General features: G+C 39.3%; 2 protein-coding genes across 12 annotated transcripts; both read left to right on the top strand.

Moving 5' to 3' along the window:
• The first annotated feature begins 61,633 nt into the window (after positions 1-61,633).
• LOC148022438 (uncharacterized) lies at positions 61,634-122,884 on the top strand. 11 transcript variants are annotated; one of them, XM_087698040.1, is made up of 3 exons: positions 61,634-61,831; positions 62,010-62,159; positions 62,295-67,098. In XM_087698040.1, exon 3 carries the CDS (start codon positions 63,829-63,831, stop codon positions 64,276-64,278), a length of 450 nt encoding a protein of 149 aa, XP_087554166.1. In that variant the 5' UTR covers positions 61,634-61,831; positions 62,010-62,159; positions 62,295-63,828; the 3' UTR covers positions 64,279-67,098. The 11 variants fall into 10 exon arrangements, with proteins under 11 accessions (XP_087554166.1, XP_087554169.1, XP_087554168.1 ...); XM_087698042.1 differs by having other exon boundaries at positions 61,634-61,906; XM_087698041.1 differs by having other exon boundaries at positions 61,634-61,918.
• Positions 114,114-118,433, top strand: LOC148022439 (uncharacterized). Its single transcript, XM_087698051.1, has 2 exons — positions 114,114-115,819; positions 117,962-118,433. The coding sequence occupies exons 1-2, from the start codon at positions 115,718-115,720 to the stop codon at positions 118,175-118,177; spliced, it is 318 nt and encodes a 105-aa protein (XP_087554177.1). The 5' UTR covers positions 114,114-115,717; the 3' UTR covers positions 118,178-118,433.
• Positions 122,885-144,179: the final 21,295 nt, after the last annotated feature.

Here is a 144,179-nt window from a genome sequence, read left to right as displayed (position 1 = left end):
TTTCCCTCCCTCTTTAGCTCTTTTAAAAATATCCCTCCTTTGCCCACGATAGCTCACATGACATTATTTTTGGTTCAAATTCAAATTATATGTTCCAGAGCTTGCAGAAGTTTTAGCTTATACAAAAGCTCTTGACTACACTACATATCTCCAACAATTGTAGTTTGAAAATCACCTATTCTTCACATTCAAGGATCAGCGTTAAACCACAACTCATCAGTTCATCACCTTCAATGGTCCGCAACTCATCTGTTCTTCAAATTCAATGATGAGCCTTGGCTTCTTTCTTCTCCTCCGAGGCGTGTGTAGTCACATGTGCATGCACCTGTGTGTGCCCATGGATGCCGCAAACCCAGGATCCTACAGTCAATGGCTCCCCTCTGCTGAGTCTACGAGCAATAGTGCTGATGGATTTTGGCAAGCAATAGTTCCAAACCTTTTTGCAACAACATGTATCAACATAGGCTAAAAGCATCTCATCATGTTCACCACTTTGCCTCTAACTCCTCCTCACTATACTCATGCGCAGAAAATAAATGTAAACACAACAACTAAGTATATACAAAGTATCAAATCACACACACAATTTTTGGGTGGTTTTCACACCTCGAATGCGCAGCAATACGACATCCACCCCCTCTAATCCTTCACATCCTCCGGATGGGCCAACTACCCATGATCGTTATCATCAAGATCCACAAACAGATCAATCTCTTCATTATGCATTTCCGGTAGTTCAACAAGATTATCTGTCATATCATCTGTCTCTTCCATTGGAGTTTCTTGTCGTTGCTCTTCTCTTGAAAATTTTTCCAATGCATAATCCTCATCATCTCTTTTCTTGAAAATCTTGATTCTTTTTCCAGCAATAGGCACTCTAAGCACTGTCCCATCCAATTCAGTCAGCTCATATGTTGCATTATCAAAGACATGTCTGACTATATACGGCCCAAACCATCTTTTCACCATCTTCCGAAGTGCAGTATGCTGATTTTCAAGGCTGCTATCAAAGACCAATACCCAATCTCCCTCTTCTATTGCTCTAGGCCGCAAGCGATGCCTGCTATTAAACTTGTCCTTATTCCTTAGTCTAGCAACCTTCAACCTGTCAATAGCTAGCTGAATATCCTCAGGTCTCCTCTCCAGCTGTCGAATCCGAAGAGCTAAGAGCTCCTCTCTCGTCAAATCCTCCTGCCAAGGTAAAACTGACCAAGTCAAAGCACAAGTCTCAATCGGCATAACATGTTTCTGACCATACATCAACTCTGCAGGCATATATCCTGTGGTAACACTATGAGTCGTATGATCAGCCCATAAAGCAAATGGTAGAAGTCTTGGCCATTCTCCAATCCGTCCTCTGCATGCTTTGGCTAATGCTTTCACTATCGGCGGATGCCCTCTTTCACTCTTTCCATTTCCCTCTGGATTGTATGCTGTGGTTAGAGCCAATTTGATTCCTAGCTGAGAGAAAAACTCCCTAGCTTCATCTGCATCCAATTCACCATGATCCGCAATGATCTTACCCACACAACCATACCTGCAGAAAATTTCCTCCAATAAGAACGTACACACTGCACTAGTGGTCTTCGTTCTCAAAGATCTGCCCTCAACATGATTAGTAAGATCCTCTCTAGCCAAAACAATGTATCTCATCTGCCATAGACCCATAGGCATGATAACCAAATCAACTACCCACTTATAATGAATGCATAGTGGATAGGTCGGATGAAGCTCATCTCGATGACGCACTACTGAATACATCTGGCAGTCTCTGCAAGTCTCAACAAAGTGAGAAACATCTCTATACATGCCTTTCCACCAATATTTCTCCTTGATTTTCTCATAAGTAGCCCATACTCCTCTATGACCAGCCCAAGGACTCTCATGAAACTCCCTCATCACCTATAACTGTGTTTCTCTATCGCAGACAACCCGCAAAGGTAATCCGCCTCTTTTCTTCGGATGCTTCCAAAGAAATCCGTCCTTGAGAAAATAACCATAGGCTTTCCTTCTAATCTTCTTGAACTCTTCATCTGTCCATTCATCTCTTTTGCTTAGTGTACTAAGGTACCTGCCAATCTGCAACCAATCTCCAACATAGAGCTCTTCTGTGAAAGCCACAATATCATAGACATGACAAACATGATCAACCATAGTAGCTGAAATTTCTGCATCATCCTCTTCTACAAGTAGAGTCTCCTCATCATCATATCTGGCTCTAGACAACATATCTGCCACTGGATTATCCTTCCCTGCTATGTGTTTAAATTCCGGATTTAATGACTTGATGTATGCAATCCATCTCAACATGGCTATATCCGGAGTAGAGCAACTCGTGATCATACCAATCAATGGCAAGCAATCTGTCTCTACCACAATTGAAGCTCCAATAAAGTACTCCTTGTCACATTTGAGAGCCATGACAATCCCCAATAACTCCCTCTTGATTTGCGGATATCTCCTCTGTCTCTCGTTTAGGACTTTCGCCCCAAACCGAATAGCATACCTATTTCCATCTGCATCATCTTGACCCACAGCCCAACCTATGCCAATTGGACTAGTGTCAACTGTCAACACAATAGGCCTATCACAATTATAATCCGCTTTCCTAAGAGTAGGAGCATTCTGCAATAACTTCTTCAATTTCCGCATGGCTTTAGTGTGGCTCTCATCCCAATAAAATTTCTGCCCCTTTCGAAGCAGCTGATACAAACAATCTGCAATGTGTGCAAAATGAGGTATCCAAATCATATAAAACACACAAGCACCAATGAATCTCCGTACCTCTGAAGTAGTAGAACAATACTCAGCAATCTTGCCTATAGCATTCACCTTATCAGGTGAAGGTTTACTGCCATAATATCCACACATATGCCCAACAATGACAACCTCATTCACTCCAAAAACAGATTTTTGCCCTGAAAGTGTCAAGTTCACTTCTTCTAACCTGGCCAAAATCTTCTCACATGCTGAAATATGATCAGCCACAAAGTATCTGCATCCCTGCTCATTTAGGCTCTCATTCTTCTCTTCTTCTGCACACCCCTTAATGGGCACATCATCCAAGAAAGGCATAGTAAGCTGAGGTATGTAATCACGAAGGACCTTATGCATGGCATTCATCATATGCGCAACAGAATTAGTGGCACCTTGAGGCAAGGTACACATCCTAACAAGCCCAATAGGAGTTCTCATGGTGGTTATATCCCTGCTTTCCAAAGCCAGCTGAAACTGATCATATCCTGAATACAAATCACCCAAAGAATAGATGGCACGTCCAGCAAATGCCTCTGCAAACTCATCCGCAACTGGACCTATACCAACATTCCTGATAGTAACTCTGTTCACCGGCTGCATGTCCTGAATAAATCGGAGAGTACCATTTTTCTTTGGAACTGTAAACCACCTGTTTGAGTATGGTGCAGATGAAGGCTCAAGGATTCCCATCCTGATTTTCTCATTCAATAAATCAATCAGCTTTGGCAAGTGTGCTTTAGGCACTGGAATAGGTCGGAGATTCCATGGGATATGAGGAATAGTAAAAATGACCATAGGAGCAACAATATCAGGATTCACACATCCAATCTCATGTGGCAAAAAAGCAAATCCCCGTCCATGACGCTCAAGCATCTCCTGAAAGCATTGCTTCTCCATGGGTAACAAGAAATCACCATTTCCAATTTTCAATTCAGCAAGTGTCTCTGCTGAAAATTTATGACCAATATGCTCTGGATTCCTCAAAATTTGCTGTTTAGCAGCCCTCTCTATTTGTTGATCACTGTCAGGTGGAAGCAGTACAGCAACCGGCTTCACCTTCTTATCCACAGTTTTGTATTTCATGTCAACCCTGGCTTCATTATGCTCTTCTGCATTACATAAACCTTGCTGTAAATCAGCAATTCTGCACTCCAATGGCTGAATATTCTCAGCCCTCTGCTCTATGGACTGCATAGAAACAGCCCCAAACTCTGAATGCTGAAATATTTCAGCAGTAAACTCTGTTGGCTGAAAATTTTCAGCCCTCTGTCTCTTTGAAAGCTGATCATAACCAGCTGGAAACTCTGTTTGCTGAATTTCTTCAGCACTCAACACTCTTTGCTGAGTTTCCTCAGCCTCTGACTCAATTTGTGACATAAAATCTGCAATTTCATGAAACATGTCCAGGGATTGCACTAATACATTACCATGACAATTCAGCATATCAGTTTTCAGCATATCTTCCATCTCTGTCATCGTATCTGCACAAATCACACTGTCATACATACCATCTAAGTGCTCATCATCCTCCAAAATTCCTGCATTTTTCAAATTTTTCTCCTTCCTGCATATATACTGCCTGGCAGCTCTAGGCAACCTAGAAGTCTTCTGATAACTCATCGAACTGTTTGCTGAAATCCCAACATAACCGGAGGAGAAAACACTGCTGCCAGGAGACGAGAACTCCAATCTCCTCTCCTCTGTACCACCGTCGTCTCACGAAACGGCGGTACCTAATGAAAACCCGAATCCCTCACAGTGGGTAAGGGTGCATCTCTGAGAGTATCCCTGTTTCTAACATGGTTCACACATACAGTCATAAACTGAACTGCTCTCATACCATCTTTACTGCGAATCCGTGCATAAGCAGATCCATCATCCATGACCTTTGTTTCCATGCGCATCTCTGTAATGAATGGCTGTCCAAGAATTATAGGATAAGAGCATGAATCCTGCACAAAGAAATGAAAATCCTCCTCTACATCACCAATAGAAACCCTGACACTAGGGCAAGCAGCATATAAATCACCTGCAGTATTATTGGCGGCTCTCATACGCCACCCATGCTCTACATCCATAGGCCATCTGTTACTCTCATAAACTCCACGAACTATGAGATTAATCTCTGAACCATGATCAACCAATGCAACATAAGGCACCTGTTTCTCTCCAATCTTTACCATCGTCTCTGTAGTTGCCCTAGCCCAATGGCTCCGTGAAAAGTGACTATGCGGTATCAAAACAGGCTCATCAATTTCAGCATAATGCATAGGCTGAACCCTCTTCTCTACCTGCGGCAAAACAGAAGCATTATCAACCATAACCTCATCATCATCCTCATCCAACTCCCCAATCAAAACTCCCTGTGTATCAGTGGTAGCCAATGCATGTCTTTTCCTCTTCAGGACCTCCTGAAACTGATCCTGAAACTCTCTTTTTGGGATGCCCAAAATCTCAGAAATAGTGAAAGTCACCTCACTACCAAGTATCTTATCATTAAAGATTTTCTTCATGTCTGTAGATGTCTCAATGTCGGACATCAATTTGAATCCTGGCTGCTTTCTCTCTCTATGCTCTTGCCTCTTTTCTCTCTTTTGAGCATCCTCCATCTGTCGATCTGGCCCTGGTCTTGAAGACGGTCCTGCATTAGGTGGAGAAACAAACTCACCCCCTCTAGTCTTCTTAGCTGCACTTGGATTTTCTTCATCCCTCTTACGCTTCTCCTCAACAAATACATCTGCACCATGAGATTTAGCCAAATAAGCATAAATAGAGTACCTGTCAACAGGCGAGTCCCAACCTGTCTCTGATCTGATGCTAGAGCCTGCACTAGTCAAAACAGTTTGCTGAATTTTCCCCTTGTTTGCAGTCTCCATAGCATAAGTCCATAGTGCGGACTGAGTCTCTGATCCCTTCTCAATCTGTACTCCATATGCAGAAGCATCACCTCTAGCTGTCACATAAGAAGTACGCGCAGCCATGTCCTCCACTAACTTCTTCATTCCACCTTTACCAAAGTTGGTAGCAAGTGGAGCTCCTATCTCAGTCAACCAAATCTTACCATCTTGCCCCCAATATACCAAATTCTACCTCCTTGCATCCTGGAAAGAATCACAATCCCTGCAATGCTGATGCTCCGTACTATCACACCAAATACATCTCCGATCTCTCCTAGGTGCACTAGGAGCACTCCTAGGTGCAGTAGGAGCACTAGAAGAAGTAGTAGGCACAGTCGAAGCAAACTGCTCCTTCAACTTACCCACCAAATCCGCTTTGACTGACTCCAGTGTCAAATCTGTGATGCCTTTGATTATATCATCAAGAGAAGTAGGCACCGATGGAGCGGATGGTTTTGGAGCAGAAGGTGTAGGCATCGGTCGTGGAACAGGAGGAATAGGTGGAGTGGAAATAGTAGGCACTGGCATAGGCCAAGAAACTGGCTGAGGAGGAGAAGAAATAACAGGGATAGAAGTAGGCATAGGAGCTGATGATGGTGTAGGTGTCATGGAACCATTCTGTAGGCGAGTCTTCCATATCCTCCTCTTGGTCAAAGTCGAGACTGCATCCTGAGCATCCTGCCAATCAGTTTTAAGACCCATAGGCTTCGTACGATCTTCAAGAAGCTCACCCAATTCTTCTTGAAGAGCAGGATCTGCAGCTTGCAAGAAAAGCTCAACTTTTTCAACATCCAATGCTCTTTGTTCAATGGCATCAAGCTGACTATAGCTCTCTTCGAATTCTCGAATCAACTCCGAAGCAGCAAGACCCTTGTTTGGCATGTAGACCCACTCTCGGAATGACCGCCGAGTAGCCATACCAAAGCCCTCAAGGAAGTATTCTTCTTTTAGAGCCTTCTTAAAATCTTGCCAATGTGTATTTTGAATAAAAAGATCAGTCACTTTTGTCCTCAAAGCAGGTGTGACAAGACGAAGGAAGTACTTACTCATAAGTCCAACAGGAACTCCAAAAAACCCCATCTTGATCTCATATGTCTTCAAATATGCCGAAACATTATGCCCGTCAAATAGCTTCTTCTCACTCTCAACTGCTTCAATAGCCTTAGTCGCGCTGTTTGCATTCTCCTGCTCCGAATAGAGTTGCCTTTGCTGAGACAACTGCTGTTGATGCAATTGTTGTTGCTGCTGCATATACATTTGGGTTTGCTGATTTTGGAGCTGCATATACATGGACATATTCTGCAAAATCTGTTTTAGATCCTCCGTTGAAGTACTTGACGCAGCAGTCATAGATGGAGCTGAAGTAGAGGAAGCTGGAATTGTAGAAGAAGCTGAAATAGAGGCTGAAGTATCTCCCATCCTGAAATTTCTGCGACGCTTTCACGTCGGGTTCACCAAAGATGTCGAAGAGTTTGGAAAGCAATGTTGCAACTTCAGAAGTCCTTGATAATTTCAGGCTAGAAGATCCAGCAAGAAAAATGAAGTAAAATCTGTTATAATTTCAGGACACCCTGCATTCTTTTGAACATTTAAAAGGGATTCCACCCTCTTGTTCAGCTCCATAGTTGCTTCAATAAAGTCTATAAGAACAAAAGGAGAGTTGCTTTTTCCACAAGTTTTAATTACAGTGGTTCGATGGATCAATCTCTGAATTGTCAATGATCTCTTATGAATTCAATCCTTCGTGTTTATCACAAACATCCTCATAAGGTCACAAATCTGTTTCCTCAATCATAGATTGTTTTACTGTCTTCATTATCATAGATACAAAGCTTTGCATGAATAGCACTAAGAGCTGATGGACCTTGTTTAAGCTGTGCCTTCTACATTCAACCTACAGTATCCACAAGGTAAATAGTTCTGTTGTTGTAACAGAATTTCACACGAACAGCATCTTGAATTAGACCTGGTTCTGGCCCAGTTGGCACATGCTCTTGTCGAAGTAGGAAATTCAATATTGTTGATTTGCCAACATTAGGATGGCCAATTAATGCTAGCTACATTGCCAAAGGACCTTCAGATTCATCCTCAGAATTCAGTTCTTAGGCAGCAGCGAGGCGCAATTGTATCTCAGCTCAGCCGAGCAGGAAGCTCTCCATCTTGCCGTATCTAGTGCGCCAGTAGTTCACGGTGGTCATGGCGACAGCCAAGTCAGTGAAGGACGTGTCGTCTCATGAGTTCGTCCACGTTTACGCTGCACATCTCAAGTGCCCTTTACCCGGCTGATAGTTGCGCCTCCTTCCATGCAGTTATTATATGAGGATCACCAGCAGCCTTTGAGGGAATGCCCGAGTCAGATGTCAATGAGGGTTCTTTGTGCAAGGGGTGTAAAGACTGCCAACAAGATGCTAGCTTTTTCGGAAGCACATCTCGGACACTCCGTGCAACAAGGTGCCCATCTGGCCCGTGCCCATCAAATACTCCACAGAAGACTGTATCTGCTTGAGCAGTAAAATTCTCCAACACAATCATGGCATCTTGATTTACTCCTTTTAGCCCTCTTTTTGTAAACAAAGAAGCTGCATCACTTCCACCATTTGCAGAAAATCTGAGAGGCACCCTGTGCAGAGATGCATTCACAACAAACTTCTTTGATTCTTTTCTCCTCAATTTGATGGACCTTCGCCCACTACCACCTGTGAGAAGATCCTTCCTGCCCTCTTCGTTGCTCCCCCTTCTTCCCCAGATTGCCGAGCACTCCCCTTCCTCTCTCTCTCGCAAGACTTCCGCACTCCCTCTGCCTTCCTTCTGATGATCAGCGAGCCAGTTCATTTTCCCAATTTCCTCCCTGATTTCCCATTTCTAGCGCAATACTCCCCTTCAGCTTATGGTAATGATGGACTGTTGGGTTGACTTCTTCTCGAGATGATGAAGATGACGATGCAGGACCGTCTCTGTCCTGCTGTTGATCCTTCTACAGCCACTTCTTCTTGTTCTTACGAAGTTGATGATGCAAGAGTCTGTTCTTACGGAGATGAAGATGCATGATCGATTTTGTCGTAGACCTGCCCTCCCATATCCTCTCTGTTTTCCAATCAGCCGCAGAGTACCGTTTTCTTCCACTCTTCAGAATGCCCGTTTCTCCCTCCAAAAACTGCTTTTCCTCCAATCCTCTTTCTCCCCTTTTCGTAGCTCCCTCCTCTTTTTCTGTCCCATACGCCTCTTTTTTCTCTCCCTCTTTAGCTCTTTTAAAAATATCCCTCCTTTGCCCACGATAGCTCACATGACATTATTTTTGGTTCAAATTCAAATTATATGTTCCAGAGCTTGCAGAAGTTTTAGCTTATACAAAAGCTCTTGACTACACTACATATCTCCAACAATTGTAGTTTGAAAATCACCTATTCTTCACATTCAAGGATCAGCGTTAAACCACAACTCATCAGTTCATCACCTTCAATGGTCCGCAACTCATCTGTTCTTCAAATTCAATGATGAGCCTTGGCTTCTTTCTTCTCCTCCGAGGCGTGTGTAGTCACATGTGCATGCACCTGTGTGTGCCCATGGATGCCGCAAACCCAGGATCCTACAGTCAATGGCTCCCCTCTGCTGAGTCTACGAGCAATAGTGCTGATGGATTTTGGCAAGCAATAGTTCCAGACCTTTTTGCAGCAACATGTATCAACATAGGCTGAAAGCATCTCATCATGTTCACCACTTTGCCTCTAACTCCTCCTCACTATACTCATGCGCAGAAAATAAATGTAAACACAACAACTAAGTATATACAAAGTATCAAATCACACACACAATTTTTGGGTGGTTTTCACAACTCGAATGCGCAGCAATACGACAGCGGAGCCTCCTATTAGTGTCAAATTCTCTTGCTATCACAATAACCTTGTGTACATGTGCAACAAGCATGTAGGAATCCTCCATGAATTCAATCAAGAAATCTTCACAGATCTATTGGAGAGAAAGGAGGGTAAAGGTGGTCCACTGCATCCCTATTATTCTATGATGCTCGCAAATCTATTTGACAACCCTCTGGAAAGGGAGCCTTGGGATTGCAGGCTGCATGTGGCGTGAAATGCTCCTAAGCTCGTCAAGAACTCCCTTGTGTGCATTGTATCTTCGTCTCATGCACTGAACCTGTAACATAGCATCACCTTGGTTTGACACGAGGCTTTGTTGCGGTTGGCCTTTTCGTCGTGGCATCTGCAAGCATATGACAATAAGTCCTTGGGCCTTGCATTAAACCAAGAAGGCCATCGAGACTTGCATTAAACTGTGATGGCACAGGAAGGGGGGGTCATCATGGGGTGAGGGGGATGCGAACAATGGATTGAGGGGCCTCTCTCACACCATAATTGTTGAATCCTGAAATGACTAGATTTTTTGGTTGATTTTTTTTGTTTTTGAGGCCTGAATGGTTGGCTTTTGATGGATTTTGAGTGATGATTGGGTTTTGGAATTGTTTGAAAGTGTTTTGGATGATATTGATTATGTTTTGGAAGCTCACAATGATTCTCAGTAGAAATATGAGGCTCTGTGATGTTCTGATATGTTCTATTGAGATTCTGATTGGTTCTGATCCCTTTGTTTAGCTTCTGTTTTGTTCTGATTTTCTTCTGTATGAAGCATGGATTGATGATTGATGAAGGTTGAGGTCTCTTAAAAGCTTATTGAATAGTTTTTTATAGTTTGGGATGGTTTTAGTATGAGTTATGAGGTTTTGATATTCTTTGATGACCTTCTGTTAACCCTCTATAGACCTTCTGTAGAGCCTCTGTTCCTCCTCTGTTCTGTTCTGTTCTATTATATGTAGATCTCCTATAAGCCTTATGTGGAATGTATATGTGACTTTGGTAAAGTTTTCTAACTTTTGGAAAGGATGAATCTAAGTTCAAAAGAGCTAAAACAAATGGAAAAAGTAATTGTTGAAGACTAAAAAGAGGACTAAAGTGAAGTGACAGTAGTGAGCTATGAAGAGACACTGTAGTGGCTATGGTGCCCTTTCATACCTCTTCCCATACCTCTTGGAGGTGCATCCATGACCTAAGAAGGATTATTGAGAGTGATTATTGAGTATTGTAGTGAGGATATGATGTATTATTGATTGATTGATTGAGAGAGAGAGAGAGAGAGAGAGAGATAGCCAATTCTATCAAAACAATGTATCTATCTATGCGAGAATGAGAGAGAGAACTATGAAGACAATGAAGATGAATACTATGTGATTATTTCCATTCAAAAGTGGTGTTGAAGATGTTGAAGATTATGATTGATTCTATCAAATCCATGGGAGATATCTACTATGATGTTGCGTGAAGATTTGTTATTTTCTTTGTTGTGGTTCTCTAAAGAATGAAATAAAAGCTTGTTGATATTACATTTCTTGCAGTAGAAACCCATTTTCCTTGGGGCTCCATTTTTTTGGTGTGCAGCCGGGGAAACTTGCCATCAACAACATCAGAAGAGGTTGAAAATGAAGGAAATGGCATTGAGAAGAAGATAAGAATTCAATTGATGTTTGCAAAGTTCCTTCTTTCAGTTGAAGAGTTGGAGATTCTTATTGCCAAAGCCACTTTCCACAAGAAGTTCATCTCACAATGGTGGAAACATATTACCATCATGATGCAGGCTCTATGTGGTGGACTATTTCCTCTTTTAGTTGAAGCAACAGAGACATGCATCTTGGTGGCATTATTTGGGAACAAACTGAAGTGCAGAAATAGAGAGAATGATCATCTATGGAAGATTTGGCATTCATTGAGAAGTTTCCAGGCATCATCAAGTGGGAGATCGTGAAGAAGATCCAGGAGTTGTGGTCAGTGGAGATTCACGAAAACAAGAAATAAAAGAGTTGTAATTTGTTCATTGATGCTCAACAGCAGCAAGATACGTGGGATGCTTGGTGCACTGGCAACCTCCTGTTTGTTCAATTAGCAACCCACTAGAATTCGGTAGACAAAGTGCTTTTCACAACATACATTGTTGAAACCCTCAGAAGCTAGCATTATTATGATGATGTCACAACAACAATCCTAAGAAGAATGAGTTTTGATACTTTCAAAATGGAATATCTCCCCCTTTGTAGTGGTTTGAAAGCTGAATTCAGAGATGTTGAAAAGAAGGAAGTAGAAGAAATGTTAGCCAGAGAGTCCTCTAGAGACTGAAACCCCTCTGATTCTATTATGTTGAGTACAGACCAACTGGTTAGAGCCAACCCCCTGATGAATGATGCAATCAAGAGGCAAGTGCTCAAACGAGTCTAGAGGTACATGAGAAGAGAGAAGGCAAGAATCAAAGCTAAGAACGAGCTTACAGCAGAAGCCTCCTTTGATACCTTAAAAGCACTCTTTACAGAAGTCCCCATGGCGACTCAAGGTTCCCTTCCTAGTCAAATTTGTCCAGGAAATATTGATGACAGGTCAGCAAATGTAGTCCCATTGCCAATTTTTAAGGGAGAGTACAATGAAGACCCCGATCTCCATGTAGTAGAGTTTATGGTAGCATGTGTGGCTAACAAAGCCAAAACCCCTGAGCATTGGCTAGCAATCTTCCCCACCACTTTCAAGAGCATGGCATTTCAATGGCATGAGAGACAAGCATCAGGAACTTTTGACACATGGGACGACCTAAAGTTGGCCTTCCTCACAAAATTCAGACATGAAGGTTTTGAAGAGCGGATGCGAGAGGAGTTTCGGTGAAGGCATCCCACGTATCTTGCTACTGTCTCATGAATGGAATCCATCCTGAAGAGATGGACTAACCATCATTTGGATTAAGGCATCCAGAAAGGAGTGTTCCTCTGAGGCCTACAACCAGAAGTTTGCAAGTTCGTGGAATTGAGAAGACCAGTCAATCTGCAAGCTGCAGTGGAAGGTGCAAGACTGTATGACAAAGTTGAAGCAAGATTGTCAATGACCTCAGGAAGAGGAGTCTTACCTCCTCCCATGCCATGAATGGTATACCCACCAAAAGCAATTCTAGGTACAGTTTCCTACCCCTATCCCCAGATGCAAAGCAGTGCCGCCGTACAATGCATCTAATCCACAGTGGCCGCAAATGACAATGCCTCAAATAGTTCCTCCAATGGCGACTCAACAATAGTGGAATCCTACCCACTAGAATCAACAACCCCAAGTCTCAACAGGAGCTTTGAATCAGAACCAGAATAGAGGGCCGCCTGGATCAACCCAAGCAGTGTATGTAGTAATTACAGAAGCTTCCCAAAACCCTACTACAAGTACTCCAAGAGGTGAAAATCTGAAGGACTACTTATCCAATTCAGTGGCAAGTATCAAGAAAGAGATTATGGATGTGATTATAGAGTAGCTACAGATGCTGAAGGTGAATACCACTAATATATCCACTCCTGCGGGAGGTAGGAGAGATGTGATGTGTTCTAATACATGGTGTGGAAAGTGCCATCGAGCGGGACATTTAGCCACTAAATGTACCCAAAAACCAACCATTCCTAGAGCCTTCTATTCATATTGTTTGAGGAAGAACCATACATAGGATATCTACTCTCTGAAAGAGATGCAGGAATGCAGACAGAAAGATGAAAATGCAAGATTTAACTTGCTAGAATCCAAAATGACAACGCATGACATTGGAACAAAGCCTAGGGAGTTTGGTCCTAATTTTAGTCCAAGGAGGTTTCCCTCTTAAAGTTACAGAGGATGATAGTCTGCTGGTGGTCATCAGAGATCAAAGGTGGAATGTTACAAATGTAGAGAAAAGGATCATATCTCATCGAATTATCCAAACCCTAGAAGATATGTGGATTACAAGCCCTTATGTAACCAATGCAAAGGAGAAGGCCATACTGCAAAAGATTATCCAAGTCCAGTCCCTGTGAAATCTACTTCTGATACCCAATAGAAGACCCAAGAACCTGCTTCCAATTTGGTGGAATTGGAAGTGGCCGCAATAATGCAAGCAAAGAAAGGAGAATCCATAGTTCCAAAAGAGAACGTTCCTTCTGCCAAGACTGTGAAGTTCAACCTCCCTTGGGAAAAACAGAACAATGCAATCCATAATAAGGAAGTATATAACACTATCGAGCCACAGAGAGCTACATAGACAGAAGCAATGACAAGATTAGAGGTCCAGGAAATAGAGGATGCGGAATTCCCTCCTCATGAAGAAGAAGCATAGATGTTACCACTCCTAGAAGAAAAAGGGAAGATAAAAGTGGATGTGGCTCCATTTTCCAGTCGATTGGAAAAGCGTGTGGATCCTATCAAAGAGCATGATTTGGTCAAAGATCTAGACACCTTTAAACCAAACCTAACATTCCGACAGTTACTGATGATATCTCCTAGTTGTTGAAAGAGATTTAAAAGAAACTTGACAAGAAGATGCAGCCTAAGGATTGCTCCCACAACAACAACAAAGTCCAACAAAGCCTCAGACCTTGTGAAAGAAGTGGATGTGACTAACGCCCTCCTAGATCCTGGAACCCCAGAGATTAGTGTATGGATAGAATGATGCTTTATTTTAGATGCATTGATTGATGGAGGCTCATTAGTAAACATAATGACAGATGTGATAATGAAGTATCTATGTTTGCAAGGGATTCAGCCTAGGCAATGGCTTATCAGATTGGCAGACCAAAGCAAAATCAAACCGTTGGGCATCCTCCCATACGTAAAAACAACCCTTGCAAGAAGAGACTATTGGCTGACATATTTGGTGGTCAAACCAATTCTTACGAGATCTCATATCCTCTACTGTTGGGGGGAAGACGTTGGCTTTTTTAAGTAAGAGCAAGGACGGACTGGTTCAAAGGAACCCTAACCCTAGGCAGAGGAACAATAAAGTGGTGTTGAAATTGTATGGATCACAAAAAGGCAATGGATCTACGTCCATCAAAGTCATAACAAACTCTTCCAATGAATTAATAGATGGTACATCAGGAGACAAAGAGACTGTCAAACAGACCTTTACCAAGAAAATAGAGGCACAGTCCCTAACAGTGGGCACCGTAAGCCAACTACCGAGAGAAGCAAAGTCTTTGTCCATGGGAGAATACTTCCTGCCTCAACTTGAATTGACTTCTGAAATCACCTCTGACAGCGAAATAGAAGTATGGATGTACCGCTCTCCCTGTTACATGATAGTCATAGAGACAGAAGCAGAGACAGAACTAGAGATAGAGACAGAAGCAAACACAGAGATAGAGGACTTGTTCTTCTCCTACAAAGCCTCTTTAGAAGCAAAGACAGAGCCTCCAGATGAAGAGGATAAAAATGATGAGGAAGAAAAAGAAGCAAGTTATGAAAGTGCAGTTGAAGAAGATCCTCTGATAGCAGATAATCTTGTTGATGTCCCTACAGAGACCTTAGAGGTCGAGGATCTTGGGGTGTTGGATGGAATGACCGTGGTTCCATTTGGGTTGACCAATGGAACACAAAGTATGCAAAATCTGCATAAGAAATGGATCATTGGTATAAAAATTAAGTTCACAGGTGGCTCCTGTTGCCTTGACCATTAATTTTGGAGAAAAAATGATGATGATGCCCCTTGTCAATAGAAGCCAGAGCCATCAGAGCCACAGCTTATAGAAGGTCCATGCTATGTGACATTCATGGACGCATCCTCTGAAAGAAGATGAATCCCTAAGTCCAGAAGAAATCATCACTCACACAAAAGACCTTTCAGTAGTCTCAACAGATAAATGAGTCATCTCTTCAGAAAGACATTGGTTCTAGTGGAACATCAGACGATGACACTACTCCCTTGAAGGAGTTAGACCTCTATCCAAAAGCAATCCATGGGACATTTATCCATGAAGTGGAAGGTGAAATGCAATTGACATTCCTGGATGCTGATGGTACTGAACGTCACTTGAAAGTGGGTCTAAATCTTCTAGAAGAAGAACTAGTGGTCTTGCGAGGCCTACTAAAGGAGAACTTAGATGTTTTTGCTTGGTCGTACAAAGACCTGAAGGGGATTGACCCTACAGTCTGTCAACATTACATTGACCTTAAACCAGATGCCAAACTTGTGAGGCAAAGATAGAGGAGCATGAATCCCAATTATTTTGCTCTGGAGAAGGCTGATTATTGAAGCTCCTTGAAGCTGAGTTCATTTATCCAGTTGCAAACAGTGAATGGGTATCACCTATTGTGATCGTGCCCAAGAAGAATGGGAAGCTTCACATCTATGTGGACTTTCGAAAGCTGAACTCCAAGACAAAGAATGATCATTTCCCTATCCCTTTCACAGAACAACTGTTGGACACATTGGGCAGGTGTTAACCCCAACATAAAGGAAGCAAAAGAAAATAAAAAAGATGTAGGGCAAAGGTGGAAAAAAGGTAGCTCAACTAAAGAAAAAAGATGAGAAAAGGCCAAAAGTGCGAGGGCAACCTTAAAAGTCCAAGGCAGTTGTCTGCAAAAAGGAGAAAGGTGCATTTTCAAATACAAAGGTGCACCTTGAAATCTTGTAAAAAAGTTCCAGGCGGTGGAAAATTCGGAAAGCTAAAACTGAAGACAAAGACGATAGCCAAGGTAAAGAGAAACGGAAGACAAAGGCACACAAGGAAAAGCGCAAGTCAAAAACCCTTGTAAAAGAGCACAAGCGCATCATGGTTTAATTCAAGGAGCGCTGGGCTCTCACCCGTGCAATTTGTAAATGTAGACGGGCAGGGGAAAGGAAGCTAGGAAGATAGAAGGACAATGAGAAAAAGGGCCTAGGCTACGGCCGGCCATGTAAAAAAAGGGGAAAAGGGGAGAACCGCCCAAAAAGGGATTTAGGGTTTTGTATATAAAGTTGAAAAGTGAATGAGAAGGTCATTCTTGTGTGTGGCAAAAAGTGGCTCTCTTCTTCTTCTTCTTCTTCTTCTTCTTCTTCTTCTTCTTGCTTGCTTGAGCTTGTGCTTGAGAAAGGGAGTGTAAGAGTGTGAGGGAGTGAGTGTGTGAGGGTGAGGGACCGTGGGATGGAGAAGCTCTCCATCTTCTCCTCTCTTCTTCTCTTCTCTTCTCTTGCTCGCGGTGATGGAGCTTGGAGTGTGGAGCTTGAGGATGGAGCTTGCTTGAAGCTTACACTTGGATCGTGGAGCTATCGGAGTGTGCGGGAGAGGAGGTAACTCGAACGGCATGGAGGTAAGCTCACTACACCCGTAGATATGGATGGCGCGTCGACTATGTGAGAGGTAGCCATTAGTGCTCGGCTTGGAACGCTTGAAACAATAAGCGGTCCGTGGGTCTTGGCAGTTGAGTGAAGACTCCCACATTTTGAGGACAACAGATTCAAGCCTTGAGCGCTTGCGCGCTTCGAATCGAGCATCAAAGTAAGGGTTTTCCCCCGAACCGGTGCTTGAGATAGGTAGGAAGTGAGGGGGTTGAAGATGGTATTCGATCTCCTTGGGAAGCATGCTTTTTGCTTTTTGAGAGTTATGTTGTGAGATGGAGTAGTGTAGGTATTTACTTTGTGATTTGGATGCATTAGAGTAGGAGAAAACAAAGAAAAACAAAGAAAATAAGCATTAGGGTTACTATTGCAAAACAGGGCAAAAACAGGGCAAGAATCGTGCAAAGTGGTAAAAAACTCGCTTGTGATGCCTAAAGTTGATAAGTGAGTTATTGGGGATGCCAATACCATACCCGAAAAAGGGTATAAGGGCCAAAAGTGGCAAGAAATGCCACATTATGCATTGCAAGGTTTCAGGAGAGCAGGAGAGAAGAGGAAACGTTGGTGAGGGAATCCGCTTCAATCTTGGCATCACAGAGATCTTCGGCTAGCCCAAGTAATTCTACACCTTCCCCTACAGTAGTAGGACCAATCTGGAGCTGCTCGACAAGGGAGAAGGCCTCAAGCACCCTGCATGACGAATTTCATGAGAGTCGGTGAAAACACACGCGACGCTTGGCGCATCTGAGTAACGACAACTCTGGTCCGAGGCCCAAACTCGGCCCTCGGACCGCTCGACTAGACCCACTCGACCACTACCACTCGGACGCCCGTGCTCGAGTCGTCCGAATCGAGCACTCGGACTGGCCACTTGGCCACCTAACTCAGGCTCGGCCCATTCGGCCCACTCGGCCCTTGGACACCCAAGGTGGACCGGCCGAATTTTTCATTCGGACAGTCACACACGACCCTTACCACTCGGCCCTCGAATGTGCCGAATCGGGTACTCGGACCTTGCAACTTGGAGCAGTTGGGCCGAGTATGTAGTTTGACCAAATTTTCAAAAAACTTTACCTAACCCAGCCAACACTCAGCAGCGCGAACTGTCAGAAGCCCTTAGGACACTCAGGACTCGATTCTGGCACACGGAATAGGCAAAATCGTAGGGCGCAGCCACTTAGTAGCTAGAGGTAGACAGTAGCGAGACCAGGGACTTAAACACAACCCGCCAAGTGGAAAAGCCTGATTAGACCCAAAAATGAACGAGGCAACAAATTAGAAAAAGAGCTCTGAACCCCGAAATTGACCCCACAGGCTACATAGAGCGAAAGGTGCATCGCAGATCCACCACTGGGCCGAAATCTCGAGCAAGTGGTTCAAGATTTGATGGAACAATCCTCCAAGCTATGCATGGTGCTTACCATAATGATGTCAAGATTGTGGGAGAGAAGGAAGGAGTCTCGCTTGAAGCTTTCTTGCTTGCACAATGGGGGAAGACACACAAGGGTGGAGGCTGAAAACAGTTTTCCTCTTCTTAGTTGTGTAAGCCAAAAGAACTCAAGTACAAAGAAATAGAAGAACCCTATATATGGGTCTCAAACCAAACTCAACTAACTAAGGTGGCATACTAACTGAGCCACGAACTAGAGTAGATAAGGATAGCTATCATGTAGCTATTATTCATGGGCGGTGTACCAACCGCGTCTGCAACTGACAAGTCGGTGACATAAATATACAACGGTCACCCTGGCGTATCACGAGTGGAGCTCGATATCTCAACACTCCCCCTCGAGCTCAATCCCAATTCCTGCACACCAAGCAGGTCTCTGAACTTGCGCAGCTTCTCTGCGCCCAATGCCTTCGTGAATATGTCAGCTACCTGATCCTCTGTGCTGACATAAACTAGATCAATAAGACCTAGTAAAACCCTCTCTCGCACATAGTGATAATGCACCTCAATGTGCTTTGTTCTAGCATGATAGACTGGGTTATTTGCCAAGTGTATACTACTCATGTTGTCACAATAAATGACAACTGGCCCATCTGTAGACTGATGCATATCATAAAGTAGCTTATGCAACCAAGCTACCTCACATGCAGCCATTGCTGCACCCCTGTACTCAGCCTCTGTGCTCGACAAGGCAACTGTAGGCTGTTTCTTGCTGCTCCAAGTGACTGCAGCACTCCCAAAAGAGAACACATATCCACTGGTAGATCGTCTATCAGAAATACTACCAGCCCAATCAGCATCAGTGTATCCATGCAACTGTATCTGAACCCCAGTCTCATAAAATAGTCCATACTGCAATGTGGACTTCACATACCTGAGTATGCGTCTAGCCGCATCCAAATGTGGTTTCCTTGGAGCCTGCATAAACTGACTTACCAATCCAACAGCATAGCTCAAATCTGGCCTGGTAATAGTCATATAAATCAAGCTTCCTACTATGCGTCTGTACATAGTAGGGTCTTCCAGAAGCTCACCTGCATCTGTGCTCAGCTTCACATTCTGCTCCAAAGGAACTGAAATAGGCTTACAGCCTGTCATCCCATATTTGGACAGCATGTCCAATCCATACTGCCTCTGCAAGAGCTGTATCCCACTTGGTGATCTAATCACCTCAATGCCCAAGAAATAACGCAGCTCTCCCAAATCCTTCATCTCAAACTTCTGCTTCAATAGCATTTTCACATGAAGGATATCTTCATCACTGTCACCTGTCATAATCAAATCATCAACATAAATGACAAGTAGCATAATACCTTTCTCTGTTTTTCTCACATAAAGTGAGAAATCTGCCTTGGAAATCTGAAAGCCAATAGTGACAAGATACTGTCCTATCTTGTCAGACCATGCTCTAGGTGCCTGCTTCAAGCCATACAAGGCTTTCTTCAACCTGCAAACAAACTCAGGATGAACAGCATGCACATAACCTGGTGGCTGCTCCATATAGACCTCTTCTTGCAAATCACCATGCAAGAAGGCATTCTTTACATCCATCTGATGTAAAGACCATCCCTTTGATGCAGCCATAGCAATGACTGCTCTTACGGTTGCCATCCTTGCAACCGGACTAAATGTTTCTTCATAGTCAATGCCATATGTTTGTGCATACCCCTTGACTACTAATCTTGCCTTGTATCTGTTCACAGAACCATCAGCATTGTGCTTCACCTTATAAACCCACTTACAGCCAATTGCATTCTTACCTTTAGGCAAAGGTACTAACTCCCATGTAGCATTTGCTTCCAAGGCATCCATTTCTTCATCCATGGCTTTCTCCCATTTTTCTTTTCCCATGGCTTGCTCAAAAGATGTGGGTTCTGGTTCCTGTATCACTTTGACCATATATGCATAGTGAATGGCTGTAAATCCATCATATTTCAGCCTATCCACAGGATACCTAGCTCTTGTAGACCTGCGCAAAGTAGGTTCACTCCCAGGTGCTCTCAAAACATCCCTGGTCTTCCTTACTCCAGGTGTAACAATAGAAGGAATACCCAACTCATCATCAATGCTCTGTTCTGAGCCACTGGATTCACCATCCACATAAGAGTGACCTGCATTCACATCAAACATGGGCTGATCAACCTTCTCTTTTCCTTTTCGTGATACCTGCATACCACTATCTGCATTGCTTTGAGAAGATTCTCCTGATCTCAATCTGCCTGTCCATGGCGAAGAATGTGAACCACTGCTAGAGGACGCTCCAGGTCCACTAATATTTTGTGACTGCTGCTGTGAATTCTGTGTAGCATTACCATTTTGTGCATCTTCATCATCAATCACATTTACTGGTTTATACCAGCTACTCATCTCATCAAAAACAACATCTCTGCTCACTGTAAACTTACGAGTAGAAGGGTTATAGCATCTATACCCTTTTTGCTGCAGAGAGTAACCAATAAAGATGCACTTCTCAGCTTTTGGATCCAACTTGGATCTCAGCTCATCTGGCACATGTACATAGGCAATGCAACCAAAAATTTTCAAATGAGAAATATCTGGTTTCCTACCAGTATACCTCTCCTCTGGAGTCATTCCATGTATTGCTGCAGTGGGAGTCCTGTTCATTATGTAGACTGCTGTAGCAACTGCTTCAGCCCAATAAAAATCTGGCAAGTCTTTTTCATTGAGCATGGCACGAGATACCTCTCCAATATGCCTATTTTTCCTTTCTGCAATTCCATTTTGTTGTGGGGTATAACTGCATGAATATTGCTGCTTTATGCCATGCTCCTGCAAGAACTTTGCAAACTCATTTGAGAGGTACTCTCCCCCTCCATCTGACCTTAGGCATTTTATCTGCAAGCCTGTTTCTTTTTCAACCATAGCTTTAAGAGTTTTGAAATGCCCAAAAACTTCACTTTTCTTTTTCATAAAATACACCCAAACTTTTCTGCTATAGTCATCAATAAAACTGACAAAATAATGACAGCCTCCAAGAGATGCAGCTTTAGTTGTCCACACATCAGAGTGAATTAATTCCAATGGCTTCTCACTCTCTTGAACATGTCTAGGAAATGGTTTCCTTGCCTGTTTTCCAAACTGACAGGCTTCACATACCTTATGCATTTCTGCAACCTTGAATTTGGGCAATCCTGCAACAATATTTTGGGCCTGCATTGATTTAAGTCGCTGTACATTAACATGACCAATGCGTTTATGCCAGATATCAATATCTGCAACTACACCGGTCCCATGTGCAAACATTGCTGCACTCAATTCAGACATGTCTGCATCCAACGTAAACATTCTGCCCTTCTTCTTTCCTTTTGCTATCAAGCGACCTTTATTTTTCATATCCTCAACAAAGCATCCATGAGGATTAAATCTGACCTGCAAGCCCTGTTCAACCATTTGACCAACTGAAACCAGATTCTTGGTGATATTCGGGACATGAAACACATCGGACAGGTATTTCTTTTTCCCATCTTGCATAGACAAAGGAATTTTTCCAATCTGCACAATAGGATGTGCAGTATCATCACCAGTCTCCACAAATCCTGGTTTTTCCATTTTCCTTGCATCCTCCATCCATTCTGCATGACCTGTCATGTGGTTTGATGCACCTGAGTCAACATACCATACATCATTGCTTTCTTCTGCACTTGTCACAGAATTGTTCATGTGCTGCACCATGAACAAATGCTCATTTCTGTCATCACCCTGTCTGTTAGAAGATGCATAATTCCCTTGTTGCAGTTTTCCATTCATGATGTCATTCTGCTTTTTATAGCAGTCTTTAGCCATATGACCCATTTTACCACAATAGTAGCATTCAACATTACTGTTTGCATTTTGACCTCTTTGCCATCCACCACGACCTCTTTGGCTCCCCCTGCCTCTAGAGTTACCACGTCCTCCTCCATAGGACTGGTTTTCTTGAGTTTGCTGCATATTCTGATTTCTGCCACGGCCTCCAAATCGGCCTCCTCTACCTCTGCCTCTACCTCTTCCAGCATTTGAGTAGAAGACAGCTTCTTTTGAAGTTCCTCCTGAAGAAGATGCACCACCATTTCTCTGTTCCTCAGAAATTAGAAGAGCAATCAACTCCTCAAAATCAGGAAATCTTTCACGAACTGAAATGGATGTCCGAAACTGTGCATAATCCTTTCCTAGACCATTCAAGGTCACGGAAACTAAATCATCATCTTCCACTGGCGACCCAATGGAAGCAAGTGCATCTGCAATCTTCTTCACCTTCATGTGGTAGTCGTTGATGCTCATACTTTCTCTTTGCACATTATGCAACTCTTGCTTGAGCTGCATTTTCCTGGCTTGCGTATTTGTGCTATACATTTTTGACAAAGTATCCCATGCCTCCTTTGGCGTACTTGCATCCTGAATATGCACAATCATAGAGTCTGAAATACTGATAGACAGCCAATACATAACTTTCCTGGCTCTCTCATGCCATGTTTTAAATGCCTGCATTTGTTGTTGATTGGGAACATCAGGAAGAACTGGTTCTTCTTCATTTCCTGCAACAAATTCCCAATATCCTTTTCCCATAAGGAAATTCGTCATTCTAAACTTCCATGCCTGGAAGTTGTTCTTGTCAAGCTTTTCAGTGACAATCTGTGAAAGAGAATCAGACGCCATTACAGAATACTGCAAGAAATTCTGTCACTGCAAAAAACACAGCTTCACCCTCACAAGGGCAAATCTGCAAAACTGGCGAAAGTGGTATTTGACCACACAGTCACTTCCTAGTGACGATTTTGCATAAACAGGAACCAAGGATGATTCTGAAACTCCCAATGTCTCTGCGCACAAGCATACGATGCAATTTCTACAGTAACTTTTCACCGACCTGTAGAACAGTGGTCGCACAGCATAAAACTGAGCCTTTTCTTGAGTGCGTGCAGAAAACTTCCGTTTGCAAAACAGGCCCCGAAATGGCCTCAAATCAGAAAAACAAGGTCGCCAATGGGCTAAAGCCCTCTCCCGCAGCATATACTGCCCTCTTGCTTCACCGCGAAGGGCGTCTCAACCTGAGACAATGCACTCCTGCAATTTCCGGCTGTGCTACCTGCAGAGATCTGCTCCCAAAACAGAAAATGAAAGCAACACTGCTCCTCTTACCAGACCACCGCGAGCTTGGCTTGCTTTCTTGAGCTCCTTACCATGAACAAGGCTCTGATACCATGTCAAGATTGTGGGAGAGAAGGAAGGAGTCTCGCTTGAAGCTTTCTTGCTTGCACAATGGGGGAAGACACACAAGGGTGGAGGCTGAAAACAGTTTTCCTCTTCTTAGTTGTGTAAGCCAAAAGAACTCAAGTACAAAGAAATAGAAGAACCCTATATATGGGTCTCAAACCAAACTCAACTAACTAAGGTGGCATACTAACTGAGCCACGAACTAGAGTAGATAAGGATAGCTATCATGTAGCTATTATTCATGGGCGGTGTACCAACCGCGTCTGCAACTGACAAGTCGGTGACATAAATATACAACGGTCACCCTGGCGTATCACGAGTGGAGCTCGATATCTCAACAAATGACCATGCGGGTCGAGGAGGGGACCGCCTCCCAGACCCCCGCAAAGGGGGCCCTGCCCACTCCGTTTCTGCCCCAAGTAGGTTGGGGAGAGAACGTGCACTGTGACAAGCCCTCAAACTTAGACCCTCGGGCAGTAATGGCCCTATGCGAGCATGGAGGCTCCCTTGAAAAGGAGCAACCAGAAGCCCGCACCCGAATAGAGGCAAACAGAGACCCTAGAACCTTAACGGGCCAATCTAGCCATCAAGGGCAAAAAGGCTGCACTACAAGGACACATGTACATTGTGTTCAAACTACGTCTAGTCAAAGTGAAATGCAACATCATCAAGCTACCAATGCAGAGATGACTAGACATGGCAGTCCTGACGATAGATGTACCCTACCCAGCGTTGCACAGACAACCCAAGATCTTCGTGGAGAATCCGCGTCTGATTGTGCAGCTAGGGACTCAAGGGCATGTATCAGAGGGCTTGAAGCTGTAAACCAAGACCCGAACGATAAAGACATAGTACCACCTGCTTATCTTAGGGTCAAACTCACCGCAAAAAGAGAGCATAGTGTTGATGCTTGTGAGAAATGCGGGATCTAGAGCATGGCAGTGAGTTATGGTGGATGAAAGGAGAAGTGTGGACTCATGATGAAGAAGATAAAGACACTGTTTGTTACACAAGTGAATTAGGTTCCAAGATTGAGACTTGGACTCATAAACACAATCTTGTGTATGTGGACAATGACATTGACACTTCACTGAAAAGAAAAGAGTACTATCATTGCATTAAGAAAAGGAAGCAAGTACAATGCTTTATAGGAAAGTAGGAAACTGTAGTAGGCACCATTGTGCATATGGGATAGGTTAGCCTGCATGTCCTTGACCCTGAAGCTCCATACAAAGAGGCTGTTTAGTGAGTGTGATTGCTGAATCTCAACACCCCTCCTCAATCACAACTAGAAAAGGCACAAAGTGTATAGAGGCTGTAATGAGAACCACCTGCAAAGTGTGGGCACACCACAAACATGGTAGACACCAGAGGCTGTTGCAGAAAAGGCTAAGTGTGGGTACCAAAACATGATGGACATCCAGAGGCTGTAACATGGGCCTCACAAAGTGTACAGGGACTGTAATGCCAAGTTACATGAGGAGTTTACAAAGCTTATGGCAGGAAGCATTAGGGCAAGGAAGTACAAGGCTTTTAAAACAGTCTATCAGAGTTATGAGAGTAGAAGGACTGATGAGTCTTGTCCTTCTGATCCTGGTGGTCTTCATCTTCATCTTCTTCTTTCTTTGCTCCATTTTCTTCTTCTTCTTTGACTGCGACTAGATAGGCCTTTTGAGATCTCTTTCTTGCGTGGCAGAACTTCTCGGTGTGTCCGGTCCTTTTGCAGAAGTCACAGAAGAGCTGATCCTTCTTGCCTTTGTACCTGTTGCCAACATATAATGCATGCTCATCTCTAGAGGTACTTGGTTCTTCCTTAGTTTTTAGCTTCTTTTCCTCTTCTAACAGTGATGCCTGGATATCAACAAGTTCAGGATTTGGCATGTTGATTAAAGTTGTTGATACATTATTATATTCAGGAGGCAAACTCTTAAGTAGAACACCGATGCAAACATCTTCATCCATTTTAATGTTGATTCCTGCAACTTGGGTTAGGAGTCCTTCCATGTAATTGAGATGTGTGGCAAGTGATGTGCTGGACTTCATTTCAAGCCTGAAGAACTCAATTAGGAGACCATACTTTGATGATTTAGATTGTGCACCGAACAGGGTGTCAAGTCTCTTCCATGTATCCTGTGAGGTCTCACAGTTATCCACATGGTGGATATAACTGTCGTCTAGCTCCAATTTGATAATGGCCTGGGCTCTGTCATCATTCTTTTGCCAAGTAGTTGCAAGGTCCGCGTCCCGAGGTTTCTTCTCTTTGCCATTTGTGATGGCCCAGAGACCCTTTTTCATCAAGATGAGCTTGATGCTAGTTTGCCAGGTGTGAAACCCGAGTCCTTTGAATCAAGCATTTGGAGAGTCTTTTCCCATGTTGAGGTTTCAAGATCAGCAGCAAATCAACACCAGAATTCTAAGATTTTATCAGTAGAAGAGCAGAATGCAGTGTGTTAAGAGACACAGTTAGTGACAGTGTGAAAACACACTATGTTAGTGTTGATGTTGAGCTTGATTCTTCTTGTTCGGGATCGTTTGGTCGTTCTTCAATCTTCTCAGGTCCTTCCCCTCCTTGATCTGATGCTGGGTCAATGGATTAGAGTGGGCTTTAGCTTGGTTTAGTGTCAGGAGTGAGAAAAAACTGAGGAAAAAAAAGCTTGAGAGATTTTGGCTATGGTGGAATTAGGGTTTTTGAGACAGGGGCCTGGTTTTTCTCAGATTGCAGGAGCTATACTTGATCATTTTCAAAAAAATTTACATGTCTAGGAAGCTTATATCAAGATCTATCAAAGCCCTATGGAAATCATCCAGATCGTGGACAGCACGACGCAGGTAGAGGGCGCGAACAGCCACGGCACAGTTTGGGGCAGCGACGTCGAATTTGTGCAATGCCAGGGCTATAGCTCACCAATGTGGTTGTTTGTTGTGCCAGGAGGGAGTGCCCTAAGTGAAGGAAGATATATCTAGAAGAAAGTTCCTGAAGATATGCTCTACAGAGAGAGATATGAAGGCTCCATGGAGGGTATGTCCTGCAGGTCACAGTTGAAGACTATGGCAGTGACTAGGAATTTTCACAATTCTGAGCTTCAGATAGCCAAATGTCCTAGATTGATGTGATACAGGGAAGCTTTGTGAGTTGGGAAATAATTTTCCAGAAGGAATCTCCAAGAGATTTGGCTTGTGGAGTGAGATATAAGCAGCTCAATCTGATAGGGTGCTGCTGGCTATGGCTGCCATGGAAGCTTCAGTGAGGATAGAGTTGGGAGATGAAGTCATGGAATGGAACTAAGCTGACCAGAGATTAACATGAGTTGAGAGAGAGTAGAGGAGAGCTAAGCCGAGCTGAGCCATGCCCGACTGTACTCTGATACCATGTGAGAAATGCGGGATCTAGAGCATGGCAGTGAGTTATGGTGGATGAAAGGAGAAGTGTGGACTCATGATGAAGAAGATAAAGACACTGTTTGTTACACAAGTGAATTAGGTTCCAAGATTGAGACTTGGACTCATAAACACAATCTTGTGTATGTGGACAATGACATTGACACTTCATTAAAAAGAAAAGAGTACTATCATTGCATTAAGAAAAGGAAGCAAGTACAATGCTTTATAGGAAAGTAGGAAACTGCAGTAGGCACCATTGTGCATATGGGATAGGTTACCCTGCATGTCCTTGACCTTGAAGCTCCATACAAAGAGGCTGTTTAGTGAGTGTGATTGTTGAATCTCAACAATGCTCTCATTGATGAAGGAGCAGATTTCAATATCTTGACTTACGAAGCATGGACCCTACTAGGTCAACCAAAGATCCAACCGACCGATGCAACTCTTAAGCCTCATGGGGAAAATCCACTAGCACTTCTAGGGAAGTGTAGAATCCTGGTTACTATTGAAACAGAAAGCTTGCCAGTCATGTTCTATGTTCCTCCAAATAGCGAGAATTATGGAAAGGAAATCCTCCTAGGAAGGCCCTTCAAAAAGGCAACAAAGTGTGAAGCCGACTATATAGCACAGAGGATACACCTAGCACTACCAGGTGTGAGGATAATCACAACTTTTAGCAAGGGTGACCTCACCAAACCTCGAGGGAAGGGCAAGGAGCATTCTGACATACCAACCAATCCTAGTAATGAGAGCAAAGAGTTGTTGAAAGAGTTGATACAAGTGCAGGTTGAACGGAGAGAACCAGTAAGTGAGGCCATACTTGAAACAAATAGGGTAGGAGATAAGCCCAAGGATAGGGCTTGGACTTACAAATATCGTAGAAGATCATGACAGAAGCCCAAGCCTTACAGACGAAGGCATCCAAGGAGAGCACAAACGACGCCACGATGGATATCCAAGGCACTGCTTCGTGCTCAAGGGTATTATGCGGGCACCCGATGGGTTTGGGTACCTAAACCTCCTGCTAAACCACCTCTGTCAGGAGCCCAAACTAGGTCAAAAAGAACGAGGCATGGGAGGATCCCTAAACAAGAATTCGAGTCTAGGACCAAAAATGTTGGAGTGATTGCGCCCCTCACAATTGAAATCAAGGAACTAAACAGGACCCATCAAATACTAGATCCTCAGCCTAGCGTGCCTAGCAAGTAGAGATCAAAGGGATCCGTCGAATATGCACGAGGTCCACTAGTGGCAAAGGAGCCTTTGACTTTCCAAGGGGATAAGGAGCACCACAGGCATGACGCCACTCATAATAGGGCCGATTGCTCAGCAAAGCTAACGACGGAATCCTCCAACGATCACAAGCAAATCATGCAACCGGTTCTAGGTCTGCCTAAGAGTCCTAGATCCCCTATGTCCTCTCTTCCCAAACGGACCCCGGAGGCACAACGACAGCTATCAATGGCAGGGGCTCACTCCCAACCTCTGTCTCCATTAAAGCTTCCAAATGCCCAAGATGGGAAACGTGACACTGGCTGTAGCTCTCGGCCCAAGGATACTCCCGTGTGACCCAATGTGACTGGATCAACTTAGGATCTCGATCCACACAGGTGAGTGTTCAGGGGACAACAAAAGACACGTCCACGTCTGATCACCCTAGGGACTCCACAATGCTATCCACCAAGAGTGACCAATCCACTGGACTCAACGCCACAGCTCCCAACCAGGGACCGCAACAATCACAGCCCTCAGCTGTGACCACGCCCCTTGTAGAATGTGTCCCGGACACTTCATCTAAAGAGGAGGTGCCGCAACCAATAGCCTTGACAACTCCCATCCATCCCAAGCACCTGAAGCCTAGACTCGAGGAGAAACCCCTCAAAAGGGTGGCCAAGGAAATGACGCACCAAACCACTCAACCTAGCAAGGCTATTCAGCGGGCTATAGCTATGTTCCATGAGGGCATACTAGAGAAAGAAACTGAGGCCCAACCAAGCACAACAACGATTGACCTAGTGCAAGGTCCTAAACCTGTGGGAGATATGCCTTCACTTTTCTGGCCCTCTTGTACCTACTAAGCCACTTCTCCATGGATGCATGATGGTGCAACATACAAGAACGATTCACTTTCTCCTCCATGGTGCCATCTATTATCTTCTCTATTCCATTTCTGATCACCACATCTCTTATTAGTCTATCATCGTCCTTTGGCATCCTATTATTTGAATCCACCATTAGCAGTCACTCCAAAATATACACAAATGCCTTTAACAATAGCCCAATCTTCAGCCATGCTATCCTCTAGACAAGCCCATTCTCGCACAAATTCTTTCAAGGTTTTCATGATGTACTCTAAAAAGAACATCTATCTAGTATGGACTAGTCTTGCAATCTCCACTTCATCCACTAGATGTACCAAGAGGTGAGTCTGTATTGTGAGCATACCTCGAGGAAGTTACTATATGTATATCCTCTACATCACATGTGTTCAAAGCCTATTTATAAATATCCTTATCTGTGATTTTTCCTCAAATAAAATATAACCCTTTTCTATTCAATCTGTAAATAGCATCTTTCTATTACACCCTTCTATATGTAAAAAATGTATAAAAATGGTATTTGAAAAATACATTATTTTGAACTCGCGTGATGCACATATATATTCATGAGTAACTTACCCGAGGAGCATACTCATGGATAAGTACTTCTCAAAGAGAGATTGTCTCAAATACTCGTTGCTTTGCGGATTCAATGGATGATCTCTTGATCTACTTCTACAATATATACTAAATTCAATAACTTATAAATCACCAAATGTATCTTTGGAGTGAGGTACCCCGTGATTGTGATCAATAGTATCTCTAAAGTGTGACACCCTACAATCGTGATCAATAGTATGAACTAATGAAAATTAAATGCATTAGAAACTATAGATCTACACAAAGTAATGAAGTACTGGATATACTTACTATCAAGGCCCACACAAAACCTCATATATCTTGTATCAATCATAGACTTTTAGTTGTGTTAGTTGGTTATCTTGAGAAAATGTGAACATGAGAGAGCACATTATACCTATTGGCATGTAGATAGATTTGATAATTTGCTTCACCATGTGATCCTCTTTAGTGGATAGAACCCAAGGAGCATGAGGTAGTTGCATACAACCATGAGAGCTGTTTGTGGCCAAAGCGCCTCCATGTTTTCTACCTCCTTCGCATTCATGCCCCTAGAGTATTTCTCTTTCTTGTGATATGATCCCATAATAAGCTAACAACATTCTTAAAAATGTGTATGGGATTTAACAAATGGTTGATCTATAAATGGGTTCAATATGGCAACTTGTAGAAAACTGAAAGCCGTCACATTCCACTTGGAAGCAACTCCTCCTAGACTATCTTCTAATCATTACTAACTTTGGGCATTCATACTGCCATCGTATTTTCTGATGGCAGTATGTGATATAAAAATCCAAATACTGTTAAAGAAATACAAATTTATTCTTATTTATACATGAAGGCAAAGGAGTATAATATGTACCTAAACAACTCAGACACACTTGCATCGTTTCATCCATACTTTACATGTATACTTAGGAGCACAAGTAGCATGCTTAACCAAGATACCCAGTACTCATCATATAATGGTATGGATACCTCCTTTCTTAATGGATTGGATGATCCCATATCTATGGATTGTAATGTATCAGTCATAGCCTCCATCTTAGGATCCAATATTCGAGAAAGGTCCGTATAGTCCCTAATGTCTTCTAGCATTGAGAGCATAATTAACAGTGTGTCCTCTAATGGGTTTATTGGCTGGGGTCTATATGTCCATGAACCTTTCTTATGGATTGTAATAGGTGCATTGTTTAAGATGGAGTGACATCTCCTTGTGGATATTTCTAGGACACATTTAATATTATTGAAGTTTATTTCAACTAGAGTTTGATTGCAAAGCGTGAATGACACATAGTTTGCTCATTATTAAATTGCACGTAGTCTATACAGGCAAGCAATGCTTTTGTCGAATTGCAAGCTTGTATTGAGTACATGGACATGGGACACACTGATTGAGATATACCTCTCACCCTCGAACATGCGGCAGCCCTCAACATTGTCTATATTCTCTATGACATGGTAGACAATACACTTCTCTCTCTCAAATCATCACTCTCTCAAAGCCTCCCTCTCTCGTTCTCTCTTTCCTCCCTTTTCGCATCTTTATTTCTCCCCCTATCTCTCTCTACCTCTTTGTTTCTCTACCCTTGGCATCCCTTCCTCTTGTTTATCTCCCCCTCTCCCATTCTCTCTCTCTTTTTTCGTCCTTTGTTTCTCTCATTTTCCCTCTCTTTGTTTCTCTCTCTCTCTCTCTCTCTCTCTCTCTCTCTCTCTCTCTCTCTCTCTCTCTCTCTCTCTCTCTCTCTCTCTCTCTCTCTCTCTCTCTCTCTCTCTCTTTGTTTTTTTCCCCTTCCTCTCTTTATCTCGCAATTTCTTTGTTACTCCCTCTCTCTATTTTTCTATTTTTATTTTTCTATTTTCTTTATTTTTAAAATATTTATTTATCTTTATTTTTGTTTCTTTCTCTCCCTCCCTCTATCCCTTTATTCTTCTCTCCCATTTATATTTCTATTTCTCTCTCCCCTCTCTCCCTCTTCGTATCTGTATTTCTCTCTCCCCTATCTCTTTGTTTCTGTTTCTTTCTCTCTTTGTTTTTGTACACTCTCGATTTCTCTCTCTCTCCCTTCGAATATTTATTTATTTCCCCTCTCTCTTTGTTTCTTTCCCTCTCTCTCTATTTTTCTCTCTCCTTCCCTCCCTTTATCTCTCTCTTTCCCCCTCTCTCTTTGCATCTTTATTTCTATCTCCCCCCTCTCTTTGTTTCTCTCCTCACCCCTCTCTCTCTTTCCCCCCCTCTTTCTTCACATCTTTATTTCTCTTCCCTTCTCTTTATTTCCCTCTCTATATCTCTCTTTATTTCTCTATTTTTTGTTTTTATTTTTTGCTTGATTTTTTTAATTTTATTTTTATTTTTTGTTTCTTTCCCTCTCTCCCTCTACTTATTTATTTTTCTCTCGCCCCTCTATATGTGTATTTCTCTCCCTTCTCTTTTTGTTTCTATTTCTTTCTCTCCCCCATCTCTTTATTTTTCTATTTTTCCTCTCTCCCTACCTCTTTGTTTCTTTATCCCCATACCTTTCTATTTTTCTCTTCTCTTCTCTTCTCTCGTTCTCTCTCTTTTATTCCCTATTTCTTTATTTCTCTCTTTGTCTCCTTCTCCCTCTCTTTGTTTCTCTCCCTCTCCCTTTCCTCTTGCTTTCTCTCCCTCCCTCTCTTTATTTCTCTCTCCCCCCTCTCTCCTCTATTTATTTGTCCCTCCCTCCCTTTATCTTACTCTCTCTTCTCCCTCTTTTTGTTTCTCTCCCCTCCTCTCTCTCTCTCTCTCTCTCTCTCTCTCTACTTTTCTCCCACTTTCTCTCCTTCTTCCCCTCCCTTTCTCTCTTTATCTCTCTCTTCCCTTCACTTTCTTTGTTTCTCTTCCTCTTCCTCCCCTCTCTCTTTCTTTCCCTTCCTCTCTTTATATTTTCTTTCCCCCTCTCTTTTCCTCTAAAACTTTTATCTTCCTTCTTCTTTGTTTCTCTCCCTCCCTTCCTCTATGTATTTCTCTATCTCTCTTTTTCCGTCTCAATGCATCTCTTCACAAACAAGAAGATAAAGAGAGGATTAAAAAATACAAAAACAAAGAGATGAGAAACAATGCATCTACCTCAAGGGCTCCAAGAAGATGTCAAGATTGTGGGAGAGAAGGAATGAGTCTCACTTGTAGCTTTCTTGCTTGCACAATGGGGGAATACACACAAAGGTGGAGGCTGAAAACAATTTTCCTCTTCTTAGTTGTGTGTGCCAAAAAGAACTCTCATACAAAGAAATAGAAGAACCCTATATATGGGTCTCAAACCAAACTCAACTAACTAAGGTGGCATACTAACTGAGCCATGAACTAGAGTAGATAAGGATAGCTGTCATCTAGCTATTATTCATGGGCGGTGTACCAACCGCATCTGCACAACTGACAAGTCGGTGACATAAATGCACAACGGTCACCCTGGCATATCACGAGTGGAGCTCGATATCTCAACACTCCCCCTAGAGCTCAATCCCAATTCCTACACACCAAGAAGGTCTCTGAACTTGCATAGCTTCTCTGCGCCCAATGCCTTCGTGAATATGTCAGCTACCTGATCCTCTGTGCTAACATAAACTAGATCAATAAGACCTAGTAAAACCCTCTCCTGCACATAGTGATAATGCACCTCAATGTGCTTTGTTCTAGCATGATAGACTGGGTTATTTGCAAGTGTATACTACTCATGTTGTCACAATAAATGACAACTGGCCCATCTGTAGGCTGATGCATATCATAAAGTAGCTTATGCAACCAAGCTACCTCACATGCAGCCATTGCTGCACCCCTGTACTCAGCCTCTATGCTCGACAAGACAACTGTAGGCTGTTTCTTGCTGCTCCAAGTGACTGCAGCACTCCCAAAAGAGAACACATATCCACTGGTAGATCGTCTATCAGAAATACTACCAGCCCAATCAGCATCAGTGTATCCATGCAACTGTATCTGAACCCCAGTCTCATAAAATAGTCTATACTCCAATGTGGACTTCACGTACCTGAGTATGCGTCTAGCCGCATCCAAATGCGGTTTCCTTGGAGCCTGCATAAACTGACTTACCAATCCAACAGCATAGCTCAAATCTGTCCTGGTAATAGTCATATAAATCAAACTTCCTACTATGCGTCTGTATACAATAGGGTCTTCCAGAAGCTCACTTGCATCTGCGCTTAGCTTCACATTCTGCTCCAAAGGAATTGAAATAGGCTTACAGCCTGTCATCCCATATTTGGACAGCATGTCCAATCCATACTGCCTCTGCAAGAGCCGTATCCCACTCAGTGATCTAATCACCTCAATGCCCAAGAAATAACGCAGCTCTCCGAAATCCTTCATCTCAAACTTCTGCTTCAATAGCATTTTCACATGAAGGATATCTTCATCACTGTCACCTGTCATAATCAAATCATCAACATAAATAACAAGTAGCATAATACCTTTCTCTATTTTTCTCACATAAAGTGAAAAATCTGCCTTGGAAATTTGAAAGCCAATAGTGACAATATACTGCCCTATCTTGTCAGACCATGCTCTAGGTACTTGCTTCAAGCCATACAAGGCTTTCTTCAACCTGCAAACAAACTCAGGATGAACAGCATGCACATAACTTGGTGGCTGCTCCATATAGACCTCTTCTTGCAAATCACCATGCAAGAAGGTATTCTTTACATCCATCTGATGTAAAGACCATCCCTTTGATGCAGCCATAGCAATGACTGCTCTTACGGTTGCCATCCTTGCAACCGGACTGAATGTTTCTTCATAATCAATGCCATATGTTTGTGCATACCCCTTGACTACTAATCTTGCCTTGTATCTATTCACAGAACCATCTACATTGTGTTTCACCTTATAAACCCCCTTACAACCAATTGCATTCTTATCTTTAGGCAAAGGTACCAATTCCCATGTAGCATTTGCTTCCAAGGCATCCATTTCTTCATCCATGGCTTTCTCCCATTTTTCTTTTCCCATGGCTTGCTCAAAAGAAGTGGGTTCTGGTTCCTATATCACTTTGACCATATATGCATAGTGAATGGCTGTAAATCCATCATATTTTAGTCTATCCACAGGATACCTAGCTCTGGTAGACCTGCGCAAAGTAGGTTCACTCCCAGGTGCTCTCAAAACATCCCTGGTCTTCCTTACTCCAGGTGTAACAATAGAAGGAATACCCAACTCATCATCAATGCTCTGTTCTGAGCCACTGGATTCACCATCCACATAAGAGTGACCTACATTCACATCAAACATGGGCTGATCTACCTTCTCTTTTCCTTTTCGTGATACCTGCATACCACTATCTGCATCGCTTTGAGAAGATTCTCCTCATCTCAATATGCTTGTCCATGGCGAAGAATGTGAACCACTGCTAGAGGACGCTCCAGGTCCACTAATATCTTGTGACTGCTGCTGTGAATTCTATGCAGCATTACCATTTTGTGCATCTACATTATCAATCACATTTACTGGTTTATACCAGCTACTCATCTCATCAAAAACAACATCTCTGCTCACTGTAAACTTACAAGTAGAAGGGTTATAGCATCTATACCCTTTCTGCTGCAGAGAGTAACCAATAAAGATGCACTTCTCAGCTTTTGGATCCAACTTGGATCTCAACTCATCTGGCACATGAACATAGGCAATGCAACCAAAAATCTTCAAATGAGAAATATCTAATTTCCTACCAGTATACCTCTCCTCTGGAGTCATCCCATGTATTGTTACAGTGGGAGTCATGTTCATTATGTAGACTGATGTAGCAACTACTTCAGCCCAATAAAAATCTGGCAAGTCTTTTTCGTTTAGCATGGCACGAGATACCTCTCCAATATGCCTATTTTTCCTTTCTGTAATTCCATTTTGTTGTGGGGTATGACTGCATGAATATTGCTGCTTTATGCCATGCTCCTGCAGGAACCTTGCAAACTCATTTGAGAGGTACTCTCCCCCTCCATCTGACCTTAGGCATTTTATTTGTAGGCTTGTTTTCTTTTCAACCATAGCTTTAAGAGTTTTGAAATGCCCAAAAACTTCACTTTTCTTTTTCATAAAACACACCCAAACTTTTCTGCTGTAGTCATCAATAAAAGTGTCAAAATAATGATAGCCTCCAAGAGATGCAGCTTTAGTAGTCCACACATCAGAGTGGATTAATTCCAATGGCTTCTTACTCTCTTGAACATGTCTAGGAAATGGTTTCCTTGCCTGTTTTCCAAACTGACAGGCTTCACATACCTTATGCATTTCTGCAACCTTTAATTTAGGCAATCCTTCAACAATATTTTGGGCTTGCATTGATTTAAGTCGTTGTACATTAACATGACCAATGCATTTATGCCAGATATCAATATCTACAACTACACCGGTTCCATGTGCAAACATTGCTGCACTCAATTCAGGCATGTCTGCATCCAACGTAAACATTCTGCCATTCTTCTTTCCTTTTGCTATCAAGCGACCTTTATTTTTCATATCCACAACAAAGCATCCATGAGAATTAAATCTGACATGCAAGCCCTGCTCAACCATTTGACCAACAGAAACTAGGTTCTTGGTGATATTCGGGACATGAAATACATCCGACATGTATTTCTTTTTCCCGTCCTGCATAAACAAAGAAATTTTTCCAATCTGCACAATAGGATGTGTAGTATCATCACCAGTCTCCACAAATCCTGGTTTTTCCATTTTCCTTGCATCCTACATCCATTCTACATGACCTGTCATGTGGTTTGATGCACTTGAGTCAACATACCACACATCGTTTCTTTCTTCTGCACTTGTCAAAGAATTGGTCATGTGCTGCACCATAAACAAATGCTCATTTTTGTCATCACCCTGTCTACTAGAAGATGCATAATTCCCTTGTTGCAATTTTCCATTCATGATGTCATTCTGCTTTTTATAGCAGTCTTTAGCCATATGACCCATTTTACCACAGTAGTAGCATTCAACATTGCTGTTTGCATTTTGGCCTCTTTGCCATCCACCACGACCTCTTTGGCTCCCCCTGTCTCTAGAGTTACCACGTCCTCCTCCATAGGACTGGTATTCTTGAGTTTGCTGCATATTCTGATTTCTACCACGGCCTCCAGATCGGCTTCCTCTACCTCTGCCTCTACCTCTTCCAACATTTGAGTAGAAGACAGCTTCTTTTGAAGTTCCTCCTGAAGAAGATGCACCACCATTTCTCTGCTCCTCAGAAATTAGAAGAGCAATCAACTCCTCAAAATCAGGAAATCTTTCACGGACGGAAATGGATGTTCGCAACTGTGCATAATCGTTTCCTAGACCATTCAAGGTCACAGAAACTAAATCATCATCTTCCATTGGCGACCCAATGGAAGCAAGTGCATCTGCAATCTTCTTCACCTTCATGTGGTAGTCATTGATGCTCATACTTTCTCTTTGCACATTGTGCAACTCTTGCTTGAGCTGCATTTTCCTGGCTTGTGTATTTGTGCTATACATTTTTGACAAAGTATCTCATGCCTCCTTTGGCATACTTGCATCTTGAATATACACAATCATAGAGTCTGAAATGCTGATAGACAGCTAGTACATAACTTTCCTGGCTCTCTCATGCCATACTTTAAATGCATGCATTTGCTGTTGATTGGGAACATCAGGAAGAACTGGTTCTTCTTCATTTCCTGCAACGAATTCCCAATATCCTTTTCCCATAAGGAAATTCATCATTCTAAACTTCCATGCTTGGAAGTTGTTCTTGTCAAGCTTTTCAGTGACAATCTGTGAAAGAGAATCATACGCCATTACAGAACATTGCAAAAAGTTCTGTCACTGTAGAATAGTGGTCGCACAGCATAAAACGGGGCCTTTTCCTAAGTGCGTGCAGAAAACTTTCACCTCCAAAACAGGCCCCGAAATGGCCTCAAATAAAAAAAACAAAGCAACCAATGGGCTAAAGCCCTATCCCGTAGCATATACTGCCCTCTTGCTACACCGTGAAGGGTGCCTCAATCTGAGACAATGCACTCTTGCACTTCCCGGCTGTGCTACCTGTAGAGACTTGCTCCCAAAACAGAAAAATGAAAGCAATACTTGTCCTCTTACCAGAACACCGCGAACTTGGTTTGCTTTTTTGAGCTCCTTACCATGAACAAAGCTCTGATACCATATCAAGATTGTGGGAGAGAAGGAAGGAGTCTCACTTGTAGCTTTCTTGCTTGCACAATGGGGGAATACACACAAAGGTGGAGGCTGAAAACAGTTTTCCTCTTCTTAGTTGTGTGTGCCAAAAAGAACTCTCATACAAAGAAATAGAAGAACCCTATATATGGGTCTCAAACCAAACTCAACTAAATAAGGTGGCATACTAACTAAGCCATGAACTAGAGTAGATAAGGATAGTTGTCATCTAGCTATTATTCATGGGCGGTGTACCAACTATATCTGCAACAACTGACAAGTCGGTGACATAAATGCACAACGGTCACCCTGGCATATCACGAGTGGAGCTCGATATCTCAACAAAAGAAACCCTTCACTTTTGTGGCTTTCCTTCCTTTTCTGCTTCGCACTTCTCTCCTCCTTCCTTGCGAATATAGATGGTGGTAGCAGTATTGATAATAGTTGGTCACACACGCACACGCACGCTGTCATTGTGTTGGGAGTCGAAGGTCTACCACCGAGGTTTAGAGTAGAAGAGGAGTGAGGGTTAGGAGAGGGAGAGAAGAATGGGGTTTGATAAGTCTTGGGTTTTAGAGATGATTTAGTTGGAGAAGAAGACCTCAAGCTTTTTCATATACTTAGCATACATGAGTGGAATTAAAGACTTTGACTTGATTACATCAAATGCGTATGAGATTAATAGACCAATACATATAGAGATTTTATCTCAGATTTAATCCAAATACATATTTCAAATGCAAGCCCAAACGGTTTCAATTTCATGAATGCCAATGAACAACAACTCCAAGATACAAGTATTTGAGTGGTAGACTCCACTACTTCCAAGACATAGACCAAAAACTCTTGAAATGCACTAACAAAGCTTTTAATTCACTTCAGCCTTGTTTTATAACAGTAATTTTCAGCCCATAAACAAGCTCCAAAAATGCACATAATCTCAAGAATAAGCCTCTCTAATCACTCTCAAATGAAGCCATGATGTTTAGAGGTCAATATCATCACTTGCAACCACATAGATAACTTGATTTCCCTTCAAGAAGACAAGAATAGTGGGCTGCCCTGTTTATGCCAGGTTTTAGCAGTCCAAAAAAGCCCCATACACCTCCAAAATCTCCCCTTTACTTGCCCCAAAGTCACTCAAGTACTTGGGCACAAGAGGGGCCTCAGCAGACCATGAATATGGTAAGAGAATGGAAGAAGACGTACATAAGAGCAGGTTGAATACTTTATCTCTGTTTTTCCCTTTTATGGACTGTCATACCACTCATTTTCATAATACCAAATGGATGGGCAAGAAAGTTTCTTACCTTCTTTGTTTGTATCTCCTCTCTTTCTTCAGTTTGCTCTGAGTTTGCATGCTTTGGAGCATGCACCATAGCCTTCAGCTCTCCCTCCATCTGCCACAGGTATGCAGGCCCAAAAATTGCACTGAAAAATGCAGGCTGCTCTTCTCTTCAGCTTCCACACAAAAGTTGACCATATAGGTCACTTACAAGTCACACAAGTCCATTATTCCAAGTCCCATATAAATCAAGTGGACTTTTGGGCACTCTTCTTGATTTCCAAGCAAATACTCCTCATGAACCAATGTGACATAACTTGTAGACTGTCAATTACCTCTTGTTGATCAAGTTGAAGGTTCCCATAGACTTACTTTTTGTCAATTTACATAATACAAACTGAAAATTGCATGTCAAGTTACAAAGGAACTTATAAGATTAAATGATATCTAAGTCAAATGTTGGGAAATAATGACTGAATTATGTATGAAAGTTTCTCATGTGAATCTTAATGAAGTTCTTCTGCAAACATAAGAGCTCTATGATTTATATCATGAACAGAAAATTCTTTGACATTCACCTCCTCCTAACCTGCACATCCTCCGGCATGTGCCATTTCATAAAATTGCAGGTTAAGGAGGCTCTTCTTCTGACATATCTTCATCTTCATCCTCTAAGTCTTCTTCTTCTTCCTTGTCTTCAAGTAGATGGCTCACATCCAAGTCATCAAGATCATAAGTAGAAGACTCTCTTCATTTGAAGAGCTTGATACGTTTGCCAGCTATAGGTATCTTGACCATGGTCCCATCCATTTCAGCCAAGGTGTAAGTACAATTATCATGTACCATCTTCACCACATATGGTCCAAACCATCACTTGGCTAGCTTCCTATGAGCACTATACTGATTGTCCAGGTTGCTGTCATAGACAAGTACCCAATCATTCTCTTGGATAGCTCTTGGACGGAGTCAATGACACTTGTCAAACCTCTTCTTATTCTTCAACCTTGCTGCCTTCAGCCTTTCAATGGGGCTGGCTTGACATCCTCTGGCCTTCTTTCAAGCTGCCTTATGCGTAAAATCAGCAGCTCTTCTCTATTTATGCCTTCATCCCAAGGCAAGATACTCGATGTGATAATAAACTCCTCAATAGGCATAATAGGTGGCTGCCCATATATTAGTTCAGCTGGTATATAACCTGTTACTGAACTATGGGTAGTTCTATCAGCCCATAACACGAATGGAAGCATTTTAGGCCATTCTCTCATCTTCCCTCTGCAAGACTTTGCCAAAGCTTTGAGAATCGGTTGATGACCTCTTTCACTCTTACCACTGCCTTCAAGATTGTAGGCTGATGTAAGAGATAGCTTGATTCCCAATTGAGCAAAGAAATGGCGAGCCTCATCGGCATCCAATTCTCCTCTATCAACAGTTACTTTGGCAACACAACCATACCTGCAAAACACTTCTTCAAGTAAATATCTACAAACAGCTTGAGTGGACTTTGTTGTCAAGGCTTTTCCTTCCACCTGATTTGTGAGATCTTCTTTAGCAAGCACTAGATATCTCATGTTCCAAATTCCTGTAGGCATGGTTACTAAATCAACAACCCTTCAGTAATGAATAGATAAAGGAAAGGTAGGCTGAAGCCCATCTCTATGCTTAACCATAGAGTACATTTGACAAACATGACAAGCCTCAGCTCAATGTCTTTATACATGTCTTGCCACCAAAATTTCTCTTTTATTTTGGCAAAAGTGCCCCATATGCCTCTATGGCCAGCCAATAGGCTTTCATGAAATTCTTGCATGACCTATCTTTGAGTCTTCTTGTCTCCTAGGACTCGAACATGCACTCCTCCTTTCTTCTTCGCATGTCTCCAAAGGCAGCCATCTTTGAGAAAGAAGCCATAAGCCTTTCTCTTGATTCTCTTGAATTCTTCATTAGTCCAAACTTCCTTCTTTGTCATAGTGCTCAAGAATTGGCCAATTTTTAGCCAATCATCTGCATAATATTCTTTCTTAAAATGGGAACAAATTAAAACAAAACATTGATCATGCTTTCTTTCAGCTGCCCACCGTCCTTCCATGGTTGTTTCTTCTTTCTTTGCTATTGTAAATTCTGTTACAACAGCTGTACCTGCTATACTTGCCGTAATTAATGATGTACCTGCATTTATGATAGCTGTACCATCATTAAGAATAGCTGTAATTATTGTTTTCAGATTTGAACCTGCAATTACAGCATCATTTTCAGCAAATATAGACTCTGTTTCTTCCTCATCCATCATCTCTTCTTCATCTTTATATTTGACACACGAAAGCATGTTAGCAACTGGATTATCTCTTCTTGCAATATGTTTCAAATCAGGATTTAAGGATTTAATATAGGCTATCCATCTTAGCATAGCTATGTCGGGAGTGGAACAGTTGGCAATCATGCCCAAGAGTGGAAGACAATCTATTTCAACTACTACATGTGCGCCCATGAAGTACTCCTGATCACACTTCAATGCAGTTACAACTCCCCAAAGTTCTCTTTTAATTTGACAATACCTTCTTTGACATTCATTAAGAACCTTCACTCCAAAGCGGATTGCATATCTGTTGCCCTCAAGATCATCTTGACTGATTGCCCAGCCTATCCCAATAGGACTTGTGTCTATAGTGAGTATGATAGACTGTCCATTAGAGTAATCAGCCCTCTTCAAGGTGGGGGCTGAAATCAGCAATTTCTTCAATTTTCAAATAGCTTGAGTATGTTCTTTATCCCACATAAACCTTTGGCCTTTTCTTAACAGTTGATAAAGATTTTCAGCAACATGAGCGAAGTGTGGGATCCAAATAAGATAGAAAACACACGCTTCAAGAAATCTTCTTACCTCCGAAACATTTGTGCATATTTCTCGCATTTTGCTGATAGCATCAATCTTGATTGGAGAAGGCTTTCGGCCACATGGGCCACACATATGCCCAAGCACAAGAACTTCTTCAACTCCAAAAACAGATTTAGCTCCTGAAAGAGTAAGATGAACTTCTTCCAATTTAGACAAGATTTGAGCACAATCATTAATATGATCGGAAACAAACTTGTGGCATCCAAGCTCATTGAGCTCTTCATTCTTCTCATGAATTTCACATCCTTTGATCGGTACATCATCAAGGAAAGGAAGAGTTAGTTGGGGAATATAATCTCTCAATACTTTATGCATGGCATTCATCATGTGAGCCACTAAATTTGTAGCTCCTTGAGGTAGAGTACACATGCAGACTAAACCAAGAGGCGTCTTCATTGTTGTAATGTCAAGGCTTTCCAAAGCAAGCTGAAATTGGTCATAGCCCGAATATAAATCACCCATGGAATAAATTGCTCTACCTGCAAAAGCCTCAACAAATTCATCAGCAATTGGTCCCAAACCAACATTTCTAATAGTGACTTTATTAACAGGCTGTAAATCTTGAATGAATCGCAAAGATCCATTCTTCTTAGGCACGATAAACCATTGGTTAGAATACACAAAATTGTTTTAAGATTCCAAGGGATGTGTGGGACTGTGAAAATCACCATTGGTGCCACGTCACTTGGATCCACATAGCCAATTGAAAGGTGAGAAGGATCGAAGCTTGCACGCGAGCTATGGCGGGAGAGCAAGAGCAAGAAAAGAGAGAGACAAGAAATGGGAACTCCAACAGTCACAATGTGTGACCGGGCCTTCCTTTATTCAAACTGTCACTAAAAGAATAAAGAATAAAGTGACGTGACGAGCGCCCGCCACCTGCAGTGTGCAGTGGTGGGTACTGTCAGTGTAGTAATACACGGGGCGGCACGGCGGAGGCGCCTTTACCCCCAACAACCTCCCACTTAAAGGCGAATCTGCCCTAGTGAGAGAGAAAAGAAAAAAGAAAAGATAGTACAAATGTACATAGGTACAAGGGATGAGGAAAGGCAACATCTCATCCAACGCCCATCAACCTCCTGAGGAAGGCAAAGCGCTCAGTAGTGAGGCTCTTCGTGAGTAGATCTGCAGGATTCTCGTCAGTGGAGATCTTGACAAGGTCAACAGACTTGTCCTGCACGACACCATGTATGAAGTGATACCTCACCTCAATGTGTTTCGTCTTCGTATGGAAGACCGGATTCTTAGCCAACTGAATGGCACTCATAGAATCCGAATGCAGTGAAGGTGTAGCATCAATCCCAAGGTCAGCAACTAGACGGCCTAACCATATGGCCTCCTTGCAAGCCTCAGTGGCTGCAACATACTCGGCCTCAGTGGTAGACAAAGCCGTACACTTCTGAACCCTGGACATCCAAGAGACAGCCCCTCCAGCATAGGGAATACATAGCTAGAAGTGGACTTCCTACTATCTGCATGTCCTGCATAATCGGAGTCAGTGTATCCCACAACCCCTGTATCCTGGCTGCCATAGCAAATACACATATCTGCTGTGCCCTTCAGGTACCTCATGATACCCTTCACGGCATCCCAATGTCTGCTGCCAGGTGTAGCCATATAGCGTGCCACAACACCAACTGCATGCGCAATATCTGGACGAGTGGCTATCATGGCATACATCAAACTGCCCACGGCTGAAGCATAAGGGATCTTGGCCATCTCGGCCCTCTGCTCATCTATCTGCGGACAATCGGCCTGTGATACCTTCACATAAAAAGGTAATGGACAGCCAATAGGCTTTACGTCCTGCATGCGGAAGCGCTCAAGGACTTTATGAATGTACTCCCGCTATGAGAGATACAAAAGCCCCTGATGCCTATCGCGCTTAATGCGCATCCCAAGTATATGTGAGGCCTGTCCCAAATCCTTCATCTCAAAGCTCTTCTTCAGCTGAGATTTGAGAGCATCTAGCTCATCATGAGCTTTCCCTGCTATCATCATATCATCAACATAGAGTACCAAGATGAGCAAACTGCCATCACGGTCTTTCTTCTGTAAAGACATGGATCCATAGCACTCCTGCTATAGCCCTGTGACTGCATAAAGGCATCAAACTTATGATACCATTGTCTAGGTGCCTGCTTCAAGCCATACAAGCTCTTCTTCAACTTGCACACTAGGTGCTCCCTGCCAGGTTCTGCAAAGCCCTTAGGCTGATCCATATAGATCTCATCATGCAAGTCCCCATGTAGAAAAGCCGTCTTGACATCCATTTGATATAGATCTAAGTCAAGCTATGCAACCAAAGCCAAGAGTAAGCGTAGGGTGGTCATCTTAACCACAAAAGAGAATACCTCATCAAAGTCCACACCATGTTCTTGCTTAAAACCCTTTGCTACCAATCTAGCCTTGTATGCCGGCTTGGGGTGTCCAGGGGTACTTTTCAGCTTGTACACCCACTTGCATGGCAAAGCCTTCTTGCCCTTAGGCAAGGCAATCAAATCCCAAGTCTCATTCTTATGCAGGGAGTCTATCTCAGACTGCATAGCCTCTCCCAGGAGTGACTATCACCCCTGCGCATAGCCTCATCATAAGTGAAAGGCTCTCCTGCATCTGTAACCAAAACATAATGCATAGAGGGCTGAAATCTGTTAGGTGGACGCCTGTCTCTAGCAGACCGTCTCACCGCAGGCTCTGCTGCCTGTCTAACTGCCTGTCCAACACCCTGGCCCTGTGGAGGAACTGCTGCAGGCTGTACTACTGGCTGTGCTGGAGCTCTAGGCTCCTCCTGAAAGATCACTCTGTGGATCTCAACCACCTTCTCAGGTTTCCTGTGCATCTTGTCTTCATGGAAGACGACATCATGGCTGCGTACTATTTTCCGCGCCTGCGGATCCCATAGGCGATAGCCCATCTCTCCTGACTCACCATAGCCAAGGAATATGCATTTAATGCTCTTTGGATCCAATTTACTCCTCTTGTCCTTGGGCACATGGCAGAATGCCTCACATCCAAAGACACGGAGATGCGCATAAGAGGGTGGCTTACCAGCCCAAACTTCCTCTGCAACCTGGAAATCCAATCCACTGGAAGGCGATCGGTTTATGACATGCACTGCCGTACTAACTGCCTCAGCCCAAAAACTCTGGGGTAGGCCTGCATGGCTAAGCATAGAGCGCACACGCTCCTGAATAGTCATGTTCATGCGCTCAGCCAAACCATTCTGGGGTGGGGTGTAAGGGGCGGTCAACTGACGCTTAATACCCCTGTCATCACAAAACTGCTCAAAAGCACGTGGGACATATTCTCCCCCATTGTCAGTCCTAAGGCATTTCAGCCTATACCCAGTCTGGTTCTCAACAAGAGCAAGCCATCTCTGAAAAACTGCCAAGACATCGAACTTCTGCTTTATGGGATAAGCCCACACTTTCCTAGAAAAATCATCAATGAAGGTAACGAAGTACTTCGCGCCACCCATAGACATGCAAGGCATAGGCCCACAAACATCGGAATGCACCAATGCCAAGGGCTCACTCATGCGTGGCCTACCCGATTTCTTATGCGTAGACCTATTCTGCTTACCATAAAGACAATGCACACGAGTCAAAACATGCATAATCCAAAGGCGGAAGATACTGCAAACCAGATAACATTTTCATTCCCTTTAAAGACATATGCCCCAAACGGGCATGCCAAAGTGATACATCTGGGATAGAGCCCACTGCCAAAACATGGTCTACAGAAGACCCAGATACAACAAGAGAATAGAGGCTACCAGCCTTGGCGCCTCTAGCAAGCACAAGTCTGCCTTTGATGATCTTCCAGGCAGAATCCCCAAAACAGACATGAAACCCTGCATCATCCAACTGTCCTGCAAACATAAGACTGCGCGTAAGCGCAGGTACATGACGTACATCCCTTAGCAAAAAGGAACTACCAGTGGAAAACTGCAACTGCATATCTCCACAGCCCACAATATCAAGAGACATGTCATCTCCAAGTCTGACTGATCCAGATACAGTACGGTAAGAGTGAAACCACTCACGATAAGGCGTCACATGGAAGGACGCACCTGAATCCAATAACCAGCACTGTGCATACATACTAGGTGTCTCAGTCAAGTGTGAAGCATCAGAAGAACTGGCTGCAAGTATAAACTCATCACCACCATCGGACTCCTCAGTCTGCGTGACATTAATTTCCTCAATCTTGACGCTGGACTTCGTAGGTACTATGCTGCGATCAGAGGACTTGTCCTGCACTTTATCTTTCCCCTTATCCTTGCGCTTCTCATTGCGCAACTCATGACACTGTGGTCTAATATGGCCATTTTTCCCACAATGATGACAAGTGACATTTGCATTGCGCCCATGCGACTTACTACGCGACTTGCCACCACGAGATTTAGACCGACCCTTCTGTGAGTCACGGCCTCGGCCATTACCACGGTCATACCTGTCATTCCTGCCTCTAACTGTCAAAGCATGACTACCACGAGAGGCATCCAAGTTTTTGCGATTCACCTCTTCTTGAAGAAGAGCACTCTCAACATCTGCCAATTTTAGAGTAGCACTAGAGGCACATAGGGCAGTGCGGAATACATCCCATGACTCATTCAGAGTCCCAAGCAAGAAAAGAGGAGTTACTTCCTCTCCAAAGGTGATATCCTGCGAAGTCAGGTTCTTCAGTATAGCATGGAACTGGCTCAAGTGAGCAGACATAGTCGCATTATCCTTCATGCGCAGATCCATAAGCTGCTTCAACCAGTACATCTGACTTGCCGGACTTTTCTTATCATAAAGATTTTTTATCTTATTCCATAGATCCCATGCACTCTGTGCTTCCTCAAATACATTATAATGTACCTGTTCAGTGAGAGACAATACAATCGTGGACTTGCATAGCTCATCAAGTTCAAGCCAGTCGTCATTGTCCATAGTTTCAGGCTGCTCCCCACTCAACCGAAGTGGCTTAATCTGAGATTTCTGCACCAAGACCTGCCAAATTTAACTCTTCCAGTAAGAGTAGTTGGTATCATCCAACTTTGTAATGTTAAAGATGGCACTATCATGTGAAGATGACGCCATTATGCAGGCTAGAAATGCCCAAACAGTCCAAAACTGCTTGCTGTTTTACTGCAGAAACTGTCCAAAAATGACCAAAACGGGATCCAAAGGGCAAGCAAAGTGTGCCAAAAGTTGCTGCCCACTTAGTACTAGGTGCGGTACACCAAATCAGGATATTTCAGCATGAAAAGTACACCTCAGTCCACCAATAACTGCTTCCTGTAATAAATTGCAGGTATGCAGTCTAGAGAGCAAACTGTTCCAAAATAGGATCCAATGTCAAGCAAACAATGCTAGGTCCAAAGCCGGCATGAAACGGACATAAGCAAGGCCAATGACAGTGAAAAGAACATGAGCTCAACACCGAAACATATCAAAATAACATCTGCCAGTGAAAGGCACACCCCAAGGCACTCTAGGCAAAGTGTTCCTGTAACTGCCAAAACCTGACACAAATAGGTGTCTGCTCAAAGAGAAAGATCCAAATATGAGACTCAGCTCATAAGCATCCTGTGAACCAAGAGTATATCAATGCATATCCATAAAGATCGGAGTATGATCCCAAAGTCTCAATGCGTATGTAGCTGCTCAAGACATAAACTGCTCCAAATACATGTAAGTGCTCCAATAGCATGCAACTGTCAAAGGTCAAGCAAGCATGTAAAATGCTCCCACTGGCACAAAAGGCGTACAAAGCGAGCTCAGAAGCTCAAACAACCCAAGAGAAAGCACCAGTGATAAGTGACCCTGTCAATGCATCAAGCGCATCCAAGAGAGCATGACATACATGAAGCACCGGTCGTATTAACCATGAAGCAATACATAAGCCCAAATAAGCTCTCGGTCAACTCAATGACATCCAAATAGCAACCAAGATCAGTGATCAAGTAAGCCGGGAATGCTCAAATACATCCAAATCCAAGCTCCAAATGTCGGTATGGCATACACGAACCAAATAGCATATGTCACGAACCAAAGCATGTAATGCAAAAGCCTAACTGTCAAGCAGAGACATGAGGCATAGGCGGTCCATGAGCATGCCAAGTCGATCCAAATGCTAGTGAAGACGGAGCTAATGTGAAGCTCAAAAGCATCCCATAATCTCATACATATGCTCCAAGCCGTCCCCAAATGTCAGAGACATCATGCCAAAGCTCAAAGCATACATCCGGTATCGGTAGGTAAGTGCCAAAGCATGTAAAGTACCTTCAGCCCACTGTTATTCCAGCATGTATTTACTGTTCTAAATAGTAGATTTCAGCCCCGAATTCAAGCCAAAATCATGGTCAAACCAAATGCATACATCCCCAATACATCCGGGTAGGAAGTAGACCGCATACGGGCATCAAATAAGGTAACCGGAGTAGAGTATAAGCATCAAATGCCAATGCCAAGTGTGGTTGCCCTGTTTCGAGCACTGTATAATAGTAAATAACAGTCCCAAATCAGCCAATATTTCAGGCCAAAATCATGGCATAATCATGTGCATACATTCCCAAGGCACTAGGCATCATGTAGACCGCATACGGGCATCAAATAGCACAACCGGAATGGAGTATAAGCAACAAATGCTAATGCCAATGGTGCTGCCCTGTTTTCAGCCTATTATGATAGTTTATGACAGTCCCAAATCTGAAGAGATCAGCCCCGAATGATCAAGACCAATGCCCAAAGCTTGAATGACATCAAATATGAAGTCTATAGCCCTCTTGATCAAGGTAGAGAGCAAGAAGCAATGGCCAAGTGTGGAGCTGAAGTAGATGAGTGCTCACAGCCTGGAAAAAAATGATGCAATCTGCCCTGTTGGTGATGAACTTGCTGCTGCTCCACATGGGCTGAAAAGGGGGTAATGGGGGGCTCAAGAAGGGCCTATCAAAGGCCTATGACAAGCCTCTTTGAGCCTTGATAGGTGTAAGGCACAATATGAGGGGAATAAGCTTCAAGGGTTTGAAGTCATGGCTGCTCTTGCTGTTTAAAACCTGTAGACTGAAATAAAACCCTGAAAGAATGATCAAATACCTCAGTATCAATGCCTTGACGGTGCCTCAATAGGCTGGGAAGGTGCTCGGGAAGCTGGGGAGTGACGGGAGCTCGGGGAGATCGGATATGGCTGCCGGGATGGAGACCCAATGCGTGAAGCGAGTCGATGCGAAGGTCGGGAAGCACCGAGTCGAGCTCGAGCAAGAGAATGCCAAGCTTTGATACCAATTGAAAGGTGAGAAGGATCGAAGCTTGCACGCGAGCTATGGCGGGAGAGCAAGAGCAAGAAAAGAGAGAGACAAGAAATGGGAACTCCAACAGTCACAATGTGTGACTGGGCCTTCCTTTATTCAAACTATCACTAAAAGAATAAAGAATAAAGTGACGTGACGGGCGCCCGCCACCTGCAGTGTGCAGTTGGCGGGTACTGTCAGTGTAGTATTACACCGGGCGGCACGGCGGAGGCACCTTTACCCCCAACACCAATTTTATGAGGCTAAAATGAAAAAGCTTTTTCATGTTTCTTTAATATCTGCATAAAGGCTTGCTTTTCAGCTGGCAAGAGAAAAGAGCCTTCATCAATTTTTGTAAAATATTACACGGCGCAGCGAACAGAATCTGAGAAAGAGATAGAGAGTACACAACAGATAAGAGGAGAATCAGTAAATTCTTTAACTCCAAACAACTGATACAAAGATGGCTCTGTCCACCCGTGCGCTTCCACTGTGTGAAGCTTTGATGGCGATCTAGACAGAAGATAGGTGAAGAGCTTAAGGCTAGCTGGAACAACAACTCTGACTGGGTGAAAGATGAGTGAAAAATGGCTGCGAAGAGGTTTAGCTTTTATAGCCCGCGAAGGTCGTTAGGTCGGTGTGCTGACCAACCTACCATATGAGCCTCCACTAGTCGGCTAGGGAATATTCCAAGGAATATTCCCTTTACCATCGGGCCCTACAATAGGGGTCCCTTTTAACTCCCTTACACCGCAACTCAATGCAATGCGCCTCGAGTTGCTACCAGCTTAACCACTCTATCTAACCCAAAGATTAGACCCACAACAGTCACCTTTTTGCCATCCGGTCACATAGACCTCATCTGATATACAAGTCAGGACTCAACCAATGTCCGGGCTCACATTTGGCTTCTCCTCATAATGAGGGCCTTACAACTTTGAGCACCATGGATCATTGGTAGCACCTAATGAGGGTGGGGCATTGATCATATCTAACACCCCCCCTCAATGTCCACCCATAGGTGAACTATCTCCTCGGCCCAATGCCGAGTCTCTGAAGATGAACTTGAAGCAGATCCTTCGTAAGTGCTTTGGTGAAGATGTCTGCTCCATTCTCCTCTGTTGGACAGTAGACCAGTTCCACTATCCCATTCTCCATCAAATCACGCACATAGTGATACTGGATCTCTATATGTTTGGTGCGTGCATGAAACACTGGATTTTTGGCAATGGCGATGCAACTTTGATTGTCACATCTCAGCACAGTTGGTTCTTCATCCTGCACTCCCATATGCCATAGAATCCTTCTCAACCATACGACCTCACATGCAGCAAAACAAGCTGCCTTGTACTCTGCTTCGGTAGAAGACAATGCCACTGTTGGTTGCTTCTTACTAATCCAAGAGAAAATTCCTGAACCCAAAGAGAAACAATAACCAGAAACTGACTTCCTGGAATCAATGTCTCATGCCCAATCTGAGTCACAGTTTCCCACAAGAGAAGTTCTGAAACTATATGTGATACCATAGTCAAGAGTTTTCTTCAAGTATCTGAGTACCCGCATCCCAGCCTTCCAATGACTCTCATGAGGTTTGTTTGAGAACCTGCTCAAAACACCAACAACAAAACTGATATCTGGTCTGGTGTTACACAAGTAGATCAGACTGCCGACCAACCTCCTATACCTCCCAATGTCTGCTAATGCTGATGTATCCTCGACGGATAACTTTGCATTCACCTCCATAGGTGTAGCTATCTCCTTGCACTCGGTCATGCCAAATGCCTTCAAGATCTCCCATGCATACTTCTTCTGAGAGATGAAGATCTTTTCTGGCTCTTGCCAGACTTCAATCCCCAAACAACAGTGCAGCAAGCCTAAGTCTGTCATTTCAAACTCAGAGCTCAAAGCCTTTCGAGTTTGGTTGATCACATCTTCATAGTCACCTGTAATAAGAAGGTCGTCCACATATAGAACAATCACTACAGACTTTTTACCATCCCTGTAAACATACAAGTTAGCATCTGAGGCACATCTTTTGAAGTTTAGGTTTAAAAAGAACCTATCTATCCGCTGGTACCATGCTCTGGGGGCTTGTTTAAGCCCATACAATGCCTTCTTCAGTTTACACACTTTGTTCTCAGAATGGGGGGCCTCAAACCCTGGTGGCTGAGCCACGTACACCTCCTCCTTGAGGTCACCATTTAAGAACGCTGACTTAACATCCATTTGGTACACTGGCCACTTCTTGTGGGCAGCCACTGCAAGTACTGTGCGAATAGTGGTCATTCTGGCAGTTGGGGCAAATGACTCTTGAAAATCAAACCCTTCAACTTGTGAAAATCCTTGGGCAACCAGTCTAGCTTTGTACTTTTCTAAGGTACCATCAGCCTTGTACTTTACCTTCCAGATCCACTTGGTGCCAATAACCTTCCGCTTTGCTGGTCGATCCACTAGCTCCCAAGTGTCATTCTTCATTATGCTGTCATACTCCGCCTGCATAGCATCCTTCCATGATGGATCTGCAAGTGCTTCTTCTAAGTCAGTTGGCTCCTTTACTTCTCTCATAATCTCAACCATCAAGGCCATATTGACTATGTGAGCAGAAGCCCTCCTTTGCTCCTCTATTCTCTGAGACCTCCTTGGTCCATCTGCCTTCTCCTCAACAAATGCAGGCATAGGATTATTGTGGTCATAGAGCTGCTTCACCCAGCGCGGCAATGGCTTTTCCGGTGGGGTGATGTCAGGTTGGTGAACTTTTTCCTCATCATCTGAAGATGATGCTTCCTCCTCCTTAAGGATAGGGATAGCTCTCGGGACAGGTTCATAATGGACTACTTCTTCGCTTGATGATAAAATGGAAGAACTTGCCTTCTCCTCCTCCACTGTATGCGGCTCCTCCTTGAACACCACATCACGACGCGATGATCTTCTTTGCCTCTTGGTCATATAACTTGTAAGCCTTCTGCTCATCACTATAACCCAAGAAGATACATTTTCTGCTTTTTGGTTGTAACTTGTTTCTCTTCTCATCTGGAACATGTGCATAACATTCACATCCAAAAATTCTGAAATGTGAAACAGATGGTTTCTTACCAGTGTAAGCCTCATGAGGTGTTTTTCCCTTGAGAGCCTTTGTGTAGCTCCGATTTAGAATGTAGACTGCAGTATTAACAGCTTCAGCCCAAAAATGGTTAGGCAATCCCTTGCCCTTTAGCATGCATCTTGCCATCTCCACAATGGTACGATTCCTGCGTTCCACAACACCATTCTGCTGAGGTGTGTGAGGCGTCGTCAATTGACGCTTGATCCCTTTGCTCTTGCAAAAGCCTTCAAACTCCTTTGAGTTGAACTCACCACCACCATCTGTTCTAAATTTCTTCACACTTTTTCCTATTTCATTCTCAACAAGTATTAGCCATTCTTTAAACTTACCAAAAGATTGAGCCTTATCACGAAGGAAGTACACCCACATCTTCCTACTGTAGTCGTCGACAATCAACATAAAATAAGAAGATCCCCCCAAGGCCTGTGTAGGCATCTTACCACACAAGTCAGCATGCACCAACTCTAGAGGAGCCTGTGCTCTATTCTTGCTTTCTTGTGGAAATGCCTTTCTCTGTTGCTTGCCCATCATACAAGCTTCACATGGTTCCTTCAATTCAGTTATTGTAGGTAGGTGAGCAACCATACCTTGCTTTTGCATCTCCTTTAATACTGCAAATCCGATGTGTCCAAACCTTTCATGCCAAAGCTTACTTGTGCCCACTCCAGCGGTGGCTGTAAGAGCACTTAGCTCATACAGGTTGTTCCTTCTTTCTCCTTTGCCAACAATTGTGCCAACACTATCAATAATTTCTGCACCTGTCTTCTTGAACCTCACTTCATGACCAAGATCAGTTATGGCAACAACTGATAAGAGATTTCTCCTGATTTCGGGAACATACAACACATTTGAAAGCTTTTTGACTTCACCATTTGCAGCAACAAAATAAATAGTACCTGTGCCCGCAGCAGGGCATTTAGCATCATTTCCAACCGTCACAGTGATGGATTCTTGTAGGGGCTACATAGAACTGTATAGACCTTTCTTGTTGGTCATGTGACGGGAGGCCCCACTATCCAACACCCATGAGTCAGTGGTAGATTCTTCTTGTGCCGAGGAGCACACTTCCTCAATGGTCGCCATGAATAATTCCAACTCTGCTTCAGCCGTATTGGCTGTCTCTTTCCCTTTACTTTTAAGGGTACCATTCTTTTCATCTGCCTTCTTGACACGACAATCTGCAATTGCATGTCCTTTCTTCTTGTAGTAGAAGCACTCTCCTTGAAACTTCTTCTTGCCGCCCTTCTTCTTTTTTTCACCATCATTTTTGGTGGAGGAGACACCTTTGCCTTTTGCATTGGCAGAGAATCCAGCATCTCCATTGTTGCTTCCTTCTCGAGCTTTCAACCTCAATTCCTCCTCCATTAATAATGCACAAAACTCCTCAAAAGTCAAAGCTTGAGGTCTCACCTGAGTATTAAGGGCAGTTACTAGTCCATCAAACTTTTGTGGACAAATCCGAAGACACCTCCGAGCTAGCTCTTCGCTAGTCTTTTGTATCCCAGCGCCAGCCATCTGGTCGCGCAAATTCTTAATCCGAGTGATGAATGCTTCAACCGTCTCTCCTTCAGCAAACTTCTCCGCTGCTAGTTGATTCTCCAAGTTTTGAATCCTTGTTTGGTTTCGTGTTTCATACTGACTCCTTAGCACATTCCAAACCTCTGACGCTTTGGTTGTATGCTGAATCAAAGTCAAAACACTGTCAGAACAGCTTGTAACTAAGGAACACAATGCATCGGTATTCCTTCGTTTCCAAGCTCGTAGAAGATCTGCATTTGGAGGAATCATCACACTAGGATTTGATGGGTCGGGGGTAGGCTGTGGTTCTGCATCAGTCCCCAGCACAGTCTCCAGAAGCTCATAAGAATCAAGGATAGTTGTAATTTTGAACTTCCACAAGGTGTAGTTTGTACCATCTAACTTGCCTTCGCTGAAGGTTGGTGGACGAATCCTCAGTGTTTGAATAGCCGGTACAGCAACACCACCTCCTGCACTGCTTCCGGAAGTCGACATAGTTTCTCTTTTCTATTGAAGCCTTTGCCTCTTGCACACTCCCCGAACTCTAGAGCCCCCTGGGCTCTGATACCATGTAAAATATTACACGGCGCAGCGAACAGAATCTGAGAAAGAGATAGAGAGTACACAACAGATAAGAGGAGAATCAGTAAATTCTTTAACTCCAAACAACTGATACAAAGATGGCTCTGTCCACCCGTGCACTTCCACTGTGTGAAGCTTTGATGGCGATCTAGACAGAAGATAGGTGAAGAGCTTAAGGCTAGCTGGAACAACAACTCTAACTGGGTGAAAAATGAGTGAAAAATGGCTACGAAGAGGTTTAGCTTTTATAGCCCGCGAAGGTCGTTAGGTCGGAGTGCTGACCAACCTACCATATGAGCCTCCACTAGTCGGCCAGGGAATATTCCAGGGAATATTCCCTTTACCATCGGGCCCCACAATAGGGGCCCCTTTTAACTCTCTTACACCGCAAATCGATGCAATGCGCCTCGAGTTGCTACCAGCTTAACCACTCTATCTAACCCAAAGATTAGACCCACAACAGTCACCTTTTTGCCATCCGGTCACATAGACCTCATCTGATATACAAGTCAGGACTCAACCAATGTCCGGGCTCACATTTGGCTTCTCCTCATAATGGGGGCCTTACAACTTTGAGCACCATGGATCATTGGTAGCACCTAATGAGGGTGGGGCATTGTTCATATCTTATAATTTTTAGCTCATGTAAACTCTCAGCTGTAAATTGGTGACCAATATCTTTGGGGTCACGAAGACTTGGCTGTTTGGATGCCCTTTTAGCCAATCCCTCACGGTACTGAAGTTGCCACCGGCTTGACCTTCTTGTCAACTGTCTTGTACTTCGTTTCTACTCTTGCCTCATCCCTGTTTGGCTGTCCAAAAGCTTCATGATCAGCAAATTCTTGAATTATGTCATAAACATCCAATGTGCATACCTGTATGGACTGATTTCCAGCCTAATTTTCTGCATGAACAGCTACATGTATGTCAGCCAATGTATCATTATAAATCAATACATAAAATAGTCCTGAAATTTCTTCATTTTCAGCCAAAACATCAACTTGCTTCAGCTCCCGTTCCACATGACATAAATGCTTTCTTTTAGCCTTATTCATGGCTGAAAACTTTTATAACAGTCCACACTGTTGGCCGTAAATACCTGCAAGTCAGCTTTTGGCATAGCCCCCTTTACATGTGGAGGCAAATTTTTATGACATGAAGCACTGCTATAGCCTCCACTTATAGTAGTGCAACCCGAAAACCCTTAAATTCTCGGGCATTAAGAGGCACAAGATGATCTCTCAATCGATCTCTATTTCGGTGATGATTTACACATACAGTCAGAAATTGGATAGCTTTGTTATTATCCTTACTTCTTATCCGAGCATATGATGAACCATCATCAAGGGCCTTTGTCTCCAAATGAGACTTAGAAATAAAAGGTTGACCAAGAATGATAGGATAGCTACAGGAATCTTGAACAAAGAAATGAAATTCATCTTTTACATTACCAATAGTAACCCGTACATAAGGACATGCCACATAGAGATCGCCAGAAGAATTATTGGCTACTTTCATGCGCCATCCCGGGTCCACATCTATGGGCCATCCGCCATTCTCATAGAGACTTCTTGACATGACATTGATCTCCGAGCCATGGTCTATAAGGGCAATGCATGGTGTCTCTCTTTCTCCAATCTTGACAATGGTTTCAGTAGTCGCCCTTGCCCAATGGGTATGGGAGTAGTGACTACTTGGAATAAAATGAGCATCAATCTCTTCTTGCAAGTTGTGAAGACGAGCTTCTTTCTTATGCATGGGCTGCTCTTTGGCTTGAGAAGACCCCACTATAACATTCTCTACAATAGCTTCTTCAATTTCTGCTCCATAGATGTCTTCATCTTTGGCTTCTATGGCTGCAATCAATTCTTTGATTGCCTCCAATCGAATCCCTTGAGTATTCAGCTTCTCTTCATCCTGCAAATACACATGAAGAGCTTGCAAAAAAGCATGCACAGATTCTTCAGTTTCTTCACCAACATATTGTCTTTTCCATTTAATTACATCAATTATTACATTATGAAATCCTCGTTTTGCAATTTCGAGAATTTCACCCAATGTAAATTCAATTTTGCTTCCAAGAATCCTTTCTTCTAGGATTCGCTTGAGATCCGTCGCAGTCTCTATGCCAAACTGCAGCTTGTAACCGGGATGTTTACCTTTTCTCTTTCCTTCCGTCTTCTTTGCTTGTGGGGCATTTTCCATATCATGCTCTGGCGATGGTGGTGGATTTTCAGTAGCTTTCCACTGATCTGGTTTACTTCTTGTCACACATTTGGTTGGCCCCGAAGAGGAGGGACTGGCAACATCTTCATCTCTTCTTCTCTTTTCTTCTACCATAGCTTCTTGATTATTGATTTCAGCCAATCGAGCAAAAGCTGAAAATGAGTCAACCGGCTCGGTCCATCCGATTCTTCCTCAAACGTATTGACTAGCAGTAGTTAAATCATCTTTGGATGCCTTGCCTCGCTCCATGCAATCTAAGGCATGCATCCACGCTTTAGATTTTGCATCACCTTTACATGCTTTAACAATTTCATTAGTTGGCTCAATTTGCAGCCCATAAGTAGCTACATCAATAGCTACATAGGCTGTTCTTGTTGCCAAATCCTCCAGTCTTTTCTTCATGCCACCGTTACCGAAATTTGGCTCAAGAGGATGCCCAATTTCGGTCACATGAATTTTACCATCCTTCCAAAAGACTAATTTTTGCGCCTCAGCTTCACGGAATGCACTGCACTGCCTCTTATCATGTTGTAAGCTATCACACCAAATACAACATCTTTTGAAGCCTTCTTGTATGGGTCTTTGGGCAGTTGTCCGTCCTCTTTCTTCCACTTTCACATCAAGCCTTTCCACCTTGGAATTAATCTCCATTAGATTAAGATGGAGATCCCACATGCTCTTGATCAACTCGTCCATAACATCCTTCTTTAGAGCAGGATTTATTGGTTGCTCGGCCATAGAGACAGGAGGTCGAGATACAGGAACATGCTCTTTTATGGACTCAGATGGTGCAAAGGTAGACCCCCACCTTAGGCGCATTCGCTCTCTCCGAGCAATCATATTAACAGCTTCAGTAACATCACCCCAAACAGTCTTCAATCCCGTCTCAGAGTTAGGATCTTCAAGCCGATCAGTTAGCTTCTCTTGAAGAAAAGGATCTACAGCCTTCAGAAACAATTCAATCTTCTGGCTCTCCATACTCTACTGATCATCAGGATCTAGCTGAGCAAATTTTCTTTCAAATTCGTGGTGAAGAGCAGTGGCAGTTAGTCCCTTATTGGGCCTTTCAACCCATTCAATGAAGATTTTCTTTGTCATGAGGCCAGAATATTCAAGAAAGAATTCTTCTCGAAGAGCCTTCTTAAATGCAGACCATCCCACATCTTTTTGAAAAAGACCATGAATCCGGTCTTGGAGGCCATGCACGGCCAAATGGGCAAAGTATCGGCTCCAAGCATGATGAGGGACTCCAAAGAAGACCATCTTGTTAGTATAGAGGCAGATAAAAGAGGACACATTTTTCCCATTAAGTTGCTTGAGATCCTATCCAACTACTTCCAGCTTTAATGGCTGCGGCATCATTCTACTCTTCATCTTGTCTCCACAGTTGCTGCAGTTGCATCTGCTGCTGAAATTGCAATTGTTATTGTTGGCTCTCTTGCATCAGACGAACCAACTGCTGCAAGGCATCTTCTCCCGAACTTGATGATTCTCCCATTGTACTTTATCTTCTGCAGAGTTGACATTCACATCAGATTCACCGCTGTCGTCGTGTTGAGGGTCGAAGGTCTACCACCGGGGTTTAGAGTAGAAGAGGAGTGAGGGTTAGGAGAGGGAGAGAAGAATGGGGTTTGATAAGTCTTGGGTTTTAGAGATGATTCAGTTGGAGAAGAAGACCTCAAGCTTTTTCATATACTTAGCATACATGAGTAGAATTAAAGACTTTGACTTGATTACATCAAATGCGTATGAGGTTAATAGACCAATACATATATAGATTTTATCTCAGATTTAATCCAAATACATATTTCAAATGCAAGCCCAAACGGTTTCGATTTCATGAATGCCAATGAACAACAACTCCAAGATACAAGTATTTGAGTGGTAGACTCCACTACTTCCAAGATATAGACCAAAAACTCTTGAAATGCACTGACATAGCTTTTAATTCACTTCAGTCCTGTTTTATAATAGTAATTTTCAGCCCATAAACAAGCTCCAAAAATACACATAATCTCAAGAATAAGCCTCTCTAATCACTCTCAAATGAAGCCCTGATGTTTAGAGGTCAATATCATCACTTGCAACCACATAGATCACTTGATTTCCTTTCAAGAAGACAAGAACAGTGGGCTGCCCTGTTTATGTCAGGTTTTAGCAGTCCAAAACAGCCCCATACACCTCCAAAATCTCCCCTTTACTTGCCCCAAAGTCACTCAAGTACTTGGGCACAAGAGGGGCCTCAATAGACCATGAATATGGTAAGAGAATAGAAGAAGACGTACATAAGAGCAGGCTGAATACTTTATCTCTATTTTTCCCTTTTATGGACTGTCATACCACTCATTTTCGTAATACCAAATGGATGGGCAAGAAAGTCTCTTACCTTCTTTATTTGTATCTCCTCTCTTTCTTCAGTTTGCTCTGAGTTTGCATGCTTTGGAGCATGCACCATAGCCTTCAGCTCTCCCTCCATCTGCCACAGGTATGCAAGCCCGAAAATTGCACCGAAAAATGCGGGCTGCTCTTCTCTTCAACTTCCACACAAAAGTTGACCATATAGGTCACTTACAAGTCACACAAGTCCATTATTCCAGGTCCCATACAAACCAAGTGGACTTTTGGGCACTCTTCTTGATTTCCAAGCAAATACTCCTCATGAACCAATGTGACATAACTTGTAGACTGTCAATTACCTCCTATTGATCAAGTTGAGGGTCCCCATAGACTTACTTTTTGTCAATTTACATGATACAAACTGAAAATTGCATGTCAAGTTACAAAGGAACTTATGAGATTAAATTATATCTAAGTCAAATGTTGGGAAATAATGACTGAATTATGCATGAAAGTTTCTCATGTGAATCTTAATGAAGTTCTTCTGCAAACATAAGAACTCTATGATTTATATCATGAATAGAAAATTCTTTGACAACACACGCACGCACACACAAAGCTTTAAGCTTTAAGCTCTTAATTCCCTCTCTCTTTTGCTTATTTTTGTTTTGTTACACTAAAAATGCTACGCTCAGGTTTTCACCCCTATTTTTTTTCTCAGAATGCAATTGCTATTAGCATTGCAAAAAGTGTCACTATCCAAACACACTAATAGCGGCATGTTTAATGATACTTTTTGGGATTCTTTTTGCGATGTTAATAGTGTCATTGACAATTTACTTTTTGCGATGTTAATAGTGTCATCGACAATTTACGTTGGAAAAAACCATTGATATGTCTTCATACCCTTGTAGTGGCCCATCATCACATCTTATGGTTTAAAGTAGAACATTCTTGCTTGGTAGTGGAACTTCTCCATGCCTTGTGTATTACATATTGACATTTGTCCATAATTGTGAACAATGTATGTTTTATATCTTAACAAAATTTACAACATGAAAAAAGAAGCTAGTCACAACCATGGAAAATGATCTTGTGAGATAAAGTGGTAGAAAATCATACTTACTAAGTAGAATGTGGTGTCTTTTTTACCCAAAATTTTACCATTTCTTTCAACCAAATGTTTTGTAGCATTTTTGAAATCTAAACAATAGCTCCTAGTGTTGTTATCGTGCTTCAATAGTAATATGGAGCAAAATAGATTGAAAGACCTATAACTTGCAAAGATATGGTTATGAGTGGCATCTTAAACTTATTCAAGGGCAAATACAAATAGAAAGTACCTTAGCATTCCAATTACCTTAGCAAGTTTCTCACTTCCTCCAATCCAATTGACACGCCATGTCTTTTTCCAAAAGAGCATAGAAATGCACAAAAAGCACAACAGCAATAATAAGAAAGAAAGAAGATAAAGGCATCTAGCAATGAAAGACATCTAAAGCCCTTACAGCCAACAATCCAATTACCTTCGTAGCTTCTTGCTTCTTTCAATCTAATAGATACAATAAGCCTCTTCCAATAGAGTATACACATACATAAAAAGAGCAAGAGTAATAGTAAGAAAGAAATTAAAAAAAAGAAAGGCCTATAGTAATAAAAAACTTCTAAAAGCCTTAGAGCTAACAATCCAATTAGCTTCACAACTTTCATGCCTCTTCCAATCAAATTGACATGACAAGTCTCTTCTAATAAAGCATGCAAATATATAAAAAGAGCAAGAGTAATAATAAGTAAGAAATAAAAAAATACGAAGAATACATCAAAAGAATAAGACTTTTAAAACCCTAAGTAAAAAGTTATTCAAATGAAAATGACACCTCAAGCTTCTTTCAATGGCTCAAATATATATCTCAAGATTCTTCCAATGGCATGAAAAAACACAAAGAAAGAGAATTGCCAAGAGAAGAAAAAAAAGACTAGTAAAAAAACAATAAAAGAATGCGTAGAAAGGAGAAAAGCGAAAATATTGAAACTTTTAAGCCCACAAAAAGATGTAATGAAAACTTGAAAAACGGACAACTCGAGATCATAATCAAATGACTTGGAAAATGGGACATCATTTTCAAGATCTTAGTCACAAAATCCTTGGGAATGAGATTATTAAATAAGAAACTAAAGGGAAAATAGAGAGAAGGGAGGGACACCACTATCATTTAATGCTAATTCGGCCCTAAAATTAGAGAAAAAAATGCAATTGATAAGGTGCCATTCCTTTCCAATTTTTATCTAGTTAGGATGTGATCAATAATCAACCAAAATTCTTACAGGGACCTTTTGGCCTCAAATTTGGTAGTACTATTTGCTAGGTATAGTCAGTAAGTAAATATTTTTTGATTGAAAGTTGATATTTGTATAATACTGACAACTAAGATTTCTACACTTACTTGACACAAAAGCAAGACCATAGTTGTTGAAAGGCAATCCTAGTGACCAAAAAAACATTTAAAGAAAGACCTCCACACGACTAACACAAAGTGTGCGGCCCCACCAATAGGGAAACATGGCATTCAATGACAACACTAACCATGTTCACCAAAGCACATGCCCATATTGGCCAATCACAAATCGTGGCCATGTCATCCATATTATTGGAAAGCTCATGATCATATATATTGATGAGAGAAAAGCAGATTGCCCCAGCGGGATGATTTAGGCCCAATAGAAAGGGAGCAAAATATAATCCTGAATTGCACAAGTGCAATGTAGGGTATAGGTAGGCCAAATGTAACCGTGTAGGGATGTGAACAACCCTAAAGGGAAAGCCCTATCCCTTTCCCACCAAGAAGGGATGTTTCCAATCTGTCCATGTATTTTATACTTTCTCTGCAGCAGGCCCTCTTCCTGATCTCTGGTTTTTCCATGGTACTGTGCGCCTTAAGCTGATACTGTTACAGTACTCCTGTGTTGTGGGCAGTATGGATGTCAAAATGGAGCATGGTTAAGCCTTAGGCGTGTTGTAAATTCTTTATTCTTTCTGTCACGGAGCTTAAGTCTTTTAATGTGCCGTTTCTAACAGGCGCCTTGGCCGCTGCGCATGCAGGTCTCTTCGGATCTTCAGAAATGCCGAGGCTGGAGCATCGCCGTTCTTCAGAAATGCCGAAGCACACGGGATAAAGGCCGCAGGGCGCGACCTGCTCTAAGACGGCCGGAGCTCATCAACCAGGCTAGCAGCTAGCTGCATTTTGGGCAGGTACATACACACTCATTCTAATCAATTAACTTATATTGTGTGTGTTTCACATTTTTGGGTTGCTGTTTCCTAATTTAGGTCCTAGTGCTTCTACTAGCTCAATTTTAAGGAACCAATATACACTTCTTATACCAGGTAGAATACATCTCAACAATCTTGTTGCTGAGGAATGTGGACAATCTTCCTAAGAAACCACGAATAACTCCTAGCATAACAATTGGGACGAGCTCTATAAGCCCAAAGTCAACATGTCCCTTTCCAACTTTAAACATGATTAATCCACCAGAGCCATGTACACCATAATATCTACCGCCACAATAGTAGATAACGGCTATTTGGAGTACCGTCGCTACTAATGTTTTGGTAAAAAAAGCTCTCATGCAAGTTTGCGAGGAAAGGTTTAGGGATGGGTTTCAATAGTCTTTCTAGTGCATTGAGGATTATATAGCCTATAGCCTTTGGAAGCTGATTTAAGCTAGAATGAGAATTATGGATGCTTACACACTATATAATGATGGTTTGTTGCACATGACAATAGATGTAGAGAAAAGTTATGATCTCAAAATGATGTTAATAAATCATTTCATAATGATGTTATTGCATATGTAATAAATGAAGCTAAGAGGAGAGGAGAAAGAGTTGAATAGAGAGAAAAGAGCAAAAAGAATAGAAAGGAAGTCTAGAAAAGAAGAGAGAAATACAGAAAAGAGAAGAGAAAGGAGGAACCCATGGAAGTTGTGTTAGCAAAGTATTTGTCAGCTCATGTGTGAGTCTGAGCTTGATCTGGGCTAGGCATTTTTATTAGGTATTTTAGGTTTTTTTCTGGTGTGGCATTTTATGCCAGTGGAGCATTTTATGCACCAGTTGGCCAGCTTTAATGCTGTCCGACTAGCATTATTGCTCCCCACTTTTTCAGTCTTTATATACTCAGTGGCTCCTCCTCAGTCATTATCATCATCTTCACCATCTGCAGACTCTGTGGAGAGAGGAGCCAGTGCCAGTGCCCACGCAGCCAGTGACTCACTGTTGTATGCGACTGTCTCGTGTTCAGATATATGGATTCCATTTCCGGTGCATACATCTGAGTTCTCATCTGTATCGTGTTCTTTTTTTTTCTCTTTTTGTCTTGTGTTTCAGCAATTTATTTCAGCACATGTTTATACTTCCACTGCTGCTCCACTTCTGACATGGTATCAGTTTTCAGGATTTGTGTTTTTACTGTGTTTTCTTGCTGATTTCAGAACTGTTTTGTACCCCTGCTGATTAGACGACTACTGTCGCAGCCAGGCGACCTGTTTTGGGGCTGTTTTCAGCCTGCATTTTTTGCAGTTTTGCCATCGCTTGTTGCCTACGTAGCCTCTGCTGTCTGCGTTTTTCATCTGCAGCTATTGGCGATAGTTTTTTACCTGTTTTTCTCCAGTTTACAGCCTGCGTTTTGCTGATTCAGCATCTCTCGTGGCTGGGTGACTGTTACTTTATGCCGTTTTCTCTGTTTTTGGCAGTTTTTGACTGATTTTTTGACTGTCTGTAGCAGATCTTGTCTTCTATTGATCAGATTTTGGGTTATATTGCATGTGAACTCTCATTTTCTGCAGTCTGTGCTTGTGTTTTGGCTGTGTTTCCTCTCTCAATTCCATCTATTCTCTACTTCTCTTCTTATCCTCTCCATATGGCTTCTCCGTGCACTTCCACTGATGTTAAGTTACATGGACTTGATTATCTCACATGGAGTGCTGTCATGAAAGCTTGGTTTGTGCAGAAGCAGCTATGGTACATCGTCTGTGGAGCTATTGCTCGACCTCTCTGTCATTTTCCTCTTCCTGAAGACTTTGATGAGGACAACCATAAGGAAGCGATGCTCACATGGGACTCGGACGATGCCCGTGCTTACTTGGCGTTGCTTCGGTGTATTTCTAAAGCGGTCTTACCGGCGGTTACCTCCTGTAGGACATCTCTTGAAGTATGGCAGAAGTTGCAACAGATGTACGAGGCACCTTCCACCATACGGGCCGTCACACTTTATGGCCAGCTCCAACATATGAAGTTTGAGCCGAAAGATACTATTCAGTCTTTTCTTCTTCGTGTTACGCAGGTACAGGACCAGCTTCGGCACATGTAATCTGCTCTTTCCGAGGTGCATCTTGTCGGGACGGTCCTCTACAAGCTCCCCCGGAGTTTGATGGAGTGGCCAATGCTTTGCGGGCGCAGATATCATCGAATCCTGTCAGTTTTACACATATGACCTCGATGCTTCTTGAGCATGAGGCATCCTTGAGATTACAGGGGCGGCTTCCTGCACATTATGGAGGTGAGGCTTATGTAGCTTCAGAGAGGGGTAACGGGAAGACGAAGTCGAAGGCCCAGTGTTACCACTGTGGCAAGAAGGGACATTTGCGGAAGGACTGCAAGAAGTTAGCGGCTTCTAGGAAGGAGGAGCAGAAGACAAAGCAGGATGCTGACTCTACCGATGAGTCCTCTCCTTCATCAGACTCCGACTCCGATCCTCCGACCAAGGTGAAGTCCAAGGCGCGAAAGGGATCCTCTTCATCGGATCGCGGGAAGGGCTTGGTGGCCCCTTCCTCGACTGCTTTCTAGTGGTGGTGATGAGGTGATCCCTCACGACTCTCTTGTGCCAGAGAGGGAGTGTGAGCGGGTGTTCAGATGGAGCAGTCGTGCCTCATCTATACTTTTATACAGGTGCACAGGTTCTAGAGAGGGACGTCCCTGACGCATTGATTTCAGTCTGGCGGAATCAAATCCTAGAGCTGGGATTGACATCCAGGTTCATGCTGAGCTGATTATCTGACAGAGAGCGGGAGGCTTTCGTTTGGAGCTCACATGAGGGGACACTTTGGCGGTCTGGCCAAAGGCAGGGACTCCATGGTCACCTATGTTCAGAGACATTTTTGACAGGCTGGTCTTGTATGCTACTGCGAGACATTGGTAATGGACACAGAGACATGCTATGATCTTCTTTATTTTCCGGTGTTTGGTACGATCGACATCGACATCAGGTTCTCTCTGAGGCACCTTGGTGGTGGCTTGATCACCCACTGCTTGGGTATCCATGGTTCTACTTGGTGGTTCTATGTTGTATAGTTTCTGATCTCTTTTCATTGTACTATTGTATTGTATCAGATCACCCATGATCTGAGAGAGGGTGTTAGCAGAGTATTTGTCAGCTCATGTGTGAGTCTGAGCTTGATCTGGGTTGGGCATTTTTATTAGGTATTTTAGGTTTTTTTCTGGTGTGGCATTTTATGCCAGTGGAGCATTTTATGCACCAGTTGGCCAGCTTTAATGCTGTCCGACCAGCATTATTGCTCCCCACTTTTTCAGTCTTTATATACTCGGTGGCTCCTCCTCAGTCATTATCATCATCTTCACCATCTGCAGACTCTGTGGAGAGAGGAGCCAGTGCCAGTGTCCACGCAGCCAGTGACTCACTGTTGTATGCGACTGTCTCGTGTTCAGATATATGGATTCCATTTCCAGTGCATACATCTGAGTTCTCATCTGTATCGTGTTATTTTCTTTTCTCTTTTTGTCTTGTGTTTCAGCAGTTTATTTCAGCACATGTTTATGCTTCCACCGCTGCTCCACTTCTGACAAGTTGGAGATGAAGGTGAAGAGTATGTTCTTGATAATCACTAGTTGCCCTAATCTAGGACTCTTACACATTATATACCTCGGGCAGTGTGATTAGGTGTCTAACCCCTAGTTTTTATATATCATGCTTGTTAGAATCCATCCCAATCTAAAACGTTTTTTTCCTAAAAAACGAAGAGAACTGAAGGAGAGTGATAGGTGGGTTTAGAGAGTGGGGTGTAAGATATTACTCTGAGCTATATTATAATGAAAATTGGTGGGTAAAGACTGAAGACAACATGCTATCCATGACAGGCATGTTGAGGTAAAATTGTCATAACTTTTGATAGGCTGCTCCAAATGGGCATGTCACATGTCAAATGGAGCTTATGACGAGTGCTTTCAGCCCAGGTTGGATGCATATTCATGAGATTTGAGCAAGTACAAAATTGTTCTAAAACAATGTACAGTCTGCATGTAGGGGGTGGTCAAACGGGGGCATAACTGGCTAGTCTTCAGTCCATTGGGTCTCTTGGAGCTGAGAAAATCTATTGATAATGGTAGCTGGGTGCCAAGAGACTTTTTCCAGGGATAGGCCTTGCCATTTAATAAGGTATTCCTTGATGGGCCGAGACCTAAAGCACTTATCTCGTTGCCCAATGATTGTCTCAGGGATATATTTATAATTTTTTCTTTGGCAAAGGTTTTATTTAAATAGATGTCAAATCATCATAAGAAGATCATTTGTATATCTTTTAGTCTATTGTAGAAAGGGAGATATTAAACTATGCTAGCGAAATGATAACTCCTATGATGGGTCTTTTTGCCCTAGGGACATGAGCAAAACTTTCTTCGTGTATTGATCATAGAAGTGATAGTCCTTGCTCTCTGAATTGTAGCCAACAAATATGTATCTATGTATGGTTAGTAATATCTCGTTAGCTTTTGTGGGTTTAGTTGAGCTTAAGTTATAGTAATATAGAAAGTTAAAATTATAGGAACAAAGAATTAAGTATGATTTCAAGCATCACTTGTTTGAGTAGATATTTAATCATGCTTGAGAAAGGATAACTATTGTGATGGGCCTTTTGGCCCTAGGGACACAACCTTCCTATCCAAGTATGGTTTCGTAATCTCTTATTGGCTTTTGTGCTAGGTTTTGGTGGCAAGCTTAATTTTATTATAGCAAGCTAGGAAGTTAAAATTGTGGGAAGAGAGAACTAAGTATGATTCTAAGAATCACTTGTTTGAGTAGATATTTAATAACGTGAGCACATGGGACGAGTGATTGATCTATCCTTCTCAAAGTGAATGTCTGGTAAGATTGAAGAGTACATGCTATGTCAATGATTCCCAGGGAGTTTTCATGAACAATATTACTTCCTTGGGTACTACTGCATATTGGAGCATGCTATAATGAGATGTGACACCTCCTATAGTCAACTTTGATACCTCATACGACAATGAGCGACCACCATGACAATTTGCTTAACAAGGAAAGTGTTTCTAACCCTTCTCTTTGCATTCTGTATTAGACTAATGAGAAGGTGCTCATATCTATATAAGTGTTCGTAAACTAGTTAAGGATGCTCATGCTTATATAAGTATTCATAAACTAGTCAAGGATGGCAAATGATTAGTAGAAATATATTTTTCCATCATAGTCATCAAGATATACTTAGTTATATGCATGGAATAACCTCTTTTTAAATTTCAAACTTGGCTATAATCAAAGATGCAAAACAATTATCTTGAATTATAGATGGATCCATAGAGAGGAGACAAGTCTGGTACACTTGCATTTCGTATTGTCATGGTGAAAGATACATTGTTCATTTTATCTTTGCTACTCATCAATAGTTGAGATTAAAATATCAAGACTTGGGACTTAAGGTAGGTTTGACAGTACAATCCGATGATAATATTGATACATCAAATGCCCATGTTGATAGGTCTCGAAGTATGATAACCTTATGATATGATAAGTGATGCTTGTAATTATGGAGATCAAGCCTATTAGATTATCATTGTGAGGATAATGCAAATGACATTGATTATGCACAGAGTCAATTAAATGATCACTTGGAAGAAGAGGATGAATATATGGATTTACTTTAAGTTGTTGATTCAAGTAATATAAATATGGGTTGTAGAAAGCTCTCATTATGTATCCAAATACTTGAAAAAAAATTGAGTTTTAAGCTATTTAGAATAAAGATAAAACATTTATTACAACTCGAGATGAAATGCTTTAACTTTTATTTTGTGATATGGATTGTTTGAGAGTTGAAAAATGTGATAATGATGCTTTAAGACCAAGCTTGACCAATCTCTTAGTTTAGTTTATTTAAATATGAAATCAGATATTAAATAAACTAAAGAATCATGTATGTTGAGAAAAATGGATTACAATGTATTATGAACTTATGATTATTGAATCTCAACACTATAAGATTCGTGTAGGTATACATGATAATGTTTATGAGAAGGAGCTTTTCAAGCCTAGTACAGAAGATCTATATGTGGATAATATTGAAAAGTATTATTGTTCGAGAAATACAATATAATATTTTAAAACATAGTTGCTTGACTTGTATTTTCAAAGTGTCAAAAGCTTTGAAAAAAAAAACTTTTATCTAACTATTTATAACTATAACTTTTAGTACAAAGGCAACTTTTATCATGGGTTTTTAGAAATGTGACTTTTTAAAGAGAGATGTCTTGGATATGTTATTTTTATGTATCGAAATGTATCCTTTGAATTTTGAGATGGATCAAAATTTTGTAAAATTCATGACTTTTGAAATTAAAATGTTGAGTATGAGCTACTTGTCATTTATCAAAACTTAAAATGTAATTTTGTATGTTTTATATTTTCAAGAAAATAAAAAACACTTTAGTATAGATAGTGAATCTACCAAGCAGTACATATTTGTATATAATAAGTGTTATATTTTGAATACAAATTATCAATAATTATGTAATGTATGTATATTTTATCAACTTTTCAAATTATATATATCATATTTTATCGTGAATATGTAAAATCAGACTCAATATTGCTTTGTGTTCATTTTTACTAAACCAAAATTTTTTGTAAAGAGATTATTAAAACTTTGCTATTCTTTTAGATTGGGATGGGTTTTAAGCTTCTCAAATAACTTAGAAAGATTGTGGTGCAATAGTAATTATGATTATAAATGGTAGTAAAAGGTCTAGAGTTGAGATCCTTCATGTATTATTTCTACCACTAAGTAGTAAGAAGTTGATTTGCATTGAAGCTCTACATTTGTAATACTTTTTAGACTATTAATTAAAGAGCTTGAGAAAGTCTTCATTGAGAGATTAGATGTATTTTATAATTATTGATTAAAATGTATATTTAAAAGTTTAGTTCAACAAACACAATTTTTAAAGGTAAATGTTATGTTAATGACTTGAAATTTTTTATAAGAGATATTTCTCATGGGTTTAATATTTATAGTTGCGATAAATGTTGGTTTAAAAAACGTATAGAAATGATGCATTCCTTGCTTTTTTTAAATAGATAGTAAAAAAAAAGAGTCCATTAAAGTAAATCATTTTTCTCTGAAGCATATTATATGTATTAATATTTAATAAAATAGTATACCACTTGTTCTCCACATCTTATAATGTATATTAACTTTCTTTATAAGATTTGGAGAAATATTGGATAATGTCTCTAGGTATGAAATACACGATATCTATCGGTGTTATGAATTTGAATGTAATGTATTAGCATATATTTATTAAGATCAATAAAATAGATATGGTGATATTATATATTCAATACTATAGAAGGATAATGTTTACAAATGTCTTCTTAATATTACAGAAAGAAAATGATAATCTTTTGTCACATGAAAGGACATTAAAAGTATTCATGTGTGTTTCTCAAATTTTTCTTATTTTGAGAGAAGTTATAATAGTGCATCATGTCACTTATAATACATGAACAAGAAATCTTGGAGGTTTAATAAGCCAAGATGGCAAAAGAGTTATGGAAGAAGCTTGAAATAGTAAATCAAGATTCTATATATTGGAGAATGGTAAAATAAAAGATGTAGCATTACAAAAAGAGAGAGAAATGATTAGATTGCTTATTTAAGAGGATCAAAGGTCTCTTGAAGAGAGTTGTCTATAATAACAATATGTGAAAATGTATAAAAAGATATTGTTCAATGGAAACGTTTATAAGCTTTGGGTTGATGTAGTATTTAAAATTGATGAGCCTAATACTATTGTTGAAAGTATTGGTCATTGGAAGGCTCATAATATATCATTCTTTTCTATATAGTGGAATAAAAAAATCATGATTTTTTTCGAAAAAGAGCATTATAAACAATGCATCATGTAAGAGATAATAAAGAGTGCATACTTATCAATCTAAGTATAGGAATGAAAACATATTCTATTTGATTAGGCTTGTATAAGACCTATAAGCTCATTATTGTATTAGTGTATGCTTTTTCCTTTCATAAATAAGCTTATTATGAAATCAAAAAATTGTAATCAAGAATGAGACTAGTTTAAGAGGGTGAAATTAGATGGATTCTTCTATGGCTAGAGAAAATTATATTGTCTTAGTGTATTTGGATATGAATGATAAAACAACTAAACATGCTGTGGTATCTATGTGAAGTGGATAAAGAAAAAAAAGAATGCAAATTAGTATGGTTAGAGTAAGATCACAATTAAAGAAACTTATAGAAAGTTTGTGTAGAGGATAATTGCATGAGAGATTAGAATTATTTTATGAAAATAGTACATGGGTGGTTGGTAAGGAAACAAAGAAGAGAAAGGTTACATTTTAGAAAATGTTATGATTTTTTAATAGCATGAAAATCCTAAATTTATATATTCTTCAATATATTTTTATAGATTGAATCAATTTTTATAAGTATAAGTATGTTCAATACTATCTATTCAATAAAATCAATCCAAATTTTATATTCCTTCAAAAATAATATTTACCATTTTGTGTAAAATTAAAATCTTAAATATTATGTTTTCTTGATATTTGACCTACGCTTATATTTTTTTTCTTAGATTTTATTTTGAGATTGTTTCCAATAAAGTTATGATTGTAGGTATATTAGCTTTTGAGCAGATCTTTTTGGACCCACCATTAAATAGCCATAGTCTTAATTAAAAATATGAAAGAAAATATTTGTATATATTGTCGTAGTATATAGAATTAAATTTATTGTGCAAATCAAGCTACTATAAGATAGTGGGTGAAAAAAATAGAATAAACGTATAAAGATTTGTAACAAAAGCTTGATTTACATCAAGAAATAAAAGACTACATTGGTCCAGACATCATGAGATCATGTCATTCAACTTTTTAAGTATAAGCTATATTTGGAAAAAAAAAGATGTCTATATATATTTCTATTAGAATATGCAAACAAATAGAAAGTTTAAGAAACAAAAGATGATAGATAGCTCCTTTATGATACGCTCTTTTATATATATCAAAATTTACTTTACTTTTTATATTATCTATAATGCAATGTCTTTTGTAGAAATCAAGTAATTCTATAGTTAGATAAGATACTAAATAAGATCAAGAAGAAGTTCAACAAATTTATTCCAAAATGTTTGTTTCCTTTTGGAAGTGATATTTTTTTAAATTACGATTTAGTTTACATAACTATACTAATATAAATTAGACTATTATTATTATGTTTTGTATCTTTTCACATTATAACAATTTAATTTAAAGTATTTATCAATGTAGAAAATGACAATTTGGATCATAATACATATGACATATTAGAGGTTTGTCAATAAAACTATGATATATTTGATTTATCATTATTTTTAAGGATATTTATTCTTTTTATCCGATTATCGAGTTTAATTTTAAATAAGATAGAGATTATCATCTAGAATTACCTTCACATACATAATAGGATTCAAATCATATAGACAATTATGAGAATTTCAATATGATAAGTATTATATTTATAATTATTTTTAATAAAAATATTAAATTATTTTATTAATATAATTTTTTTAAAAAAGGATGACATGTTTAATAAGTATAGATCGTTTATAGACCTTGTGCTTGTTATAAATGTTAGTTATTTTTTAATGTTTTATAAAAACTAATTATTAGTATATATTATATTATAATTTAATATTATTAATATTAATTTTTTACTTTAGATTGAGAAGAATACTATATTAAAAAATAATGTGATAGTTTTAAATAAAAAAATAAAAACATTTAAAATGTAATAAAATATTTATCTTTTTTTTTGTCTCCATACTTTACATTAAATATTGTTTGATCAATTAATTTTTTATCTTTTAGTGAAGCAAAAAGATGAAAGGTACCATGGAGAAAAAAAAGAGAAAAGCTTTAAAGGATATAGAGAATAATAATAAATCCAATGTATTATGAATATCTATTAAGATAATAAAACTCAAATACTATAGATGTCTTTATTTTACATCTATATTTTGATAACTTACCAAAAGAATCTTTCTATATAGTAAGTAAACTAGAAAAGTGTTTTTATATGAAAAACTATATTTCTAAATTAGTAACTTAGTAAAGTTTGATTTTTTTCTAGATTAGACTTTTTCTAGTTATGTGATAATGTAACTAGCAAATTTTTGTTTTTTTTTTTCTATATAGAAAGTGGTTTGGGTGGTTCCAATTGATTAGTATGACATATGTCTGCTTAAATAACTGACTAGCTTAGGTCTTCACAAAAATCAAATTGTAGTGAACCTTATAACCTACTCTTTGATTCATACTAGTGCACAAGGAATTCAATTCTTTAATCATATTGTATCCAAATTAAGAAATTGGAGTTAAGGATACATTTACGCATGGGTCCCTCCTACTTACCTTTACATATATGATTCTAGGGACTTATGCATTCAATAAGGCCCACCAATAATCGATGATTAGGTTTTTGTTTTGTTAATGTCAGTTATAATCTTATAAAACATAGTTTAACGAATAAGACTTTTTAACGCAAGCATACATTATCATACTGATAAACTGCATAGATGTTAGATGTTATAATTTTTTACATGGTAACCTTTTTTATGAAGTTGTTATTTAGTAATATTTTTTATAAAGTTAATATATATAGACGGTTATGATAAAAAAACTTCTTATGTAGTAAGTTAACCCAAGAAAACATTTCTATATAGTAAGTTAACTAGAAAAATCTTTCTATATTGTAAATTATCTTTCTAGATTACCAATCTAGTAAAGTTTGATTTTTTCTATATTAGACTCTTTCTAATTATATGAAAATGTAATTGAAAAAATCCATTTTTTCTTCTTATATAGAAATTGGTTTAGAGTTTATTATGACGCTGTGTATAGAGCTTATAAAAGCCACATCCAAAAGCTAAGAAAAGAAGCCAGAATTTAGCTCTCAAAAGAAAAAAAAGGGAAGAGAGTGTAGCGAAACTTGAAAAGGGAGGCTAGGTAGAAGAGTCTTGAAGCTGGAAGGATATTGAAATGGGGACACTTTTGAACAAAAATGGGATAATAAAAAATCAATGTAGATAGAAAAAAGAATAAAGGTGATGTCGAATATGAGAAGAGAACTATTGTCAAGAGCAGGCTAGCTGCTTGTACATATGGAGAAGAGATATTTATAAGAGGAAATTTGTTTCAATAGTAGCTAGCCCGACAGGAGGTCAGTCATAACTATATGTATGTATCATGTGGGTTCAATATAAGGGATTTTCTAAATACTATTTTTTACACATTTTTTAACATACAGAAGGGTCTTATATAAAGGGGTTACATACATATTGAATAGAAAAGGGTTATGTTTTATTAAGAGAAAATTCACAAGTAAGGATATTTATAAATAGGCATTGAATAAACAGGATATAGAGAATATACATATAGTGAATTATCCAAGGTAGCAAAGAAAGAAGAAATGAGGAGTAGCAGAAGCTTCAAAATGCTAGAGATAGCAAGTAAAACAAGAATACGCAAGAAGTGGTGGAGGATCGATTTACAAAATTTGTCTCAATTCGATTTCTATTTAACCAAACTTTGTCTCAATTTACCAACAGAATTATATCTCCTCCTAGCAATCCCAAGGACATGAGTTCGAATCTTTCTAAAGTAATTTCTCTCTCTTGGAATTAGAAATTATTCTTTAAATTTAAATCAAAGTCCTTTCATTTTGATAAATTTTTTCATACAAACTCTAATGCTTATTTAAAGATGATTCGCAAAAAGATTAATTTGTGGTTATTATTAAAGTAGACTATTTTCAAACACTTTTTAATAGCTTATTTGAAAATCAAATTTTAAATATTTACAAAAGAATCAATTCATGGTGGTTGTTTATTTATAGATTTATGTCGAGCTTAATTAGTGACAATATTCAATAATGGTGTATTACTAGATGATGTATGCAAATAAAATAACTTGTTTTATACTTTACATTTTAGAATTATGATTTTTTGAAAAATGTTATGCATTATGTGTTATTAGAGAAATTTAAATATTAAGGTTTTAATCAATGTTTTTAAAAATTTACTTTAAAAAGTGTATTAAGAAACAATATAAAAAACGTTGTGTTTTCAAGTTTCAATCTTTGGTATTTGCCAAAAATAACTTTATCGAGGGTTAAACTTATGACCTTGAAATTAAAAGTTATTAATATTTGATTTAATAAAAAAATTTAATAGAGTAAAAATTAATAATATAAAATTTGCCAATATTCACAATAGAAAAGTAGCATCCTATAAAATGAAATCCAAATTGTCCCTGTTCTACTACATGAATATTATCTAGACTTAAACTTTCAACGAATATAAATTTGATTATAACTTGTTTTTGCACCACGAGCCATTGTACTATAGCCTTTCTCATGGTATCCATATTATACTTTGTATGATTCATAGTAGAGATTGATTTCGAAAAAACTATTTTAGCAAAAAAAATTATATTTACATATTTAGTAATACACACATATACAAAATAAACAAAATACATATAACCTAAGATAATTGGCCTTTATCAAGTGTATTCATATGGCTCATAGCTAGTTGTACATTTGAAGTTTCAATCTTCTATTAAGTATTATAAAAGAGCTAAGTTATCAAAATAAAGACATTCATGTTTATCTTAAAAGATACTCAAAATACCTTGGATTTATTATGATTCTCTATATTCATTGAAGTTTTTTTTTTCCTTTTATTTTATGTTATCTTTAGTCTTTTTGTCTCATTAGAAGATAAAAATACATAAATTAAACAAAGATAGTATTTAATATATCTTATTATCTTTGAGATTCGTTTGCTTTTTTGATTTAGAACTAATTTACCAACATAATGTTCTCCTCAATCTATAATTGAAAAAAATAGTATTTTATTTTTACAAAGTATTAAAGATAACTAACATGTATAGCATGTATAAGAAGGTCGGTAAATTATCTATATTTTTTGAGTATGTTGTTTATATATATATGTATATATATACATATATATAATCTTAAAATATTATTAAAAATAATCATAAATATCATGCTCATCATATCAAAATTCTCATTATTTTTAATGTGATTTAAATCATGTTATATATGTGAATGTAGTTTTAGATGATAAATTATTTTAATCTCCATCTTGTTTAAAAGAAAACTTAGTAATTAAATAAAAAATATAAATATTTAAAAAAATCAATGACGTGAATTATAGTTTTATTGATTGTATTACATACATTATGATTCAAATCATTATTTTTTTCATTGTTAAAATCTTGAAATTATTAAAATGTTTTTTAAAAATATAATAATAATAATATAATTTATATAAGTATAATTACGTAAAGCAAAGCATTATTCAAGAAAATATCAATTAAAAAATAAAATAAAAGTCTTGAAATCAACATGTTGAACTTTTTGTTGATAATCTTTAACATCTTTTTCAACTATAGAAAAAATTGATTTCTATAAAAGACATTGACTTATAAGTAGCATAAAAAAGGAAAGTAAGTTGTAATACATATAAAAGAGTGTACTGTAGAGGAGCTCTCCGATAAGTCTCATCTTTTGTTTTTTGAACTTTCAATTTGTTTGCATATTTTGAAAAAAATATAGGTAGATGTATTCTTTTCTCCAAATATAAGTTGCTCTCAAAAACTCAAGTGGTCTAATCTCATGATGCTTAGACTCAATATAATCTTTTATCTCTTATTGTAAGTCAAGCTTGTGTCATAAATCTTAATACATTTTTTCTACATATTTTATTCAATGTCTTATAGTAGCTTGATTTGTAAAATAAATTTAGTTTTATGTAATGTGACAATATGCAATGAGATATTTTCTTTCATATTTCTTAGGATTGTGGTTATTTCATGGTGGAGGTAAACATATATTCTCATACATTAATGTATCTACAATCATGATCTCATTAGAAGCCATTGTAAAATATAGCTTTAAAAAATACAATTATAAAGATAGTAATCTTTCACAAAATGATAAACATTAGTCTTAAAGGCATATGAGACTTAGATTGATTTAATGGAAAAGACATAAAAATATTTATATTTATAGAGATATATAAGGCTTATAAAGATATGTTTGTTTTGTATAAATTTAGAATATCTATCTCTAGACGATAATATTTTTCTTCTCCTCCTTATCAACCATCTATGTACTATTGTGATATAAGAATTTTAGTTCCTCATACAGTTATTCTCTATAGAAACTTTTCATAAGTTATTTTAATTGCGATCCTTCTTCAACCATGCTAATTTGCATTCCTTTTTTTTCTCTATCTACTTCGTGTAGTATATGTTTGGTTAAATTGTTATTCTTTTTTATATATATCAACACAATATCGTTTTTTTAAAGCCATAGAGAAATACATCAAACTTCATTTACTTGAAGTAGTCTTATCCTTAGTGAGAGATTTTTTATTTCGTAATAATCAATAAGATTATTGGTAAAATGAAAAAACATATACTTGTGTAATAACGAGCTTATAGGTCTTACACAATCTCAATCAAATGGAAGGCGTTTTCTTTGTAACACACTCATTCCTATAGTTGACTCGATAAGTAAGTACTCTTTATTACCTTTTACCGTGATACATTGTTTATAATACTCTATTGCAAAGAAAATCATGATCTCTATATTCCACTTTATTGAAAAGAATGATGCAATATGAGCCTTTCAATGATTCATGATTTCATCAATAGTGTTAGTCTCATCAACTTTAACTACTATCTCATCTCCAAGCTTATAGACATCTCCATTAAATAATAACTTTTTGTACATTATTACATATTGAGATTGTAGAGAATTCTCTTCAAGAGACTAAAAGTGCTATATATATTTTTGTTTCTCTTTTGAATAACTAGTCTAATCATTTTTCTCTTTTGTCATATTACTGCAGATTTTTGTTTTATCATTTTCCAACATATAGTATCGTGATTTATTATTTCAAGCTCTCTCCATAGCTTATTTTTCCTCTTGATTGATGAAATCTTCAAGATTTCATGCTCATGTGTTGCATGGCATGATCTGTTATCATGACTTCTTATCTTAAAATAAGAAGGAACTAATAAATATATATGAATAAATTTTAATATTTTTCATGTAAAAAAATACAATTCTTTTCTTATGATAAGATCGAGAAGATCTATGTGAACAATATTATTTTATAATAATGATTGCTCGATATCTCTATGTCTTTTTTATTAGTCTTGATACAAATATATGTTAATATCTTGTGTTTAAATTCATAACACTAATAGATATCATGTCTATAAACATCATCGAGTATTTCTCAAACCCTTGTAAATAAAGTAAGCTAATAGACATTATAATGTATGTAGAGCAAGTGATATATTTTTTTAATAAAGATCCATACTTGCAACACGCTTGAGATGGAAATAGTTTGCTTCCATGGACTTTTTCTTTCTTACTCTCCATGAAAGAATTAATAAATACATAATTTCTATGTATTCCTTTAACCAGCCTTTGTCACAACTATAATTATTAAACTCATGGGATATATCTACTAGAAAAATCCCGAAGTCATAGATCTCTTTATATAAGTTAGGAATTCTTAATAAGATATACAATAATCATATTGGACGAACTTTTGATTCTCCTCTGTCTTAAAAATATCATGGTATTTGCTTGGAGTGGATGACTAACAACCATATCAAATGGATTGTGGAGCAAGAGCAAATACTTTTTCAATACAAGGATTTATTTATCTCTTTGTCTCATTAGATTTAGCTTACATAATAACATTTATTTATTTTTTGAATATATTCAATGTAAAAACATGCATTGAATTATAGACTAAAATCAATAATAAATTAAAATCATATAGATATAGTCTCCATGTCATAGACTCTCCTGATAATCTTGCTTTCTTGAGTATACATTCTTGTTCAGTCTACGTGAATGTTTTTTTCGTATTGTAAAAGTGTTTTTTTAATTTCTTCTATGGTGTATTTTTTTGGAGAGTATCAAGCTTGATATCTATTTTTATAATAAAGATAGTAACCTTGAAATGATGAGTTATTACTATCCAAGGTAGCTTAAGCTTTGTCCCTTCGACAAAAAGATTGCTCTCTATATTTAAATATTCCAAGTTTGAATTGGACTGGGTGGTTACTTGTGACCATTATTAATATTGTACTTATCTTGCAAAATTGTGTTTATTGAGTGAAATTATCAAAGATATGTTCAACTGGATGATTATAAAACACATTTATCCCCTTAATGAATAGCTTCTCAAGGTCTTTTATTAACAATCTCAAAATGATCCCAGCTGTATAACTTGAATTGTAAATCAACTTATTATTACATAGTGGCAAAAATAGTACATGAAAAATTGCAACCCTAGACCCTTTGTGACATTTTAAAATCATAATTTCTACTGTACCATAATATTTTTGAGTTGTTCAAGAAGCTTTGAATCCATCCCAATGTAGAAATAGAGCAAAGTTTTAAGACTTTACAAAAAAAAAGTTTAGTACAAATGCATATAAAGTAGTAGCTAATATGATTCTATGTATTCACAACTAAATGTGATATACATATTTTGAAAAGATAGCTAGTGGAAGATGTACCTTGGATAATTGTTGATGATGTTTATTCAAAATAGGACACTTATTTTTTACAAATATATATTTCTTAGTAGATTCACTCAATCCATACTAAAGTGTTTTTAATTTTTTTAGAAAGGTAAAAAACACAGTATTACACCTTGAGTTTTGGTAAATGATAGGTAGCTCATACTCAACATTTAGATTCCAGAAGTCTTGAATCTCATGACATTTTGATTCATTGTAGAATTCAAAGGATGAATTTAGATACATAGAAACGGCCTCTCCAAACCATTTCTCTTTTGACGCCACATTTGTAAAAATCCATGATAAAAGCTTTGACTTTTTACTAAAAGTAATAGCTGGTTTTTTATAGATAAAGAGTCAAATGAAAGTATATCCTTTTGTGGCTTTTGATACCTTGGACACTTGGAAAAACAAATCATGTAGTCACGTTTTAAAATATTGTCTTTTATTTTTAAAATAAGAATACTATTAAACATTTTTTACATATAGATATTCTCTACTAGGCTCAAAAAGCTCTATCTCATGATGATTATCATGTGTATCTCCACAAATCTTATAGCATTGAGATTGAATTATTCCAAGTTCATTGTACATTGCAGAGTTATTCAAGCTTAGTTTCAAAGGCTCATTATCTCGTTTTTCAACTCTCTAACTACCCATTTCACCAAACAAAAGCTGAAGCATTTCATCTTGAGCTATAATAGATATTCTATGTTTATCCCAAAGAGCTTGTAACTCAATTATCTTCTCAAGTATTTGCATACACAATGAGGACTCTGTACCCTCCACATTTGCACTACTTAGATTAACATCTTCATGTATATCCATATGTTTATCTTATTATTTCAAGCGACTAGCATTGTTAGCATTATCATCACAATGATGATCTAGTTCACTATATGCATGATCTCCATGGTCATGAACATCACTTATCATAGCATCACGATGATTTATTATATCTGGAAACCTATCATGGGCATTGAAAGTGTCGATATACTGTTATTGGATTGTGGTGTCAATCCTATCTCAAGTTTCAAGTCTCAATATTTCACCCTCAATTATTGATAAATAGCAAATGTAGAAGGAATAACATGTCTTCCACCATGACAATATAAAATACAATGGCACCAAACTTGTCTTCTCTCTATAGGTCCATCTATAGTTCTAGTTAGTTGTTCTACATCTTCGACCATAGTCAAATTTGGAATTTGTAAACTTGTCCTCTTATGCATATTACCAAGTAAATCTCAGCGACTATGATGGTAGAAAGTATTTTGACTAACTATCTGCCAATCCTTGACTAGTTTGTGAAAACTTATATAGGCATGAGCATCTTTACATATTACTTGAGCAACTTGCCATCTATATTACAAAAACACCATTCAATTAAAAATTTATATAAACTCTTAGCAATTTTAGTTTTCTAGCTTATTATAATAAACTTGAGCGCAAGAAAACCTAGCGTAAAAAGCAAACAAGAGATTATGAAACCTTACTTGGATAGGAAGATTGTGTTGCTAGGGCCCAAAAGGCCCATCACAACAGTTATCCTTTTCCAAGCATGGTTAGATATCTCCTCAAACAAGTGGTACTTGAAGCTTACTGTAATAAAATTGAGCTCAAGAAAACCTAGCATAAAAAGCAAACGAGAGATTATGAAAGCGTGCTTGGATAGGATGATTGTGTCCATAGAGCCAAAAAGGCCCATCATAGTAGTTATTCTTTCCTAAGCATGGTTAGACATCTCCTCAAACTAGTGATACTTGGAGCTTACTATAATAAACTTATGCTCAAGAAAACCTAGTATAAAAAGCAAACAAGAGATTAGGAAACTCTACTTGCATAGGAAGATCATGTCCCTAGGGCCAAAAAGGCCCACCGCATGGTTATCCTTTCCTAAGTACGATTCAATCTACTCAAACAAGCAAACAAGAGATTACAAAACCCTACTTGGATAGGAAGATCGTGTCCCTAGGACGACCAAAAAGACCCATTACAGTAGTTATCATTTCCCAAGAACGGTTAGATATCTCCTCAAACAAGTGATACTTTTAGCTTACTATAATAAACATCTCCTCACAACAATTATTGTTTCCCAAGAATGGTTAGATATCTCCTAAAACAAGTGATACTTGGAATCATACTTACCAACCCCCTAAACTAGAATGATTCCTCATTCTTGATGTATGCAACAATTGCCACCCCACGAAACATAGGACTCATGAGTATTCCTCATTCTAAGAGAATAAGGATTTCATGCAATAAAGAAGAGTTAGTGGTAGCTCCATTTTTACTTTTAGCTTTTGAAAGCAAAACCCATTTAAGTAAATTCCATTAACATTCCACAAATATACCCTAAAGCATGCTAAATATTCAGATTATCAAGGCATTCCATGCATCAAGACGAATATCTATTGTGAAATTTGCACAAAATTGAATGGGATCTATGGGAGGTAGATGCATAGGCTACCCATACAGATAAACTAGTATGTGCTACACATTGGCCAACCATAGGTATGCCTAAGATACACAAGGGCTAGGCATAGGGTGCACATATTGCATTTTTCCTAGTTTGCTAGTGGGTCATATTGGCAAAGGCATTACTAGAGGGGCATGTGGACATTGGTAGTGCCAATGGTGCAATTTTCATATCTTGGAAGTGGAAGCATTCATAGGGATATAAATATGCAAGGAGTGATAGCAAGATACATTCTTAGAGCCTTCTTAAGTTATCAAAAAGAAAAAGCTTTAAAAAGAAAGATGGAAAAAATTCACACTTTAAAGCAGCATAGCTTGACTATGCACAAGCTAGAGGTGCATTGTATAAGAAATATTGTTACCCTAACATAGACTTGAATGATCCAATGAAGAGATTAAAGGTCTTAATGACCCCATAATTATGTAGGCTTGATACAACACTTTTGCTTCAAATCATGCAATTTATTAGTTTATCATAAATATGTTTTAAAATATAGCCTATTAGCTCTTCTTATACCTTATGACTATCTTTCTTTGTGCATAAGTATGCTTATACATAGAAGGCATCAACATGGACATGTCTTTGGTTCATAGAAATTACATACTAAATTGGAACAAATAAACATAGTAAGAAATAATCCCTTATCAACATGTAATTGATGTATATATTGGCAAATAGATTGGGCTTGTTAGTGAAAGGTTTGTGTATCTCAATGCCATGCCAATTCTACCCCTAATGGCTTCAACCAATACTTGAAAGAAAAGTACAAGTTATATAGGAGAGATTAGAGTAAACCATGAGGTGGCCAAGTAGAGATATAGCTCTCTATTGAAGCTTACTTATGCCACAAAACTTCTCATTAATGGAAGTGGATAACCCCTTGTAGATAGTATCAAAAGTAATAAGGAAGTGTGGTGTAATCATTAACTATAACTAAGTGAAATGAGGAATGGAGAGTAGATGAGGAATCAATTCCCATTAAAATTCATACTTGACAATAGATATTGTGATGAAATGGTTTAAGGATAGGTTTTTCATGTCTTATAAGAAAGTCATCACTACATCTGTGAATTGAAATGACATTCTCAATAGATTAACACTATTTATTCACACTATGCTTATTCACTCTTGTTCTAGTCAAACACGTGCTTGTGTATTTATCACAATATAGACAATCGAACACTTGTATTGCATTTGACTAACCCTTTAGAATTTGGTACATGAGAGTGTGAAATGTTGGATATCTATCTCCTTGTGATCACTAACCCAAAATCCTCGAATAGTACATGATCAGACGGTCAAGCATTAACTTATAATTACACTTTATGGTTGGCACAAATCTAGTTGCTAGCTCTATCCATTTAATTTAATCCATGTTCAAATTAATCTACTTAATAAGCACAACTTTTGAAGAAATTTACATGTTATTCAATATTCGATGATCCAAGTTGTTGATCGGCTCATGCAATATAGGTGAGATAAACCCTCAAGCAGCTATTACTGGTGCATAGATCAAGGTTAATGTCTAGTCAACAATGCCCCAAGCTTTTCACCAAAGTAAATTGGCCTTCTTTCCCTCCATTGTAACAAATTCATTGATTCATCCATAGCCATAAGGAAATAAGACATTATCCATATTGTAGAAATGACCTTTCCAGGTATTGCAAAATTACCATTATGTTGTAGGAAATCCATGCTCACCTATTACAACGCCAAGAATATTGTTCAAATTGGTGTCATGATATTCTCTCTCTCTCTCTCTCTCTCTCTCTCTCTCTCTCGTAGCTTTCATCTAAACGTTGCTTCTCTCTCCCTCTCTTGCCGCTCAGATATTGTAGTTGGTGCAAAACAAACTTTCCAACCCTAGCTCCCTATATCAACCAAAAGCCTTATTGAATTGATTAAAAGTGAAAGTGATAAAATTAAAAGACACTATCTTTTAAGAGCCCAGTCACATGCACATAGGATCATGATTCCAATTGCTAGATATTCAAAACCATAACCAAATGGAAAATTGGAGGACAGAGAGGGGACCATCCTTAGAGGAGATTTGGGGAGGGAGATATGAAAGTATGGATAAGAAAGTCATTGCTTGAAAGTGTATCCTATAGGGCATTATTGCAAGAACACCCAATTTATATCTCTACACTATGAGCATGCCAAGGATGTCAAAAAAATTGATCAAACAGAAATCAAGATCACATGCCATTTTCATTTGAGCTATTAGGGCTATGGCTTATGATCCATTAAGGCTTCAATCAATACTAATTTTATAAGAATTGGGGCAAGAATAGTGATGAAGTTGGATGGTGAATGGGATGCATACTTGCGACAAGTGTGTATTGTGAATGTCACATAAACTCTAGCAATATATAGCTTTGGATTGTTACAACCCCTTTTGTGGGCCAAATCTTCTAAACAAAGAGAAATATGAGCTTCAAAGGGTCTTGTGTAATATATTATCAAGGCCACCAACTTTGGCTTACATTAGCCTGGTTAGTAAGCCAAGTTCTTGTTAGTAACCCAACTAAATTTCAAGTTGGTAGCTTTTCAAACACTTATTGTGCTTTTGCAAGTAAGGCAAGTTTAGCGCTCATATCTACCAATACAATGCCACAACTACTATATCATGTGTATTTCCCAGCCCTTTTATGCCACTTCTATGCATCTAGATGCCTTCAAGATGCAACCAAAAGTGACTAAATCAGCCCCAACTTGTGTACCTTGGTGTGTATCATTTTTCCCTTTTGTGATGCAAGCATAGGTGACCATATTTGTAGACGCTCACCTTTGAAATATGTCCTTGACATCTCAAAGCTTTTAGCACTATGTCCATGCTTTGCCTAGCTAATGATCAAGGCACTCCAAGAGAATATGTTTGGTATTGGAAGCTTGCCAAACACTTCTTTTCCTTTTGTGAGTGCAACACACTTAGAATACACATAGTGCTGGGCAGTACCAACATAGATGCCATTTTTAAGAAACCTTATCTTGATGATATTTGTTTGTATCATGCTGCCTCAATGGGGGTCCTACAAAGCTTCTTTAGCTTGACAACTAATTAAGTAGAAAATGTAAAAAACCCTACTAGCCATTAGTAAAACCTCTTTTTCCTTACTGTATTTCATACCCTTATTCTTCTAATCCCTATTGAAATCAATAGAGTGCATGCTATCTTTTTTTCTATAACATTTGCTAATCTATAAGAGAGCTATATCATATTCAAAGCACCACATAAAATCTTGAAGAAGAATTCAAATAAAATAAAAGTGCGTTCTACAAAATGCATGCCAAATGTTCTACACAAATGTACTCGTGTGTCCACACACACACAAAATTTCTCTAAACATGGTATGTATGAGTGGACTAATGTATTGTGTCTTACTCTTACACATGTACAAAGTGCCCCTAAAGCCTTGTATCCTAGTTCTTATCCTAAGGTACTTGAAAGTGTGTGTACAAATGCATCTACAATGTGTGAAAGTGTCTTTACTATTGTCGAAGAATTGTGCACATGTGGCCTTATACATTACCTAAGTGCATAAGGTAATCATGTGCTTGAATATGCCTAGGTAATTGAGTGGTTAAGGTGTTCATTTAGTCAAATAATATGAGCCATAATGACATGGGATGGCCATTTTCTAGCTTCTTATACCAATCCGAGCCTAACCTCAAGTCATCCCAATATTGTCCACTTATTAGAGTCCTCTTTGATGGTGACAAATGAGGGCAATTCTAGTCCACATCCCCATTTCCATTCCCATTCCCAAAACCATCCACGTCACTATGTTGTGAGCTCTAAGTAATAGTGTGTAATGGTGGTATAGTACCTAAGTTTCATATACTCATATGCTAATGCTACCTATAGTGATTGAGTGCCTAATTTGGCCTAAATGGTTGAGTGAGGCTATTGTGATAAGGAAAACTAAGTTCTCAATATGATGAGAGGGTGCCTTCATGATCAAGGGTAAGAGTGTGGACATGGTCAAGTGAGTTGAAATAAAGTGCATGATTGTGCAGTTACATGACTATGTGATTGAGTACGTGCATGTGGAAGAGTATGTTTGAATGTTTGCCTAATTAAACATGTGGCCAAAGTGCTCCAACTAGTTAGGAGGTGCTTCAAGTAATCTAATACTCAAACATGGCTAACAATCATGTGGCCTATTTGCATAGTAGTTGATGGACTAAGGTGCTTGAGTGGTTAGGTGAAAAAGGAAATGTGTGGCCCACATGATGAAGAGGGAAAAGATAGTGTGGTTGAGGGGTACTAACCAATGTAGTGAATGCTCATGCATAGCCATGGTTGATGCAAATATATGCCCATACAATATTAATAGCTTGTAGACATATTGCAAAGCGAGACTCATGTAGGTACTTATGATATAGGGGAGATGCCATGTGCACCTCAATCTATAGCCAAGTGAGACAAATGTTACTCGAGGCAATGGGAAACAACATGCCACTTGTCAATAAGCTAGTCGCTCATGCACAAGTGAAAGATCAACTTCTTCAACTACTCTTGCTAGTACTCAATCCCCTAAGATAATTTCTAGAGTATGTGGTGTAATATTTCAGTGGTTCATTGCCAATACTTCAACGACTACTTTGTTGCTTGACCACAGACCATGTGAAAGAATCAACTCGATCATATGGGAGTGATCATTGCAATGCCAAATTGAGCCAAATTAGTCACAAAAGTATATGACTAGCCAACAATACAAATGATGATGACTTGAGCATACCTGAAATGATTAGTCCTAACATAAGCCTCAACCTAGTCTATATATTTTATTTTAATATTCAACATATAATTAATTAATTAGAAATTTAATGATTATAAACAAAGCAAGAGAAAATAGAGACAACAATGTACTCTAAATTGATGAGTACAATTGCTTCTTAGCTAAAGCATATAAATAACTTCATGTGATAATAGTCTCCAAAATAATAGGAATGTCACTTTGCACTCGACTAGTTATAAATATCAAAATCATTACATCTCCATGCTTTGTCTAGTTATTTGCTCACCAAAAGTACAAAACAAATTAATTGCATGCTATTATTTGCCTAGCATAATACGATCATCATCACACATATAAAAAGTTAGAAATATACTACAAATAGGCCAAAATTAATGAGAAACCACAAAATAACTAAATACAACTTATTTTTATAGCAATAACACATAATGTATATGCCTATCTTACTCTCTATATTCTTTACCTTAGATTAGAATTAGATTCAATATATACTAGGTTTAGACTACATTAAAGGTTAATGTTAGGGCTAGGCTTGTAATAAGGTAGAGCTTAAGATTAGGCTTAGACTTAGATTGGATTAGTGTATAGGCAAGGTATATGCATAGGCTACTCATTTAGATAAACTAATATAGACTACAGAGTGGCCAAGCATAGGTATGCCTAAGATACACAAGGGCTAGGCATAGGGTACATATATGGCAAGTTAGGCAATAACTAGGCATGCCATAAGCCAAGCCTATGCTTCCACATAGTCTAAGCATATTCTAGGAAGAGGCTAAGGCTATCCTATGTTTATGAATAATCTAGGCATACTCTAGACATAGGGTAAGTATATGCTAGGAGCCAACGCCTACCATAATCCTATCCTATTCTATGCTTACCTTATGCTTAGAAATGCTTGATATAAGTTGTATTCCAATGCATAGCATATAATGTGCTTACTTTATGTCAAGCCAATACCTACAAGTCAATGCCTAACCAAGCACATGCATTGAGTATAGCAATAAGTGTGGAATCGAAAACTTAGCTCATAAGTGAGTAATATACAAATGTAAATTTCTAATCAAAGAATATTTATTTACTAGTTATACCTTGTGAAATCGTAAGTCTTAAGTTAACTTGAAAGAGTATCCATAATTTCCTAGTTAGAGGATAGTACTTGCTAGTTATGACTAGTAAAAACTAAAATTTTCTCGCTATGTTAATATTGTTATTAGATATAAGATAACTTACTAGATAATGTTGCTAGATAAGGCTTCAATTTTCTAGATACTATCTAGAAAAAGGAATTTACTAGTAAGAAGAGACTTATGATGAAAAAATCTACTTATAACTAGAAGTTTTTACATTCTTCCTAGTTTGGTTGCTATTCTTCTTACTTATAGTGTGAACTTTCTATATAGTAAGTAGTTTTGAGTTTGTTGTGAATGGCACGCATGATACCAACCCAAATTCATATTTATACACTCACAAAGTGCACTCAAGAATTCTATGGCACTCATCACACACTATCATGTAACACTCAGTCACATTACAACTAGCTCATGATATATTCAACCTTGAGATAAATATACACTCACAAAGCATCACAAACATGTAATGGGCTTGAAAACACGAATACATGTAAGTATACATTATAAATGTCCCCATAGAGAGATGAGAGGCCATAGGATGAAGGTATAATAATATAGATGTATTAATATACTTTGATCTTCTCACCCCTCAAGTTCCCTTTCAACTCTTTCAATGCATGATGATTAAGAAAAAACTTGCATGTCACACTATTTCCTTATCACATAGGCACGTTCATGACCCTCATGCACTCTAAATTGTTGATGAGCATCATGTATATATACCAATAGAAAATAATGGAATTTGAGATTGTGGTATCCAAATCATATACACAAGTGTTAACAAAAAGGTAAAAGGTAAATGTATGAATTAAAAACGACGTGCTTATTTGTCTTTTGTGCCAGTGTCTTGTGCAAAATGTATACTTAGGTTCTATTGGGCACCATACACTCAATGTTGGGACTTGGGACATCCTCTTAGTGATTCAAGAGGTTCAACCACTACATTGACAACTACCTCCCACATAGTCTCTTGCACATGAATCAATATTTGTTTGTAGTGGATGCACAAGGCAAACCTCCATGCACGATGAATGCTCTCGCATATCCTACGATCTAAAGTGCACTCCTTAGGTTCTCAAACCATGCATGGTGTGAGGTGTCCGCCCATCGGCTTTTCAGGCACTTTTTTAGCGTTCTATCAAGAAACAAATCTAAGCGTCGTTGCTCGGCACTCCCAGGGAATGTTCCAAGTTTTGTCGCCTAGGGTTTCCCGAATCCGCCTTGCAACGGAACGTTCACGATCGAACCCATTAGGATCGACCTGAAATTCGGGTTCCTAGTTGTCAAGGTCTTCTATTAGCATTCTAGCGTCGGATTTTGGGCATCCTACTTTACGTAGAGATCCCCAATCCGAAGCAGATCCATGCCGCACTTGGTTCAAAGAGAATGGGAAACGAGAGGGATGCGCTGCTCAATCTCTTTGCCCATAGGGCATAGTCCCATTTCGGTCCCCTAAAACGGCATGAATCGGATTCTAACCTAACAATACCTAAAGGTCGAATGACGATAAAAACTTATGAGAAGCCTCCCAGTTCTCTGGACTACCTTACCATAGGATGGACCTATCGGGGGTTTCGCCCACCCGCTTCCCTTAATAGCTTTAGTTTTCTAATTAGGTCCTACCACATTTATGTGTGACACTTAAAGTCAGCTTCATTAATTAAGCCTTTTAGGGAACAGGGTTCGTTCACATAACTTATAGCACAGACACGAAAATAGAGCAAAGCAATCTATTGACAAACAAGATTCAAACAAGTTCCTTAACTTATCTTCATGTTAATCTTTGTCTCCCGCTCATATATGAGAAATTATGTATCGCTTCTGTCCAACAGAAGTGGATCTCCCAACATGGCCAGATGTTGGGGGCCACGGAGGTCTTCAACTCCATTCTAGACTTAGCAAGGGGTGTCCAGAGCTCCAACTGACCCGCAAGCTATCTAGGAGCGAAACATCATTCCCGTGGTTGGCCTTTTCACCACTCGACCTTCGGCCCATGAATCAAGCAGTGCCCTCTCAGGTTAATATGCGGTGCGATCATGGAGGTGATCCACTTGTGCAATATATCATTCCTTAATTAAATCCTTTAAGAATCAAGCACAAACAAGGCATTCAGTCCTAATATCATTTTCCAAGAAAACATTCATTTATTCCCATGGCGACTTGTCATCACAGACCTTTGCCATGCATTTACCATAAATCACAAGCACTTGGAATAATCATCCAAACAACAACTAACAACCAGTTGAATGTAAAAACATTTACGATGTTGTTCGATCAACCAGCAAAACCAATCACATTCTTTCTATCCAATGCAAGAATAGACGACATAATATTTCCATCGTATATTTGCTCTTCCCCTTGGGATCTAAGAGCAATACTATGCAAAAATATTTCTTAACACTTCCTTCCTTTGGCTAGGGCATATGTTAAGGGTTCAAACACTATTCATGATGTAAGTTCTATAGGTCACTTACCTTGATTGATAATCCAACCCTGGATTTGGATTGGAAAAAGTCATCGTTATTGGACGGAACTCAAGACATCTTAGTTTTAACCCTTATGATTAATTTCTTATACTAGCTCTTAGTCAAGTCATGAGGCAACCAGAAAATTATCCTCATATATCAAACATGTTATAGGCATAACGTGTAAATACTTGATAAGATAAGTGCGAGATGATCTCAAGTAATTAGACTCCAAGAGGCCTTGCATTGAGCTAGAATCTAGTTTTTCTTAATATTTGGGCTCTTAGGCTAAGTACTTTTGAAGTATTTAAACTTTAAACTAGTACTTTCTATTCATAATTCTCAATGTCATATTATTTTAGTAATTATGCTATTTGTAACCCTTGACTATACTTTAATCTAGCACTTGCATGCACAATCTTTTAATGTCGTTCTTTTGACGACCATGCCATTCATAACACTTGACTAATTCTTCCTTGTAATTGCTCTACTAGCAAATACGTTATATGTAACTAGGTGCAATTATCTTCCCTTGATATATGCACTTCACAAACTCCATCTTTCGAGTAGGTGAGATGAAATTTATCATTTTCAATGGCCTATACTCGTGCATCATAGTATGGGGCCTAACGTATCTCATCCGAGAATCAAAACAAGCATCTATCAATTTGAAAATGCATTACTTACGATCGGAACCATAGTTGGATTGACAGTGATGCCTTTGCCCAAAGCCTTGTTGCTGGTTGTAGGATTGTCATCTGTACGTGACATTCTTCGCTTGGAGGCCATCATCCGTAAGTAGACTCAAGAGATTAAGAAGGTGGAATAGATTCAAGATGGGAGAGCGTAAGAGAAGATGGTTAAGTCGAGGATCGAGATAGAGGGAATTGAGCTAATTCTCTTTCTTGCAGCCTCTCGAGGTGACTCCTCTCTCTCTCTCTCTCTCTCTCTTAAGCTCTCTTTCAAGCTCTTTCTCACAATCTCTTGGAGGGGTATCCTTCTCTCTACCTCTCTCTCGCAGCCTCTCGGGGTCTCCTTATGCCTCTTATGCCTCTCCCATGCCTCATATTTATAGTGAATTAGAGAAGAGGGCTTGTGGTTGAGAAGTGGAGCTCTTTGTGGAGGGGCATCTTGGAAAGATCAGTGATCTGATGCTCAGATCATAAATCTGATGGTTTCATTGGCTTGAAAAGGGGGGTAAAACCGCAATACACTTGATTAGAATGCTCTTAGTTTACTCCTCATTTTCTCTGTTCAAAGTGTTGTCCACTGCCTGTGTATTGCGATTGCGGCGCGCGCGATTTCGTAAATCCTCTCTTTATTTTTTTTCTTTTTATAAAATCTCTAAACTAGCTAAAATATCACTTGTCTTTTCTTTTAAATGACATCCAGTTCTAAAAATCTCCATATCTTTTTTTAGGATAATATCTAAAATATATTAGCTTTGCCCAAAATTTAATATTTTTGGACCATCTAAACTATACACATTAACCTAGTGATTAATATAACTCATAAGTCTCGTTCACATTGTAATTTACGTGAAGGGTGGCTACAGTCCTTTTCAATCCGAGAAAAATATCGAATTTATGAATCTCGATTTTTCTAAATAAAATATTTTAAATTAAATAAAAATTATTAATAATTAATATTAGTTAGTTTTTACCTTAGTTAGTCTTTAGTTAGTAATCTTACTAACTTATTAATTAACTAACTAACTTTTAAACTAACCAACTAACTTTTATTGTATGGAAATATTACATATGGCTTTCATCATGCAAGAGGAGAGCATGAATAAGACATAAGAGAGTACATGAGAAGATATGAAGGCTTTACTCTTAGTCCGTCACCACTCACACTCTCACTCACTTTCTCTCAATCTCAACCTCTCTCTCTCTCTCTCTCTCTCTCTCTCTCTCATTCTCTCTCCCACAAGAGAAAAGTAAGAATGCAAGAGCCTAAAGTTAGCACACACAAGAATAGCTTATTCCATTCTTTCTTATTCTTTTTATACAAGTACTTAGGGTTAGGGTTTCCCCATTCCCCTTGGGCATTCTAGTCCTCTTTTTGGCCAAGTGACCAGTCACTCCTTGCATGCATCTAGAGCTATTAATTTACATATCTTCAACTTAAATGCTACTCATCGTCGATATAATTTGCAAGGGAGGGATCTCGAATCTCTTTACATCTTTCAATATACTGATATAAATTAATAATTTGTAAAGACATCTTGCCCTTCCAAGCTCTTTTTTTTCTTCATGTCTTCATATTGTTAACATTTTATCCCAACCTAGTGGGGTGTTAGTTCCATGGGTCTCATGTCATAGGAACAGAGTGTAGATGGCAAGGATGGTCGGGTCAATTGATGAAGACAACTTAGAGGGATAGGGTTCGTTGATAATGTAAAGGTGAGGTTGGTGGCATTTTGTTGGTTGCAATGAAGAGGAGGATAATTGTTGTAAGAGGTGGAGGAGGTTGTAGGAAGCAGAAGGTGCAGGCCACTGATCTTGATGATTTTAGATGTGCTTAGTGTACTTGTCATGTAGTTGTGCTCTCACTGAGGGGTGGGTCTACCTATCTTATGCAATGTGGAGTACTTATATTATGCAATTGGGAGTTGAATCGAGTTTCAAGTATACTCAGAACATTATTCCATACTTGAGGATCCACTTGGTGTAGGACTCGGTGTGGAGCTATGCCCAAGGTGAACGGTCTATCAAGCATGCTCAATTTTCCATGTCTTTAATGTGCCCTGAGCTTGTGGTATGAGGACATGGGCTAGGGGACGGATTCCTAGGTGTAGTGAGTGTGTCATCGTGCTTGTGAAAAAATATTGACAAACATTTACACTACTCATTAGGGACTAGCTTGAGTGCATGTTGGAGGGTATCCCCTATTAAGCACATACCTTTTTAATGAGTTGCATAGCTATAGATGCAATTCTAGAAAGAAGGGGTTGATGCAAAGTATGAATTTGATGTCCACCATATCCTCTAAAAGCTCTAGACAATAAAGAGGAAAAAGGGCTGCCTGATGGAATGAGGTTGAACTGTTTGAAGAGGTAGTATTTTCTTATTGGCTTTGATATTTAGAATCATTGAAAAGTTGTAACTATAATGTTCTCCTACCTTGTACTCCTTGCTTTTTTTAATGGGGGTAGCTGGGGCAATGGAATGGATCTATCTTTGCACTATCACTAGAGTAAACGAAGGCCTGTCACATTGCCTTGTCAATTTTTAGAATGAGGTATCTCCATTTTGGTTGTCTTGCCGAGGATTTCCATGGTTTTATGGTGAGGTATTTACTACTGACACGTGGCTTGACAAGATCTCTTGAAGGCCTCAGCATCCCATAGCCATGACCACTTCTCTACGATGTTGTACAATTATATATCTAGGACTTGAAATCAAAGCCACTTTTCAAAGAACTTAGTGGTATACATGTGGGATACAATGTGCAAGGTTTATGAGAAGATCAATCACCTCAGTATCTTATCTGTGTGTAAAATTATAAGTGTTTGTTATTCCATGAGAAGAACTAGAAGAGGAGGAGGTCACATCTGAAGTGAAAACTTAAGTTTTAAGGAAGATATGCATGAGACCTTGGGATAGGGTCTAAAATAGACTTTAATTAAGATTTTTTGGACTATTTGTGGGTGGGTAAAAAAACATATTGTATTGGGAAAAAATGTGGATAGCAATTAGGTGTAGTTTTCTTGCATGTTATTGAGAGTCTCGTGGGGGCTGAACAATGTTTCTCTCTTGTGGGGTAAGATCTCCATAAAATTTTGGATTAAAGGGAGACTATTGGGAGTCAAATACCAAAGAGGCAGTGGGCATCAAAGCAAGAGAAAAGAGGAGGTTTTGTGGGTTGAAATGGAATAGATCTCTTTGTTAAAACATGGAGTTTCAGCATTAGAACTTCTTCTTCATCACTTTTATCATAATCCATGAAGCATCAAGCTTGATGGTACACTGGGTAATGACGCTCCCTTTTGACCAAGAATGGGATCTTTCCATTGCTAAATCACTTCCATTAATTTTTGAGCATTGAGGTAACCTCTTGACTTTGCGTTTATCACCAAGGTTTTCTCTACCACCTCTCCGGAGTGAGCTCAATTATGAATTATGGGGTCACCCATTATTCTTTGCTTTGGATATTGAACTTGATCTGAAAGGCTTTTCTTTTGGGGTAGTAGTAGAAGGTGATAGCTTACCTATCAGAACCAAACAGATACATCATAGAACCAATCAACATATCATAACTCAACTAAATTCCACCATGAGCTTCTCAAACCTACTCAATCTATTTCAACATACTTCAAAACACTTCCAAACAATCCAAAAACCAATCAATTAATTTCAAAAGCAAACAAAAATTACCCAAAATTCCAACAAAAATAACTAAAAATACAGTCATTCTCTTATGCCTAATGTATAAGCTAGGTTAGGCAATAAAAATAATTAAAAATACAGTCATTCTCATATGCCTAATGTATAAGCTAGGTTAGGTATAAGCTATGGATAGGCTAGACTAAGCATATGCTACACATAGACTAGTGGTGGATCCCGGGTCATTCGTAAATATTATGAGTATGGATTTATTGGAGAGGTTGGGTCTACCAATACCTTGGATGTACACTGAATACATTTGAGATCCACTACATACAAGAGTTGTCCACAATTGGAGAGATGGAACCTTGTTAAGGGTGTCTTTGACAAGGATGGGCTTGTTTCCTATTTGTGGTTGTTAAACTTCCTGCAAGGTGAAATAAATTCTCATGAGTTCTTCAAAAATGTTTGCAAGATCATTTCTTAATCAAAGTTCTTAAAAAGTTCTCGACTTCCTAATTATTTTTATACATGGATCTCATTACATGATGAAATCCATAATTCTTACCCATCTTTTTACCATCATTACAATAAATTGTTACTTAGTTGGAAATCTTGGCTGTTGGTCTTGGAAAGTAGCTTTCTTGGTCAAGAACTTGATCTTTGGAGATTGCAAGGATCTTACAAACTTTGTATCTTCAATCTTCCTCCTTCCCTTGCAAAATAGGAGCAAGCTTCCTAGCTTGGAAGAGAAGGTCACATTGTGTAGAATGTTTCTATTTTGCAAGGTTTATAGCTTTATTGCTATGTACAATTGGAGTGGTTTATTTATGTATAACGGGAGAAGAGTCTAGAATCCACTAGTCACAAAAGCTAGGTTTGTACTCTAGGTTAGTGAATGAGAGCATCGAGATTAGTGGGTTGAACAAGTAACTCACAAAGACATGACATGAGGTCATCCATGAGTGAAGGTCAGTTGAATTGACTACTGGTGACATGGAGCTCTTACTCAATCAATAGCTTGTTGAAGAGTGGGTGACGCAACAACTCTTTTGGAGGCCTCAACACATGGGATTCACTTGTAATAACGAAGAGGCCTCACAGTATGTTAGGACATATTTCAAGAGACTGTCAATCTTTCTTGTTTAGTGGTGGTGACCACTTTGCTTCCTAATATAGTAGCCTCATGACAAAACATGTAATGTTTATTCAAGAAGCAAGTGGTTGAGTTGCAAAGTTATAAATTGGGAGTGTAGGAGTCCTTAAGGATTGTAGTTGATAGATAAGAAAGAAGGATTTGTCATGCTTCTAACTATGTTTATGGTATCTTGTTCAAGACATTAAGAAGAAAACAAAAAATATAATAATCCTTTCTTTGTAGCTTGAAGCTATATTCTATAAAAATGTATTTTCATGTATGAGGTCATTTCTTATTTTTCTCATATTTAGTAAAAAGGACAAATACACAAATTTCATTGAGTTTATAGTTCTTTTTTAAAAGAGTTTTCTTAATTTCATTGTTATTCGATTAAAGTATATTCATGCGCATTGAATAGAAAAACATGTTTTCACGTAGGAAAAATGAAAATCAAGCATGTTCACATGTATAGAATGTTAAAGCAATGGTTTTGAAAATGGATGATGAAATCCTAAGACAATCGAAAGGAATGGTAATGCAAGTTTATGTGACAATTACTAATATTGAGTGCGTTCTTGACTTTTGTGTTATCCGACTTGTTGGGAGGCCAACCTATTAGTTGTTGCTTGGACATTTGTGGATATTACATTCTGATTGTTTGGTGGATATCCCAGTTGGTTAACTGATTTTTGGATGTGGGTTAAAGAGAATAATTTTGGATGCATACCTTTAGCACCCACACTCACTGTGGATGAAAAGCATTACCTCCCACAATAGAGTGGGAGGCACTCAAGGGAACTTTAGCTATTGGAATCTCAAGTTCTAGTGATTTTGAAGAGGGTTCTACTATTGAGGAGGTTAACCAAGTGTGTTTGAATGAACCAATAGAGGCAAATCATAAGATTCAATATGTTGATGAAATAGAGTTAGATATTGGGATTGCCAATGATCCCGGTTCCATTAAAGTCGGTATTATGTTATCTATTGATGAGCATGCAGATTATGTGGCACTCCTATAAGAGTTTAAGGACATATTCACTTGGAGTTTTGACAAATTGAAGGGGTTTCCTTCCTTTTTTACTATACGTACGATCCCATTAAAAGAAGGTAGGAAGCTAGTGAGGTAGAAGGTTAGATGTATGACTTTTGAGTTGAGATAGCCTCTTTTTGAGGAATTGCTACATTTAAGGAAGGTTGGTCTAATCTATTCTATTGAACATACAGAATGGTAGTCACTAGTGGTAATAAGAATTAAAATAATAATAATCAAATCCACGTGTATGTTGATTATAAGGAATTGAATAAGCAAATGGTGAATGACTATTATCCTTTGTCCTGTATTGATCAAATTTTAGATCAGTTGGCATGGCAAGATATATAATCTTTCGTGGACTATTTCGTGGGTTATAACTAGATGGCCATTACTGGAGAGGATAAGTTAAAGATGATATTTATTACAAATTTTAGTACTTTTGCATACCATGTGATGGCTTTTGGCCTATGTAATGCTCATAGGTCTTGGCAAAGAACAGATCACAAGTTGTTTACCGATATATCCCTTGAAGAGTTGAAGGTTTTCATAGATGATTTGGGGGAAGCTATTATGACCCGGCATAGACAATTGATTGTTCAATACACATGCTTTGAGTGATGTCGTAAGTATTGTATAACGTTGAATCCTCGAAAGTGTGTATTTGGGGTGCCTTATGATTTGTTATTAGATCATGTTGTGAGTGTGGTTGGTATTGCTACCAACCTTGAAAAGATGGTTGTTATTATGGCTCTAAGCCCATCCACTTGCCCTAGGGAAGTTCATAGTTTTGTTGATGAATCCCTTGGCTAAGTTCTAATCAATGTTTTTGCGTAGTTCAGCTAATTCATCATCAAGGGATAGCTTGTAGATAGGTCCAAAAGGTGGTTGAGCCCCCTCATGGAGTTTTTTAGCACAATCATATGGTCTGTGTTTGGGCAAGAGATTAGCCACATTATCACTTGGATTTCTCAGGAAGGAGGTTTGGAGACACCTTGATGTTTTTCTAAAGCTCCTCAAGCAACAAAAGACAACATATACATATCTAGAAGAGTTTAAATGTTAGATTACAAATCTTGTTCAAGCAATAAAGGAGGCATGGGAAGAAAATAATATCACGTTTTATTTGGTAAGAGAGAATATTTAATCCAAGTTTTCTTTGATAAATTTTCCAATGGTGTAAAATGATTGTTACTCTCTTGTATTTGTAGCATATCCTTTATATGCATGGGTCTTACTTTGAGGAGCAAGGACCCCTACCAACTTATAGTAGCCAAGGCACAAAATCTCACTATCAAGCGCACATACGTTTTTTTCGAAGCACAAGACAAGGAGGAGGAGTTACGAAAAGCAATGTTCTTAAGGAGCTATTCAAAATTTTTTTTTTTTGGATGACAGCTTTGAAGAATGAATATTAAAGATGACAATGGAACTTGAGAATTCATAATATTTTTTAAGATAGAATATGAAGCTATCTCTCAAGAGATTTTACATCTTCCTCCTCGAGGATCTTTTCTCTATAACATAGAAATTTTCTTCTCTTGTAGCCAACTATGGATTTCATATTAGTTCAATTAGCTGCCAAAGTATAAGACGAGAGGATCAAAAAGTATCTTGCTCCTTAGGGATATTTTCTTTATAATGCAAGAATTTTCTTCTCTTATAGCCAACTATGGATTTTATATTAGTTCAATTAGTTGCCAAAGCATAAGACGAGAGGACAAAAAAGTATCTTGCTCTAGAAGTGGAGAAACCATGATTGTAACAAAAAATCCTAATTGTTGTTGTCTTATCTAAAAACATCACATTGTGAGTATTATATTGTAACCTAGAGAACCCAAGTAGTCTTGCAGGTACCTTAATACAAACTATAGGCTATGTTACTTCTGTGAGAAGATGGTATGGAATACTAAAAGAACATAAGGATCAATTCTTGCCAAGTAATGGCCAAGTGTAACATCTTTCAATGAACTACCACTAGCTCTCAACTCTTTGCCTTGTCCTAAGAAGTTATCAGAATCTTCAATTTTCAAATGCAAAAAAGATGAATATCAAATGAAAGTCAAAATCAAACATACCAATGTATCTTACCAAATCGGAGATAATAATACCAATTGGTTTTTATCATGCTCAAGCTTAGTTGGATTCCATATATTAATTGATGATGATGTCTCATTGGTATCTTGCAATTCTTTAACATACTCTAACTGCTCTCTTCCAAAATTGGAAATTCCAAGTCGGTCTTGAAGACGATGTCAAGATAATCTGTGCATATGCTAGGAAGACATGCCTCTAGCTCTAGGAGTGAATAAAAGTAGTAATGGATAGATAGATATATATGATGTTAGAGAGATTCTTAAGCAAGGATTAATGGTAGTGAAATATTAGGCATATTCTTGTATGAGAGTAGAGATGATGAGATTACATAAAGTAGAGACCAACGAGAGATAAAACCACATACATGCAAGAGATGAGAGGCTCAAAGTATGCGAAAAATAGTACATGATTAAGACAACCTATTTACAATGAGTCTCCCCTTCACTGTGACCTATTTCACCCTATTATACCCAAAAGCTTGTACCAAACACTAGCATCTACTCTGTCGCTTAGATGGAAAATTTGATAATTCCCTTGGCTATGAAAGGAGAGTAAAACCTTAGGACACATGCTCAAAATTCTCTTCGATTGCTCCATCTCCCTTCACACGATTTAGACTACTGTGTGTTTGTTGCAAAAAAATTTCAATCATGTGTAATGTGAATTTGGGAGTCATTTTTCCACGAGATCTTCCAAAATTGACTAAAAAATTACTTGCTTTATGGGTGATACTCTATTCTAGAAGTTTTCTATACCTTTTAAGGATATTTATAAGAAATAATGTCAAAAATATAAAAAATAGGCTAAAATGGTCCAAAAGTCTTGTAAGTTTGAACCCTCCATACTATGGACGCTAACACTACTGATTAATATAACATTGACTCCGTTGACTAATAAAAAAGCCGAATGATGATGCACTGGGGGATTTTTCACACTGTGTCCCCATAGCTACACGACATCCATTCTCCCTAAAACTACACATCCTCTAATATGTGCCACCAATGTATCCACGCGGGTCAAACACTCAAATAATGAGTGCTTCTCTTATCATGTACATTAGCAAGCATCCACCTAGATTATAGATCAAAATAATCAGCATCTCTACAACTCTTAAACCACACCTAGCACCCCTTATAGGGTCATAAGACATTGGGTGCACATCATACACTAGAGGTTGTGGAATCTACATATACATGCTTGAAATGCAGCCATCAACAAATTCATAGCAACATGCTTGCTCTTTTAGAATCCATCACATGGGAAGTTGCTTTTGATAATCTTTTTGCTCCACATCCAACATAGTCAATGCACCCAACACATGGAGACTATCTCTGAAAACATCTAAAGATTCCAAATCCTGAAGCATCTCTCCACTTCCTATCAAGACATCAAATAAAACATCCAAAACATTCTCCATTTGTGGAGTATCACATCTAACATCCTCTAAAGGCATATACTCAAGCTCATAAACTATCTAAAAAATGATAACTTTATCTTACAAATCATGTGCATCCAGCAAGTCAATCTCCCTCTGATTCCCTGCATCAAGTAAAACATGAGCTTCATAAGCCTCTTCATACACACTAAGAAAATTTGCCTATGCAATGGCTGAATCTTCCACTATAAGCTCTTCCAAGGTATCTATGGTATGACTAATCAACATAGCCCGAGTAGTATAGAAACCTCATAGGCTTTCTCATAAGCACTTAGAAAATCTACATATGCATTGTCCTTATCATTCGCTTTAGGCTTATTCAAGACATCATCTGCATGGGTACTCACAACACCAAAAGTATCTGCACAAACATCATTTGTGTGGTGACTTAAGGCATCCATAGTAATTGTAGAGACCTCGGTATGATAACCCAAAGTGTGACTAGCATAAGGATCCTTGGTAGGACATAGGCACTCACTGCATAAGTGCTCAACTCCTTAGTAAGTGCATCAAAAGCATCCGTGCGGCAAGTTGTCGCTCAGTCTCAGTTGGGCAAAAGCTTGTGCTTCCTCTATATGTTTATCCTTAATTCCTCCTCTTTTCACATCTAAAATGTATAGTCAAATGAATGAAAGACAATAGGCTCAAGGCAGAGGATACCTTTGATTGAGGCTTCTCTCTTATTTTCTTCAATCCCATGCCCCAATCTATTTCAAAAACTCTAAGTTCCTTCCAATTTCCAATCAATAGAGGGAAATTACATTTAATCTAGAGAGGAAGATCAAGGCTATAGCAAAAGGAATTCATTACCCTTAGTGCTTGATTGTTATAACCTTGTGCCTTTGATAAAAGATTCACTTTGTTTTAAACTTCAAATTAGTATGCTGTAAGTTTACTCAAGGTTTTATTTTGGATTAAGGACCTTTTGTCTTCCTTCTCTTGTGGCCCTTGTAGATTAATTGCATGATGTAATTGCCCTTCGACAGTGATCCAAATGTTGCTTCAACTAATTCTTTGTCCACTTTATCTACATAAAAAAACTGAGAAATGTTGAAACAACGAAACAAAAAATAAGCAGTCTATGATAAGGTGTACAAACATATATTACCTACATTATGGTCATTCACATGTTCATCACAAGGTACTAGCATTGTAAATTCAACGCTCAGATACTCCTTTTATCCCTGAAACAAACAATGGAAGCAAGAGATACAAGTAGTTATTAATCATAGTGGGTGATATGAACTTGTTTTGACCATAAATTTATCGCACCAACTCAAAATATGGTCATTGAAGTACTCAAATCGAAGGCAATAGACCTAATTAACAAATCAACACATGAAAATTTGAGAAAATTTTCCCAAAATAATTGAAAATACCACTTTTTGTGGATTTGTTTAGTAAAGCTTTTTCTATTTAAAAATTTATCGTAATCTTAAACATCTCTACTTGAAGAAGAAATTCAGTGGTAAAATAGTCTCAAATTTTTAGGTTATTCTTAAAATAAATTTTAAATTATTTCAAAGTTTAATAATTACAAAAGACTTTAACTTAGAGACTATACTTTCATGAATTTAAATTTTAAGATACTAAATTAACTTTAAACATTTCAAGTTAAAAATTAACTCAAATTTTGATTAAATTTTTTAAAATATTAATTATTACTATTATGAATATAAAAGTAATATTTACAATGTTCTAATTATGAATCTAAAGACCAAAATTAAATTAAATACATTGAAAGCTATTTAACTTAGTGTGTATCTAATTTTCTCTTCCTTATCCCTTGATCATAAGGACTAGGTAGACATGGAATGAGTGAGGCAATCTCCATATGTATAGGGCTATGTTCTTTTAGAGAAAACACTTTTTCAAACAAATAACAATTTGTTACAAAATACATTTTTATAGAAAAACCAATTTTGCACAAATTGTTATTTCATACAAAATATATTTTGTATGAAAAATTGTTTCTACTAATCATCTTCTTAATCTAATATAGTAATCATTGTTTTTTTGGAATGTCCTCATATTTATCTTGTATTTTTTTGGGCCATCATATAATAATCCTATAGTTTTCAAATTATACATATTTTGTATTTACAATATTAATGCAACCTAGTTTGTTGTACCTCCAAAAATTGATTTAGTGTCTTCACTACCTACTCTTGAGACCCCTAGAAAACACATTTGTGAAGGATCTATATTAGGTAAAATGTAGTGCACTTCATTTTCAAAAGATAGTTCAAAGAGATATAATCATAATGAAAGCTTGTTCACAACTATGTTTGTAGTCCCATGCCTTGTTCCATGTAGATACTCTCTTTTGTCAAATACTTGTACCTCATGACTTTTATTGATGACTAATTGACGCAGGCATTGGTATATGGTTTAACATCCAAGTCCAAATATTTTTTATACTTTAAGAAGTTTATTAGCATTTTTGAAAGTCTATCAAGATATACAATGTACATTCTTCCTTCAAATGGAGGGGAACAATACATGTCCAAGCCACTTAATGAATATTTGGTTGAATGTGGGATAAAACACAAATGTACAATGCTATATAGGTTAATGGATTTAACTCACAATTGTATTGTTGTGGTATCAAAACAATATAAAATGCCATATATACCAAAACAAAATGGTGTAGCTAAGATGAAAAATAAATCATGCATGGAGATGGCATCATGCATGATTGGCTTATGTTTTGGGGTCTATTGTCATGAGAAATTAAATCCATGATATAAAAGTAGAAGGAAAGAGATATATTGATGAGTTCAATAGAATGCATTTTGTTTGTGTAGAATTAGTAATCTAGATCTTGAGATGCTTTGCCTTGGAAGTACTTCATGGTATCATAAGAATAAGTAAAGATCTGTGTACTATTAACTCTTGTTTTGATATTCATGTGAAAAATCTTGGCCATTGAAAGTGTGCAACCTTTTGGCCAATGTTGAATGGTAGATTGACTTTCTTTGCATACCAAGTGTTGTTTAAAGATGTGGGGCATTTTCCTTTGCTCATCGTATAATTGGACATTAGATGGTTACTCACATAGGATTCCTCCCTTAGATAATGTGTGTGAGAGATAGTGCTAAAACTTTGTAATGCTTTATCTGTTGGGGGTAAAGGCGCCTTTGCCTAGCCACCCGTGTATTACTACACTGATAGTATCCGCCACTGCACACGGCAGGTGGCGCGCACCCATCACAGTCATCCGTTATTCTTTATTCTTTTAGTGACAATTTGAATAAAGGAAGGTCCGGCCACACATTGTGGTTGTTGGAGTTCCCACATAATAGTGAGCTTCTCTCTCTCTCTCTCTCTCTCTCTCTCTCTCTCTCTCTCTTGCTCTTGCTCCATTTGCCATAGCTCCTCTAGATTATGCTTCCATTTTTGGGCTCTTGTCTCTTTAACTGGTATCAGAGCGTGGCTTCCCGACTCCTTGAGCCTGGTTCGTGGCATCTTCATCTCGCATTTGAATACCTACACTCCATGGGTCTCCTTCCCGATAGCCATAGCCGACTCCCTTGAGCTCTCGTCACTCCCCGACTTCCCGAGCTTCTTCTCGGCCTATTGAGGCACACTTAGGGCATTCAGACAGAGGTATACACTCTTTCTTTGCAGGGTTTATGCTGGTTATAGTTTAGGTAGGGTAGGGGTAGTCATTATCAAGCTTCTCATTTGAAGTTTGAAGCTCCTCTCTTCACTTGGATTCATTAAGCCTACATGAACCTTTGCTTGGGCTATTATTGGTCCCATTGAACCTTATTGTGGCCTTCATCCCTGCCACGTGGAGTAGCAACACAACCTGCCATACCTGTGCTAATTGCGCCAGCCTGCAGGTCAAAGTCCTTGAGCTTCAATGCTTTGCTCCCTAGTTAAAACACCATTTGTGGGTTATATTCCTTCCTGGGCACATCCTATTGATGCTTGGCATTGCTAGTGTGCTTGGAGCCTTGGATTGAACCTCTCCTTTGCTAGAATATATAGCATACCTGCTGGTTACAACTTGTGACAGGGTTTTTATGCAGGTATATTGAAGCTTATCTACACAGGTTCATGTCCGTATGCTTATGCAATGGATGCCTATTATTGGTGGATGTAATGGTAATGATTTGCCATCATTTTGGTGATGATTTGGGCCTGCAAGCACTCGATTTGAAGCAGTGAATGTCTGCTATACATAGTTGGGCTGAAGCTATTTAACTCATGCTTGGTTATGCCTATGCTTTTTAGGCTATGTCTTTGGGATATGCAATGATGTATTGGCATTCAGGGTACGACTTTGAGCTTGGCTTGATTGAGCTTGAGCTCGGTTTTAGCATTTGGATGCTCCGTCTTCGATGCACTTATGGCATGCTTTGGTCTATACTTGACTGCCTTGACCACCATTACGGGTTATGTCACCTATGCATGCTAGTTACATTGTTTGGAGCCGCTTGCTAGTGGATACTTGGATGCTTGGCTACTCATGAACTGATGTCTACACCTCATGTCATGCATCTGGATATGCTTATGGAACACTATTGAGCTGAATACTTGATGCTTGGACATTTACTTGAACTGTTATACGCAGTCTTGAAATGCTTGGTTCATGCTACTCTTTGTCAGTTACATTGTATTCATGTTCCTTTTGGATGTCATATATATTTCGCTTGGCTATCGGATGCTAGGTGATATGCATTTAATGCTTGCATTGGATTTTTCTTCAAGTGGGAGCCTCTGATCGATCTTGGATGTATATAGAGCTTTGGCACTTACAGTTACGCTTGAGCTTGTGGGATCTCTTGCATGTATATGCTCGTCATGTTACCCGTCTGTAGAGCTTTGGTTATGAGCTGATCTAACATTGCCATTGAGCAAACACCTATTCCTGTCACTTCATTGTTAGTGGTTTATGCATTTTGGTTGGCTACTCACTGAGTGTTGATACTCATACTTAGTTTGTTTGCCTATGGTTGTTGGTCTCCTCTGCTATCATGAGACTCTCTTTATGCATACATGGACTTTGCCTATGAGATGTATGTCCAATTGACACTTTGCATTGCTTGACAGTTCTTGGTGCGCGATTCATATTGACTCATTGTTGGATGTATCTTGTTACCTGGCAATTGTAGTGACATATCTATCAGTGATTGCTTCCTTTTGGGATAGTTTTATATACAGTTGTCATTTATTACAGCAAGTTGAAATATGTAGATTTTGAGCACTTCTATGAGGGTAATGCTTTCTATTTGATGTTATGTTAATCATGTTTGGTGGACAAGTGCTTCTTTTGGTGAAATCCACTCTTTCAACTAGTTTTAGTAGTGGTTTTAGTGCATTTTTTGATAATTATAGCAACCTATAATTTTATTATTTTGCATTGAGTTGGGATAGTTTGGCTGGTCATTTGAAAGATACAACTCTCTTTAACATTGCCAAGTTGGATGGTATCAACTATGGGTATTTGAAGTCCCAAATATGGTAAGTTTTGGTGCAGAAATTGTAGATTAAACCCTTGTGTTTCAAGGGTGTCAAACCTGAGGATATGGATGATGATGTTTGGATGGAAGTTGATGAGCTATGCAAGTCTACCATTATTTTGTCACTCTCAGAAGAGGTCCATCATAATGTTGTTGAAAATGAGAGTTAGTGTGCATGGGACTTATGGGAAAAAATTCAGGAGGTTTATGCGCAGTAGAGTCCTGCGTCACAGATGTATTGATTGAAGCAGTTAATGGACCTTCACATAAAGGAGGGGGCATCCCTATCATCTCATTTCAGTTAGTTTCACGCTATCATGAAGAATCTATTGTCACAGGGTATTGAGTTCAATGATAACTTGTACCCGTTATTTCTGCTTGGCACCCTTCTTGAATCATGGGATGTATTTCGTACTACCATATGCATGAACAAGCTTGATGGGCTGAAAATCAAATATGTTGAGAGTGCTTTATTGATTGAGGAAATCAACAAGAGAAACAATGATGCTTCCCGCTCTTCACATGCATTGACCGTTAGAGGTGGCAGAAATGGCAAGCATGATAATCATCATAAGGGTAGGGACTCTTAGAAGTCTAGGTCCAAGTCACGTGGTCGCAATAAGTCCCGTGGACGAAAGTTTGATCTTACCTGTCATATTTGTGGGAAAGTAGGACATATTAGGCCGTAGTGCCATAAAATATGCGATGATCTGGAGCTACATTGTATCATGTTTTGTTTGTGGGTTCTATTCCCCATGTATCCCTTTGGCATGCTTGTTTGAGGTATATGTCTCTTAAATGAATGAAAAAGCTCCGTGCTTTGCAGTATCTTCCGCCTTTTGACTCTTCACATTTTGATTCTTGTGATCATTGTTTGTATGGTAGACAAATTAGAAATACGCATAAAAATTCAGGTAATAAACACATGGGTGAGCCATTGGCTCTTGTTTCCTTAGATGTATGTGAGCCTATGCCCTGTCAGTCACTTGGTGGGGCAAAGTACTTTGTTACTTTTATAGATTATTACTTATGTAAGGTTTGGGCTTATCCCATAAAGAGAAAATCCGATGTCTTAAATACATTTCAACGTTGGCTTGTATTGGCAGAGAACTAGTCTAGAAAAAGGCTGAAATGCCTAAGGTCAGAAAATGGGGGTGAGTATGTATCATGTGCTTTTGAGCAGTTTTGTGATGAGCGGGGTATTAAGCGTCAATTGATCGCCCCTTACACCCCACCCCAGAATGGTATGGCTGAGCGCATGAACAGGACCATTCAGGAAAGGGTCCGTAGCATGCTTAGCGAGGCTGGCTTACCACAACACTTTTGGGCTGAGGCAGTTACTACTGCAGTGTATCTCATTAACCGGTCACCTAGTAGTGGCATTGACTTTCAGGTTGCAGAGGAGATATGGGTAGGCAAGCCCTCCTCTAATGATCATTTGCGTATCTTTGGATGTGAGGCATTTTGCCATGTGCCCAAGAACAAACGCAATAAGCTGGATCCTAAAAGTGTCAAACGCATTTTCATTAGCTATGGAGATGTAGGAGAGATGGGTTACTGTCTATGGGATCCGCAGGCGCGGAAAGTAATCCGCAGCCATGATGTCATCTTTCATGAGGACAAAATGCATATGCACCCTGAGAACGTGGTTGAGGTACGCAGAGTTATCTTTCAGGGGGAGTCACCTGCTCCTGTTCAGCCCACTCCACGACTAGCTAGATACCACCCAGCATCACTTGATACTCATAGCCCAGATGTAAGACATGCTGATTCTAGATAGGATGTTAGTCTGATAGTAGCAGAGCTTGGATTGAGGCGTTCTACTAGAGATAGATGACCTCCTGACCGTTTTGCGCCCTCTATGGATTATGTCCTAATTACAGATGTAGGAGAGCGTCTCACTTATGATGAGGCTATGTGCAGGGATGATTGTCACTCTTGGGAGAGGACTATGCAGTCTAAGCTTGACTCATTGCATAAGAATCACACTTAGGATTTGGTTTCCTTGCCTCAAGGTAGTAAGAAGGCTTTGCCATGTAAGTGGGTGTACAAGCTGAAAAGTACCCCTAGACACCCCGAGCCAACATACAAGGCTCGATTGGTTGCTAAGGATTTTAAGCAGAAGTATGGTATTGACTTTGATGAAGTCTTTTCTCATGTGGTTAAGATGACCACCCTACGCTTAGTCTTGGCCTTGGTTGCACAACTTGACTTGGACTTGTACCAGATGGATGTCAAGACGGCTTTTTTACATGGGGACTTGCATGATGAGATTTACATAGAGCAGCCTAAGGGCTTTGCAGACCCTAGCAGGGAATACCTAGTATGCAAACTAAAGAAGAGTCTATATGATTTGAAACAGGCACCTAGGGAATGGTATCATAAGTTTGAAGCATTCATGTAGCCACAGGGCTACAGCCGCAGTGCTATGGATCTGTGCTTGTACATGAAGAAAGCCCGTGACGGTTCTTTATTGATTTTGGTACTCTATGTGGATGACATGCTTATAGCAAGGACAACTCATAAAGAGCTAGATGCTCTTAAGGCTTAGCTCAAGAAGTGCTTTGAGATGAAAGTCTGGGACATGCCTCTCATATACATAGTATGTGCATTACGCACGATAGATCTTAGGGACTACTCTATTTGTCATAGAGGGAGTACATTCATAAAGTCCTTGAGCGCTTCCACATGCAAGATGTTAAGCCTATTGGCTGTCCATTACCTTCTCATGTGAAGGTTTCACAAGCCGATTGTCCGCAGACAGATGAACAGAGGGCTGAAATGACGAAGATTCTCTATGCATCAGCCATGGATGATCTTATGTATGCCATGATAACTACCCATCCAGATATTGCTTTTGCAGTTGAAATTTTGGCACGTTATATGGCTATACTTGGCAAGAAACATTGGGATGATATAGGAGTCTTGGGGTGCACTAACTCTGATTATGAAGGACATGTAGATAGGAGGAAGTCCACTTCTGGCTATGTGTTCACTTATGCTGGAGGGGCTATCTCTTGGATGTCCAAGGCACAGAAGTGTACGACTCTTTCTACTATAGAGACTGAGTATATTGCAGCCACAGAGGCTTGCAAGGAGACTATCTGGTTAGGCCATTTGATTGCAGACCTTGGTATGATAGATGCTATGTCTACACTGCATTCAGATTCTATGAGTGCCATTCAGTTGGCCAAGAATTCGGTCTTCCATGCAAAGACGAAACATATTGAGGTGAGGCATCATTTCATTTGTGAGGTCGTTGAGGACATGTTTATTGACCTTGTCAAGATTCCGACTGAGCAGAATCCTGTAGATTTGCTCACGAAAAGCCTGACTACTGAGCGCTTTGCCTTTCTCAGGAGATTAATGGGCATTGGATGAGATGACGCATTTTTCCTGATCCTGTTGTACATGTGTACATGTTGTACTATCTTTTCTTTTTTCTCTCACTGGGGAAGATTCATCTTTAAGTGGAAGGTTGTTGGGGGTAAAGGCGTCTCCGCCTAGCCGCCTGTGTATTACTACATAGACAGTACTCGCCATTGCATACTGCAGGTACCGGGTGCCTGTTGTTGAGATATCGAGCTCCACTCATGATATGCCAGGGTGACCGTTGTGCATTTATGTCATTGACTTGTCAGTTGTAGATGCGGTTGGTACACTGCCCATGAATAATAGCTAGATGACAGCTATCCTTATCTACTCTAGTTCGTGGCTCAGTTAGCATGCCACCTTAGTTAGTTGAGTTTGGTTTGAGACACATATATAGGGTTCTTCTATTTCTATGTACTTGAGTTTTTTTTGGCTTACACAACTAAGAAGTGGAAAACGGTTTTCAGCCTTCACCCTTATGTGTATTCCCCCATTGTGCAAGCAAGAAAGCTACAAGTGAGACTCCTTTCTTCTCTCCCACAATCTTGACATGGTATCAGAGCCTTGTTCGTGGTAAGGAGCTCAAGAAAGCAAGCCAAGCTCGCGGTGTTCTGGTAATAAGAGGACCAGTGTTGCTTTCATTTTTCTGTTTTGGGAGCAAGTCTCTGCAGGTAGCACAGCCGGAAAGTGCAGGAGTGCATTGTCTCAGATTGAGACGCCCTTCGCGGTGACGCCCTTCGCAGTGAAGCAAGAGGGCAGTATATGCTGTGGGAGGGAGCTTTAGCCCTTGGTGATCCTGTTTTTTTTATTAGAGGCTATTTCGGGGCCTGTTTTGGAGGTGGAAGTTTTCTGCACGCACTGAGGAAAAGGCCCAGTTTTATGCTGTGCGACCACTGTTCTACAGGTCGGTGAAAAGTTACTATAGAAATTGCATCGTATACTTGTGCACAGAGACATTGGGAGTTACAGAATCATCCTTGTTCCCTGTTGATGCAAAATCATCATTAGGAAGTGACTGTGTGGTCAAATACCACTTTCGTCAGTTTTACAGATTTGCCCTTGTGAGGTTGAAGCTGTGTTCTTTGCAATGATAGATTTTTTTGCAGTGTTCTGTAATGGCGTCTGATTCTCTTTCACAAATTGTCATTGAAAAGCTTGACAAGAACAACTTCCAAGCATGGAAGTTTAGAATGACGAATTTCCTTATGGGAAAAGGATACTAGGAATTTGTTGTAGGAAATGAAGAAGAACCAGTTCTTTCTTATGTTCCCAATCAATAGCAAATGCAGGCATTTAAAGCATGACATAAGAGAGCCAAGAAAGTTATGTACTGGCTGTCTATCAGCATTTCAGACTCTATGATTGTGTATATTCAAGATGCAAGTATGCCAAAGGAGGCATGGGATACTTTGTCAAAAATGTATAGCAAAAATACACAAGCTAGGAAAATACAGCTCAAGCAAGAGTTGCATAATGTGCAAAGAGAAAATATGAGCATCAATGACTACCACATGAAGGTGAAGAAGATTGCAGATGCACTTGCTTCTATTGGGTCGCCAGTGGAAGATGATGATTTAGTTTCTGTGACCTTGAATGGTCTAGGAAAGGATTATGCACAGTTCCGAACATCCATTTCCGTCCGTGAAAGATTTCTTGATTTTGAGGAGTTGATTGCTCTTTTAATTTCTAAGAAGCAGAGAAATGGTGGTGCATCTTCTTCAGGAGGAACTTCAAAAGAAGCTGTATTCTACTTAAATACTGGAAGAGGTAGAGGCAGAGGTAGAGGAGACCGATCTGGAGGCCGTGGTAGAAATCAGAATATGCAGCAAACTCAAGAAAACCAGTCCTATGGAGGAGGACGTGGTAAGTCTAGAGGCAGGGGGAGCCAAAGAGGCCAAAATGCAAACAATAATGTTGAATGCTACTACTGTGGTAAAATGGGTCATATGGCTAAAGACTGCTATAAAAAGCAGAATGACATCATGAATGGAAAATTGCAACAAGGGAATTATGCATCTTCTAGTAGACAGGGTGATGACAAAAATGAGCATTTGTTTATGGTGTAGCACATGACCAATTCTGTGACAAGTGCAGAAGAAAGAAACGATGTGTGGTATGCTGACCCAAGTGCATCAAACCACATGACAGGTCATGCAGAATGGATGGAGGATGCAAGAAAAATGGAAAAACCAGGATTTGTGGAGACTGGCGATGATACTGCACATCATATTGTGCAGATTGAAAAAATTCCATTGTCTATGCAAGATGAGAAAAAGAAATACATGTCAGATGTATTTCATGTCCCGAATATCACCAAGAACCTAGTTTCTGTTGGTCAAATGGTTGAGCAGGGCTTGCATGTCAGATTTAATTCTCATGGATACTTTGTTATGGATATGAAAAATAAAGGCCGCTTGATAGTAAAAGGAAAGAAGAATGACATAATGTTTACGTTGGATGCAGACATACCTGAATTGAGTGCAGCAATGTTTGCACATGGGACCGGTGTAGTTACATATATTGATATCTGGCATAAACGCATTGGTCATGTTAATATACAGCGACTTAAATCAAGCAGGCCCCAAAATATTGTTGAAGGATTGCCTAAATTCAAGGTTGCAGAAACGCATAAGGTATGCGAAGCCTGTCAATTTGGAAAATAGGCAAGGAAACCATTTCCTAGACATGTTCAAGAGAGTAAGAAGCCATTGGAATTAATCCACTCTGATGTGTGGACTACTAAAGCTGCATCTCTTGGAGGCTGTCATTATTTTGTTACTTTTATTGATGACTATAGCAGAAAAGTTTAGGTGTATTTTATGAAAAAGAAAAGTGAAGTTTTTGGGCATTTTAAAACTCTTAAAGCTATGGTTGAAAAAGAAACAGGCCTGCAAATAAAATGCCTAAGGTCAGATGGAGGGGGAGAGTACCTCTCAAATGAGTTTGCAAGGTTCCTGCAAGAGCATGGCATAAAGCAGCAATATTCATGCAGTCATACCCCACAACAAAATGGAATTGCAGAAAGGAAAAACAGGCATATTGGAGAGGTATCTTATGCCATGCTCAATGAAAAAGACCTGCCAGATTTTCATTGGGCTGAGGCAGTTGCTACAGCAGTCTACATAATGAACATGACTCCCACTGCAACAATACATGGGATGACTCCAGAGGAGAGGTATACTGGTAGGAAACCAGATATTTCTCGTTTGAAGATTTTTGGCTGCATTGCCTATGTTCATGTGCCAGATGAGTTGAGATCCAAGTTGAATCCAAAAGCTGAGAAGTGCATCTTTATTGGTTACTCTTTCCAACAGAAAGGATATAGATGCTATAACCCTTCTACTCGTAAGTTTACAGTGAGCAGAGATGTTGTTTTTGATGAGATGAGTAGTTGGTATAAACTAGTAAATGTGATTGATAATGTAGATGCACAAAATGGTAATGCTGCACATAATTCACAGCAGCAGTCACAAGATATTAGTGGACCTGGAGCGTCCTCTAGCAGTGGTTCACATTCTTCACCATGGACATGCAGATTGAGATCAGGAGAATCTTCTCAAAGCAATGCAGATAGTGGTATGCAGGTATCACGAAAAGGAAAAGAGAAGGTAGATCAGCCCATGTTTGATGTAAATGCAGGTCACTCTTATGTGGATGGTGAATCCAGTGGCTCAGAACAGAGCATTGATGGTGAGTTGGGTATCCCTTCTATTGTTACATCTGGAGTAAGGAAGACCAGGGATGTTTTGAGAGCACCTGGAAGTGAGTCTACTTTGCATAGGTCTACCAGAGCTAGGTATCATGTGGATAGGCTAAAATATGATGGATTCACAGCCATTTACTATGCATAGATAGTCAAAGTGATACATGAACGAGAACCCGCTTCTTTTGAGCAAGCCATGGAAAAATAGAAAGCCATGGATGAAGAAATGGATGCCTTGGAAGCAAATGCTACATGGGAATTGATACATTTGCCTAAAGATAAGTATGCAATTGGTTGTAAGTGGGTTTATAAGGTGAAACACAATGCAGATGGTTCTGTGAATAGATACAAGGCAAGATTAGTAGTCAAGGGTTATGCACAAATATATGGCATCGATTATGAAGAAACATTCAGTCCGGTTGCAAGGATGACAATCATAAGAGCAGTCATTGCTATGGCTGCATCAAAGGAATGGTCTTTACATCAGATGGATGTAAAGAATGCCTTCTTGCATGGTGATTTGCAAGAAAATGTATATATGGAGCAGCCACCAGGTTATGTGCATGCTGTTTATCTTGAGTTTGTTTGCAGGTTGAAGAAAGCATTGTATGGCTTGAAGCAAGCACCTAGAGCATGGTCTGACAAGATAGGACAATATCTTGTCACTATTGGCTTTCAGATTTCCAAGGCAGATTTCTCACTTTATGTGAGAAAAACAGAGAAATGTATTATGCTACTTGTCATTTATGTTGATGATTTGATTATGACAGGTGACAGTGATGAAGATATCCTTCATGTAAAAATGCTATTGAAGCAGAAGTTTGAGATGAAGGATTTGGGAGAGCTGCATTATTTCTTGGGCATTGAGGTGATTAGTTCACCAAGTGGGATACGGCTCTTACAGAGGTAGTATGGATTGGACATGTTGTCCAAATATGGGATGACAGGCTGTAAGCCTATTTTAGTTCCTTTGGAGCAGAATGTGAAGCTGAGCACAAATGCAGGTGAGCTTCTGGAAGACCCTACTATGTACAGACTCATAGTAGGAAGTTTGATTTATATGACTATTACCAGGCTAGATTTGAGCTATGCTGTTGGAGGCTGAGTACAGGGGTGCAGCAATGGCTGCATGTGAGGTAGATTGGTTGCATAAGCTACTTTATGATATGCATCAGCCTACAGATGGGCCAGTTGTCATTTATTGTGACAACATGAGTAGTATACACTTGGCAAATAACCCAGTCTATCATGCTAGAACAAAGCACATTGAGGTGCATTATCACTATGTGCGGGAGAGGGTTTTACTAGGTCTTATTGATTTAGTTTATGTCAGCACAGAGGATCAGGTAGTTGACATATTTACGAAGGCATTGGACGCAGAGAAGCTGCGCAAGTTCAGAGACCTGCTTGGTGTGTAGGAATTGGGGTTGAGCTCGAGGGGGAGTGTTGAGATATCGAGCTCGACTCCTGATATGCCAAGGTGACCATTGTGCATTTATATCACCGACTTGTCAGTTGCAGATGTGGTTGGTATACCGCCCATGAATAATAGCTAGATGACAGCTATCCTTATCTACTCTAGTTTGTGGCTCAGTTAGTATGCCACCTTAGTTAGTTGAGTTTGGTTTGAGACCCATATATAGGGTTCTTCTATTTCTATGTACTTAAGTTCTTTTTGGCTTACACAACTAAGAAGTGAAAAACGATTTTTAGCCTCCACCCTTATGTGTATTCCCCCATTGTGCAAGCAAGAAAGCTATAAGTGAGACTCCTTTATTCTCTCCCACAATCTTGACACCTGTCACAGTCACTTATTCTTTATTCTTCTAGTGACAGTTTAAATAAAGGAAGGCTCGACCACACATTGTGGTTGTTGGAGTTTCCACATAGTGACCCTCTCTCTCTCTCTCTCTTGCTTTTGCTCCATCCGCCATAGCTCCTATTGATCGTGCTTCTGTTCTTGGGCTCTTATCTCTTCATCATCTTCTTGATTTTGATATCATTTTTAATCTTCATAGGTCAATTTGGTCAATCAATCATGTATATTAGCTACACTTTTGCATGCTACCATTTCCATGGCATCTAGTGTGAGGTGTCCCCCAGGCTCATTTCAAGGTGCACTTTTTGTAGTCCATCAGTAGGTTTTCCAAATGACACCGCCCAATGCTCCCTTGGAACATCACGAGGCTTGTCACTTACACCATTGAGTCTACATCACAATGTAAGTGTTCCGATTGAACCTACTAGAATCGGCATGAATTTTTGGATTCCTAAAATTAGATATGTCTCTTAGCAGCTAGCTAGCATCAATAATTTGGAGCTCCCACTTCTATAGGATTACTCGATCTAAAGCGGACTTGCCATTACACTTGGTTCAAAGAGAATGGGAGATGGAGAGAAGTGGGGTATGTCAACCCTCCTGTCCATAAGGAAAAATCCCATTCGGACCCCTAAAACAATGCACGTCGGTTCTACCTAACACAACTAGTTGATCACTGTATCGTCTTCCTATTTCTATTGCTGATTTAGAAAAGCTCCCAGCTAAGTGGGACCACCCTACCATTGGACGGATCCATCAGGGGTTATGCCCACCCGCTTTCCTTGGATGACAGAATCATCTTTAGTTTTTAAATTACCTACAACACATTTATTGGAACATATACAACAAACTTGCTTAATCAGTTCATTAAATCATATGTTTCTTCATGTAATTTATCTCACGGACATGTAGACGATTCAAACAATCCTTGAATAAAACAAATTTATTTATTATATTGAAAGCGTATTATAACTTTCATCTTTTCGATCGTATGAAAGATACACAGAATTCCATGAGTGTATTTGTTAACCCTCAAACGAACAAGGTGAAAAAGTAGAAAAATCTAAAGCAGAACACAAGGCCAAGGCAAAAGTGAAATAGAAGACGAAGGCGTGCCAATAAGAATGTGAAAATATAAGAAGTGTAGAAAAGTCCTAAAGCAAGGAGAAAGGCGCACGAGAAAAAGTGCAAGTCAATACTTTTGTAAAAAAGACGCAGGGCGCACCATGATTTATTTTAAGAGTGTTGGGCTCTCACTCGTGCAATTTGTGAAGGTAGATGGGCGGTAGGAAGGAAGCTAGGAAGATAGAAGAACAATGGGACAAAGGGCCTAGGTAACGACTAGCCATGTAAAAAAGGGGATAAGAGGATGACCGCCCAAAAGTAATTTAGGGTTTTGTATATAAAGTTGAAAAGTGAATGAGAAGCTCATTTTTGTGTGTGGCAAAAAGCTTATTTTTCTTCTTTTGTTTTTCTTGTCTTCTTGCTTATGCTTGAGAGAGGGAGCGAGTGAGTGTGAGGGAGTGAGTGTGTGAGAGTGAGGGATCGAGGAGAAAAAGCTCCACGTCTCCTCTATTCATCTTCTTCTCTTCTCTACTCTTCTCTTGTTTCGCATGGCTATGGAGAATGGAGCTTGTTGGAGAGGGATTGAGGTTGCTTGAGCTTGCCTCAAGGATCATAGAGCTACTGGTGTGCACGGGAGAGGAGGATACTCGATCGGGCATTAAGGTAAGCACACTTTACCCCATAGGTAGGGAGGGTACGTCGGCTATGTGAGAGGTAGCCATGGCCGCTCGGTTTGAAACGCTTGACCAATAAGCAGTCCGTAGGTCTCGGGATTGAGCTTGAAGCTCCTTGCATTTTGGTTTTGTTGTCGGGACCAATGGATTCAAGCCTTGAGCGTTTGTGTGCTTCAAATCGAGCATTGAGGTAGGGTATCCCCGAACCGGTGCTTGAGGTAGATAAGTAGGAAGTGAGGGAGTTTGAAGAGGTATTCAATCTCCTTAGCAAGTAGGTTTTTGGTGTTTTGGATTTGGAAAAGTATATGGGAGTAGGGTAGATATTCTCTTTGTGATTTGGATGCATTAGGGTAGAAAAAAACAAAGAAAAAGAAGAAAAATAAACATTGGGGTTTCTGCTGTCACAACAGGGCAAGAGGGTTTGATTTGCTTGTTGCTAATTTGCATTTTGGAGTTTATCTGCTATTTCAGGTATATACAACTCTTCCCCTCCACCCAATAGCTTTGATTTGGAGGTGTAGGCGATAGGCCGTGACCTAAATCGTGTGATTTGAGTGATTTATTGTGGCATCAACCAAAATTGCACCACCTTCAGCCCGATGTACGAGTGACAGTGATTTTGGATGAAGTTCCAAAATTGAACACTCAAACTGTTTGACTCTTGGAGTCGAACCATCCGAGTGTACCAGTCAGACCACCCTACTAGTTGAGACTGTCCCGACTCGGACGTACCACCTTAGACTCAGACCACCCGGTTCGATCAGACCAACTATGCGATCGAACCGTCTGAATCTACCAGTCAGACTCTGCCACATGGCAGTTGGACCCATTTTTAGACTTGGATCCACCCGTCCGATCAGACCACCGTCAGATAGAAGGGCCAACTCCAGTCCAACTCCAGTCAACCAACTCCAGTCAACCAACTCCAGTCGACCAACTAGGATCGGGGGACCACCCGGTCCGATTGAACAGTCCGACTTGGAAAATCGGTCCACTTGACTCGGCCCATCTGATTCGACCCTCGGCCATTTGAACGGGTTGAATCAAGCATTTGGCCCCTGCAATTCGGACCTATTGGGCCGAATTTGGATCTTTTCAAATTTTAACTTGTAGACCCTGAAACTGACTGAGAGACCACATAGAGCCGAAACCACATCATAAATCTATCACTGGGTTGAAATCTAGAGCAAGTAATTCAAAACTTGGCTATAAACGGTCCTTCAAATTGCATATGGCATTTACCGTAACAGCCTTGTGGGCCGAGGGGGATTACCCCCCCGCCCCCCCAAGTAGGTTGGAGAGAAAACGCGCACCGTGACATGCACCCAAGTTATGCTGTTTACACCCAAAAAAATGAAAGCTTATGCTTACGTCTACTGCATTCATTGTGTTTGCCCTTGTGAAATACCCTCTAAGATCTGATGAAAAGCATAAAGAAATCTCAAAATTATCTAGCTGTTGCCTTCTTAAAGAGATTGTAGATGAAGTTGATATTGAGGAGCAACTAGACACCTAGATGGAAGCATTCGTTGCAAAGGACCTGGATGTTGTTGAATTCAAAGTAGAGGCCCTAATTGAAGAGACCTTTATAGAGGTTGATGAGCCATCGTACACTCCAAGCCTTATCGTTCCATCTTTGCCTACTTTTCCAATTAAAGACAATGAATACATATTATTGTCTGATCTCCAAATTCTTTTCAATTTGAGAGAAGATTATAGCTTAGCAGTTATTGGCAGAGGCATCTGTAGATGCAAAAGGCATAGTGGATGTTGAAAATGAGTCCAAGGAGGACTTACTTAGATTAGATACTCAAATGTCTGATGATAAGTTTATAGATGCATCAAATGCTTTTTCCCTATGTTTAAGTAAGGTTAAAGATGCTGAGAGAGAGAGTTATAGGCTGTTGACAAAGAGTTTTGACCAATTTCAAGAGAAGCTTGGAATCTCCAATTTTGGAAGTGAGGAGTTAGAATATGTAAAGGAGCTCAACGATGTCAAGGAGACATCAATTAGCTTATGGAATCCAAGAAAACTTGAGAGTGATGAAAGTCAAATGGTAATGCATTCTTTTGTTTTTGTGAAACCACATACATATTTTCAAATTTTTTATTCTGACTGTTGCTTTTACAGTTGGAGATTGCAAACGAGGATAATTTCTTGAGAAGAGCCAAAGGATCAAGAGTTGGTGGTAGTTCCCTAAAGGATGTTGCACTTGGGCATTATATATCAAAGATTGATCCCAATATTCTGTTGGTTTTGCATAGCACTTTCTCAGAGGAGGTCTCATGGCCAATTGTCTGTGTTAAAGCACTTACAAGGATTCTTGGATACTCAGGTTTGCTGTAGAATGCACACAAAGTTATGTTTTTGGAAAAGACAACAGCCATCCGAATATTTGGTTATGGTCCCAGCTTCTATGCCTCTAGGACTGGATACTTCCTCGCATACTCATCTTATGTTTTAGCAGCAAACAAAACACATATCAAATCCATAGCTGGATAGAAGAGAAGAAAGTTTTTACATTATAGAGGAAAAATGCTTGAGGAGGACGAGGATCTAAAGGCTCTTAAAAGCTAGCCATGTATATAATATTTTGAAAATAGTATCGGTATTTTAGATTCCATCGCATGTATTGTGTTCTCAATCTTTGAAGTTGTCTTCGAAAAAACAAATCGAATAACTCGTGAAGGGCATTGGTTTTTGTTGCTCCTCCATGTCTGGTGCTCCGAAAGAAACATATGCGTGCTTGGTAGTGAGATTTCTCCATACCTTGGCTACTGTAAGTTGCTAGGGGCCCTTGCTCTTCCACAAAATAAGGCGCATGAATAAGAAGAATATGATGTGACAACCCAACAAGAAATAATCCATTTAAATCATTAAACCTTGTTTTCAAAGGAGAAAGGTTCAAATTTATATCTATCTTACCAAGTAGAAAGTAATATCATTTTCTCCCCAAACTTCCTTAATTGCTTGAACAAGATTCACAATTGAACGTTTGTACTTTTTCAAATAGTTAGATGTTATCTTTTGTTCCCTAAGCATTTTTAAAAATATGTCAAGGTGTCTCCAAACCTCCATTCGTAGGAATGCAATTCGTGGTGTGCTAGCCACATTTGTTGTGATTGCACACAATGCTCTCCAGCACTCCCACAATGCGTTCATTTGTTTACTAGTATGATTTCTTAGAAATTGTCTAGCTTTTGCACCCCCCATAGAGACATCTGCTAAGATCTCTCTTGTTTTCCTTGAGGCTATTGGATCCTTTCTCAGGTGAACTTGACCTCCATGAAAACCCATTTTTGATAGTAAAGCCTCACATTTATCAATGCACTCATCTGACAAAGATATTGGTTTTATTGAATATGCATAGTCAAGATGCAATCTAAGCAACTTATCAATTATTCTAATCTTTGCATGTAATGTACAAATATGAACGTTCCTTAGAGAGATTGAGAGAATAGGATCCCACAAGCCATCCATGTTTTTGAACTTGCTCAAATCTATAGAGTTTCGAGTCGAGGCTCTTCTTGCTCGCCACAAAGTATTGCATTCTTTGGATCCCAAACTCTCCATGTAATAAATATAAGGATATTTTGCATTGGCCCCATTAGTTAATCCAAGCATACATTTGATACTTTTAAGTCAACACTCATATGCCATTCAACATTAAAACTACCAACACGATTGACTATCAACATTTCACCTTCACTTTGAGACATTATAATATCAGGAATACTTGTATGAGAGAATAACCATTTCAAGATGTCATGACTTTCAGGTACTTGGGCTGCACCAATCCACCAAAGCTTCATCTCGGATTGTATCTTAGACTGTTGTTCTTGCCCCCTACCAGTATTGTAATCCAATGTCCTATTCATATTTAGCCAATGTTGTGTATTCTTCATCCATGATGGCAGGACACCAATTTTCATCTCCAACTATCTCACTGAACTTTGTAGGCTCTTTATGGCTCATCACTTTAGTCATGTAAGAAAAATGTTTGGTTGAGGATCCATTGTAAGTTAGTCTATTAATAGACTTTTTGACCCTTTTTGACCTTTGTAATTGCAATTCACTATGCATTTGCCTCTCATGAGGCAATATATACATGTTTTGCCTTATCCTCATGCATCATAACAGATGGGATACCCAATTCACTATCAAGTTTGTCACTTCCAAATGACTCATATCCAGATGTAAGTGGGCCAATAACATCATCAAACATCTTCTCTTTTCCTTTATCTAATCTCCCCCTTGACTAACATATCCATGTTAGTGGAAGTAGAACCATGATTGCACATTTATCCTATCCAAGGAGACTAATAGTAGAAGATACATCACCTGTAGATCCACTCATTGTAGTACTAAGTGGAAGGATAACTTTAAGCATTAGTATGACTAGCTAGTCCATCAGAAACCACTACATTTTGACAACCATACCATGATGCTAGCTTATCAAGTACTACATCCTAGCTAATTAGTGTCTCACAAGTAGAAGGATTGTAGCAGTTATAGGCTTTTCTGTCCTGTGCATAGCCAAGAAAGACACTCTTAACAACTTTTGGATCTAACTTCTTCCTATTCTCATCAAGTACATGCATGTAAGTAATGTAGCTAAAGACTTTAAGGTGATTGATATCCATATTTATAATTTCTCATATAGTGTAAAATCATGAATACCAACTATATGTGTTTTGTTCAAGGCATATGTTGCAGTCACACTACTTCAACCCAATAACCATTTGGAAAACTCTTCTCATTGAGCATGGCCCTTGTAGCTTCCATAAGCATCCAAAATTTTCCCTCTACCACACCATTCTGTTGTGGTGTATAATTGCAACAACAAGTAAGCTACCTTTAATGCCATACTTAGCCAAATACCTATCAAATAGATCCTCATAGGTTGCAAGTCCCAATTTCAAATAAGTGATAAATCTTTGACCACGTGGTTAAATCTTGATCCATATGTGAAAGTGAGATTTGGGAAGGTAGCTTATATAGCATTTAGGGTATACTCCACCTTTAACTAAGACAATAAGATTTGACCATGTGGTGGTCAAATAATGAAGGTATTGGAGGTTCCCAAAGTGCATGGAAATTCTCAAATTACCAAGTTTGTTGATAATCAACTCTTGCAATTTGTGAGAAACCTTTGGCAACTATCCTTGCTTTGAATTTGTCAAATGCTCTATCCGCTTTTATTTTAGTCTCATAAAACCACTCACATTTAATAGTAGTGTGTCTAGGTGGTAACTTTGAATCCATGTACCTTTAGAGAGAAGAGATTCATACTTAGCTTCCATGGCATCTTGCCATTGTTCCTTTTGTAGGGATGACATGGCATCGCTATAAGAGACATGTCTTCACAAATATTGAGAGCATTCTCAAGAATATTAGCATCATAAACATGACAAGTACTACGCTCATTATCAATTGGAAGATCAACATAAAGATCAATGCCAAGGTCATCATCAATAATAATAGGTACAGGTTGTGAATCTTGATTTGAAGAGTCGATATTATCCCGTGAAGGAGGTTCATTATCATATAGAAAAGGAAACAAAATGAGTAATGACTTTGTATCATCAACATCCTCCAGTGACTACGTCTGCCCAGCATCCTCCTGAGAACATGTGCTACCCATAAGTTTCTTATTGAAAATAGCATCATGACTTATGATTACCTTCCCGAAAGATGGATCATAAAACTTGTATCCCTTAGAAAAATCTGAATATACAATGAAAATAACTTTAAAATTGGGAGGATCAAGTTTTACAATACATAAAATTTAAGCATAAAAAGAACATGAATCAAGAATAGAATAGATACTACATAGGTATACTTCATGATTGTCTTCTTCAAGGAATTGGTTGTAGTCAATTGTGATAGCTCTGATACCATGTTGAAATGTAGAGAGAGAAGATATGTAGAGATACAATAGAGAGACAAGAGACACACCATATAGACTCCCAAAGACTATATCATATTGATCACAATCTACATATATATAGGCAAGACCTAGTCTAGATAGGGTGAGCTATATATGGCTCCAACACTTTTCCATTAGGCAATCATAGTGGGTTTAGACAATCTTCAAGAACTTGTCACAGTTTGTAGGTTGCAACTACAAATATAATCAACATCTCAAATAGTAGTTGTAGTTCAGATATGTAATTCAAAACATCCCATAAATATCCTTATGCAAGTACATGACCTCTATAGAGTCAATATATTTAGTTAAGGTACTTAGTTTAATAGGAGCTCACTTTATGTGATCCCTATCCAAATGTCTGTAGGTTGTAAACTATATTAGAGCAGTGAAAACACATTCAAACTAAGTATAAATCAAGCTCAAATTTCCTCATAAATGTCGATGTCTTGACGCTTCGCATCCACCATTGCGAACCTGGGGGTGGAGTTTTTCAGCATTTGAACGCATTAGTCAATGTCATTAGGAATTTGTTTTTCGTTGTGTGTGTCTTTTCATTTACCATTCAGTTTGAATTGTCGGTTTGAAAATTTGATTGCTTGGTTCCATCCGAAAATTTTTGTCTTCATTGAGTAGTACTTAGGTGTAAATAAGTATGTGTATGTTTGTGTGTATGGTAGCTCATATGAGTGCTTGTTTGTTCTATACTTGAGGATCTAGTCCGAAGCTTCCACATGAAGAAGATAAGGAGTCAAATCTAGTGGAACATACATGGGATGAAAGAGCTCACATTAGCAACACTAGCAAAAGTAGTTTGAACTACCAATCAATCATCACGAAGATAACATAGTCTTGTTTGACATCAATATTGGGTGACATCATGACCATAAGAGAATATGCACAGCTTGGACTAAATGAGAATGCTTTTCACTTTTTTAATCAACTAGTTTCCAAAGGTTTTAAGCCAAGTGAGGTCACATTCATCAGTGTGCTTATGGCATGCAGCCATGCAGGTTTAATGGAAAAGGGCCAACTAGACAAAGCATTACTCATTACAAAAAACATGTCATTTGAGGCTGATCTTGTGGTGTGGCATATATCATTGGGTGCTTGTCAAATGTGGGGCAACATGAATCTTGCAAGTGAAGTGTTTGAACATGCTATACAGCTGGATTGCAAGGATACTCTACTGTAATAAAATCTATCTTGTAACATCAACAAGCTTTTATTTTATTCTTTTGATAACCAAAACAAAGAAAACAACAATTCTTCACGCAACATCATAGTATATATCTCCCACAGATTCAATAGAATCAACCATAATCTTCAACATCTTCATAGAATCCACCAATAGAACAATGAACATAAAAGAATATACAATCTTTGAATGGAAATCAATCACATAGTATTCATCTTCAATGTCTTCATAGTTCTCTCTCTCAATCTCTCATATATAGTTACACTATTTTGATAGAATTGGCTATCTCTAGCTCTCTCTCTCTCTCTCTCTCTCTCTCTCTCTATCAATAGTACATCATATCCTCACTACAATACTCTCATAATAACTCTTAATAATCCTTCTTAGGTTGTGGATGTATCTCCCAAGAGGTATATTTGATGTGAAGAGGCACCAGAGCCACTAGAGTGTCCCTTCATAGCTCACTACTGTCACTATCACTCAGTTTTCTCTTCAGTCTTCATCAGCTACTTCTTCTATTTGTTTTAGCTCTTTTGAACTTAGATTCATCCTTTCCAAAAGTTAGAAAACTTTTCCAAAGTCACACATACTTTCTACAGAACACTTACAGAAGGTCTACAGAACAGTATAGTACAGGACCAGAGCAGATACATAACAATTACATAGTGGAGACAGAGTAGAGATAGAATATCTACACAAGGTCTACAGAGGGTTACAAAAAGTCATCAGAACCTCATAACTCATACTAAAACTATTCCAAACTATCAAAACTATTCAATAGGCTTCCAGAAGATTTCAATCTTCATCAATTATCAATCCATGCTTCATACAGAAGAAAATCGAAAAAAAACAGAAGCTATACAGAAGGTATACTGAACCAATCAAAACCTCAGCAGAACCTATCAGAACATCACAGAGCTTCATATCTCCACCTAAAAATCATCATGAACTTCCAAAACATAATCAATATCATCCAGAACACTCTCAAACACTTCCTTTATCAACCATACGTTACTCTAAATCCATAAAAAATCAATCATTCAGACCTCAAAAATAACAAAAATCAGTAAAAAATTCAGTCTTTTTCCACTCTCAACATATCCCCACACTTAGAAAGGAAGCGTCCTCGCGACCAAAGGAAAAGAAGAATATAAGTTCACTAAAGAGCTCAATTTTATCTTCCGTAGGATCTTCAATAATCTCGTCAAACCACAATCCCAACTTATCACCTGTATCTCTAGAAAAAACTACTAAAGGAAAACTTTGTTATTTATTAACTCATCTAATAATCATTTAAAAGTCATAACAAATTTGTAAAGGATATAAGAGGTTTTTCTTCAGCTTTCCACCATAGGCTTTCCATCCATCATCACCATCAATAGTTTGAAAAGAGCTCTCGAACAAATTATTCTCAATCGGCACGAACTCATAACATATAATTAACCCACAACACACACAGAAACACTAACACAACCATCTGAATGACACCTCCAAAAAGAAAGAGATATATATAATTAAGAATCATCCAAAATACATTGCAAAGGCATCAATGAAGGTGATCCCTTTTAAAGGCTTGATGGTTTCGAAAACGATCCATGGAGAAGGACTCATCCACAAATGTCTTGGGAGGATTACGAAAGAACTGCAGGTAGCATATCCTTTCTAGCAACACAAGATATCTACTAGGTAGACATAGGGCATGAAAATAGAGGATATCTAACTATTGGGAATCAATGTTCACATTGACATTCATGCAAAGCTTTGGAATGGCCTTTTGATTGTTATGGGAATGCCTATGCATGTATGCTAGATACTAAGCAAAATGAGCTGTCAATCTCATTGAAGGATCTAGAGATTATGAATATTGATGAGCAAAATGGAGGTAATTCTAGTATGCTTGACTAGTAGTAGTCCTGTCCCCTGGAATTAATGGCCAGTTAATCTGGGGTCCCGTGAGAGAATCAGTCAAGCTCCATCCTCTTCTTCTTGGAATCTGCTGATCAAATCCATTGTACTCACTAACCAACTGAGGGGGTTGAGAAATAAAAGTGGCAGGAGATGGAAGTGGAATAAGTAAAAGAGGATGAAGAGATGGGTAGGAAAAATCATAAAAGGAGAAATAGGCTAAAGAAGGAGTGGCTGAAAATTTAAGTGAATCAATTAGGAAATGTGTCAATTGATAAATAGGAAAAGTAGAAGGTATATGAATAGATGGAGAAGGGCATGGTGGAGAAGGGAAAAAAAATTGATCTTCGATGAAAGAACAATAGGTAAATATAGGAATTTGAGGAAAACCTTGAGGTTGGAAAAGAAGAGATAAGATAGTTGCTGAGTTGGTTTGATAAAGGGAAATATAAGTATCATAGCGATGAGCCATTTGTTGGTAGTATAATAGGCTAAAAACAGAGGGACCGAAAATAAATCTTCTTTGAGAATAAATCAAAGGGATGGTTCTTGGAAAGATAAGCTAGGATATCCACCCTCAGTTGGTTAGTGCTTTGCACATAAGTAGAAGCTGTATGCTGACGTTGATTCAAGACCATAGAATCAATCATTGAATGCCATGAATTGTCAGGGCACGTAGCCACTTTTGAGGAATAACACTGGAACATGTCTTCTATCTGTAACTCTAAATAGTTGACATACAAAACAACTTGCAAAACCACATCTCCCACATACCAAGCCAGATCTACTTCATCTGAAATCAACAGATCACCTCGTAGATACATGTAAGACAGCAACATGGTATCCGTCGTCACAATCTTCCAAAATCATACGCACCACTTCTGTCAACAAATTAGGAGACCCAACCCCACTCCAACCATCCTCTAGAAGAGGGAGATCCATCGTTGAAAGCTTCATATAGAAGGCCAACTTTTGCAACTGATAGTGGACAAAGAAAGAATGGTCTGGAGGAACATACTCCTGAAAGTGCTCAAATGTAGACCACAAGAAATCCATCCTGGACTGTAATCTTTTCACTTTATCTTGAAATAATGGACACAATGTGGCCTGTCTCTGGAGAAGTGCCAAGTCCTGCTAAGAGATAGAAGGAATAATAGGAATATTGGGGCTTGGAGAAATGGACTATAACTGTGCCAGTTAGTCTTGCAACTGCTTAATCTGGAAAGCTTGTAATTCCACTGTATTATGAGCAGTTTGTAAGGCTGACAATTTTGCATCTAAAAGAGTCTGAAACTCTTGAGCTTCTTTCGACAGTCTCTCTTTCTTCTTTGAGACTTTAGTGACCTCTGACTGAGCTCCTGTTAACTGAATCTTCAAAGAAGATATTTATTCTCTCTGGGTCTCAATCATTTGGGTCTGCTGCTCCATCTACTTAAACAGATTTGCAAGTGTGTCTTTAGCAGAGGCTAACTCTGTAGTTGCCTTATGCAATTGGTCTTTGGACTGCATCAGTTCTCCATAGAAATAAGTATAGAACTGTTGAACACAGGCTGCCACTGAGAGTTCAATCGAACTCTAGATGTCATTACAGAGGAATGGAATAGCATCTCCTGAAAGTAAACTGTTCAGTGATGAATGGATTGATATTTTTAAAGAACCCTCTCTATGTGCCCTGAATAAATTGTTGTATGTGAGGTAGGCAGGGAGGTCACTACCAGATGTAGCAGGAATTGTGACTGAAGGAAGGACTGAGGGAGTTTTATCTGCCACACATTTCAAGGGCTTCCACTGAATGACCAATGAAGGAGGGGAATCAAGATCCTCTATGTTAATAGGTTTTGACTCTTCTGAAGGTGGTGGGGGAGGAACTGGGTCAGATGGAGGAGGTGGTAGCATACCCTTCTTAAGGCCTGAGTATGTCAAGAAAGCATATAGGTAGGAACCATAAGTGACGTTTGTGACATTTTCTCTAGTTACTTTGGCAAAATGTTAGTCCATCTTTGTAAGCATGTAAGTACTCCAATCAATGGCCACCCCTTTTAACACCATCTTGAAAGCTGTGAAGTGTTCTTTGGACAAATAATGAGATGGTGTTTTGGCAGGCATAAACTTGTCTTGGAGGAACTGGCATACTAACTTCCAAAGAGGATCAGTGAGATCATGGAAAAAGATACTCCGGAAGTGTTTATTACTTTCTTGACATCTAGAATCTCTTTGGTCTGCTTCTGTAACAACTTGAAAATCTCATCGTTGGAGAATAATTGTCTAGCTATAACAAAGGGATCTCCTTTGTAGGGAAGAGACAAAGCCTTCCCTAACCCTCGGGATGTCAACACCATGGAACCACCATGAACCAGGCCCGACTTCTTATTGTATGATGCAAGAAACTCATCACACAGGGATGGATCATTTGGAATCAATGGAAATGAAGCAGCCACGAAAGTTGCAAGTCCTGCTTTCACTATAGGCTCAAAAGCCAGTAGGAAAGAATAATCCCTACTGATCAACGAGACATACTGGATAGCAGGAGGAGCATGAGGCACCATTCAGATGGAAAACACAGACACCGCAAACACAGACAATCACAAAGAATGCCTGTAAAACAACCAAAATAGCTATAAAAAAGAAATCAATCAAAAGGACACGCATATAGATGTAACTAACCAATTTACCACCCCAAACAACCCATATCGTAGAAAAAATTTGAAAACACGCTTCGTGGGATGGGCACATAAAGTCCTCTTAGTTGACATTGTTAGTCAAGGTTATGGTCAGGTCCTAATTAGATTGTTATGGTATTATGGTTTTCTTATGTGCTATGACTACGGGTGCGGTTTGTAGTTTTTCTTTCTTTTTTGCTTGATATAGGATTTTGGGTGACTGCTTGTTGCATCGCATGAAGTTTTCGGTCGTATAAGTGGAGCAGTTAGCTGGATACAAGAGAAGAAAGTTTTTACATTATAGAGGAAAATCGCTCGAGGAGGAAGAGGATGTAAAGGCTCTTAAAAGCTAGCCATGTATATAACATTTTGAAAATAGTATCGGTATTTTAGATTCCACCTCATTTATTGTGTTCTTTGAAGTTGTCTTCGAAAAAACCAATTGAATAACTCTTAAAGGGCATTGGTTTTTGTTGCTCCTCTTCCATGTCTAGTGCTTCGAAAGAAATACATACATGCTTGATAGTGAGATTTCTCCATACCTTGGCTAGTTAATGAAAACAAACATCACTGACTGGAAAAAATAAAGCACCTTAGTGTGTTTGTGTTATTTTGATATTTATTATTTTTTTAATTTATTTATTTGTTTATTTTTGTTTATTTTTTTAAAAGTTTTATTTTAGGTGTGTTTGTATTTTGTACAGTGTTTGGTTCTGTTTGTTTGTTTTTTTGTTATTTTACGTTTTTTTTTTATTTTTTATTTTTTTTCAATTAAAACAGGATATATGACACATGAATATGTTATGAAGTGTAAGGGTAAAATTTCAACAATCCAACAAGTGTCAACAATGTGCTTTAATTTATTCTTGATTTTTCAGCTAATTTTTAGAATTTAAAATGAATTTTTATGAGGTGAAGTATTAAATTTAGGGTTTTGGCTTCAAATAATACTTTGTCCAATTAAGGAAGCATTTTCAATTGCGAAATTATTGACAAAAGGAACAAGGGGATTTGTGAATTTTTTTAAAATTTTTCTAGAAATATTTTTGAATTTTTATCAAATTGTAATGATTTTTACTCACTTTGCATGTATTTTTGAAAGAATTTTGAAGTCTTGAATTTTTTGCAATTTAGTTTCTTGAATTTCCACTTTAGAAATATTCCAAATAATTTTAGCAATGTTAGAATTTTTTAAAGAAATTTATGTAATGTTTTTGAATTTTAAATGAATTTTAAAGAGCTTTTAAAGTTTTTTGGTATTTTATGTGTATTTTTATGTGTTTATATATATTTTTTGGGTTTGAAAATTAAAAGGCAGTACTTGAGCTGGGTGTGAACAGCGGAGGATGACTGCGTGTAAATGACTGATTGCAATACACCACCGCACGAACAAATCTGAAGTGCGTCCTTGCGCGTGACCACCCGCTAGCCACACCTGTACTCGTGCACAAGCAACGGAGGAACAAGGGAGAAAGAGCGGCAGAAAGGCAAAAACGAGGGCTATACGAGAAAACGATGGTTAGAAGAAGGGTAAGTTGGTTAGGGTAGGAACCTAAGGTAAGTAGGTAAATGGAGTAACGGTGAAGTTAGTAAGGTAAAGCAAGTAAGTTAAGGTAGTAAGGTAAGTCAGTTAGGTGAAATTAGTGATTTAAGTCAATTAGGTTCAGTTAGTGATTTAAGTCAATTAGGTTAAGTTAGTGATTTAAGTCAATTAGGTTAACTTTAATACCCTAAGTTAATTAGGTTAACTTAATGTGTTAAGTTAGTGATTAGGTTAGTGTTGGAAGTTAGTGAGTTAGGGGGTATGAACCAGAGGCGGGCGGCGGTGGAGAAGAGAGGAGGAGAGGAGGAGAGGGATGGAGACAAGCGGTGGTGGACGGCGGCGGGGAGGAGAGGAGGAGGAGAAGGAAGGAGAATGTGGTGCTCACGAGGCGGGCAAGGACGACGACAGGGAGGAGAGGAGGAGGAGAAGGAAGGAGAATGTGGTGCTGGCGGGAGAGGAGAGGAGGAGAGGAATGGAGGCGGGAGGTGGAGAAGAGAGAAGGAGAGGGATGGAGGCATGTGATGGCAGGGCGGTGGAGAACGGGAGAGAAGGAGAAGAAGATGGATACTGGTCGGGCGAGTGGCAGCAGCGTGAAGGAGGGGTGAAGGAGGAGGAGCAGGGGAGGGCAGAAGACGAGGTGCAGAGGACGTGGAGAAGGTGGAGAGGAAGAGAAGGCCGCGGTGGATGGAGGCTTGCAGAAGTCGTGCGACAGGCGAGAGAAGGTAACCTTTTTTTTTCTCGTTTTTTTGTTTTTTTGTTTTTTTTTTGTTTTTTTTTATTTTTTTTGTTTCCCTTTTCTTTTACTTTTTCTTTTTGCGCGTTGTTTTTTTTTTTGTAAAATGTAGGGTTGTGTGGAAATGGGTGTTTGGGGTTTTTTTAAAAACTTTATTTTTAATTTTTTTGAAAAAAAGTTTATTGTATGAGTATTTTAATTAGTAGTAGTTGTTTGTTTTTATTTATTATTTTTTTTTGTTTTGTATTTTTTTAATTTGTGTGTTTGGTTTTGTTCTTTTTTTTTGGTTTTTTTTTGTTTGTGTGTTTTTTGCTTTTTATAATAAATAAAAATAAATTTGGTATGGATGTGAAGAAGGAACGCACCCTCGGCCCGTGCACATGTGCGAGGTGGAAGTAAAAAAAATTTGCAATGACGGGATCAAACGGGGCGGGGACATCAAGCCATAAAACCAAAAATAGGCGCGTTCATGCGCGACACGAGAAACACGGCCACACGGCAAAAATGAAAAAAATTTAATAAAACCCAAATCGTACGTCGGATCGAGAAATCGTAAGAATGAAAAATGTGTCAGAAGACGAGGGAAAAATAATGGAAAACTGCAACACCGGGTCTGGGGCAAAATCATGGTGTTCTCATGGGAAGAATACAAGAAACAAACCCGAAAACACATACATGTATTAATATCGAAAAATTTACGCATCGTAATGAAGTACAGAAAGAAGGAAAATTGTGCAAAATAAGGTGTCCAACAACGTTATCATGGCAAAACGTAGTTTCGATTGAAGTAGGACGTGTTCACATGGAAAAAACCCCAGAAATGGGCCCAAAGATAGACTCGAAAATTAATACGGGAAGAACCGTACACCGGAATAGAGGGCAGTAAAAAGGAAAAATGTCTGAAAGAAAGGGATTCACAGGGATGGTGCATCAAAACTCAATTTGGGGGAAAGTAAGAAGGGTTCACATGGGAAAAACACAAAAAACGCACTCGAAAACACTCGGAAAAATTAATAACTGAAAATCCGACAGTCGAAAGAGGGGGGAGGAAAAAGGAAAAAGGGGAGGCAGGTTGGAAGGACACGACTGTCAAATTAAACTGCAATTTCGGTGAAAATAGGGCATGTTCACATTGAAAAATGTAAAAAATAGGCACAAAAAGGACCCAAAAACCCGTAAAATTTAATAACGGATCAACCGTGCATCAGAATGATACAAATTAAAAAGGAAAAATATTAGGGAAAAGGGATAGGACAGGGCTGGTAGATGAGATCAGGGTCCCGAAGCAATAAGATTGCGGTCACGTGGAAAACTATCCAATTTATGGGAATTGCTTAAAAAATTAATAGCTTTAGAACCGTCTGTCGGAATAGGGGTTGGTAAAAAGGAGAAATGGGTAGTTCAAAGGGACGAATAGGGCTGTAAGGGTGGATGTAATTCTCAGTGAACGTAGGGTACGTTCGTATAAAAAAAATCACAAAACAAAGGATAAAGGCAAACGATCAAGGGACAGCTCCGGGGACAGGGTGAAATAGAACAGAAGGGTAGGGAAGGGACCCCATCAGGGTAAAATGAAGTCATGGCATAGATGCATGATCATAGTAAGATATATGCATGGGGATATGCAACATAGACGCACATGGACGCGTCCCCACACATAGGACCTTAGCAAGAAGGGTAAATCGAACATCAAGGACCTAGTATCACACATTAGACTAACCACAAACATCCCCACACTTAAGACATGACCGTCACTGAGAAACAGAAGGTGTAGGGTTAGAAAAACTTGGCCTATATTGCCGAGGAGGAATGTCGACTAGCGAGGTTGCGTCTTGTGTCATTGTCGACTGCAGGAAGTAACAAGGTGTCTTCATAGCACACATTCTTCGGCCTTTGTGGCAAGACCACGTGGCAGCACCCAGAGAGGTAGCTGATTGAAGAAATCGCATGAAAGTCGTCGATGACGAAGGATTTTGCACTCAACTCACGATCACTCAAATGGAATGAAAGAGCAGTCACTCGCCCCATTACTAACATCACTCGAGGAAATAATGATGGAAACCCAGATCTCACACCCAATTTAGGAATCGACAAGGGAATGGTACAGAGGGAGTATGCCAGGGTGCACAATCGATGGTGCATTAGTGTGTCCAACCTCGTCTGGCATAGGTGCAAGCAGGAAAGGCCAAGGAGCCTTGTAGTGTAGTGTACAGAACAAAATGACGTGTCCTGTGTTGATGGCAAAGACCCATCCCGTGGGCTCATAGGGAAACATTAATGTACCTGACTCCAATTGTCGTAACGTCCCTCAATCCTCACCTCTCAATAATTGATTGAAGAAACACCAATCACACTTAGCCCACCCTCTGTCTCATGCTCTGTTGATAGATACAGAGGGCAACCCATTCCTGAAATCCATTAATGTAATTCTCACTGTCACTTGTGTAGAGGTTGTATGCCTTGTGTGCGTTGGATGGTGCAACTGTGCGTCCCACCTTGTGCTAGCATACGGTGTAAGAAGAAAATCCAAGAAGCCTTATGGTGTAGTGCACAGGAACAAATCGTGCTTTGTGCATTGAGAGGCCCATCCCATGCGTGTAACACTTCATTTACACATCTCACCTCTTATTTAATTTGAAGGGAAAGACTGGTCACTCACCCCACCTTCTGTCTCACTCTCTGATAGATATAGAGGACATGCCATACTCACATCCCCATCCTGTTAGGATGAAAGCTCACATCACTCAAGGGGTTGGTGATGAAGATCATGTCGGCTGTTGTTATTATCAAGATCTTGAAGACGAGGCGTACCCAGGGAGGCAGTCTACGAATCTCATACTTCAATGATTGGTAAGAAAGATCGTCTGTTAAGGAGGACAGACGGATTGATATTGTAGATACAGCGCACCAAGGGAGGTGGCTTCAAATTACTTGCTGGAAAGGTTCTGCTAGGTGAGTCAGCTATCCTGAACTGCGGGGCGTTACCACCTTTTCCACAGTCACCGTCTCGCCCAAGGGTGCTTTCACATTTTCTTAGAACGAGGCCTGTTATGACATGCAATTTCTTCATTTTCTCCAATAATAGTTTTTTTTTCTTTTTCTTTTTTTTTTCATTAAGAAAGAGAATGGTAGAAATACCATATGTTAGGACCAACCTTGCCACCGTTGTTGGATCAAACGAGAAGAGAACAAGGTCAGGTTGAGATGTTTTTGCGAGGGATTAGCAGAACGAGACCGCCTCATGAGAAGAATCATAAGGGCTATTAGAAGCATGACGAGAAGGACAGTGCGATGCCCAAAAGGGGGAGGGTAGGTCGACTATGATTGTCAAGATCCCCAGGGAGGAAAGTACTTTTTCAGACGATAACCATAAATCACGAAGGGATCATCAGAGGCATCAACAATCTGCACTTGAACAGAGCCGTTAGGATTGACAGCAAGTACCTTGTACGGACCCATCCACCGTTGTTGAAGCTTGCCAAATCTCGAACCATAGGCTAGGACAAGATCACCATCTTTAAACTCCTTGTGCTTGATGAAACTGTCATGATAAGCTTTGTGTCGCGCTTGAGTGGTTTCCATGCACTGTAGGGCCATCCGTTGTATCTCATCCAAGCATTTCAAGTGTAGGAGACAGCGTTGCAGTGACTCATTATCTCCCAAGTGTTCTTTAACTGCCACTCGCAAAGAGGGCAATTCTAGTTCAATAGGGAAGACGGCTTCTGTACCATACACTAGCTGGAAAGGGGTCTGTCCTGTAGCTGCCTTATGCATTAGGGCCAAAAATGCTTCAAAAAAGGCACTTGTAAGAAAGTGATTAAGTTGCTAATTAGTTGAGGTTTAGGAAGAATGAAACCTCTAAATTTGGTTGTCTAGATGTGATTAATGAGAGAATATTTGGTTCATTAAAGAGGTTGGCCATTAATTGCCCTCATCTTTTAATCCAGGTCAAGGGTCACATTTTCGGCCGTTTTTATCTTGGAACTCGAGAGATTTTGTATTTTCGAGATTTTTGCACGAAAATCACAATTGTTTGCTCCCGCGTTTTCTTTCTACACACTATTCTCTTTCGCCATTCTTTTTTTTGCACTTGCTTCCTATCACTGTGAGATTCTTGCTCGGTTCATTTGCTAAAATGTCTAGCAATATCTCTTCAAATAACACAGGCGCAAGCACACATAAATACAAGCTAATTGTTTAGCTAGATCTGATTTACACATCTTGGAGAAGTATACATCATCGAGTATTGATAGATGAGATCGAAGCCAACAGGTTACGAACACAAGGAATGAAGCATATAGATTTGTGGGTGGACAGAAATATTTATCCCAAGGATCCTTCTACAGATAAACCACCTCCTTTTTTCAATGTCCATGACTATATAAGATATGTTGGAGAAGGTTACAATGGGATACTTGGCTACTGTATGAGATTATACTCTACATCTTACACATATATAGCTCAAATGCACGAAATGAAAAACGTACTAGAAACTGCACAAACAAATATTTTAGAGTTGACAAGTCAGATTGATGTTTTGAAAAATGTTAATAAGTCATTGCAGGATAAGCTAACACGCTTGAGAGAAACTCCAGTAGGATTTAGAGAGAGGAAGAGACCATTAAAAAATATAACCAACTTGTGTGAGAGAGCAAAGAAAAGGAGACTAAATCTTATAAAGAAATATGTCTCTAATATATTAGGCATCAATATATGAGAGAATGAGGAAAGAATCGAACTTTTGAAGGAAACCATGAATAAGAAAGATATTTTGAGGATTCTTAAGTCACTCGAAAATGCGGATTTGAGAGGTCCAACTCTCAAAGAGTTAGTGAAGGACTTAAAAGGCACGGTGAAAGTAAATGAAATTGTAGAGACGTGTGATACTGTAGGTATAAGTCGGAAAGGTTATCATGCTATCTCTGGATTATGGTTAAAAAATCTTAGACGCAATAGGGTAAATGTATTTGGATTGCCCTGAGCCCTTGCAGTTTCGACTGCAAGAATTGCCATGAATCGCAAGATTCCACATGTTTTTGGAGATTACATTCACATCAAAAGGTCTATGTCCTATGAAAAATTAAAAAAAAAAGTAATTTTTTATTACAATGCGTTTAACAATATATGGGTTGATCTAAAAAAGGTACAAATTGCAATGGTTCACATGTATAAAATCACAGTAGAAGAAAGTTATCGCATTCTACAGTTTGCCTTGAAGTTGGATGAAGCATAGATTCAAAAGGGACAGAAGATGGAAAGAATTAGCATTTGTCTCATGAACATGGCATTGGACCATATCAATGGTGAGGGCCAAGCTCCATTGCATAAGATCCAATCCGAGATGGAGATTTGGTGGATTGGTGCAGCCTAGGTACCAATTGAAAATCATCAAACGTTGAAATGGTTGTTTAACCATACAGGTATTCCAAATATCATTAAGTCTCAAACTGAAGCCAAAATGTTGGTAGTTGATGGGGTTGGTAATTTTAATGTGGAATGGCATATGAGTGTTGATTTAAAAACTATCAAATGTATGCTTGGAATATGTAATGGTGCAAATGCAAAATATTCTTGCATTTATTGCATGGAAAGTATTGGATCCAAAGATTGGAGTAGTTTGCGACCAGTAAGAAGAGCCCCAAATAGAGACTCTATAGATTTGAGTAAATTTAAAAACATAGAAGACATTTGGGATCCCATTCTTTCAATCTCTCTTAAGAATGTTCATATTTGTACTTTGCATGCAGAGATTAGAATAATTGATAAGCTTCTTAGGTTGCATCTTGACTACGCATATTCCATTAAGCCATTATATTTATTAGATGAGTGTATTGATAAATGGGAGGCATTACTATCGAAAATGGAATTTCATGGAGGCCAAGTTCACTTGAGAAATGATCCAATACTTTTAGGAAAAACAAAAGATATCTTGGCTGATGTCTCTATGGGAGGCTCAAAAGCTAGACGATTCTTAAGAAACCATTTAGGAAAGAAGGTGAATGCGGCTTGGGAGTGTTGGAGAGAGCTATGTGAGATCACAAGAAATGTTGCAAGCACGCCGAGGCTTGCGTTTCTTAGAATGGAGGTTTGGATATACCTTGATGTTTTTTTGAAACTCCTCAGGCAACATAAGACAACATATACATATGTGGAAGAGTTCAAAAGATCAATCACAAATCTTGTTCAGGCGATAAAGGAGGCATGGGGAGAAAAAGATATCACTTTTTATCTACTAAAGTAACAATTATTTAATATGGGTTTATTTTGACAGGTTTTCCAATTGGTATAAAATAAGTGTTACTTTGTATTGCAGCATATTCTTCATATTCATGGGCCTTACTTTATGGAGGAGCATGGCCTCTTAGCAACTTATAGTAGCCAAGGCATGGAAAAATTCCACTATCAAGCGTACACAAGTTATTTTTTAAGCACAAGGCATGGGGGAGGAGTTATAAAAAGCAATGCTTTGGAGGAGCTATTCAATTGGTTTTTTCGATGACAACTTCAAAGAATGCAGATAAAAGATGGCAATGAACACATGAGCAGTCACACTTTTATACATAAGATAGAATATATACAAAGCTACCTTTCCAAAACTCTCACATTCTCTTTCTCCTCAAGAATATTTCCTCTATAATGTAGAAATTTTCTTCTCTTGTAGCCAGCTATAGATTTTACATCAATTCGGTTTGCAGCCAAGGCGTAGGATGTGAACGCCAAAAATTATCTTGCTCTAGAAGCAGAGTAACCTGGACCATAGCCAAAAATCCTAATTGCTGTAGTCTTTTCCAAAAACATTACTTTGTGGGCATTATATTGTAATCTTGAGAAACCTAGAAGCCTTGTAAGAGTTTTAATACAAAGTATGGGCCATGCTGCATCCTCTGAGAAACTACTATGAAGTACTAAAAAGGAATTAGGGTCAATCCTTGCCAAGTAGTGGCCAAGTGTAATGTCTTTCAATGTACTACCACCAGCTCTCGATCCTTTACTACGTCCCAAGAAGTTATCAGAATCAGCAATCTCAAATTGCAAATAACACCCATACCAAATGAGCGTGAAACTCAAACCTACCAATGTGTAAAAGCAAATTCAAAATAATCTTACCACTTGGTTTTCATCGTACTCCAATTTAACTGAATCCCATAAATTTATTGATGATAATGTCTCATTGGTGTTTATCAATTCTTTAACGTATTCAGACTCCTCTCTTCCAAAATTGGAAATCCCAAGTTGGCTTTGCATGCGATTGAACTCCTCATCAGTAATACTCAACTCTTTCTCATCATCTTTTGCCTTTTCAAAACAAAGAGAGAGGGCCTCACCAGTATCAATAAACTTATCATCTATAGTTTCTTTATCAAGTTTGAGTATCCCTTCCTTTGATTCATTCGCTGTGTCAACCATCCCATTTGCAGCATCAGAAGCCTCTGCAATAATGGCTAGACAATAATCTTCCCTAAGATTGAAAAGTTTTTGAATATCTGAGAGTAAAATGTACTCCTTCTCCTTGAAAGGTATAGATGGTAGAGAAGGAACAGTATAGTGAGAACTCTCATCAGTTGCATGGTTTGCATTTCCTTGGCTCTCCTCAATGATGGTCTCAGCTTTGAAGTGAGCAACATCCAACTTCTCACCAATATAAGCCTCAAAATCTGCATCTATAACCTCCTCTATTTCCTTTTCATCTGCCAGGTCATCTAACATACAAAAGCTAACAGACTTTGCTCCTTCCAATTGTTGCTCATCAGCTTTCAGAGGATATTTGACAAGGGTGAAAACAATAAAAGTAGCAGACTTTGACATAATCTTGCAGTTCTTGGAATGAGTGGAGCACAATATGTCTCTTGCATAAAACCTATCCAGAGAGTGGGCACCACACCTCTTAGTAAACACTGACTTTTCATTGCCTGTTGACCCAATGGGAACATGGACATATTCCTTTGTACCAACTTCAATAGCAGGACCTGCTAGATTTTCAAACTCCAAAAAGTCCTCCAAAAAATATTTTTTACAATATTGCAAAACACTGTCAAGGTCCCAATCAGGATTAAAGACATTCTTAACAACTCCATCAAAAGAGAGAACCATGCCATTCTAAAGGATAAAGTCAAGAAGCCTCTCTGATGGAGTGACATCAGTAAGCTCTAATACTCTAGGAACTCTCATTGCAGACTTTCTCTTCCCTAGAGATGTGCTTGGCATTCTGACACTGGTGGCAGAGCATGGGGAAGAAACAGAATGCACAAGCTCATCACATGTTGAAGCCCTTGAGCGTCTAAAAAGCCTTCTCCGTCCCTGGCAGAACCTTGGAGCCTAGAAAATCTGTAGGTTCAGACATATTTCCAACGCTTGCTTGATACGGTGCGATGAGACTCAAACGCTAAACACGGATGTTCGTACTCGTGCCGTATCGGGAATGCAAACCAGAATCTCTGAAAGCAAAAGGGCCGCGCCCAAAACGACACGACAAGGTAAAACCTAAATCAGCGACGATCACTCGCCCTCACGCAGTATTGGGTTAGGAGTCTGTAAACGAACATTGCACTGAAGCAAGATAAGAATAGCTTAGCCCGAAACGACGTGAGTAGGAAAAAGTGAAAAACATGAACACTCGCTCTCGTGCCGTATCGGGAGAATAATGAGAAGTTCGCACAGACAGCCGAAAAAGTCGTACAGATGACCAATACCCCCTTATGTAGGGCGTGCAATAATGCCACGTGGCACTAGCCGTTGGGCATCGACATGTGGCACTAGCCGTTGGGTGACACGTGGCTGACAAACACGTGGACCGATCGTTAGTCAACACGTGGCATATAGACGTTAGGCGATCACGTGGCACTATCAATACGAGACACGTGTCCAACACGTGGCATGGTTGACGAGGGTATATAAGGGATCATTTTGCTTATGTGTACACTTTACATTCTCTTGAGCTCTTGCGCCATGCTTGCCCAATACGGAGCGATCCTAATGCTACGTCTATTGCGTAATTGTCCTGTCGCGTCGTATCGGTTCTCGTTGCTCGATACAAAGCGAGGGTGCTCTTGCCTCTTTCCCGATTTCCTTATTTCGCACAGCTTCATGGTTGTGTGTTCGATATGGAGCGAAGGTCAAAAAACGTCTACCCAGGTTTCCTGATTTCGCGCCGTTTCATGGCCTTTTTCCTTGCTACCCGCGGCGTTTTTGTGCATGCTTGTTCGATACGGAGCGAGGGTGTCCTTCAGTGGTCTACCTAATTACCATCTCGTGTCATATCGGGCTTTCTTCTCTAGCTGTTCTCATCTCCGATACGGTGCGAATGCTAACATACGTCTTGTTCGTTTGTTCCTCCTCACGCCATATCGTGCTTGCTGCCCTCTTGTCAGATTTTCTAGAAAATTGCTATATCATTTTTGTCTTTCTGGCTATTTTATTTTCTCCTCTGCATGGCAAGGACAATGCAAATTGCAAGAAAAGTTTATGTGGATAGGAAGGACAGTGGGGGTAGAAGAAAGTTACAATTTGATAAATCTGAGGAGGAACTCTCTTCAAATATTGCTGAGGCTGGGCCATCAAAGGCCCCAGAGCATTTTGCCACAGAGATCCCCCCTACGCTGGGTGTTGGCCTAGCATCTTCCATGGAGTTAAAGCATTCCAGTGCAGAGAATGTTTCTTCTCCTGAAGTTGAAGAAGCAAAGGGTGAGACTTCCCCCGTGAAGGATTCATCCCCTGCAATTGCACCCGAGCCTACTTCTGCTGGAGCCAGTGAGCCTCCCAAGCCACAAAAGAAAAAGAGGAAGTCTCGGTTCTTCTACATACAGAGGTGTTTCAGTGAGATTAGAAAATCCCAGAGAGCTACAGAGCACGTGATTCCAAAGGCTGCTTTCATTGGAGTTGTTAAAGAAATCTCTGACAGATTGTCTAGAGTGGGAACTATCTCTGGTATTAATAAGAAGTGGCAACTCTCAGCAATTCTTGCTCTACAAGAGGTTGTAGAAGATTTTCTCATTGAATTCATGAACGATGCTTACATTGCTGCTGCGCATGCTCATAGAATTACCCTAATGAATAAAGATTTCAGCATGATCAGCAGAATCAGGTATAGGTTCGATAAAGTGTTGAGGCCCTTGCCTTCCAATGATCAAAAAGCCTTTGAAATCCTTAACATTCCTCTGAAATTGTCAGGAAAGGGAAAAAGCTAAAGGTTGAGGATGTAACTCACCTTTACTCTACAAGGGGTGCCACTTAGCAGGAGTCTATCTTGAGTGAAAAAAGGCAGGAGGTCTTGGAAACTGAAGATGAAGTTTACAAGAGGAAAGCCGCATCACTTGCTCCCATCAACTACGAGAGGATGGGTAAAGTGTACGGGCAAATACTTGTGAATGGTTCTACGGAACCTGAGGAGGATTACCTTAGTATATCTCTCGAGCACAAGCCTATGTTGGAGAAAAGAAATGTCCAACTATCTGACTTTGTTCTTTTTTGTTACATAAGGTAAGGCTTATAGGTTCAAGTATATTTTATATGTAATTTGTATTGATTTTGATCAATTCAAATAGCTTTTGCTATTGACTGCAGGGCATTCGTCTCCTCTCTCACTCTCGATATCCGTAGAGCCATATATGTTGTTGATCCACTTCTCTTAGTGGAACTATTTGCAAGATCTGGGTCTAATATTGCACCATTCTTTCGTACTTTTGATAGTGTGACAAATTACTACATCTTTTTCCCTTATGTAGAAAGGTATTTTTATTTTCTGTAGAGAAAAATTTATATTAATTTGAGTTCACCCTTCTGCTCACCTCTATTTTGAATTTGTAGAGGGCATTGGAGTCTTATCTATATCAACTGTCTTACTAGAGAAATGATCTTTATGAACTCTCTCAGTGGTGTTCATGGCTAAGCACGAATATATATTGAAAGAAAATTACTTGCTTTGATTATATTTACAAAAAATATTTTGAACTAATAAAGCTTTCTTTTGTAGTGTTGGTAGACTTCTTTTTACATTTTTGGATAATACATATGAGGATCTTGCTGATCCTCAAAAGCCTTATACGTTTCTTCTACAAGAAGTTCAATTGCAAAGTGATGTGCATTCTTGTGGATGGAGAGTTATATCAAATATTTGCAGAACAGTGGATTCAAAGTTGTTACAAATAGAATGAGTGAATGTAAGTTATTAATTTCATTTGATTTTTGTGTAACCCTTATTATGATGCCTTTTCACTAACTTATAACATTTATTCTTACAATGTAGAGACTATCCTGATTCGTATGTTTGGTGGATAAGGGAGAGATGCATTGAGTTGATTTTGGACAAGACAATCACACCATATGATTTTGGGCACAAGCAAGGGAAAGGGCAAGGAAAAGGGTAAAGGCAATGGTAAGGGCAATGGCAATGGCAAGGGCAAGGGCAAAGGCAATGGCAATGGTAATGGTAAGTCAGCCACAAAGACCACTGCTGCCCAGTCTAAAAGAAAAGAAATGCCAATGCTTTCTCCTCTGAAATTTGATCCATCCCCTCTTAAACCCCAAGAAAAGAGAGTACTTGTAAATGTGAAATTCTTTCAACAATCAAAGAAGAAAGGCCCTATGAGAGAAAACATATTTGAAGAAATCGATAAAGAAGCCACAAAGCCAACAAAGGAGAAGACAGCAGATAAATAATCAAAAGAGCAAACATAAGCATACACAAGCCTTATTATTTTGGCTTTGCATATTTATATGACATTTTTGTACCTCATGATGTAATAAACTTTTTCACTTATAAATCGAATGTAATATATATTTATTTCTATACATTCGAAATGCAACTAGATTCATGATAGCTTATGAGTTCCCAGTAAGAAATATCTTAAGGACAGTTAATTAAGATAAATTCTTGCAAAGTTTTCATTCTCAAGGCTCAAAACTCACAATTGTGAGAGACAAACAACTCATACAAGAGAAAGAGCGCTCAGCTCTTTTACCAATTGTTACGCCATTCACTTTGAACTTATATTTAGGGGATGTATTGTCTAGCGATTCCAAGGTATCCCTCACATCTTTCACACTCCAATTGGAAGTAACATTCACCTCATTTACTTCTTCATGCGGCAAAACGTGCACCGCAAGTTTATACGGTGTGCAATCTGTGTCGGAATCCAAGGGAACCCAAACACCCAATCTTAGTTTGTATCTCCTGTAATCAAATCTCAAAGCAAGAGTTTGGCAAGGAAAATTGTAAGCCAAAGCCAAGGATTGAGGGCATGCACTACACCTCAAGATATCACCCTTATAGTCGCACTCTCTAGATTTCCAAAGCTTCCCTATAGTGTTGTCCAAATCCTCTTCCGAAAAGTTTCTACTTAGCCAAGATACCTTTGTTCTTTGTAAATTTGCTGTTTTGAAGCAAGCCACGAAGATATGGAGGGGTACAAACCATGATAAACGTATTCTTCTTGAGATCCTTCCAGCTGTCATGGACTTTTGAATATCCTAAGATATTTTGAATTTGAAACTCTGCACCGTTACCTTGTCAGGAATCTCCCAGTTTAGAGATGAAAGGCTTGGAAATGGCAAATCTTCGATATTCCCATACCTATCCGCTTTAGAGGGAACCACATACTGTGTATAATATATAAAACCTTGCATTCACTAAAAAAAGACACAGTTTGATCAGCATAAATAATGTCTGCCAATACCTTATGAATGGCATGGAAAGTCCCACTTAGGCTTTCCACAGGTTGCCATTCAATACTTGTTAACGGAAAGATATCTGCAATGACAAATTGGTTGTTAGTACTTGCCTAAATGGAAAAGAATTACATACGTTATTCAACTAATAACTTACAATGTGTTTATTGGGGAACACGTTCGTTTGGAGGCAAGTGCATATCCTTGGCCATTAAACATGTTGCACCTTGACAAACCACCCTTCGGGCATAATTTTAAAGGCAACGATACGTCCCTTCCAGTGATGTTTTATATCATCTCGTTTTCTACTTTTCACCTTATGAGAGCTCTTGCAAGATGGCATCATGGTAACCCAATCGTTTACAGTAAAGGTTTTGGGCTCCCAATTTCCATCTGCTCTCTAGCTATAGACTGTGCAAGAGTGTATTAAACGAGAAGGGTGCCTAGAGAAAGCCATGAAAAGAATGAAAGCACAGAGAAAGAAGCTCAAAGAGGGATGAATGAACTAAAAAGTAGCGTCAAGAACATAAATGAATATGTATTGGGCGCCAAAAAGAATATTGAAAGATCTCCCTACTTTCAAAAAACTCATTATTAATTTCATCACATCTCTGTCACGTATTTTGTCATATTTGTGAGTAAATAACGTCTTTGGGACTCCAAAACATGTCAGACTTTGGGGATTTTGACTAAACAAGAAGAGAGAATCACGAAATGCACTCCACTATCTCTAAAAAAGAGGAGACAAGAATACCATATTCTTGCACACATGGCAAAATCTCTTTGGCCTGTTTCTTAATCTCGTGATTAACAAAAGTGCATTTTTGAAAGTGTTTTTGGCCCTAATGGAGAGGTTTTGTATGCCCAGAGGGCCTATGTAAGTCAATCATCCCAATCGCAACGATATGTGGCAATCCTTCTTGTCAAAATCGAGCAAAGGATGCGATTGGTGACTTCAACTTGGCCATTGGCTCTGGGGTAATAGGGAGTAGACTTGCGATGGCGGATCTTATATAGCTCTGTCAGCTCCTCCATGATTTTGTTAAGGAAATGAATACCTCGATTACTTTTCAGCTCGAGGGGGCTGCCAAAATGGGTAATAATATTCTTGTATATGAACAGGTCTACGCTGTTACCATCATCCCGCTTCAGAGCTTTAGCTTCACACCACTTTGTGACATAATCCGTATATATTAAGATGTATCTATTCTGCTTCCATCTGGTAGGTGGATCAATGGGACCCACGAAATGAATCCCCCACTTCTCGAACGGCTTTAGGGGAAGAATGGGTTGCAGTGGCATGGCACTTGTTTTGGTAGGTCTCCACATTCGCTGACAAGCATCACATCTCTTGCAGTAATCATATGCATCCTTGTGGAGGGTCGGCCACCAATATCCTGCTAACAGAGCCTTCTTGGCTATCGCTTCTTTTGCAAAGTGTCCACCACATGGTTCTCATGGCATGATTTTAATACTATGCTAATTTCATCCCCTCCAACACATCTTCGCAATACTTCATCTTTGTCTCTCTTGTACAGTGCACCGCCTAGCAAGGTGTAGGGGGCTGATTCTAACATAAGCTTTTTCTTATCATGGCTTGAGATGCCAGGAGGATACTGTTGAGTTTCCAAGAGGTTGGCTATGTCTGCATACCAGGGAGTAACTGTTTCAAGTAGAAACAAAGAAGCATCAGGAAGGTTTGGGTCATCCTGTCCCT

Source organism: Lygodium microphyllum, chromosome 17 (assembly GCF_053477565.2).
Source record: "Lygodium microphyllum isolate KBCC chromosome 17, Lygodium_microphyllum_v1.1.10, whole genome shotgun sequence".
NCBI lineage: Eukaryota > Viridiplantae > Streptophyta > Polypodiopsida > Schizaeales > Lygodiaceae > Lygodium > Lygodium microphyllum.
Note: the sequence above shows the minus strand (reverse complement) of the source record. Positions and strands in the feature narration are given on the sequence as shown.

Coding starts and splice junctions, on each gene's coding strand:
- LOC148022439 (XM_087698051.1), top strand. CDS start 115,718: ATGGAGCTTGTTGGAGAGGGATTGAGGTTGCTTGAGCTTGCCTCAAGG. Junction 115,820..117,961: donor ATACTCGATCGGGCATTAAG/GTAAGCACACTT, acceptor TTGCTTTTACAG/TTGGAGATTGCAAACGAGGA.
- LOC148022438 (XM_087698040.1), top strand. CDS start 63,829: ATGGCTTCTCCGTGCACTTCCACTGATGTTAAGTTACATGGACTTGAT.